Here is a 126,635-nt window from a genome sequence, read left to right on the forward strand (position 1 = left end):
GCTCCTAATGTGTTTTTCAAACTGAATGCACCTTTTGACGACTTTCCACGTTCATGAAAGTCACCATGTTTAGTTAAAATTCACTCTTACAACGATCCTACTGGTTTTCTAAGCTGCTTTACAGACAGCTCAGTTATTTGTCACGCCGATGCTCATTTCTAGAATAAATGCTCACAAAACGCGTAGATGTTCAGTTTGTGTCCGTGGAGATACAATGTTTCCAAGTAGGTACTCAGTACATAGAGCTCAGGTACTGTAACCGTATTCGAGATATACCCATATAAATTTTTATGGGACCAATCACTCAAAAATTGGTTCTCCTGAAACCGCAACCATAAATTATGAAAAGGGCTTCACAGGTCATTTTATACAGATCCGTATTCGGGTTGTGTTGAAAGTTTTACCTGCTTTCGGTAATGTTATAGATATAATATTAGAAAATATAATAATCGTCCAGAAAGTTCTCCTGCTGTAGTAAATCTCATTAGACAACAATCAGAACTCATATCTTCTGAAAAATGGCAGAATTGTATTCGGCATGTTATAAAAGTTGAATCAACATTTGTAAATCCACGGCCTAACGAAATTATAATTTCAATAAATAACGACTCATCTGAGTCTGAAAGTGACCTATAATGTTATAAATATTATTTAACTAATACAATTTGTCTATTATTTCACCTTATTTTTTTAACAGAGTACGGCCCTGAAAAATTCTGCCGGAACGTGCCGATATCTGGTCGCATAGGGTGTTAAAAGCAATAAATTACTGTTGCATTGTGCAGGGGTTTCACTCATTATCTGTCATAAAGTTTTATGTGGGTGTATCTCGAATGAAATTTGTATATATAAGAGTAATAATGAAGTAGGTACTTCGTATTTCGAATATGAGTATCTACTCAGTTTTATTCATACCACCCAATGTCTCGCTTCTATGTTTGATTATTTTGATTATGAGTACATACAACGCTGATCAACTTCCATATCCGAATTCCCCATGAAATAAATCATTGCGTTTTGCACCTGAGGTAGTTCGTCGCACATTTGATTGACTTCGTGGACCTATGTGAGCTTGTCGTCTTCTCGGCATTTTAATGAACTTCATAAAACGACACAGAATTATTTTCACAGTCAATCAAATCTGTAAATTTTGTCTTGAGAATTTTAAAATATTGAAAACTTCAAATTAAATCCTTGAATAACGGTAAAGTTTGAGGTTTTGTCGAAACCAACAAAGTGAGTATAGGTAAATAAAATGGCAGATCAAAATGAATAAGAAACTTTCGCAATGTGTAATTAAATTCACTTTAACCAAGACTTTTCTTAAAATAAACGACGTTTTCACGATTTCTGAGAATATATCACGATAAATTATTCTTCCGAGGGATGTAAAAATATTCATTTTATTGCCCAAGATTTACACTTAAACATATCGGCACATTCTAGGGCAAAACGGACCTGCCAAGCCCGCCTTGCGTTAGGTCCAACAATGAAAAAGTGAAGAAATGATACATGTGGCAACAGGAAAAGATGCTACATTTGTCTGAAAAATAAAGGTATAAAACAGTAACAAATATGCGATTTATGCGAGAGAAATGTATGTATTGAACATTCGATTAGTCGATTACAGAACTAATTTGTGCTAATTGAAAAAATTAATCATTATGTAACACGCAATTATTATTTTCTAAAAATAATAACATACCTTAAACCTTATTAAAATTACTCTTATTTAATAACACAAATACAACCAGCGGCCCTACTGGACCCGGGTTGCTCAGGTACCCAGATAAAATTCATAGCCCCGATAAGCGTAAAACGCAGTGAATTGTGGTTTATGGTTTTTAAAATACCATCTTACCATGGCTTAGATTTATTACTCCTCAGGATTATATTTAAAGATGTATAAGTACTGAAGGCTACAATGTAGGAAATGATGGTATTTAAAATATGAAAATTTCCGTGACAGAACACTATTAGCGGACCTCTTACCTCTATTTTTGTTTATGTGACCAAAATCACCAACATGAAGTATCAAAAATTACTACTAGTATAACTCAACTAATAACTACTGAAAAAGAAGTGAAATAAAAAATGTATCTGTATCTGCGCCATTAATTTTGTATTTAGATACAGATATTTTGTGCTTAAATTCGATTTTATCTAGATACAGATACTAGATACCCAAAAATGTATCTAGATACTTTATTTAGATACAAATATCTAGATACTGCCCAACACTGTTAATGACCATATCTCAAGATCTCGCTAGCAATTTAGACAATGGCTATCAAACCGATGTTGTGTACACAGATTTTTCAAAAGCATTTGATCGTTTGGACCACGGTATTTTGCTGCGAAAGCTCTTAGAATTTGCTTTTTTTGAAAAAATATATTTACTTTTCGCGAGTTACTCGTACATTACTGAACGTAAATGCTACGTTGAATGTTGTGGCTTCCGTTCATCCAATTTCACTGCTACCTCAGGCGTTCCTCAAGGCTCCGTTCTTGGGCCCCTAATTTTTAACATTTTCATAAATGACATTGCCAATGATATCAGTTCTTCTGTTCTTCTGTACGCTGACGTTATGAAACTATATCGTCGCATTACTAGCATTCAAGACTGTCTAGTTTTGCAATCAGATCTAGATAAGGTACATTCGTGGTGTTCAAAGAATGTTCTTCAATTAAACTATAAGAAGTTTACCTTATTAAGAGTTTTGATAGATTTTAACTACATCCTCAATAACAATATTATTTTGCGACAATCTCAGGTAAAGATCCTAGGCGTTATTTTTGATAAAAATCTGTCTTTCACAAATCATGTTAATACTATTATATCGCAAGCACTAAAAATATTTGGTTTTATAGTTAGGAATTGTACTGATGTAAAAAGTGAAACACCCTTTAAATTGCTCTATTATTCCCTGGTTAGGAGCAAACTTGAGTATGCGGCAATTGTGTGGTATCCACATTACAGTACACATTTCATGGAAATAGAAAGAGTACAAAGAAGGTTTCTAAAGTATTTAAATTTTAAGATGTTTCATATATATCCACCGCGTCGATTCCCACAAGGAGAGTTGCTCTCGAAGTTTTCTATGTTAAGCATTGGCGATAGAATAAACACTGCTTATGTGCGGTTTTTTGTAAAACTAATTAATAATTACATCAGCTGTCCATATTTGTTAAACTTATTTACTTTTAGTCGTTCAAAGGTTATGGTTAGAAGGCGGAATATTTTATACCAGAGCAGAGCTAGAACCAATATCATGAAATATTCTCCTATTAATAATATTTGTAATGCCGTAAAGAACTTTCATAATATATGATATATTTTCCTGTAAGCAGGCAGACATCACAAATTTTGCATCCAGGAGGCACTTACAACACAACACATAATTACAGAGCGTCAGAATTTTGTTCTATTCTATTTGATAATGACTGTTGGCTTCGGATCTTAGGTTGTTTGCCTTTTTATTTAAAAACTTTTTAACATATATTTTATAATTTACAGATAATTAAACAAATTAGAAATTCAATTGGCAATAATGATATATGGATTCGCGTCGATGAGACGACGGACAGGTTCGGAAGATACATAGCCCATAATTGGAAAGTTATCTTCTGAAAAAGCTGACCGTCAATTTCTACTAGCTTTGAGCAGCTTGACAAAACTAATAGCAACACAATCTCGAGATTTATAAACCAATCACTGGGTGTGCTGTTGATAATTTTAAGCATTGAAATTATTATAATTTATTTAATTGTTAATTTATAACTTTATCGTGGCTAAAAGGAACTGAATACAAAAAAGTTAAATGGTTTGTGTCAGATGGTGCTTCATATATGATCAAAACTTGTACTAATTTGAAGGTGCTTTATGAAAATATAACACACTTAACATTTATGGCACATGGGTTACATTTAGTGTGTCTGAAACAATTATACTGAATTATCCAAATGTCAATGGGATAATTAGCAATGTTAATAAAATCTTTTTAAAAGCACCAATAAGAGTAGAGTTTTATAAAAACAGTTAACCAAATACACCTCTCCCACCTGAACCTGTATTAACCAGGTGGGGCACTTGGATTCAAGCAGCATTGTTTTATGCAGAACACTTTGATTTTTTAAAACAAGTCAGTAAATATATAATGGTTGTTTACTATCATTCTTATATTGAATATTTTTAGGTTGTAACGTCATTTGAAGCCACAGATGCACAAATCATTAAAAAAGCTTAAGAATTCCAGAATAAAGCAAACGTTAAAAATGAACTCTTTGTTAGGAAACATAGATGGAGCGCGTGTTCAGCGGTAGTCTGCGCGACTGCGCCAGCGATGACGTAGCTATGACGAGGACGAACGTCACACAAAAAAATGGCTGGTCGGTTGTCCGCGAGCGTGTGTTTAAGTTCACCGTAATGTATATTTACTTGTGTTTGTGTAATAAATGTGTTAACTGTTGTTGGTGTTTTCGTTACACGTGCCTTATATAACTAACACTCTTGTGCATTAAAACTCACTTTAAAATTATTGCTGATGCAAGAGAACAATTAGAAACTATAGGTTTAAAAGTAAACCAAAGTATGGAAATTGTGAAAAAAATGTGTATATCTTTAAAAAACACACCAGGAAAGGTGGGGGAAATGGCGTTCAAAAATTATGCTCTCTATTAAAAATGAATCCAGGATACGGTTTTATATGTTGAGTAAATAACGTAATGTGCGGTAATGTAAATGCTACCAACAGTACATACTTAAATGAAAACGTAGATGGTTCAATATTTAATTTTGCATCCATCACTTCTTGTGATGTGGAACGCACGTTTTCAAAACTTAAAAGTATTTTAAGCGATCAAAGGTGTAAATTTACAGTCGAAAATTTCGAGAAATATATAGTTTGCTTTTGTAACTCATTTTAAATACCTGAATTAATACTTTATTTTTTGTCAAATGCGACTTGCTTTAATTTGATCGCCATTTTTTGCGATTACTTAGCATTAGTGGCAGTTTGTGTAACTAGTGTAAAGGCCGTTTATTAACAAAAAATACTCGGTTATTTAACACCACTAGTTCTGGATGTTTTCCATAAGTTATGATTTCCGTTTGTAACTTCTCAGCCGACTTTATTATTTTATATGTAAATAAAAATTTTATCTAAAAATTGTCCAAGCTCAAAAGTGAAAAATTTGAAGTTGAAACTTGGAAAAATTGCAACAAATATCAAAAATAAAAATGAAGGTCTCAAGAACATTTAAAAAAACAAACATCGATGTCAGTTAGAAAACGTGCTTAGACAATTCAAATTTGCACTAATTTGAATTTGACGCCAATGTGTTTTGTTGTGATTGGTCGGCACGATTGCAGAAATTAATGTAATCTATTGCACTGGGGATTTTAATTTGTGCGGTTATGTTTGTTCTAGCTACAAGTGTGTAAAGAAATATTTAATTCTTTGCGGTTTTAACTGTGTTCCAACGGGATTTGTGTAAGAAAAATGCCAGTATTCTTCCACACAGTGATAAACCGGTTTTAGGTGGCCAGAATATCGGCTTTGGAATATTGTGAAGCAATCGCAACAGGTGGGAAGTCTCTATGAAAAAACATACACACTTGTAAACTATGCCCTTATTCTTCAACCTGTCTTTTCGTTGCGACAAACCACGTGAGGCGACACTGATTCTCCCTGGAAACATTTACTTGTGACAACGCCAAAATGGAAGCTTATCACTGTGAAGACTGTGATTTTAAGACGGAATTGCTATTTGTGCTTAAACAACACATTAATAAACATCACCGCCCTCAGAGAGAATCTAGTGAGGAAACATTTAGTGATGAAACATCTAATGATGAAACATCTAGTGATGAAACATCTAGTGAGGATTCCAGCAAAGAAAACTACGGTTGCGCCAAATATTACTTTGAGCCAAATCTGTCGTTAAAGTTGTTTCAGCATACTTCAGCATGCACGGAAACGAAAGAAAATCCTCAAAGTGTGAATTCTTTGAAAGAGAGTGCCACATACAGTTCCGACTTCAACCAGACTGACGAAATACCTTGGTATTATTGCGACAAATGTCTCTACAAATGTAAAATCAAAACAAATTTAACTCGTCACCTTAGATTTTTCCATTCGCACAGGTGGTATGCATGCGACAAATGTCCATATAAAACTAGATATAAATCCGCTTTAAAAATTCATATAAATAGAATACACTTAAATGAACAAGATGTTGAATGGTACAAGTGCCAAAAATGTCCATTCAAGACCAAAACAAAATATAATTTAAGACAACACACAAAGAACTTACACTTCAACGACGAAGATGTTAAGTGGTACAAATGCAAACAGTGTTGTTTCCAAACTAAGCATAAAGAATACATAAAGGTACACCAACATGTGAAACATCTAGACGAAGAAAAAATTAAATGGTATGAATGTGAAAATTGCCCATTCAAAGCCAAATTTGCATCGTACTTAAAAAGACATGTACTTATTTATCATTCGGATGAAAAAGAAGGTAAATGGTACGCATGTACGACCTGTTCATTTAAAAGTAGATGTGGGTTTGATTTAAGTAAGCATTTGATGATCCATTCGAAGATCAAATCGTATCAGTGCGACTATTGTTCATTTAAGTCGAAATACAATTATTGTTTAAAGCGTCATATAAATAATCGTCATAAGAATGGAACGGATGTTAAGGAGTAAGGCTTTTAATAAATTGAATGTATATGTAGCTAAATTTTTGTTTAGCAATAATGTTTTTATCCTTTGTGTCAACACTCCATGATATGTTAAATTTTGTGACTATATTTTCGTCAACATTTTGAATAAAAAAAAATCAATTAATTATTTGTTTTTGTGTTACGTACATTAAATAAATACGACAACGTGTGGTAAGCTGAAAAACTATTATTGTTGTCATTGATCGATTCACTTTTTGAGATTATGTGTATCAGAAATATATGTTTGGAGACAAACTTTTAAATAATTTATCGGCTTGTTTTCGTTGATTAACGATTAACCTAATGGCGTGACAAAAACAAAGGGAATAGATATGATCATCCTCTTCCAAATTGTTATTTATCAAAAAATCGAGATGTTATTTTTAATGTAAAAACATTTGCTTAGGGTCAATCTGTGTGAAATCAACCAAGCATTAAAAGTTATTAAAAAATTAAATTAAAAAACAAAAATCGGAAAGTCGAAAAGCCGAAGAACATTAAAAAAATCTTAATTTGGACAAATTTATTTTTACGCCTACGTGCTTTGTCGCGATTGGTCGGCATGGATGCGAAAATTAATGTAATCTATTTGTCCTGGCGGTTTTAATTCGTGAGGTTATGTTCGGCCGAATTGCACGTGCGGAAAGAAAATTTTAATCTTTCTCGGTTTTAACAGTGCTTCCACAAGCTTTGGGTAAGAAAAGTGCCAGTATTCTTCCATTGTATGAAAAAACGATTCTAGGTGTACATGTCATCTCTGGAATACTGTCAAACAATCACAACACGTGGGAGATCACAACGTTCACAACTGTAAATTATGTCCATATTTTACAACTTCGCTTTTCATTATGGCGAACCACATGAAACGACACTGATTCCACCTGGAAACATTTACTTGTGACAACGCCAAAATGGAAACTTATCACTGTAAAGACTGTGATTTTAAGACGGAAGTGCCACTTGTGTTTGAACAACACATTAGTAAACATCACGGCCCTAAGAGAGAATCTAGTGAGGAAACATCTAGTGAGGATTTCCGGCACTACGGTGGCATAAAATATTACTTTGAGCCAAATCTGTCGTTGAAGTCGTCTCAGCATACTTCAGCATGCACGGAAACGAAAGAAAATCTTCCAAGTGTGAGTTCTTTGAAAGAGAGTGCCACATACAATTCCGACTTCGAACAAACTGACGAAATGCTGCATTCTTGTGCCGAATGTCCATTCAAATGTAAATTCAAAAAATATTTAAATCGTCATATTAAGGTTTTCCATTCACACAAGTTGTATACATGCGACAAGTGTAGATTTAAAAGCAGATGGGAAGGAAATTTAAAACGCCACATAAATAACATACACTTAAACGACAACGACAAATGGCACAGATGCAGTCAGTGTCCTTTCAAAAGTAAGTTTGAAGCAACTATTAAAAGACACGCAATGGTCCACCATCTAGACGCCGGCGAGGCAGAAATGGCCACTTAATTTCTAGTGCCAAAATTGTTCCTACAGAACCAAACAAGCGAGGTATTTAAAAAGTCAATTCATTTATAAACATCTGAATGATGAGAAAATTAAGGGGTACAAATGTGGAGACTGTTCATTCAAAGGTAAAAACAAAGTGTGATCTGACTTGACAAGGCAAGCAAAAATTCGTTTGAAGATCAAATAGTATCCGTGTGTTTATTGCTCATATAACGCAGTGAATATTTAAAGCGTCATTTGAGTAAACAACCATTTGGATGAAACTGAAGTTATGTGGTACCAACTGTCCTTACAAGATTAAAAGTAGTACATCTTTTTATGAACCGAAAAACACGTGTGGGATTTAGTTGACGTTTCGTTTAATGTAGCAGTATTTTGTTGAGTGTACTCGTATATACTTCTATTTTTTGTTAGTTCGTTTTTTCTAGCATTTGTGTCAAGACTCTGTTATGTGTTATTTTTTGTGACCATCTTTTTATTGAGATTATGATTATATACATTCTAAATATTTTTTTTACATGACAAACATTAAATAATTTGATAGATTTGATTGTGGGTGGTATATATTCCTCCTGCATCACCACTTTCCATTTATGAGAAATACTGCATTGATCTGGAGTCAATCTTTGATCGTTTCCCCAACTCATCTTACATAATCGCTGGAGATTTTAATCTCCCCGATCTTATCTGGAACGGAGATGATGTTAGCTGTTCTTCAGCAGGAATATTGCGATGCTATAAGCTCAACTTCTGCGCTTTTGAACCCTAAACAAATTAACATGATTCCTAACAGTCGAAACGTTTTTTTGGATTTAATATTTTCAAATGTGGTTGATATACAAGTTTCGCCTGCGCTAGACATTCATCATACTCTTTGTTCATGACAGATGTCCACCAGTATTGCATTATCATTACGCTTCGAATTTTATTTTTATGATTTTGCAAAAGGCGATATAACCTCTTGAATGGATATTTTGCTTCAATTTGTTGGGATTTTTTATTGACTAGTACTAATCTTGATGAGAAAGTGTCAGTCTTCTATGACATTCTATTTTTTGGTTTTGAAAAATATATCCCATATAAAACGGTAAAGCATAATGCCCTAAATTATCCTATTTGGTTTAATAAGGAGCTTAAAGATCTTTGTAGAAAGAAAAGATCAGCACATTCTAAATATAAAGAATCCGGCAAATTTGAATATTATCTTTACTTTAAATTGTTAAGATCGCAGTGTAAGGAACTTAGCAAAAAACTCTATGATTTATACATTTCCAACGTTAATGCTAGTATTTTTAATAACCCTACATTTTTTTGGAAATTTATTCGTGACAAGAAAAGGAATGCTAGTACTTTCCCAAAAGAAATGTCTCTGGATCAGCCTTCAGTAAAAGGGGGTTATGAAATTGCAAGTTTGTTTGCTGAATATTTTTCTTCAGTTTATATTGTGGATGATAACCGTAACTTTAATTGTGATTTTGATTCTGTTTGTCAAGTTAATGAGGCCGGTCTAACAATTAATCTCCTTGATATTTTTATGCATATTTCTAACTTGAAGTCGTCTTGTAGTTCGGGTCCAGATGGCGTTCCGCGTATAGTCCTTAAAAATTGTATATATACATTGTGTAGACCTTTGTTCACTTTATTCAAAAGTTCGTTAAATGAAGGTGTTTTTCCGAAACTGTGGAAAAGAAGTTATATTGCGCCTATATTTAAATCGGGACAGCGAGATAAAATCAACAATTACAGAGGTGTCTGTAATCAATCCGTTATTCCTAAGATGCTTGATTCTATTGTAACTACCCAGTTGCAATGGGCATCTGGGTCGGTAATTTCTTATAAACAACATGATTTTTGCCCTAGTAGATCAACATTGTCCAATCTTATTGAATTTAAGACGTTCCTAAATGAAGCACTCGCTAATCGGTTTCAAGTTGACTCCGTGTATACGGACTTCGAGAAAGCTTTTGATCGTGTGAATCATCGTTTACTTATCATGAAATTACACAGATTAGGCTTCAATAACAAAACGGTTCGGTGGTTATCTTCATTTTTGATTGGCAGATCTCAACAAGTTCGCATAATTCGACTCCTTTTTGCGTCACATCTGGTGTTCCTCAAGGCACACACTGTGAACCTGTTCTTTTTTTGTTATTTATAAATGATTTGACTTGTGGCTTCCGTAAATTCTAATTAGTTGTTGTATGCAGATGGCTTAAAATTATTTAAATCTGTAAATTCGGTTCAAGATGCTGAACAACTTCAGATGGACCTTAATGTACTATTTGAATGGTGCGATAAAAACTGGTTGCTTCTGGATATTAATAAATGTCAGGTCATTTAATTTTTTACAATGAAAACACACACTAGTTATGATTACCACGTAGAAAACCATAGTGTTTCACGTGTCTTAGAAATTAAGGATTTAGGAGTGATTTTTGACACTTCCCTGTCGTTTAAAAATCATTACTCGTTTGTTATTAAAAAAGCTTTAAACATGTGGAGATTTATTTGGCGCCATTCTGGCGATCTTTCACCCTCAGCATTGAAATCTCTTTATTGTTCACTTGTTCGGTCGAATTTTGATTATTGTTCTCCTGTATGGTCCCCGATTTATAAGGTAGACTCTGAAAGGTTAGAAAAAGTAAAAAAAAATTTCTTCACACTATGGAATTCAAATTTGGGCACCGACATGTTAAGGGTAGTTACAACTGGATAGTGAACATGTTAGATATTCAGTCATTATTTAGTCGAAGATTGATTGCTGATGCCTGCTTTCTTCACGGCATTATCAATAGGCATATTGATCAACCATATTTGTTAGGAAAATTATCCTTCTTGTTGCCTGTAATAAGTAGCCGGATGACACGCAGTAAAAACATTTTTAGACTTCCCTGGACGCCGCTTCGAGGCTTCCGGCAACCGGCTCCAGACTTGCCTTTATACGCCCGCCGCTAAGCCGTCGATGAGTCACCGTTCATCGACACCCATACTAAAAAAACTCATAACGTCGCACCGGTGAGGTTATGGGTTTATTTCGTAACAATATTATATACAAAAATTATAAAAATTGCACAAGTTGAAATTTGTAAACATTGGAACAAACATCAAAATTAAAAATAGAATTCTGAATACATCGTTTGAAATCATTATCTCTAAAAACTAACGATAAGAAGGAAAAGAAGGGTGCCGAATCTACATATAAAAAACCCAGGCAGAATAAACCTTCAAAAAAGAACAATTTCATTATCGGCACTCAATCCTCTGTAACACCTGGAAATGATAACGACGAAGAGAATCCAGCCATACTAAGCTTCAGCGCAGTTGCGAGAAAAGCATGGATGTATGTTGGTAGGACAGCTCTAAAGACTCAACCGGAACATCTTCAGTCTCGTCTAGAGGGGAAATTTCCTGGTAAAGCCTTTATACTAGATACAACCGCTGACCAAACGTGAGGGGGCACTAACACAAGCTTTCAAAGTTGGGACAGAACCGGCTGTGATGAAAAAATAATTTAATCCCGACATCTGGCCGGTAAATAACTGGTTAGAAAATTCACGTTTTTTCGGAACTCCGACCGGAAAACTGCTTCCTTTGACAACAAGTAATTTTGGAAAGTGTCTAAACATTGTTTGTTAGAATGTCCAGAGTCTAGGTAATAAAGTGTTACGCTTGGAGGCACTGTCTACGGATATACTAGTCGTCAGCGAGCACTGGATGAATAAAAGTCGTATTCAGAGATGTAACATCAACAGCTTCAAACTTACAAATTCTTTCAGTAGAGAAAACTGCTCTCAGTTTATTAAATTTTTATCAGCACAAACCTGGGAAAGGGTCTATACTTCAGATGATCTCAGTGCTGCTTATAATATTTTTAGCACTACGTTAAATACTCTATTTCAGGAAGCTTTCCCATTTAAGAAAGTATGGGCTACTTATAAAACTAAAGGTGACTTTACTCATGTAGCACGGGTATTAAGAGATTTACGGGAGCAAGTCTCGGTTCTTGGTGAATTAGCTAAAAAATACGATGTCTTCAAGGGTATTATAAATAGTAAATATCAAAACAAACTTAGTGAGGTAAAACAGGATATCAATGATGAACGTGTTAAAACAGCCAACAATAAAAACAAAGAAATATGGCGCATAATAAAAAGCTCAGTTACTGGATAATGATGTAGCTCTGAGTTCGGTTGAAAGTGCAAACAAATTCAATAGCTACTTTGCTGAAGCTGCAGCTAAAGCAGTGAGCTCGTTAACATATACAATTGACTTTGACTGTATTTATAGTAATATTCCTCTGCACTCTAATTCGTTCTTTTTTTATCCAGTAACTATTGTCGATATACATCATGCTATTGAAAAGTTAAAAAAGACCAACTCTGCAAGCGACGACGGCATCTCCAATAACTTACTAAAAAGTATCGTTGACTATGTAGCCTTCCCACTTGTTCATATCATTAACTTGTCTTTTGAAAGGGGCGAATACCCTGAAGCACTCAAGACAGCTCTGGTTTTACCTTTATTTAAAAAAGGAGATCCTAACTTAGTAGAAAACTACAGACCTATTAGCTTATTATCAAGCATAGGGAAAGTATTTGAAATTATTGTAAATGATAAGATATTACGTTACTTAGAAAAACATAACCTGATTAACTACAGCAGCATGGTTTTAGGAAAAATTTAGGTGTGGACACAGCCCTAAGTAAATTTATTGACACCATCTACTCGTCCATGGATAACAAATTGGTTACCCTAGGTCTATTCATTGACTACTCAAAGGCATTTGACAACATGTCGCATCAAATTTTACTCAGCAAGGGTCCATTTTGGGACCTACTCTTTTTATTTTATTCACGAATGATCTGGCACGATATATAGAAACAGGCTGTAAAGTGCTGCAGGTGTACTATGCAGATGATGCTAATTACTTAATGACCGGGTCGGATTTCGTCGTTATTAGTACGCTTCAAACTTTATATGAAAGAGTCCTTTTCGGGTCGGTAAAAAATTAGCTAATTGTAAACAACGATAAAACTGCATGTGTTTTGTTTGATAAAAGTAGCCATAGAAAAATATTGATCGATGATGCACTCAAATCTCTTAATCACAATCTCCAAGCACAAGCCTCTACAAAAATGCTTGGTATTTACATTGATTACAAACTTTCCTGGGCACCTCATATTGATTTCATCTGTGGAAAGCTTTCTCATGTTTGCTATATGTTAAAAAATCCATCGCTGCACTGCAGTAAAGAAACCTTAAAATCCCTGTACTTTGGTTGTTTTCAGAGTATCATAATGTATGGAGTAGAATACTGGTTTAGATCTTCAGAAGCCGAAACAGTCAAAGTATTTAGCTTCAAAAATGAGCAATAAGAATTCTAGTTGATATAAGGAAACGAGACGCCTCCCGACTTCATTTTAAAAATCATAAAATTTTGACGCTTCCTATATATGACGCTGTATAATTCAATTTCAAAGTGTTGTGCTTTGATTTTAAAAATAAAAGCCTTTAACGACGTGTGGGGATAACCACAACTACGAAACACGTAACAAAGATCGTTTATTACCAGAGAAACACTCAACTATATTGTATCACAAAAGTTTGCATAATAATGCCTGTAAGTTCTTTAATGCATTGCCTCAGGTAATTACTCTTAGAAAAGAACTGCTACTGTTTATCTGACTACTTTTTGTAATCTGTGTAACTATACGTAAAACGTCTTTTTTTTCGTTATTCTGTATTGTATTGTCTTGACGCATATTAACATATATAACTGTTGTATATGTTTTTTATTAATTAAGACCCCCAACTGACCCGGAAATGACCCGCATTCAGGCAAGACTTCTATCATTACGGGTATTAAGACCAAGTAATGATATGCATTGATTAGATTAACAAAACAACTTTCGAGATTCTAGAATTACAGCATACAAATTAGTCTGCTATTATTCTCTAATCTCACCCCATCCCCAAAAGTCTAGCGTAACTACCGATCATTTATCCGCGCATCACTTGGAAAGTGACCTACACTACTCTGACCTACTGGTGCTAATCTAATCTAACTGACATGATCAGACTGTTCGAGAAACTTTCGAACAATATGACATGTTACTAACGAAACAGCTTTTTGAATTTTGACAATTATTGAATCATTCAAATGCAAAAACTTTAAATTCTCAACTAAGCTATTTGGGACTACACCTACATTAGAGTTAACTAACGGTAGAATTGAAATTTTTTTAAGATTCAACATGGATTTCATTTCTATCGATAATTGTAGATATTTTGATATCTTGGTGTGGTGTGATGTTTGAATAATGTTGTTTGTGTTAGGAATACCAATGTCAATGAGAATGGCTTCGTTCGTGTGTTTTTTGATAAGTATGATGTCTGGTCTGTTAGCTGTAATGTTTAAGTCTGTAAGTATTGTGCGATCCCAGTATAATTTGTATTTGTTATTTTCAAGGAACGGAGATGGGATGTAAGTGTAATAGGGTGTCGTATCTTCGATTAAGTTCATAAGTGTTGCTAATTCTTTGTGAATGATTTTGGCGGCGTTGTCGTGTCTAGCTTTGTAATCAGTTTGTGCCAGGATGCTGCAGGAGGAGATTATGTGCTGGATCGTTTCAGGTTTTGCTTTGCAGAGTCGACAGCAGTCGTTTCTTATATTCGGATCTTTGATGATGTACTTTCTGTAATTATTGGTATTGATTACTTAGTCTTGAATAGCAAACACAAATCCTTCTGTTTCGGCATACAAACTTGATTTTTTTAACCAAATCAATGACATCTTATTGACATGAGTTTCTTCTAAGTGTTTGTAGAATTTTCCATGTGGTTGTTTTTATTTTAGCCCACTTATTATTTTGTCTATTGTGTGGGGGGTGTGGATTTCTTTGGTGTTCGACAGATTTAAGCGTGTGTGGTTCAAATCTGCTCTTGTGATGGTGCGAAACATTTCATTTCTTTCTGCTCGTTTCAAGAAATACTTCTTCAGATCTGAGATTTGTCTCTGATATAAGTTTTCTAGGTTCTGGAAACCCCTTCCTCCATTCTGTCTTGGTAATGAGAATCTTTCAATCGACGATTTTGGATGATGCCTTCTATACTGTCTGAAGATTTTCCTTGTTGCTATGTTTAAATTTTCAAGATCAGTTTTGGACCATTTAATGATTCCAAAAGAATATGTTAGCAGTGGAACGCAGAATGTATTTACTGCTTTCATTAAATTTTTTCCATTTAACTGTGTCTTCAATATTAATTTTAATCTCGCTCGGTATTGATCTTTCAACTGTGTTTTCGTTTTGGTATGATTGATGTGGGAGGATTGACAGAAACCCAGATATTTGTATGTATCATTTCGTTCTTGGGCTTCGATTATTTCGTTATTCTAGGTTATATGTGGTACTTGGTGTTGGACGCCTGATTGCTTGGGTTTTACATTTCTCAATACCAAAACACATACCAATATCATCGGAAAACTGTTCAGTCAGATTTAGTAGGTTTGTTAACTGATTTTGTGTACTTGCATATATTTTTATGTCGTCCATATACAGCAAGTGACTTATTCTGTTTTCTCTTTGTTTGTTAATTCTTATATTGAACCCATAATTGCAGCTGTTCGGGATATCGGAGAGGGGATTTATTGCTAAGCAGAACCATAACGGGCTAAGAGAATCGCTTGAAAAATTCCTCTTCGGATCATTATTGGATCTGACTGAATTGTTTGTTCCATTGATCTAATAAAGGAGTGGATGGAGCCTTGTATACGTTTCCATACGCGAGCGAGTGTAATCAACATAAGTAAGAAATAGCTAGAGCGGTTATGCATCAGTGGGGAAAGGACGGCTGACCACGTATCACGTGCTGGGTGGCAAGAAACGCTTCATTTGAACGGGAATTAATACGTTTTCTTAGGAATTTGTTCAAACAATCAATTATAACAAACGTCTGTTAATGAAAACTATATTTTTACAGTTTACATTAAAATTATGTGTAATGTGAAACAACAAAAATCATGTTAAGTGGTGGAGATAGTCTTTTAATAAAATGAAATGTATACAGAATCTACAATATATTACGAATTCAGTTAGTACAATAATCTTCTACAAGTTAACTAATCTTGTAGTGTATTTTCATTGGTAATTTTGACATTTTTGGGATAAAAGTAATTAAACTTTCGATAAAAGTGACAGGGTGCCTAATTAAATTAAACATATTAAATTGTGTGGAATTTTCTACTAAAATCTATTTTCTAAATCCACGTACAAATAACTAAAACAATGATCAATAGATATAAAATTCCCGCTTTTTGTAGCAATAATCCGTTTTTTTCGTAACTCGGAATGTTTAGGGAGTCTAACAAATTTTTTAAATTATTTACGAAATCCTTCGTCTGTGTATCTGATTATTACCTATGAAATGAAACAGGATTGCTTTCTTTGCACGTTCTATGCAATTATACGCACAGCACGATTTCACAATGTTTAACAAATAGTCCAATAAAATACAACTTAAGAAGACTGTAGACATTTAAATAAGGTAACTTGTGCCTAAAAAACGTAAATTTGCAAAAATACACCTTCAAACACCATGCGACAGCACGAAAGAAACCTCCAGCAACACAGTGCTCTGCAGTTTCGCGTCAATGTATTGCCACCCAGAGAGCCCTATCTCTGTCCCACTGTGTTGACAACGCGCGTCTCTCTCTAAGTTACTTCCATATAATATTATTTCTATGGTTTGTTCATTTAAGGTTATTTGGAGGGTGGTCTTCCAAAATTCCATGGAACATTTGAGAAAAGTGCAGATTTTAGTATCAATTTTGTATAATTCCAGAATTTTGCATAGCCAGGAATGAGGGACAGAATCGTAAGCTTTCTTATAATCAATAAAAGCAGTATATATGTTTCGGTTTTCTTTTCTAGCTTGTTCGCAGATGATGGAATATATGATTAATTACTCTTTGCAACCAAATGATCCTTTAATACATCCTTTCTGTTCTTCATTAATGATGTCAGCGTTAAAACAGTGTTGTAAGTTTTTTTGTGTAATGCATGCGGTTAATATTTTATAAATTGTCGGCAAACATGTGATAGGTCTGTATTTTAAAGGATTTTTTGTGTCGTTATCTTTAGGTTTTAGGTATGTTACACCATGACATAAGAATGTTGGAAAGGAGGCTGGGTCAAGAAGGAACTGATTTAAGTGATATAGAAAATGAATATGTACACAATTAAATTTTTTTATCCAAAAATTACTGATTTTGTCTGGTCCTGGTGATTTCCAGTTGTGTGTCTTATTGATGGTATTTATTAATTCGGCAAGTGTTATCTGAAGATCGTTCATTGGTGTAACTGTGGATAGTTTATGGGATATATGAGGAATCCATTTGCCAGATTGGTTAAATTCAAATTCTTGAGACCAAACTTTTGACCAAAATGTTGTTACATCCTGTGAACTTGGAAGTTCACCGGATAATTGAGTTTTGCTTGAATTAATTATATTTATTAATTATATTATTATTATTATTAATATTAAATAGTTGAAAAATTGGAAAAATCAAAAACAAGTCCTAAAATCGAAGACCTGACGAACATTTAAAAAATCAAAAATCGATGTCAATTAGAAAACATGTTTAGACATTTCGAATTTGCGTCAATTTGAATTTGACGCCAATGAGTTTTGTTGTGATTGGTCGGCACGACTGCAGAAATTAATGCATACTAGTTACACTGGGAGTTTTAATTTGTGCGGTTATGTTCGTTCTAGTTACACGTGTGTAAAGAAATATTTAATTCTTTCCGGTTTTAAGTGTGTTCCAATGGGCTTTGGGTAAAAAAATGCCAGTGTTCTTCCACAATGTGATACACCGGTTTTAGGTTTCCAGAGTATCAATTTTGAAATTTTGTGAAGCAATCGCATCGGGTGGGAGGTCTTTATGGAGAAACATACACACTCGTAAGCTATGCCCTTATTCTGCAACCTGTCTTTACCTTATGGCAAACCACGTGAGACGACACTGATTCTCCCTGGAATCATTTACTTGTGACAACGCCAAAATGGAAGCTTATTACTGTAAAGACTGTGATTTTAAAACGGAACTACCACTTGTGTTTAAACAACACATTAATGAACATGACGGCCCTAAGAGAGAATCTAGTGAGGAAACATCTAGTGAGGATTCCAGCAAAGAAAACTGCGTTGGCGGAAAATATTGCTTTGAGCCAAATCTGTCGTTAAGATCGTTTCAGCATACTTCAGTATGCACGGAAACGAAAGAAAATTCTCAAAGTGTGAGTTCTTTGGAAGAGAGTGCCACATGCAGTTCCGACTTCAAGCAAACTGCAGAAGCACATTGGTATTATTGTGCGGAATGTTCCTACAAAAGTAAAATCAAAAATTATTTAAAACTGCACATCGAAAATAGCCATTCGAACAAACGGTTTGCTTGCGACAAGTGTTCATATAAAAGTAGACGTAAAGCCGATTTGAAGATCCACATATAATAGAGTGCACTTAGATGAACAAGATGTTAAATGGTACAAGTGCCAAAAATGTTCCTTCAAGACCAGAAGGAAAGGTAATTTAAAAGAACACACAAACAGCTTACACTTAAACGACGAAGACGTTAAATGGTACGAATGCAATGATTGTTTTTTCAAAAGTAAGTATAAAAAAGTCTTAAACATACACCTACGTTTCAAACATCTCGATGCAGAAAAAATTAAATGGTACAAATGTGAAAATTGTCCATATAAAGCCAAACTTTCCTGGTGCTTAAAACGACATGTAAAGATCCATTTGAAGATCAAATCGTATCAGTGGGACTACTGTTCATTTAAGACGAAATACAATTATTGTTTAAAGCGTCATATAAATAATCGTCATAAGAATGGAACGGATGTTAAGGAGTAAGGCTTCTAATAAATTGAATGTTTATAGACCTAAATTTTTGTTTAGCCAATAATTTTTTTATCGTTTTTGTCAACACTGTATGATATGTTGCATTTTGTATCGATATTTTCGTCCACATTTTGAATAAAAAAAAATCAATTGATATTTTTTTTTGTGTTACGTACATTAAATAAATATCACAACGAGTGGTAAGCTGAAAAACGCTCATCTATTATTGTTGTCATTGAGCGATTCACTTTTTGAGATTATGTGTATCAGAAATATACGTTTGCAGACAAATTTTTAAATAATTACTTGTTTTCGTTGATTAACGATTAAATCTCCCTAATGACGTGACAAAAACAGAGGGAATAGATATCATCATCGCCTGCCCCATAGCAAATTGTTATTTATCAATATCATTTTTGATGTAAAAATATTAGGTTAGGGTCAATCTACGTGAAATCAACCAAGCATTAAAAGTTATTAAAAAATTAAATTAAAAAACAACATACAGAGTCGCTAAAAAGTATGGAACCACTTGAATATGACGAGAACCGTTTGTCCATTTTTTTGAAATTTGAGCTATACTTAGGAATACTCAAGTTCTATTGTCTGCAATTTTTTAGAATTTTATATATCATTTGTTTATGAGGTGCAGGGCTAACGTGTTTTTTTTTAATAGCACTAGTAGCAAATGTGACGTTTATAAATGGTGCATTTTTTTCTGAATTCAGAAATGTAACGCATGCATTATTTTATTTTTTCCCAACATCGCAGCGAGGTTTGACTATACTATCACCTGTCATAGTCCTGGCGCAGGACACTTTGTTAAAAAATTATACTAGTGCTCAATCATTGTAAAAATGATAGAACTGAGGGTATATAACCTGATACAAAGGTCCCAACGTAACAGATTGATTTAAATGCTGTTTCGAAATAATTTAATGACTAAATAGTGAATACATTGTTATTAAAGCTTTTTAAAAATTTAAATAAAAAATTACATTGTTGAAAAAATATCAACTTAACATTTAAAAAACAATAATTTTACATCAAATGTTCAAAATGTTCTTTGGAATATAGGGTAGTAAAATTTCTTACTTCTTGTTTTGGTGCGTTATATTATATCCGTGCTTTGAAAGCTCACACAGTTTAGTAGCAATGATGTAAACGTTAATGTGAAAACACACTTGACAAAAATCCACTTACTAATACGTAATTTATTCTGAAAACGATTTCTAAATTTCTGGATGATTTTTCCGAGATTATAATACACATTTCATAATTTCTCACTCGAGCTTTTAAAATAGTATATTGATTGAAATTAAAAGTAACTTTAAATATTGATGCACTTTGAAAATAATGATTAGAGAGCGGATTTCTAGGTTTAATGCTTTTTGTGAAAAATGTAAGCACTTCAAAACTTTTTTATATCTGTAACTATGATACAATGTGGAGTCATTTGACACATTTTTTTTATGCTTATTTGCTCTTTTTTTCAATTTTATGCATATTAAAACTTATATGCTTATTTAATGCTTTTTTCGACGAATATGAGTTTTAATGCATATTTTGTTCAAATGCCGGCCTTGTCGGGATGACAAATACTTGTTAGTTAGCCGTATCGTATCGTATGCATTTTACCTGGACTTGACCATTGAAGTACACTTACTCAAGACCCTTTCTGTGAATAGGTTCCGGTCGTTTGGGTAATAAAATTTTATTATAGGATTGGAAAAATACTCCATAGATTTTATGACTTTAAATCCTTACTTCCGTTGATAATGAATTAAAGCTTTTAACCAGATGTTCTTTTTCGGCATTTTGCGGCAAGACCGTTGAAGATTTTCTAGAAAAAAGGATTATTGAATCCAACTACCTACCTTAAAATTTTTCTAATGGAAACTTTTAAGTAAATGAACCGTTTATTTCACAACCATCAGTCTATCGCATCTGTCGTAGTACAGTGTTATACGTGGTTCTCCCTTGTTACATGTTGAGTTCTTTTTGGTAATATTACTAATATTTTAAAAGAATGCCGAAAGTAAAATCGACGCCGGATGAGTGGATAAGGGATTTTCCAGAATTAAAATTAGAAAACAACAAAATATTCTACAGAGCTTGTGTGAAAACTGTAAGCCCACTAATTTTTTTTTTATCTATTTTCCTTTGTTATATATGTACGTTGTTTTAGATTCAAAGTGATAAAAAATATAACGTGACGCAACATGTCAGAACGACTCTTCATGTAGAAAGGAAGAAAATGTTTGAAGTTTCTAAAATTAAACAGCGGACCATACATGAATCTGTTGCATCTACTTCCACAAAAGATGAGCAGTTTCAGTTTAATTTCGATTTTTGTAAAATGATGATCCAGTCCAATATACCTTTAAAAAAATTGGAGAAAGGCCCTCTTCAATAATTCCGTGAAAAACACTGCAATCGACATATTCCGGTTGAAAGTACTCTCCGAAAAAATTATGTAGGCCCAGTGTTTCAGCAAGTTTACAACGAAATTAAACATCGCATTGGAGATAATTATTTATGGTTCGCTGTCGATGAAACAACCAATAGTTGTGGAAGATACGTGGCAAGTTTAATTATTGGAATCTTAAATGAAAATTTCCCTAGTCGAGGGTATGTAGTAAGTTTGAAAATGTTAGATAAAACAAATGGCAATACGATTACCAGATTTGTAAATGACAGTCTTACGTCACTATTTTTGCCAAATGCCGTACCGGCGAATAAAATTTTATTGATGATCTCGGATGCAGCTCGTTAAATGTTGAAAGCAGGGAATAATCTGAAAATATTGTACCCCAATGAAATTCACTCTACTTGCATTGCCCACGGTTTAAACACAGTGGCTGAAGGAATACGTTTGCAGTTTCCTTCTGTTAATAAATTAGTGGCAAATGGTAAAAAGATTTTTGTTAAAGCCCCACTGAGAGTGCAACATTTTAAAGGAAAATATCCAAACATACCATTGCCCCCAGAGCCGATTATAACGAGGTGGGGAACATGGTTACAGGCCACATTTTGTTATGACAAATATTACAAAGAATTTGAGGAAGTAGTTGCGGAGTTTGGCGAATATTCTCTTCAATCGATTAAAGATTGCATAAATATTTTGGAAAACAAAGATTTGCGACAAGATCTAGCTTTTCTAAGAAGCAACTATCAATTCGTATGTGAGGTAATAAAAAAGTTAGAAAAACCCAACATGTTGTTGGTAGATGCCATAAACTTAGTGAAAGAATTTAAACAACAAGCAAACGCAGTAAGGGGTGATATTGGTACTAGAGTATCTCAAAAACTTGACGAAGTGTTAAATAAAAATGCAGGTTTCGGTGTTCTTTCCGACGTTGTTAGTGTTTTACAAGGCCAAAAGGTGGAAAATTTGGAGTTAGATTCAACATTAGTTGCAAAATTCAAATTTGCGCCAACAACGAGTGTGGATGTTGAACGCACATTCTCCAATTTCAAACACATTTTAAATGATCGACGAAAAAATTTTACAGTGGACAACTTGAAACATATTATAATCATAAATTGTTTTAAACAAAACTGAAATACGTGTGTAAAATATAAAGTCTAGGATTATTGTAATAATATTTTATCCAAAGTTCTAAGAAGTGTTCTTTGATTTGTACTATGATTATGTTTTTAATGCTTTTTTGCTTAAAATAAAACTTTTTTAATGAAAGTGTGATGCTTATTTAATGCTTTTTTGCTTACAATAAAACTTTTTTATTGAAAATGTTGTGCTTATTTAAGCGCTAATTCTTAATTTTTTTGTGCTTATAAATCCGCTCTCTAATAATGATCTTTGAAAATTAACATCATCGTGGATTATGTGTGATTGTTCTACAATCCAACTTTGAACATTACTTCTTGGTCACGTATGTACCAAAACCACCTTAGTTTGATTTATGCTGTATTTAATACGTGTTCGAAAAATTTTAAGTTGAAAACTCGAAAAACTAAATCAAAAAACTGAAAACCCTTTAAAAATTCAAAAATCGGTAGCAAAAAAATTTGAATTTTCGTCAGTTTACATCGACGCTAATCTGCTTTGTTGGGATTGGTAGGTGAAAGTAGGGAAATTAATGTTATCTCGTTGCACTGGAGGTTTTAGTTTGTGCGGTTAGGTCGTCCAAACTGCACGTGTGCGAAGAAAATTTTAATCATTTTCGCTTTTAACTGTGCTTGGAGTAAGAAGGTGCCAGTGTTTTTCCATAGTGTGATAAAACTATTTTAGGTGGACAACATGTCAACTTTAGAATACTGTGAAGCAATCGCAACACGTGAGAGATCGTTATGGAAAAGCGTTCACAATTGCAAAGTATGCTCCTATTCTACAACTTCATTTTTCTTGATAGTCAACCACGTGAGACGACACCGTTCATCTCTGGAGGAATTTACTTGCGACAACGCCAAAATTGAAACCTATTACTGCAAAGACTGCGATTTTAAAACAGAACTAACAATTTTGTTCAAACAACACATTTATAAACAGCACGGCCTTAAGAGAGAATGTGAAAAGGATGTATCGAGTGAGGATTTCCGCATACAAAACTACGTTTGCGAAAAATGCGACTTTCAAACAAATCTCTCGTTAAAGTTGCTTCAGCACACTTTAACATGTACGAGAAATAAAGAAAATCTTCAAAATGTGAATTTTTCAAAAGAGAGTATCACAAACAATTCCGACTTTAAGCAAATTGACGACATACATTGGTATTACTGCGCTGAATGTTCCTACAAAACTAAATTAAAAAAATATTTAAAACGTCACATTAAAAATAGTCATGCGAACAAACAGTATGCATGCGACAAGTGTCTATTTAAGACAAGACGTAAAGCCGATTTAAAAATCCACATAAACCGAGTCCATTTAGATGAACAAGATGTTGAATGGCACAAGTGCCAAAAATGTTCCTTCAAAACCAGAACAAAAAGTTATTTAAAACAACACATAAACAACTTACACTTGAACGACGAGGACGCTAAATGGTACAAATGCAACGAGTGTTCTTTCAGAACTAAGCATAAAACATCTTTAAAAACACACGTAACTGTAAAACATCTAGACGAAGAAAAAATTAGGTGGTACGAATGTGAAAATTGTCCATATAAGGCTAAGCGTTTGAACTGTTTAAAGAATCATGTGATTTTTCAGCATTTGGATGAAGAAAAAGTTAAGTGGTACAAATGTGCGAACTGTTCATTTAAAAGTAAAACAAGAACTAATTTGCAAAGGCATGTAAACATCCATTTGAGGATCACATCGTATTCTTGCGATTATTGTCGATATAAGACGAAACGCAAGGATAATTTAAAGCGTCATGTAATTGCCCACCATTTAGTTCGAACCGAAGTTAAGTGATGCAAAGTGTCCTTAAAAACTTTAAAGTGAACCATATTTTTATAAACACGGAGGAAACGATGTGTGGAATTTGTTTTAGGTTTAGTTAGGAGTGCCAGTGTTACGTTGAATGTATATACATCAGTTTTTTGTTTAGTTAGTGTTTTTTAAGCAGTGTTAATGTGATATATATGTTATATTTTTTGACACGTTTCATTATGATTATGAATAAAAAATAATTTAATTTTCAATATTTTTATCTTATAAATCGAAAATATAGTACAGTAGTAAAGGCAGTTTCTTAACAAAAAAATAGCCGATTTTTTAACAACACTAGTTCTGGATGATTTCCGCAAGTTTCGATTCACGTTTCTAACTTCTCATCCGAGTTTATTATTTTATAAATGAAAATTAAATGTAAACATTGTTCAAGCTCAAAATTGAAAAACTTAAAGTTGAAACTTGGAGAAATTGCCACAAATACCTACTTTAAATAAAAATGGAATAGTTGAAAAATCGGAAAAATCAAAAACAAATCGTAAAATCTAAGACCTGACGAATATTAAAAAAACAAAAATCGGTGTCAATTAGAAAACATGCTTAGACCTTGCGAATTTGCGCCAATTTGAATTTGACGCCAATGTATTTTGTCGTGATTGGTCGGCACGATTGCGGAAATTAATGTATAGGTATTAGTTGCACTGGGAGTTTTAATTTGTGCGGTTATGTTTGTTCTGGTTACAAATGTGTAAAGAAATATTTAATTCTTTCCGGTTTTAACTGCGTTCCAACGGACTTTGGGTAAGAAAAATATCAATATTCTTCCACAATGTGATAAACCGGTTTTAGATGGCCAGAGTATTAACTTTGGAATATTGTGAAACAATCACAACAGGTGGGAGGTCTTTATACAAAAACGTACACACTTGTAAACTATGCCCTTATTCTTCAACCTCTTTTTTCCTTATGGCGAACCACGTGAAACGACACTGATTCTCTCTGGAAACACTTACTTGTGACAACGCCAAAATGGAAGCTTATCACTGTAAAGACTGTGATTTTACGACGCAACTGACACTTGTGTTTAAACAACACATTAATAAACATCACGGCCCTAAGAGAGAATCTAGAGAGGAAACATCTAGTGAGAAAACATCTAGTGAGGAATCATTTAGTGAGGAATCATCTAGTGAGGATTCCAGCATAGAAAACTACGGGTGCGCAATATATTACTTTGAGCCAAATCTATCGTTGAAGTCGTTTCAGCATACTTCAGCATCCACGGGAACCGAAGAAAATCTTCCAAGTGTGAGTTCCTTGAAAGATAATGCCACAGACAATTCCGACATCAAGCAAACTGACGAAATACTGTATTATTGTGCCGAATGTCCCTACCAATGTAAAGCCAAAGTATATTTAAATAAGCACATTAAGGCTTTCCATTCCCACAGTTGGTATGCATGCGACAAGTGTCCATTTAAAAGCAGATGGGAAGGAAATTTAAGACGCCACATAAATACACTCCACTTAGATGAACATGAAGTTAAATGGTACAACTGCCAAAAATGTCCATTCAAGACCAAAACAAAATCGAATTTAAAACAACACATAATTGCCAGACATTTAGACGACACAAAAATTAAGTGGTACGAATGTCAAAACTGTTCCTACAGAGCCAAAACGGCGAAATATTTAAGAAATCATATAATTTATAATCATTTGGATGATGAAGAAATTAAGTGGTACCACTGCAAAAGTTGTTCATTCAAAGCTAAAAGAAAAGATAATTTAAAAAAACATGTAAAGATCCATTTGAAGATCAAATAGTATTCGTACGATTATTGTTTATGTTATGCAATCAACATTCAAAGCGTCATATAAATAAGCGCCATTTGGAAGGAACTGTAGGTAAATTCTACGATTTGCTTTTATAAAATTAAAAGTTGACCATCTTTTTATGAACAGGAAACACACGTGTGGGATTTAGTTGAGGTCTAGTTAGCTGTCGTAGTATTACGATGAATGTATATACATCTATTTTTTGTTAGTTCGTTTTTTCTAGCATTTGTGTCAGACTCTGTCACGTCTTATATTTTGTGACTATATTTTTATTAAGATTATGATTAGAAATATTTTAAATGTTTTTTTACATTACATTAGTACATAAAATATTGTGGTGTCCTAATTTGAATTAAGTTCGCGCTGAAAAAAAAATTGAATTTGAAAATGAATTAAGAAAACCGTTAAACATAGGCAACCACGTGCAACTTTAGTTTCTTTGCTGGCGGTTTAGTAGCTCATACAGGGAATTTGTGGTTAGTAAAGCAGACTTTCTTTGGTGAAGATGCGTGACTTGTTTGTCTGGTGTAGGTTCAACCACACGGTAACCATTAATGTTACCTAGGTTAAGTTTATTTGGTTTGGTAATTTCATACTATAGCCTTTGTTTAAACGAAACCTAATCATACCGACGACAATGCCACAGTTTTCCACACAAGCGTAAGTGATTATAAATATCTTTCTAGTCGGACATGTATGAATTATTGACCATGTTGATAACACGTGGTGTAAATTTTTTGATTACTATAAATTCACCGTTCATGTTAGGATTTTACGTTACACACCACTTGAAATGACAACTGACAAGTGAAGCTGTCATTTGTTTTCATTTATATTGTTGTATGAATGTCGTAATCTAATGTGTGACTAATAATAAAAGTAACTGTTCTGTGATAACACTTATAATTTAGTTTTTTTGTAGTACAATTTTCTAAAATTTAATAAAATGCATTGATTAAATGTAAAATGTGACGCTAGGTGTTAGTACATTTTTTGTCCAGTGAGTGGCAACACTGGTGATGACTGGTGACTGATGACTGATGAGCGTCTGTGAGGGAATGAGAGTGAGAGTGGCACTTGATTGTTGACTTTTTCGACTTTTTCACTACTCGTCCGTCCACAAATGACGCAACACAGAAATGGAAAAATTATAGAATCGCTCAAAATCGTCAACTGGCGCCGACATAGAAAAAACAACGCCAATCTTGGGCGCCAAGTTGCCAAAATGGCGATAAATCGCCAAATCTGGGCACCCTGGTGTGTTATGCATGGTAATATTTATTATAGATATGAACTTGAGTGAGGAGAATAATAATATTAATAATAATAATCATCATCATCATCATCGTTGTATATTAATAGTACATGCTAGGAGTTCGTAAAGTAAAACGCAAGATGCATGTAATTTTTAGCACATTTATTAAAAACAGTTTTTTTACCTCACATAATTATAGCGATTATCATAGAATAAATTAACAAACATCTCACATCTTAGTGAAAATGTCTGTCAAACCGACACTTTAACAGAATTTTTCACTAACTTTGGCACCGGTTTTAATAATAATAATAATGTTTAATTTAATTTAATAAAACAATTAACAAAAATGAACACAGGACACAGTCGCTTGCAAAAAATTTCAGGCAAGATGAGCAAATCTTCTCGTAGATCAATGAAAAGGGATGGGAATATGGCTTTCATGTTAATGTCATTGGCCCGAAATTTTTTGGAAACGACGGTATGTATACATAAATGAGTAATCACTAAAAAAGTTATTTTATAATAAAAGAAGGATTAATTATTATTAACTGATAACAGTGTTTAATTTGTCAACAGTTTCATATTATTTATATTATTGCTGAATTTCTTATGAGCGAGATATTTGCAGGCTACAAAATCTTTGTACAATAGTGTAGGCTTTGTCCGTGTCAACAAAAAAATAGATTTTTTAAAAAATTTTCAAATTGTCCATCAAAACGGCATCATCGTAAATTTCGTGGTTTCGAACACTTGAATAGCCTCCAGCCAAAACTGGTAATGAATGGAATTTTTGGTAACTGCACATCAGAATTTCTCGCTTTTATCAGAATGCAGGCAACTCGCATTCAGGCTGTCGAATACCTGATCAATAAACAAAACAAACTTTGCGGTTTCGGTAGCCTACTCAGGCATTTCTTGGGGAGCTAAAAAATTACATAAAATTAGAAAAATAATATTATTATTACAATTACCATACCTGTACGAACTGGTAATTTTATCCCAGCAGCCACACGTGAACTTAAAGTTTGCGCTGCAATACCCTCTTTCTTTTTTTTCTTATTTATTAATGTGAGCCTCTGTTAATTTATGGAAAAGACGGTGGTCTTCATCCTTAAAATTTACATATAACTTAATATTATCATTTTTGGGGATTTAAGAAATGTACTAGATACACGAATTATAACTTTTTTTCTAAAAAAATAAATCTATATATATTATATATAGTTTTATCTGTTCACGCCTGACAATTTTTGCATAGGTCGTGGGCAACATACTCGTATTATACACCCCAGCGACGACTTCTTCCAATTTATTTTTGTTTTAATAGTCAATCAGTAATCACAGAAAAAAATCACAGAGGTGTCAATGCCAAATAATGACAAAATTGAAAAAATTAATACTCAATTTATTAATGCATCAGATTACAAGGAAAACCAATTTATAATAAATGTTTAAAATGCCTGCCTCCACTATCTTCACAAAGTCCTATCCTACGTTCAAGATGTCTACGAACCCTATCTAACATGTCGGGAGTTATAGATCTGTATGACGCTATTATCCTTTCACGTAAGTGATTTTCATTTTCGATTGGGATACTATAAACGTCAATTTTCACCTTCCCCCAAAGAAAAAAATCTAATGGCTTTAGATCAAGGCTCCGTGCAGGCCAAGCGTACTCTTCTCTTGGTCCAAACGCTCTGTATAAATAGTTCCTAACCTCTCTGATAATGAGCGGGAGCGCCATCATTTCGAAACCAAATTATTCTTCGTATGTCTAGCTCTACGTTTTCCAACAGGTCAGGTAAAATATGCTTTATAAAATTTAGATACATAGGTCCGTTTAAATTTCCTTTAAAAAAATGTGGATCATTGACGTGGTTACCAACAATTCCACACCAAGCATTAACTTTGAAAACTACTTGGGAGTGCTTTTCCTGTTACCACTGGGGATTTTGCTGGGCATAGTAATAAGTGTCTATTTACACACCCGTTATTGGTAAATGTGGCTTCATCCGTAAACAAAACGTTAAATAAAAAATCTTGATTGTCTCGTAATTACACGCTTACGAATTCACAAAACACTAACCGTCGGATAAAATATCGTTCTATTAAATATTGGACAGTTGTCACATGGTATGGATGAAATCGGTTGGCCTTTAAGATGTTGAAAACCGAACCCAAACTAAACTACATTTGTCTTACAATCTGTCTTTGACTCACGTGGAGATTTCTGCTACAATTTCAATTAGGGCAGCTTCATTATCCGGCGTTGTTACAGTTCGATTTCTAACTTTATTTTTTTTAATTGCCTAAATGCTCGTAATTTTTTTTTCAAGTTTTCTAAACGCTTGATTTGAGGGAATTCTTCTAAGTATTGGGATATTGCCTGGCGTAGAAACGAACAGCAGCATCAAAATTTTTATCACACTTTTCCAATATTAATAGAGTGTCTGCAAACGAAAATTGAAAATATTTCGCTGAAAAAATAATTTGTAAGAATTTTGGTTCTGATCATTGATATCTATGCGTTCATTAATATTTGCGTATGCAGAAATATTCAGCCGTGGACAAATAAAATGAACACCCTGTATATGTTATATTTTTTGACACTTTTCATTAAGATTATGAATAAAACATAATTTAATTTTCGTTGTTTTTACCTCATAAACAAATAATACATATGTAAGATAAATTTCACAGGAATCACTCCAGTACTTTCAGAGATGATCTGTACTGTATACAATAAAATGAACCAATTTTTTCAACATAGTTCCTAGGATATGAAACTATAGGTCTTCCGTTTCCGTGTGAAAAGAAAAATTTTTTACAAATTCCACAAAAATCAAATTTGTCAATTGTGTTGACAATTATATTTACAATGTAAACAACATCGAAAAAATGTCATCAATTTTGTGCTTGTATTATGAAAACAGTGTTAATTGATAACATAATAATAAAGGAGGACGAAAATCATTGTGAGAGTATCCCCCAGTCAGGAAAATTCAATTTTCTCGCGCCTAGATCCGCAGGGAAAAGTTGTTTGTCTGACGATTTACGGAAAAAATAATTTCCTCTCTATATTCTACACTTGAACGCATTCCTCTATAAAATAAACACACAACGTAGGGTCCACTTGTTGACGATGACAGTTCAAATCCAGATTTTGAAATACTATATACCAATTAACTATTTCGGAAAGAAAGAACTTTCAAAATTATTATATGTTGTATCACAAACGTATTTCTGTCAATTTGTATCAAAACGGGCTAAAACCATGAATTAAGGCGAAATTAAAAAAATTAAAATTGAAACCTCGAAAAAGTGCAGAAAATATCACAAATAAAAATGGAATAGTTGAAAAATCGTCAAATCGAAAAACCGAAGAACAGGCAAATTTAAATTTGACGCCAACGTGCTTTATTGCGATTAGTCGGCATGAATGCGGAAATTAATATAATCTATTTAGACTGGCGAATCTAATCCGTGAGGTTATGTTCGGCAGAATTGCACGTGCGGGAAGAAAATTTTACTCTTGTTCCCTATTAACTGTGCTCCAACAAGTTTTGGGTAAGAAAAGTGCCAGTTCTCTTCCATTGTGTGATGAAATGACTTTAGGTGGACAACATGTCAACTCTGGAATACTGTCAAGGAATCACAACACGTTGGAGATCTTCATGGCAAAACGTTCACAACTGTAAACTATGTCCCTATTTTACAACTTCGCTTTTCTTTATGGTGAACCACGTGAGACGACACCGTTCATCTCTGGAGGAATTTACTTGCGACAACGCCAAAATTGAAGCTTATTATTGTAAAGACTGTGATTATAAGACGGAACTAACACTTTTGTTCAAACAACACATTTATAAACATCACGGCCTTAAGAGAGAATCTGAAAAGGTTTTTTCAAGTGAGGATTTCCGCATACAAACCTACGTTTGCCAACAATGCGACTTTGAAACAAATCTCTCGTTGAACTGGCTTCAGCACACTTTCACTTGCACGAGAAATAAAGAAAATCTTCAAAATGTGAACTTTGCAAAAGAAAAGATTACAAACAATTCCGACTTTAAGCAATCTGACGAAATGCCTTGGTGTTATTGTACTGAATGTTCCTATAAAACTAAACTCCAAAAATATTTGAAACGTCACATTAAAAATACCCATTCGAACAAACGGTATGCATGCGATAAGTGTCAATATAAAACTAGACGTAAAGCAAATTTAAGACTCCATATAAATAGTCTCCACATAGATGAGGACGATATTGAATGGCACAAGTGCCAAAAATGTCCATTCAAGACCAAAGCTAAAGCTAATTTAAAGAAACACATAAAAAACTTACACTTGAAGGACGAAGACGTTAAATGGTACAAATGCAATGTGTGTTCTTTCAAAACTAAGCACAAAAAATCCTTAAACGTACACGTAGGAATAAAACATCTAGATGAAGAAAAAATTAAATGGTATGAATGTGCAAATTGTCCATACAGAGCTAAACTACCGTCGCATTTAAGAAATCATGTGATTTTTCAACATTTGGATCAAGAAAAAATTAAGTGGTACGACTGTGCGAACTGTCCATACAGAAGTAAAGCAAAATCTAATTTAAGAAGGCATGTAAAAATCCATTTGGATATCAAATCGTATTAGTGCTTCTATTGTTCATATAAGACGAAACGCAGTAATCTTTTAAAGCGTCATAAAATGGCCACCATGTGGATGGAACGGATCTTAAGTAGTACAAATGCGAACATTGTCCTTACAAAAGTCAAAGTAGATAATCGTTTTATAAACACATAAAAAGCGCTGTAGCATTTAGTTGATTATAAGCGGGGTATGCCCATATTTAGTTGAATGTAGTAATACGTGTATGTTTTCTTTAGCCACTCTATGATGTGCTATAATTTGTGAGTTCTTTTGATTAAGATATTAAATAAAAACTAATTGAATGTTTAATTTTTCACATTACATACTTTTAATAAATACTTAACGCGTTTTTAAAATAAAACACACAATATGCAAAACAAAAGGTTCAAGAAGTACTGAAGACAGTAAAGTGAAAAACGGAATGAGCACACCTGTTCATTGTTTCCTTGTTGACCTTCCATGTTTATTGCTGTCAATCATAAGAATTAAAAAATTTGAAGTTGATGAGACTTAAGAATCTAAAATCAAATAATTACAAAAAAATTATCAAAAACAAAAAATGAAGTAGTTGAAAACTTGGTAAAATTAGAAAACTGAGAAATCGAAAATCGAAAAACTGAAGAAAATTTAAAAGACCAAAAATCGATGCCATTTAGAAACCGTGGTTAGACCATTGAAACTCGCGCCAATTTGAATTGAAGCAATGTGCTTTGTTGTGATTGGTCGACACGGTTGTGGAAATTAATGTAATGAAGTTGAATTGCGAATTTTAATTTGTGCGGTTATGTTCGTTCAGGTTGCACGTGTGTAAAGAAATATATAACCCTTTCCGGTTTTAACTGTTCTCCAACCAGATTTAGGTAAGAAAAATGCCAGTATTCTTCCACAGTGCGATAAAACGGTTTAAGGTGACTTTGAAATACTATGAATGAAGTAATCACAACAACTGGGAGGTCTTCATGGAAAAACGTACGCACCTGTGCCATTCCTTTTCAACTTTGCTTTTCCTTATGGCGAACCACATGAGACGACACTGATTCTCCCTGGAAACATTTACTTGTGACAACGCCAAAATGGAAGCTTATCACTGTAAAAACTGTGATTTTAAGACTAATCTGACACTTGTGTTTAAACAACACATTAATACACATGACGGCCCTAAGAGAGAATCTAGTGAGAAAACATCTAGTGAGGAATCATTTAGTGAGGAATCATCGAGTGAGGATTCCAGCATAGAAAACTACGGTTGCGCAATATATTACTTTGAGCCAAATCTGTCGTTAAAGTCGTTTCAGCATACTTCAGCATGCACGGAAACGAAAGAAAGTCTTCAAAGTATGAGTTCTTTGAAAAAGAGTGCCACAAACAATTCCGACTTCGAACAAACTGACGAAATGCTCTATTCTTGTGCTGAATGTTCATATAAATGTAAATTCAAAAGATATTTAAATCGTCACATTAAGGCTTTCCATTCAGACAAGTCGTATGCATGCGACGAGTGTACATTTACAAGCAAATGGAAAGAAAGTTTAAAAGTCCACATAAATAGAATCCACCTAGATGAACAAGATGTTGAATGGCACAAGTGCAATGAGTGTTCTTTCAAAACTAAGCTTGAAGCACCTTTAAAAAGACACGTAAATGACAAGCATCTAGACGACACAAAAGTTAAGTGGTACAATTGTCACAATTGTTCCTACAGAACCAAACGAGCGTGGAACTTAAAAAGTCATGCAATGTATAAACATTTGAATGATGAGGAAATTAAGTGGCACAAATGTGGAGACTGTTCATTCAAAGCTAAAACAAAAAGTAAATTAATAAGGCATGTAAAGGTCCATTCGAATATCAGATAGTATCCGTGTGATTATTTCTCATATAACGCAGTGAATATTTAACGCGTCATATAAGTAAATAACCATTTGAATGAATTAAGTTAAATGGTACCAACTGTCCTTACTGAATTAAAAGTGGACCATATATTTATGAACAGGAAAAACACGTGTGGGTTTTAGTTATAGTTTAGTTGAGTGTAGTACTATAATTTTGAATGTATGTATATTTATTTTTTGTTAGTTCGTTTGTTTTTTTTTTTCTAGCATTTGTGTAATGTGTGATATTTTGTGGCTACATTTTTATTAAGATTGTGATTAGAAAAATTTAAATATTTTTTTACACCTACATACATGGGTAGGTACATAAAATACTGTGGTGTCCTAATTTGAATTAAAAATTCCCTTTTGAATACGTTTAATTTGAAAAATGAATTATGAAAATCGTTAAACATAGACAACCATGTGCAACTTTAGGGAATTTGTAAATCAGGCCTGTTTGTTGATTGCTATAAATTCACCGTTCATGTTAGGATTTTTAACCGTTCCTGATTTTAACACAGTTTAGCAGTCATTAAAATTGTTGTTTTTTTTTCACGCAATCTGTCGAAATTATACATTTTATTTTTCTTGTACGACCGAAGAAATAAGCAACTATTCTATTATTCGTTTAAGGGGATAGACGGTTTTTCGTCCTTAAATATTAGATATTTAAATTTAATAGCTTCTCATTTGGAAGTTTTAAAATAGTATTTGGCATTATTCATTATTTTTAAGCATTGGTTTAATAATAATAATAAATAAATTTATTTCCAACAGGTTCTATACCCCTTTACAGGAAATAATAAAATTAAACTATGTATGACTGAGATAGTACCTTAGCTATTTGGAAACTATTATAAAATAAAAAAAAAATAAATTAAAAATAAAGAGAAACAGGTCTAAATTGCACAAAAATTAAATGAGACTTCTTAATTTTAAAGACGAAATTCTTCAATAACAGCACAGCTTAACAAATTCGCCTTGTCAAAATTAAGATCAAACTTCCTACATGTTTGGTTAAAGTAATTACACATTAAAGATATACATAACATTGACTTTATTGAACGAACTATAAAAAATATAAACGTGGCGTGTGCCCTGACGCGGAATAGCAAAATTTAATTCTTTTAAAAGTGATGAACAGTTAATTTTATAGTTAATTAAATTACATATAAATCGGACTAGCAATATTATTCTTCTTGTATTCAACGAGTTAATATTAAACCTAGAAAGTAAAGTCCCAGGATCAAAGCCTCTTACACGGTACGAGCTGTCTAAGAGTAATCACATAAATTTTAAAAATGATCTTTGAACTGATTCAATAAGTACAATATGTATTTTGTATATAGGAAACCAAATAATTGCTCCATACTCTAACCTTGATGTAACTAAAGAAAAAACAACAGAAAGAAAGTATTTATATCAGAAAAATCCCGACAATTTCTATATATAAACCCACAGGTTCTGAAAGCTTTTTTAATCATATCTCGTATGTGTCCAACAAAAGTAAACTGATTATATCAAACAAAATTCCGAGGTCTTTGATACACTCTAAGCGATTTCTATTTACAACATTACATTTAGAGACATTTAGCGACAGTCGATTCAAGTTGCACCATTTCAAAACTGCATAAAGGTTATCTTGTAGAGCTCCACCGTCCTCTGTGCATTTAACTTCAGTGTACAATTTATAATCATCGGCAAATAAGAGACTTTCACAAGTAACAACTTCTGGCAATCGTTGATAAACAGCAAAAAATGGAGAGCTCCTAAATTGGACCCCTGGAGTACTCCCGAAGATGGCGAAAAAGTCGAAGAAGTATAGTTGCGATATCTCACATACTGTTGTCTACCAAGCAAATTCAACTTTAACAGAGCTAGTAGTTCCGGTGAAAAACCCAAGGCATTTAACTTGTTAAGCAAAACAAAACGATGAATCTGATTGATCAAAGGCTTTTTGGAAGTCCGTGTCAACTTGACTGTTATTGTCAATAGTTTTAGACACAAATTGTGATAGGCAGGCTAAATTGGAGATTATGGATCTTTTCTGTACGAAGCCGTGTTGAATTGGAGTGATCAAATTATTTATTACATTATATTTAATAAACTCGAAAACCTTAGCAAAATTAGATATTAAACAAACTGTCCTGTAATTGTCTACATTGGCTTTGTCACCCTTTTTAAAGATTGGACAAATAGCAGCATTTTTCCATTGAGTTGGAACCGAAGTATTAAATTGAAAAGCAAATGTAACGGCTTAACAAGAACCGATGCACAGTCTGTCAAGAAGAAGCTTGGAATGCCGTCAGGCCTAGATGTCGTAGCATTTTTACAGGACTTTAATGCTCCTAATATCTCATCTTCCAATATGTATGAGATGGTTAGGTTCAAATTTTTAACTAAGTGTAAAGTAGATGGTAAGTTGTTAGGGTCTGATTGCATATACACGCTACTAAAATATTCGCCAAAGGCATTCACTATAGACTGCGGTGATTCCAACTTAACATTATTGAACTCCATTGAGCCAGGAATCCTAGGTGTACCTTTCTTGTACTCAATAAATGACCAAATTTTGTTTTGGGTCACTTGAGATACCAAGTTCCATATTTGAGATATACTTTCTACAGGCGGTAGCCATGAGAGTTTTAATTTTAACTCGATGATAGCTAAAGAGTTGATAATAATTTTGCGTTTTGAATTTTTTGTATTGCTTTAAAATTTTGTTTTTAGTATGAAGACCTCTAATAATTTCTGTAGTAAATCTGGGCGGATAGTAAGCCTTCCGAGATCGGTTAACTTGCAGTTTAGGAACACTTGCGTTAAAAGCTTGATGTAGCAAATTTTGAAAAATAGAGTACGAAGTTTCAACATCATCACTCGAGCCAGAACTCGACCAGTCAGTGGAAGGTATTAAACTATACAATAAAGGGAAGTTGGCTGTCCTAGAATTATAAATTTTTTCGTTATGGTTCATGCAAAAATTAGTGGACTTAGTGGGAATTATATTAAGTTTAATAAACAAGGTAGGATGATGCGGATCTTCATCTACTATAGGAGTCAAAGATTTCTCTATCTGATTGTTAAAATTGGCAAAGACCAAGTCTAATAAGCGACTAAGATGATTTGGTATATTGTTGTTTTGAATAACGTCCTGAAATTCCTTGAAATTATTTATTATATTGCCAAATCTGTTTGGTGCAGATGTATTGAATGAAGGCGTATTAAAGTCACCTAGTATCAGTACTTTGTCATCCCCAAAAATTTTCAACGAACCTAGAAGTTCAAAGAATAAGTTGAAGTCATCGAAAGAAGTTGAAGGCGGATTATATACATAAGTAAAACATACAACTTCACAAAATTAGTACCTTGTAGGTTAGCACCCACTACATCTATCGTTGGTAACATTTCATTAAAAATAGACAAGTCCAATTTAGTTGTCGGTGGTGTACCTTTGAAAGCTAGCGCTACACCACCTCCCGTACTAACCTTGGAACCTTCAGTTATTCGATCTTTGCGAAATACTACGTAGTTATGCGAAAAAAGTTCAGAGTCGCTGATGTTGTTTTTTAGCCATTATTCAGTTATTGCTATTATGTCAAAATTTGCAGAAGAAATCGCATTGAAAAAATCGACTATCTCAAACCACGAACATTTTGATAAATAAAATTAAGGGATTTATAACTGGGTGTTGAAGCTAGTTTAAATGAACAATTTTTGGAATGCTGCTTATAAAGTTCGCGCTGTTTAATCGTGCTATCTGGTTCCAAAGATATATTATTGAAGCTTGCATTATTTTTTAGAATTCAGTTGTTACGAATAAATTTAACGATTTCAGATTCATCAGCTAAAATAATTTTAATTGGTCTGCTATGAGCAGCTTCTCGTGTATGTTGACCTAAACGATAAACTCTTAGATCCTGCGGAACTATAAAGTCTTGTCTAACCGCTTTTAACACGTTAGAAACCCCTGCACAGTCACTTTCCATCCTTGGAATGCCATCCGTTTGTTCAGGAACACCATATACGATTAAGTTTTTGCCCCTCTTTTGTCGTTCGTAAACTTCCTGGACTACATCTTCAAACTGCTGAGATGACTGCTGCAACTGTTGATTGTTGATAGAATCTCTAAGAGCATTTATTTGAGTTTCGCAATCGGGACACGTCACGAGTCACCCTCGCACGCAGCTTTTTTTTCTTTTTTTGTCAATGGAGGAATAAATAATTTTGTGTCCTCCATAAATTTTGTGATTTATTTAGCTATACTTTTCCCGCCATTTTTCAAAAACACAACTTAGGGTTTCATTTTGTCAGACGATCACAGGCAAGGCCAAATTTTGAATTTTTGAATTTTTCGCCAGCTTTTCTTTTTTTTCACATGTCAATTTAAGGCGAAATGTTTGGGTTATCACAAAATGTCTACGTTTTGGTGATTAGCCGTAGGTATAGCCATGTGTTGAAAGGTCGTGTTAGATTTGGTTTTTTGCAATTTCTTTTTTATAAACCCCGTCAGCAGCTTGTTTAATTACTGTAAAGGCAGTTTATTAACAAAAAAAATAGCCGATTATTTAACAACACTAGTTCTGGATCATTTCCATAAGTTATGATTCACGTTTGTAACTTCTCACTCTCACCCGAGTTTGTTATTTTATAAATAAAAACTAAATCTAAACATTTTCCAAGCTCAAAATTGAAAAATTGAAAGTTGAAACTTGGAAAAATCGGAACAAATTTCAAAATTAAAAATGGAATAGTTGAAAAATCGGAAAAATCAAAAACAGATCGTAAAATCGAAGACCTGACGAACATTTAAAAAACAAAAAATCGGTGTCAATTAGAAAATATGCTTAGATATTTCGAATTTGCACCAATTTGAATTTGACGCCAATGTGTTTTGTTGTGATTGGTCGGCACGATTGCAGAAATTAATGTATACCAGTTGCACTGGGAGGTTTAATTTGTACGGTTATGTATGTTCTAGTTACACGTGCGTAAAGAACTTTTTAATTCTTTCCTGGTTTAACTGTGTTCCGACGGGCTTTGGGTAAGAAAAATGCCAGTATCCTTCAAGAGTGTGATAACACGGTTTTAGATGCCCAGAGTTTTAACTTTGGAATAATGTGAAGCAATCGCTGACAGGTGGGAGGTCTTTATCGTAAAACATACACACTTGCAAACTATGCCCTTATTCTTTGACCTGCTTTTTCCTTATGGCAAACCACGTGTGACGCACTGATTCTCCCTGGAGACATTTACTTGTGACAACGCCAAAATGGAAGCTCATCACTGTACAGATTGTGATTTTAGGACGGAACTGCCACTTGTGCTTAAACAACACATTAATAAACATCACGGCCCTAAGAGAGATTCTAGTGAAGAAACATCTAGTGAGGAAACATCTAGCATAGAAAACTACAGTTCCGCCATATATTACTTTGAGCCAAACCTGTCGTTAAAGTCGTTTCAGCATACTTCAACATGCACAGAAACTAAAGAAAATCTTCAAAGTGTGAATTCCTTGAAAGAGAGTGCCACATACAATTCCGACATCAAGCAAACTGACGAAATACTGTATTATTGTGCCGAATGTCCCTACAAATGTAAAGCCAAAGGATATTTAAATAAACACATTAAGGCTTTCCATTCGCACCGTTGGTATGCATGCGACAAGTGTCCATATAAAAGTAGATGGACAGGAAATCTAAAAGTCCACATAAATACAGTCCACTTAGATGAACATGAAGTTAAATGGTACAAGTGCCAAAAGTGTCCATTCAAGACCAAAACAAAATCGAATTTAAACCAACACATAATTGCGAGACATTTAGACGACGCAAAAATTAAGTGGTACGAATGTCAAAACTGTTCGTACAGAGCCAAAACGGCGAAAGATTTAAGAAGTCATACAATTTATAATCATTTGGATGATGAAGAAATTAAGTGGTACCACTGCGAAAGCTGTTCATTCAAAGCTAAAACAAAAAGTGATTTAAGACGGCATGTTAAAATTCATTTGAAAAGCAAATAGTATCCGTGCGATTATTGCACATGTAACGCAGTCGACATTCAAAACGTCATATAAATAAGCGCCATTTGAAAGGAACTGTAGTTAAATTCTACCATTTGCTTTTACAAAATTAAAAGTTGACCATCTTTTTATGAACAGGAAACACACGTGTAGGATTTCGTTGAGGTTTAGTTAGGTATCGTAGTATTACGATGAATACATCTATTTTTTGTTAGTTCGTTTTTTTTTTAGCATTTGTGTCAGACTCTGTCACGTCCTATATTTTGTGACTATATGTTTATTAAGATATGATTAGAAATATTTTGAATGTTTTTTACATTACATAAGTATATAAAATAATGTGGTGTCCTAATTTGAATTAAGTTCGTGCTGAAAAAAAAAATTTAATTTGAAAATGAATTAAGAAAATCGTTAAACATAGGCAACCATGTGCAACTTTAGTTTCCTTGCTGGCGGTTTAGTAGCTCGTTCAGGAAATTTGTGGGTAGCAAAGCAGACTTTGTTTGGTGATGATGCGTGACTTCTTTGTCTGGTCTAGGTGCAACCACACGGTAACCATTAATGTTACCTAAGTTAAGTTTATTTTGTTTGGTAATTTCATACAATAGCGTTTGTTTAAACGAAACCTAATCATACCGACGACGAGGCCACAGTTTTCCCCACAAGCGTAAGTGATTATAAATGTCTTTCTAGTCGGAAATGTATGAATTATTGACCATGTTGTTAACACGTGGTGTAAATTTTTTGATTACTATAAATTCACCGTTCATGTTAGGATTTTACGGTACACACCTCTTGAAATGACAACTGACAAGTGAAGTTGTCATTTGTTTTCATTTATATTGTTGTATGAATGTCGTAATCTAATGTGTGACTAATAATAAAAGTAACTGTTCTGTGATAACACTTATAATTTAGTTTTTTGTAGTACAATTTTCTAAAATGTAATAAAATGTGACGCTAGGTGTTAGTACATTTTTTATCCAGTGAGTGGCAACACTGGTGATGACTGGTGACTGATGACTAGACAGCGGATTTCTGTCGGGCTACGTCACGATTTTAGTGGGGACGCGCTGCATCGCCGGGACTCAGTAGCGGGTCATAGGTAATCACTGAGTTTAATTGTCACTTGATTCCATAAATACAATTAACGATTTATTAATCAAACGGCTAACTAAATGAGAACTGGAATTAACAGCAGAGTGCAACGAAGCAGCGTTATTCTAATCTCAAATAAACGAAGTGCAGCCGGTAACTGCAATGAATTCCCCTCCCGTACGAGCCGTACCGAGTTTGGCCTTGTCTAGCCCGACAGAAATCCGCTCTCTACTGATGACTGATGAGCGTCTGTGAGGGAATGAGAGTGAGAGTGGCACTTGATTGTTGACTTTTTCGACTTTTTCACTACTCGTCCGTCCTCAAATGACGCAACACAAAAATGGAAAAATTATAGAATCGCACAAAATCGTCAACTGGCGCCGACATAGAAAAAACAACGCCAATCTTGGGCGCCAAGTCGCCAAAATGGCGACAAATCGCCAAATTTGGGCATCATGGTGTGTTATGCATGGTTATATTTATTATAGATGTGAACTTGAGTGAGAATAATAATAATAATAATAATCATCATCATCATCGCTGCATATTAATAGTACATGCTAGGAGTTCGTAAAGTAAAACGTAAGATACATGTAATTTTTAACACATTTATTAAAAACATTTTTTTTAACCTTACATAGTTATAGCGATTATTATCATAGAATAAATTAACAAGCATCTCACATCTTAGTGAAAATGTCTGTCAAACCGACACTTTAACAGAAGTTTTCACTAACTTTGGCACCGGTTTTAATAATAATAATAATGTTTAATTTAATTTAACAAAACAATTAACAAAAATGAACACAGGACACAGTCGCTTGCGAAAAATTTCGGGCAAGATCAGCAAATCATGTTCTCGTAGATCAATGAAAAGCGATGGGAATGTGACTTTATGTTAATGTCATTTGCCCGAAATTTTTTGGAAACGACGGTATGTATATATAAATGTATACTCATTAAATACATTATTTTATAATAAAAAAAGGATTAAACTGATAACAGTGTTTAATTTGTCAACAGTTTCATATTATTTATTTTATTGCTGAATTTCTTATGAGCGAGATATTTGCAGGCTACAAAATCTTTGTACAATAGTGTAGGCATTGCCCGTGTTAACAAAAAAATAGATTTTTTTAAAAATTTTCAAATTGTCCATCAAAACGGCATCATCGTGAATTTCATGGTTTCGAACACTTGAATAGCCTCCAACCAAAACTGGTAATGAATGCAATTTTTGGTAACTGCACATGTGAATTTCTCGCTTTTATCAGAATGCAGGCAACTCGCATTCAGGCTGTCGAATACCTGATCCACAAACAAAACAAACTTTGCAGTTTTGGTAGCCTACTCAGTCATTTCTTGGGGAGCTAAAAAATTACATAAAATTAGAAAAATAATATTATTATTAAAATTACCATACCTGTACGAGTTAGTAATTTTATCCCAGCAGCCACATGTGAACTTAAAGTTTGCGCTGCAATACCCACTTTCTTTTTTTTTCTTATTTATTAATGTGAGCCTCTGTTAATTTATGGAAAAGACGGTAGTCTTCGTCCTTAAAATTTACATATAACTTAATATTATCATTTTTGGGGACTTAAAAAAAAGTACTAAATACACGAATTATAACTTTTTTTCTAAAAAAAATAAAACTATATAGATAAAACTATATATATTATATATAGTTTCATCTGTTCACGCCTGACAATTTTTGCATTGGTCATGGGCAACATATACACCCCGAGACGACTTCGTCCAATTTAATTTTGTTTTAATAGTCAATCGCAGAAAAAAATGACAAAGATGTCAATGCCAAATAATGACAAAATTGAAAAAACTAATACTCAATTTATTAATGCATCAGATTACGAAGAAAACGAATTTATAATAAATGTTCAAAATGCCTGCCTCCACTATCTTCACAAAGTCCTATCCTACGTTCAAAATGTCTACGAACCCTATCTAACGTATCGAGAGTTAAAGATCTGCATGACGCTATTATCCTTTCACGTAAGTGGTTTTCATTTTAGATTGGGACCCTATAAACGCCATTTTTCAACTTCCCCCAAAGAAAAATATCTAATGGCGTTAGATCAGGGCCAAGCGTACTCTTCTCTAGCAATAACTCTTGGTCCAAACGCTCTGTATAAATAGTTCCTAACGTCTCTCTGATAATGAGCGGGAGCGCCATCATTTTGAAACCAAATTATTCTTCGTATGTCTAGCTTTGCGTTTTCCACCAGTTCAGGTAAAATATTCTTTAAAAATTTTAGATACATAGGTTGGTTTAAATTTCCTTCAAAAAAATGTGGACCAATGACGTGGTTACCAACAATTCCGCGCCAAGCATTAACTTTGAAAACTACTTGAGACTGCTCTTCCTGATATCAATGGGGATTTTGCTGGGCATAGTAATGGGAGTTGTGTCTGTTTACATACATGTTATTGGTAACTGTGGCTTCATCCGTAAACAAAACGTTAAATAAAAAATCTTCATTGTCACGTATTTGAGCCCTCACGAATTCGGAAAACACTAACCGTCGGATAAAATATCGTTCTATTAAATATTGGACAGTTGTCACATGGTATGGATGAAATCGGTTGGTGTTTAAGATACTGAAAACCAAACCCAAACTAATCTACATTTGTCTTACAATCTGTCTTTGACTCACGTGGGAATTTCTGCTACAATTTTATTCAGAACAGCTTCATTATCCGGCGTTGTTACAGTTCGATTCCTAACTTAATTTTTTTTTAATTGCCTAAATGCTCGTAATTTTTTTTCAAGTTTTCTAAACGCTTGATTTGAGGAAATTCTTCTGTTTGGATATTGCCTGGCGTGGAGACGAACAGTAGCATCAATATTTTTGTGACAGTTTCCCGATATTAAAAGCGTGTCTGTTTTTTCAGAAAATGCAGAAAATATCACAAATAAAATTGGAATCATTCAAAAATCGGGAACTGAAAAATCGTAAAATCGAAAAACCTAAGAACAGGCAAATTTAAATTTGACGCCAACGTGCTTTGTTGCGATTAGTGGGCATGAATGCGGAAATTAATGTAATCTATTTTGACTGGCGGATCAAATTCGTGAGGTTATGTTCGGCAGAATTGCACGTGCGGGAAGAAAATTTTACTCTTGTTCCGTATTAACTGTGCTCCAACAAGTTTTGGGTAAGAAAAGTGCCAATTCTCTTCCATTGTGTGATAAAACGATTTCAGGTGGACAACATGTCAACTCTGGAATACTGTCAAGGAATCACAACACGTTGCAGATCTGCATGGCAAAACGTTCACAACTGTAACCTATGTCCCTATTTTACAACTTCGCTTTTCTTTATGGTGAACCACGTGAGACGACACCGTTCATCTCTGGAGGAATTTACTTGCGACAACGCCAAAATTGAAGCTTATTATTGTAAAGACTGTGATTATAAGACGGAACTAACAGTTTTGTTCAAACAACACATTTATAAACATCACGGCCTTAAGAGAGAATCTGAAAAGGTTTTTTCAAGTGAGGATTTCCGCATACAAACCTACGTTTGCCAAAAATGCGACTTTGAAACAAATCTCTCGTTGAACTGGCTTCAGCACACTTTAATATGTACGAGAAATAAAGAAAATCTTCAAAATGTGAACTTTGCAAAAGAAAAGATTACAAACAATTCCGACTTTAACCAATGTCACGAAATGCCTTGGTGTTATTGTGCTGAATGTCCCTACACAACTAAACTCCAAAAATATTTGAAACGTCACATTAAAAATACCCATTCGAACAAACGGTATGCATGCGATAAGTGTCAATATAAAACTAGACGTAAAGCAAATTTAAGACTCCATATAAATAGTCTCCACATAGATGAGGACGATATTGAATGGCACAAGTGCCAAAAATGTCCATTCAAGACCAAAGCTAAAGCTAATTTAAAGAAACACATAAAAAACTTACACTTGAAGGACGAAGATGTTAAATGGTACAAATGCAATGTGTGTTCTTTCAAAACTAAGCACAAAAAATCCTTAAACGTACACGTAGGAATAAAACATCTAGATGAAGAAAAAATTAAATGGTATGAATGTGAAAATTGTCCATACAGAGCTAAACTACCGTCGCATTTAAGAAATCATGTAATTTTTCAACATTTGGATCAAGAAAAAATTAAGTGGTACGACTGTGCGAACTGTCCATACAGAAGTAAAGCAAAATCTAATTTAAGAAGGCATGTAAAAATCCATTTGGATATCAAATCGTATTAGTGCTTCTATTGTTCATATAAGACGAAACGCAGTAATCTTAAGTAGTACAAATGCGAACATTGTCCTTACAAAAGTCAAAGTAGATAATCTTTTTATAAACACATAAAAAGCGGTGTGACATTTAGTTGATTATAAGCGGGGTATGCCCATATTTAGTTGAATGTAGTAATACCTGTATGTTTTCTTCAGCCACTCTATGATGTGCTATAATTTGTGACTTCTTTTGATTAAGATATTAAATAAAAACTAATTGAATGTTTAATTTTTCACATTACATACTTTTAATAAATACTTAACGCGTTTTTAAAATAAAACACATAATATGCAAAACATAAGGTTCAAGAAGTACATGACTTCATAACGAGACAGTAAAGTGAAAAATGGAATGAGCACACCTGTTCATTGTTTCCTTGTTGACCTTCCATGTTTATTGCTGTCAATCATAAGAATTAAAAAATTTGAAGTTGATGCGACTTAAAATCCAAAATCAAGTAATTACAAAAAAAAATATGAAAAACAAAAAATGGAGTAGTTGAAAAATTCGTAAAATTAGAAAACTAGGAAATCGAAAATCGAAAAACTGAAGAAAATTTAAAAGACCAAAAATCGATGCCAGTTAGAACCCGTGGTTAGACCATTCAAACTCGCGCCAAATTAAATTGAAGCAATATGCTTTGTTGTGATTGGTCGACACGGTTGTGGAAATTAATGTAGTCAAGTTGAATTGCGAATTTTAATTTGTGCGGTTATGTTCGTTCAAGTTGTACGTGTGTAAAGAAATATATAATCCTTTCCGGTTTTAACTGTTCTCCAACCAGATTTGGGTAAGAAAAATGCCAGTATTCTTCCACAGTGTGATAAAACGGTTTTAGGTGGGCAAAGTATCAACTTTGAAATACTATGAATGAAGTAATCACAACAGCTGGGAGGTCTTCATGGAAAAACGTACGCACTTGTACTTACTTTTCAACTTTGCTTTTCCTTATGACGAACCACATGAGACGACACTGATTCCCCCTGGAAACATTTACTTGTGACAACTCCAAAATGGAAGCTTATCACTGTTAAAACTAATCACTGTGATTTTAAGACTAATCTGACACTTGTGTTTAAACAACACATTAATACACATGACGGCCCTAAGAGGGAATCTAGTGAGGAAACATCTAGTGAGGAATCATTTAGTGAGGAATCATCTAGTGAGGATTCCAGCATAGAAAACTACGGTTGCGCAAAATATTATTTTGAGCCAAATCTGTCGTTAAAGTCGTTTCAGCATATGTACTTCAGCATGCACGGAAATGAAAGAAAATCTTCAAAGTGTGAGTTCTTTGAAAGAGTAATAGTATAAGTCGTATGCATGCGACAAGTGTACATTTACAAGCAGATGGATTGGAAATTTAAAAGTCCACATAAATAGAATCCACTTAGATGAACAAGATGCTGAATGACACAAGTGCCAAAAATGCCCATTCAAGACCAAAGCAAAAACATATTTAAGACAACACATAAGCAACTTACACTTGAACGACGAAGACGTTAAATGGCACAAATGCAACGAGTGTTCTTTCAAAACTAAGCGTGGAGCATCTTTGAAAAAACACGTTAATTACAAGCATCTAGACGACACAAAAATTAAGTGGTACAATTGTCACAATTGTTCCTATAGAACCAAACAAGCATCGAACTTAAAAAGTCATGTAATCTGTCAACATTTGAATAATGAGGAAATTAACTAGTTCAAATGTGGACAGTGTTCATTCAAAGGTAAAACAAAAAGTAGTTTAAAAATTCATGTATTGTATAAACATTTGAATGATGAGGAAATTAAATGGTTCAAATGTGGAGAAGGGTAAAACAAAAAGTAAATTAAGAAGACATGTAAAGGTCCATTTGAAGATCAGATAGTATCCGTGTGATTATTGCTCATATAACGCAGTGAATATTTAACGCGTCATATAAGTAAATAACCATTTGAATGGAACTGAAGTTAAATTCTACCAACTGTCCTTACTAAATTAAAAGTTGAGCATCTATTTATGAACAGGAAAAACACGTGTGGGTTTTAGTTGTAGTTTAGTTGAATGTAGTACTATAATTTTGAATGTATGTATATCTATTTTTATTAGTTCGTTTGTTTTTTTTTGTCTAGCATTTGTCTCAGACCCTGTAATATGTTATATTTTGTGACTATATTTTTATTAAGATTAGGATTAGAAACATTTTCAATGTTTTTTTATCTTCCATAAGTACATAAAATAATTTGGTGTCCCAATTTGAATTAAAAGTTCGCTTTTGAATAATTCTAATCTGAAAATTGAATTAAGAAAATCGTCAAACATCGACAACCATGTGCAACTTTAATGTCTTCGCTGTTAGTTTGGCAGCTCGTTTAGGGAATTTGTAAATCAGGTCTTTTTGGTTGATTGTTTGTCTGGTGTAGAGGTACAGCCACTCGGTAACCATGAAAGTTACCTAGGTTAAGTTTATTTTGGTTTGATAATTTCATAAAATTGCCTTTGTTTCAACGAAACTTAAATCGTACCGACGGCGACGCCACAATGTGTGAATTTTTGACCATGTTGTTAACACGTGGTGTAAATTTGTTGATTGCTATAAATTCACCGTTCATGTTAGGATTTTTAACCGTTCCTGATTCTAACACAATTTAGCAGTCATTAAAATTGTTGTTTTTTTTCTCACGCAATCTGTCGAAATTATACATTTTATTTTCCTTGTATGACACCGAAAAAATAAGCAACTTTATTCTATTATTCGTTTAAAGGGATAGACGGTTTTTCTTCCTTAAATATTAGATATTTAAATATAATAGATTCTCATTTTGAAGTTTAAAATAGTAATTGGCATTATTCATAATTTAATTTTGAGCATTGATTTGTTTCTTTTTGGAAATTAGCTGTGAAGTGAATGTCGTTGTGAATTCGAAGAGTGAAAGGAGATTTTATGCTGAATTTGTGTTATGTTTTATTTGTTCTATGACTTTAATTTTGGAACATTTATACTGGGACACGCCTTTTAAAGCGACGTGTGTACTGGACGACATTTTGTGGTTGGGCCATATTTAACATCTGTTTTATCTTTGCAATGATCTGGGAATTTGATTCACGATGCAGTTTTAATTCATTAATTTTGCTTTATTAGGGTAAATGTGTACAAGAGTGCGCATATGTATAAGAGTACGCACTGATGATTTCTGCTTATTAGTGCCATCTGGGTAAGATGAAGTTATACCATTCAGAATTTAATGTTAAACCTGAGATAAAGGTGCAAAAGTAACCTGAATATAGTTTATAGTTTGGTCGTACTGACGATTTTATGTTCACACGTTGTGTGGATGTAATTTTTACCGCTCATAGTTTTAGTTTTTTGTAAGGTACGTACCAGTTCTTTTATTTTACAGTAATAATTTTCATTAGTTGTAACTTTTAAGGTGTCGTTATACACCAACAGTTTTACACTTTCTGTCCATCAAAAGCTTTTAACTTTGAAAACATTAGGTTATGTACAAATGTACAAGAGTGCGCAGCGAGGTATTGAATAAGAGTGAGCATTGCTTGCAATACGTAGTCTAATAGTCTTGGAGATACATATCATACGATAATGAATTATTTAACTGTACTACTTTGTACTGCTTCTCGACTTGTGGGGTGGTGGTTATGGTGATTTTTTTTTTATTTTTACTTCCTGAGCGTGTTGTAATCGAGTCCGTCGACCGACTCTCTATTTTTACGTTTTCTCGTCTTTTCAAGACCCCTAGAGTACGAAGAAATAGGTCTCCCGTTTTATGTGTAGTCTGTAGTCACTTGTTCCCATTTATTTTCACCTTAGAAACAAATATTTTTTCATAAAATGTAATGCGTACTCATAAGCGTTCAAATGCGCACTCTTGTGCAATGAACTGTCTAAGAGTGCGCATTTACACATCTTGACAAAAATTGAAATTACTCTTAAAATATAGTGGTGTTGGGGCGTACAATTAAATATATCTGATCTCCAAACATGTATATAACGAACCCATATCATAAAATTTGTCTATCCAAAAAAATTAAAAAGTTGTTGACAGTTTTACACTAAGTGCGTACTCTTGTACACATTTACCCTAAATAAAAAAACTTGAAGCAGCTGCCGTAGGCGCCATCGGACGCAGTAGATATAGCGCATCCTTACGGGGGCACCGCGACATGGTTGTACGTAGCTGTGGTTAGTTTGAACAGACAGTCAAAGACCGGATCTAGAACGATTAGCGCTACACGTTCTACGTCTCTTAAACTGTTGAATTAAATCGTGTTGTTTTTCTTCTGACTGCCAATAAAACAAAAACAAAAAAAAATGCCAACACACAACCATCATAACAGTGTGTGCCAGGACATACGTTCGCTTTAGATAAGATGTTGCAAACTAGAGAACTGTGTAAATTTAACAAGCTGCATTTATGTGATCGAAATTTATAATCGTGCATTTGAAAAGAACAAGGAGATTTTATAAGACGGAATATAATGTTTTCGCCATATTTTTGTATCGTAAATTCAAGGCACTTTTCCACTTTTGCGGTTCACCACTTGCATTAGAATGAATTCCGCTATTTCAAAACACTACGTACGATTCTATCTTGTTGACGCTCACCGTTCATGGCTGTGACTTCAAAATTTTCACGGGTTTTCGAATTTTGTTCACATGTAAATTTTGAACGTTTGGGTTAGCACAAGATCATCACAAAGCTCCCAATATGAGTATAAGTGTAATAGCGTATACAGGGTGTTATTGAAAGTTACGTACAAAATAAAATCGGCGATTGGTCTGGAAGTATGAGTGCTAAGTAAAAAAAAAGTTCAGGTAAAAATGTTCTCCTTTTAGACATAAAAATTATTAAAATTTATGTCCAAATTCGTTGTCCATCCTTTAGTATCGTTTAAAAAGGTTGGATATGTGTTAATTTTCCCCTTCTAATTTTGATAACACAAAATAAGTTTTCCAGACTTCTTAGACTTCGCGAATAACTGTCAATTTCGTTGTACGTACCTTTCAATAACAGCCTCTATATCCTCAGGAGCCTCATTCAAAAATTAGTCAATCTGCTTTTTACTAAAAATTCTTAATTTTTTGGATGTACAAGATTCACTTTGTATTTTCAGGTATCTCCGTAACTTCGAATAATTCGATATGTCTACGTTTTGGTGATTAGCCGTATAGCCGTTGAAAGGTTGGGTTAAATTTTGTTTCTTGCAACTTCTTTTTTATAAGCCCCAACATCAGCTTGTGTAATTAGTGTAAAAGCAGTTTATTAACAAAAAAATAGCCGATTATTTAACAACACTAGTTCTGGATGATTTCCATAAGTTATGATTCACGTTTGTAACTTCTCACTCTCACCCGAGTTTGTTATTTTATAAATAAAAACTAAATCTAAACATTTTCCAAGCTCAAAATTAAAAAATTGAAAGTTGAAACTTGGAACAATTGGAAAAAATGTCAAAATTAAAAATGGAATAGTTGAAAAATCGGAAAAATCAAAAACAAATCGTAAAATCGAAGACCTGACGAACATTTAAAAAACCGAAAATCGGTGTCAATTAGAAAACATGCTTAAACATTTCGAATTTGCGCCAATTTGAATTTGACGCCAATGTGTTTTGTTGTGATTGGTCGGCAGGCTTGCAGAAATTAATGTATACCAGTTGCACTGGGAGTTTTAATTTGTGCGGTTATGTTCGTTCTAATTACACGTATGTCAAGAAATATTCATTTCCGCTTTTAACTGTGTGCCAACGGGCTTTGGATAAGAAAAATGCCAGGATCCTTCCAGAGTGTGATAAAACGGTTTTCGATGACCAGAGTTTTAACTTTGGAATAATGTGAAGCAATCGTAATTAGGTGGGAGGTCTTTATGGTAAAACATACACACTTGCAAACTATGCCCTTATTCTTCAACCTGCTTTTTCCTTATGGCAAACCACATGAGACGACACTGATTCTCCCTAGAAACATTTACTTGTGACAACACCAAAATGGAAACTCATCACTAGAGAGCGGATTTATAAGCACAAAAAAAAATAAGAATAAGCGCTTAAATAAGCACATTTTCAATAAAAGTTTTATTTTAAGCAAAAAAGCATTAAATAAGCATAACACTTTCATTAAAAAAGTTTTATTTTAAGCAAAAAAGCATTAAAAACATAATCATATTACAAATCAAAGAACACTTCTTAGAACTTTGGATAAAATTATTACAATAATCCTAGACTTTATATTTTACACACGTATTTCAGTTTTCTTTAAAACAATTTATGATTGTAATATGTTCCAAGTTGTCCACTGTCAAATTTTTTCGCCGATCATTTAAAATGTGTTTAAAATTGGAGAATGTGCGTTCAACATCCACACTCATTGTTGGTGCAAATTTGAATTTTGCAACTAATGTTGAATCTAACTCCAAATTTTCCACCTTCTGGCCTTGTAAAGCACGAGCAACGTCGGAAAGAACACCAAAACCTGCATTTTTATTTAACACTTCCTCAAGTTTTTGAGATACTCTAGTACCAATATCACCCCTTACTACGTTTGCTTGTTGTTTAAATTCTTTCACTAAGCTTATGGCATCTACCAACAACATGTTGGGTTTTACTAACTTTTCTATTACCTCACATACGAATTGATAATTGCTTCTTAGAAAAGCTAGATCTTGTCGCAAATCTTTGTTTTCCAAAATATTTATGCAATCTTTAATCGATTGAGAAGAATCTTCGCTAAACTCCGTGACTACTTCCTCAAATTCTTTAATATATTTGCCATAGTAAAATGTGGCCTGTAACCATGTTCCCCACCTCGTTATAATCGGCTCTGGGGGCAATGGTATGTTTGGAAAATTTTCCTTAAAATGTTGCACTCTTAGTGGGGCTTTAACAAAAATCTTTTCAGCATTTGCCACTAATTTATTAACAGTCTGCAAACGTATTCTTTCAGCCACTCTGTTTAAACCGTGGGCAATGCAAGTAGAGTGAATTAAATTAGGGTACAAATGGTACAATATTTTTAGATTATTCCCTGCTTTCAACATATAAAGAGCTGCATCCGAGATCATCAATAAAATTTTATTTGCCGGAACGGCATTTGGCAAAAATAGTGACGTAAGACTGTCATTTACAAATCTGGTAATCGTATTGCCATTTGTTTTATCTAACATTTTCAAACTTACTACATACCCTCGACTAGGGAAATTTTCATTTAAGATTCCAACAATTAAACTTGCCACGTATCTTCCACAACTATCGGTTGTTTCATCATCAGCGAACCATAAATAATTATCTCCAATGCCATGTTTAATTTTGTTGTAAACTTGCTGAAACACTGGGCCTACATAATTTTTTCGGAGAGTACTTTCAACCGGAATATGTCGATTGCAGTGTTTTTCAAGGAATTCTTGAAGAGGGCCTTTCTCCAATTTTTTTAAAGGTATATTGGACTGGATCATCATTTTACATAAATCTAAATTAAACTGCAACTGCTCATCTTTTGTGGAAGTAGATGCAACAGATTCATGTATGGTCTGCTGTTTAATTTTAGAAACTTCAAACATTTTCTTCCTTTCTACATGAAGAATCGTTCTGACATGTTGCGTCACGTTATATTTTTTATCACTTTGAATCTAAAACAACGTACATATACAGGATTAACAAAGGAAAATAGATAAAAAAAATTAGTGGGCTTACGTTTTTCACACAAGCTCTGCAGAATATTTTGTTGTTTTCAAATTTTAATTCTAGAAAATCCCTTATCCACTCATCCGGCGTCGATTTTACTTTTGGCATTGCCGAAAAAGAACATCTGGTTAAAAGCTTTAATTCATTATCAACGGAAGTAAGGATTTAAAGTCATAAAATCTATGGAGTATTTTTCCAATCCTATAATAAAATTTTATTACCCAAACGACCGGAACCTATTCACAGAAACGGTCTTGAGTAAGTGTACTTCAATGGTCAAGTCCAGGTAAAATGCATACGTTACGATACGGCTAACTAACAAATATTTGTCATCCCGACAGGGCGGGCATTTGAACAAAATATGCATTAAAACTCATATTCGTCGAAAAAAGCATTAAATAAGCATATAAGTTTTAATATGCATAAAATTGAAAAAAAAGCAAATAAGCATAAAAAAAATGTGTCAAATGACTCCACATTGTATCATATTTACAGATATAAAAAAGTTTTGAAGTGCTTACATTTTTCACAAAAAGCATTAAACCTAGAAATCTGCTCGCTAGTCATATAAATAATTCTCATAAGAATGGAACGGATGTTAAGGAGTAAGGCTTTTAATAAGTTGAATGTAAATACGTAAATTTTTGTTTAGTCAATATTTTTTTTTCGTTTGTGTCAGCACTGTGTGATGTGTTACATTTTGTGGCTATATTTTCGTTCAGATTTTGAATAAAAAAAATCAGATGATTAATTTTTTGTATTACGTACATTAAATAAATAAAGGCTTTTAAAAAATAAACCACATAAGATGCACAACGTAAGGTTTAATACACGACGTCACAAGTGGTAATCTGAAAAACCCAATGAGCACATCTATTCGTTGTGTCTTGTGTCCCTATTGACCTTCCACATTTGTTGTCATCATTGATCGATCCCCATTTTGAGATTATGTGGATCAGAAATATACGTTCGTAGACAAATTTTTAAATTATAGAGGCTCGTTTTCGATGATTAACGTTCAAATCTCCTTAATTACGTGACAAAGACATCATCGTCTGCCCCATAGCAATATGTTATTAAAGAAAAAATCGAGACATCATTTTTGATGTAAATGTGAACCTTACCATCTCAGATTTTAATCGTATTTCAGGAAGATGATAAGCTTATCTGGAACAGAAAATTATAAATTTTTATACGTATTCAACAGGTACTTTTTTGATAATCTCATTTTAAAAGTTATTAAATAACAACATAGAGGGTTGCTAAAAATTATGAAAGCACTTGAATATCGCGAGAACGGTTTCTGCAACTTGATTTTTTTTAAATAGCACTAATAGTCAAATATTCCGTGATTAAATAGTGCATTTTTTTTGAGTTCAGAAGTGTAACGCAGGCACTATTTTATTTTTGCCAACATGAAAACACTGAAAATCAGAAAATCGTCGCTAACCTTGAAAATACTATCACCTGTCATAATCCTAGCGTAGGACACTTTTTTCATAAATTATGCTAGTGCCCATATTATGCAACTCAAATAAAGGTATAAATATTCATTTAAATGCGATTTCCAAATAATTTATAAAATATTCTACAAATAACAAGATTCCGATTTAATGATTCTAAATAATGAATACATTGTTATGTAAGCTTTTTGAAAAATTTTAATTAAAATTACATTATTGAAAAAAGACCAAATTAACACTTAAAAAACAATAATTTTACAACAAACGTTGACGTTTAGTTAGGTGTGCTAGTGTTATGTCGAATGTATATAAGTCAATTTTTTATTTAGTTGGTTTTTTTTTTATCATTTGTGTTAATGTGTTATATTTTTTGACTCTGAAGAAATAATTTAATGTTAAATGTTTTTATCTTATAAATATATAATATACAAGACAAATTTCACAAGAATTAGTGCAGTACTTTCAGAGATGATGGATACTTTACTGTGTATAATTAAATGAATTTAAATTGAACTGTAGGTCTTCTGTCTGTTATTGGAAATTTTAGGTGTATTCTAGAAATCTCATGTATATGTTAAACATGGTAGATCGTTGATGAAGTTATCCGTTCATCCTATTGTGGTGTCCCGATTTTAAAAATTCAACTTGTGCAGAAAAAAAAACAATGTCGCGAAAAAGCATTTGAAAAATAAAAAATACATTCAATTACGTAAGCAGTGACCCATATTGCAGTCGTTTTTATAAGCCAGAAAGGTCTTTCATTGAATTTATTAAAAATATAAAATAATAGCACCAAGCTCAATTCGTGTCCGAAGTGGTACTGACGTCCTCCCATTCCCCTCCATCGTCGCCCAAGGCGGTGATGTCATCACCACCATCACGGAGTTCCAGAGCTACCGGCCGGCGTCAGCTAAAGTGGTTGCCGCTTAAATTTTTAGGAAATTTTTATAAGCCAGCGCACGTAGAATTGTATTAAGAGGTCATTCATTTCCTTTTTTTGGCGAGTTATTTGTTGTTTGTTGTAAGTGAAACCACCTATTAAAGTTGGTACGTAATTGCGTATTATCCGTTCACGATCTTTATATAGTAGGGTTGGCCATGAAAATCTAGTGAGTTTGTTGGTATTCGATGCAGAAGAATAAAAATTCCCTGAACTTTTTTCCTTAGGTTATGTTTTATTAAATTAAAGGTTAAAAATATGCCAGAAATATCAACATTGTTGCCGATACTTTCAGTTTTCAGTAGCAATAATCAAGTTAACGGTATCCATTTCTTAGAAAGCATAAAACTTTACGCTATTTAAAACAGTTATTCGGCTTTTTGTAAGTATTTATTTCATATGTAAGGAACAAACACTAAAATTTCACTTAAACATTGCTTTTGCATACGACTATTGTCGCATGCCACATTTAGCATCTCATCTTTAATTCTCAATCATCAGTTCGTTCTGCTCGCCCACTCTTCTTAGAAATGGAAATTTCGACCTTTGGGAACAGCCTATTTCCGTATCTTCCAACTTCTTTTTTCACTTTTCTAAGATTACTAAAAGGGTTAGTAAAAGACAACGACCTTGCTCTAGTGCTGTGACGGGTTTAGCTCTTCTGAAACATTTTTCCGGCTTTGAATTGAATGATTTATCCATATAGCTATTACTAATGCTTAGGTAGTGCTCTTTATTTGCTTTTACTAAGTACTTCCAAACGCTTATTAATAAGAACGTTACTATACGCCTTCTCCAGGTCCATGAAGAGTTACAAAAAAAATGAAAATGCTTAAAATTTGGTGCACAGTAACAACGTGGATGATCTAACTAAAATTATACTTATTTTGTTGTACGTCAAGTAGTTTTTCACATACTACCTTGAAAAATTTAGGACGAAAGATGCGTAAAAATATCACCCCCCGACAAGCTACAATTCACTTCATTTCCATTATTTCGCTATGTAAATCTGTATCATCACCGTCATTTTCCAATTCAGATTCTGAATCAGATTCACCTAGCGAAATAATGAAAGGAGGTATAGATTCGTACGAAAGATTTCCCATATTTTTTTCCCAATCTGCCAAAATAAGTTTTTCACAATGTTTACAAAAATTTTGCCACATGCTTGGAGTACATTTAGAAAGCGCCTCAAGCCATAATTCTCCACCCTATTTTTTAATGAAGGTTGAGAATTTATATGCTTGTTGCAATAGTTCTTACAAAATCCCCACGCCATTTCAATTGGATTATATTGACAATGGTACGGAGATAATCTAAGAACTTCATGGCCACTTTCTCTTAATATCTCGTCTACCAAATATTTTTTTCTATTGTTTCTGAAGAATTTAATTAAATCCCACAACTGTTTCTTCGAAATTTTTTTGTCAAATTCAACGCTATGTTTACAGAGCCATTTCTGCATTTCACATTTTTTACAAGAAAAAGTGGGTGGTTTATCCAAATGAACCGAATGATACGGTGCATTGTCTAAAACCACCACACATTTTTGGTTCAACTTTGCCAAAGCTGGAATGAGCTGATTAACCACCCAATTTTGAAAAATTGTCCCGTCCATCGTTTTATGATTGTCTCTATCGTTATTTTTTGAATTTAAAAAATTGTTACAACCATCCAAGAACCCCGTTGAACGACCCGCGCGGAGAATAGTAAACCTTGATCCTTCACTTTTAATTTTGGTGGGATTGCTTTTTAGATCAATATCGTGCACCCAGCGACGAATGGACGAACCATTTTGATAGATCCATGTTTCATCCAAATACGCGAAAGTCAAATTTTCACAAGAATTTAGAAGCTGTAAATATGTTCTCAAAAAAGTAATTTTGGCTGCAACGACATGTTTTTGTTCACATAGAATTTTGCGACCATTTACTTCCCTGTGTTTATAACCCATTGACTTAAGAATTTTGTATAATGTGGTTCGCCCCCTTTAAATTCCAACTGTTCCCTAGAATATGCCAAAAGAGTATCTACAGTGAAATATTCGTTTTTTTCATTAAGTTGCCAAATTTGTCGTTGCAGGTCTTTCCGAAATAAATAATTTGTAAATAAATCCGTTGGTTTTCGCTTGCCAGAGTGTGATGTTTTTAAATTTTGGTCCCCTGTTGATAAAATTTTCGCCACAGTTGATGTTCCTACCCATGAGAAAAAAAATTAAAAAATATTTTACAGCATATCTTACATTACAGAAAATATGTTCGAGACCCTCATAGTTACTTCTTCGAAAGAAAGATCGGGCCTGTCTTTTCGAAACTGTAAATAACATCTTTTTATTTCAATTTTTTGTTGCAGGAAAACTATTTCAGGCATTTTCTTTTTAAATAATGTCGCAATGATCTGTGAATCCGTCACAATGTCAAATTTATCTATGCTGACAAAATTAAAACATGTGTTTACTTAATTAAAAAATTGGGTCTAATAATTCTGATCTAATAAATGAAACAGAAAAGTGGCAATCCAGCTCAAAGCAAATGTCAATCAGACTACTGACATACAAAAAACTAAATCATCAAATCCGTTTATCCAACTTAAAGAAAAAATATCAAAGCCTACTTTACTTAAAAAAAAATCGAATCGAATCGCATTCAACCCCACCCTTTCCATCCAACGAGCGTCGTTAATCAAAGTGCAGTTAATTTATGCTTTTCTAGTCTGAAATATGCAAAAATTTTACTAATCCATCAAACACGTGTTATTTTGACAATCTTCATAAAGTGTGACGTCATTCAATGTTGTGCATTTATAAAGTTGATAGGGATATCGGTGTCCACATGAAACGCCCAGTTTATCAACAAGTTTCCATTCGTAGGTGTTCTAAATGATTTTCCCAAAGTTATGATTCATATTTATTTTCTTAACAGCTCAACCGAGATTTTAAGATAGCACTTTGATTTGATAAAAACTGACTTTAAATATTGATTTAACTATTTTGAAAAGAAAGAACATTGAAAATTATTACATGTATCACAACCCTACTTCGGTCATCTTCCTTCAGAACGAGGTAAAACCATGAATTAGGGGAGAGTGAAGAATTTAAAGTTGAAATCTCGAAAAATTGCAGAAATTATCACAAATAAAAAATGAAATAATTGAACAATCGGGAAAAGAAAAAATCCAAAAGATCGTAAAATCGAACATTAAAAAAATCTGAATTTTGGCAAATTTAAATTTGACGCCAACGTGCTTTGTTACGATTGGTCGGCATGGATGCGGATATTAATGTAATCTATATTTGCTCTGGCGGTTTTAATTCGTGAGGTTATGTTCGGCCGAATTGCACGTGCGGGAAGAAAATTTTAATCTTTTTTGGTTTTAACTGTGCTCCAACAAGATTTGGGTAAGAAAAGTGCCAGTGTTCTTCCATTGTACGATAAAACGATTTTAGGTGGACAACATGTCTACTCTGGAATACTGTCAAGAAATCACAACACGTTGCAGATCTTCATGGCAAAACGTTCACAACTGTAAACTATGTTCCTATTTTACTACTTCGCTTTTCTTTATTGTGAACCACGTGAGACGACACCGTTCATCTGCGGAGGAATTTACTTGCGACAACGCCAAAATTGAAGCTTATTACTGTAAAGACTGTGATTATAAGACGGAACTGACAGTTTTGTTCAAACAACACATTTATAAACATCACGGCCTTAAGAGAGAATCTGAAAAGGTTTTTTCAAGTGAGGATTTCCGCATACAAACCTACGTTTGCCAAAAATGCGACTTTGAAACAAATCTCTCGTTGAACTGGCTTCAACATACTTTAACGTGTACGAGAAATAAAGAAAATCTTCATAATGTGAACTTTTCAGAAGAGAAGATTACAAACAATTCCGACTTTAAGCAAACTGACGAAATACCTTGGTGTTACTGTGCTGAGTGCTCCTATAAAACTAAACTCAAAAAATATTTAAAACTTCACATTAAAAATAGCCATTCGCTCAAACGGTATGCTTGCGACAAGTGTCCATATAAAACTAGACGTAAAGCAAATTTAAGACTCCATATAAATGCAATCCACTTAGATGAACACGACATTGAATGGCACAAGTGCCAAAAATGTCCATTCAAGACCAAAGCAAAATCTAATTTAAAAAAGCACATAAAGAACTTACACTTGAACGACGAAGACGTTAAATGGCACAATTGCAATGAGTGTTCTTTTAAAACTAAGCATAAAAGATCCTTAGACGTGCACGTAGGAGTAAAACATCTAGATGAAGAAAAAATTAAATGGTATGCATGTGAAAATTGCCCGTACAAAGCTAAACGGGCGGCGTATTTAAGAAGTCATCTATTTAATAAGCATTTGAGTGATAGGGAAATTAAGTGGTACAAATGTGGAGACTGTTCATTCAAATGTAAAATAAAAAGTGGTTTAACAAGGCATGTAAAGAGGCATTTGAAGATCAAATAGTATACGTGTGATTATTACTCATATAACGCAGAGAAAATTTAAAGCGTCATATATATAAATAAACATTTGAATGGAACTGAAGTTAAATGGTACCAACTGTCGTTTTTCCTAGCATTTTGGGCCAGACTCTGTAATATGTTATATTTTGTGACTATCTTTTATTAAGATTATGATTATAAACAGTTAATTTTTTTTACATTACATACATTAAATATTGTGCCGCCTAATTTGAATTAAAAGTTCGCTACGAAAAAAGAAACAGCGACGCATTTGAATAATAATCTGTATTTGAAAAATGAACGGGATAATCATTAATGTTACCTAGGTTAACTTTATTTTGGTTTGGTAATTTCATGAAATAGCTTTTGTTTAAACGAAACATAATCGTACCGTCTTCCTAGTCGGAAATATGTGAATTTTTAACCATCTTGTTAACACGTATAAATTTGTTGATTGCTTTTAAACTTACCGTTCAACTTAGAGTTTTAAAGCGTTCCTCACTCTAACACCATCTAAATTGAACGTTGTTAATTTATTTCACGCAATCTCTCGAAATTGTACATTTTACTTTTTTTGTATGACACCGAAGAAATAAGCAACTTTATTCAAGTGAAATAGGTAATATTTTGAATTGTGAAAATTATAGTAATTGGCCTTATTCACGATTTAATTTTAAGCATCAATTCTCTTTGAAAATTAGCAGTGAATTAAATGTCGTCGTGAATTCGAAGAAGGAAAGGTGATTTTATGCTGATTTTGTGTTATGTTTTATGTGTTCTATGATTTCAATTTTGAAACGTTTAAACTCGGACACACCTCTCAAAGCGACGTGTGTACCGGACGACATTTTGTGTTTTTGGCGATATTTAACATATGTTTTATGTAAGTATGTGATGAGGGAATTTGATTCAAAATGTTGAACTTTAACATGTATGAGAAATAAAGAACTTTTCAGAAGAAAAAATTACAAATAATTCCCGCTTTAAGCAAACCTTATCAATATACATTTTTTTTATTTATGAATAATTTATTATGCTTACACCAAACAATAAAATTATCAATATTTCTCTTTTGAAATAAACAGTTTTCCCTAGAATTAAATACAAGTGGTCCAAAATGGGTCCCTTGTGTTACCCCATTTAGTTCTGGATGATTTCCATAAGTTATGATTCACGTTTGTGACTTCTTAACCAAGTTTATGATTTTATATATAAAAATTATATCTAAAAATTGTACAAGCTCAAAACTGAAAAATTTAAAGTCGAAACGTAAAACAATTGCAACCAAAATTAAAAATAAAATTGCAATATTGGAATCGGAGAAATCAAAAACAAATCGTAAAATTGAAGACCTGAAGAACTTTTAAAAAACCAAAAATTGGTGTCAATCCGAATTTGCGCCAATTTGAATTTGACCCCAATGTGTTTTGCTGTGATTGGTCTGCACGATTGCAGAAATTAATGTTTGTCGCACTGGAGATTTTAATTTGTGGGGTTATGTTCGTGTGTAAAGAAATGTTTAATTCCTCCCGGTTTTAACTGTGTTCCAACGGGATTTGGGTAAGAAAAATGTCAGTATTCTTCTACAATGTGATAAACCGGTTGTAGGTGGCCAGAATATCAACTTTGAAATATTGTGAAGCAATCGCAACAGGTGGGAGGTCTCCATGAAAAAACATACACACTTGTAAACTATGCCCTTATTCTTCAACCTCTCTTTTCCTTCTGGCGAACCACGTAAGACGACACTGATTCTCCCTGGAAACATTTACATGACAGCGCCAAAATGGAAGTTTATCAGTGTAAAGACTGTGATTTTAAGACGGTAGTGACACTTGTGTTTGAACAACACATTAATGAACATCACGGCCCTATAAGAGAATCTAGAGAGGAAACATCTAGTGATGAAATATCTTGTGAGGAAACATCTAGTGACGAAACATGTAGTGACGAAACATGTAGTGACGAAACATCTAGTGAGGATTCCAGCCTAGAAAACTGCGTTGGCGCAAGATATTACTTTGAGCCAAATCTGTCGTTAAGGTCGGTTCAGCATACTTCAGCATCCACGGGAACGGAAGAAACTCTTCAAAGTGTGAGTTCTTTGAAAGAGAGTGCCACATACAATTCCGACTTCAAGCAAACCCACGAAACACCTTGGTATTACTGCGCTGAATGTTCCTTCAAAACTAAACTCAGCGAATATTTAAAACTTCACACTGAAAATTGCCATGGGAACAAACGGTATGCATGCGATAAGTGTCCGTTTAAAAGTAGTCGTAAATACGATTTAAAACTCCACATAAATAGACTCCATTTAGATGAACAAGAAGTTGAATGGTTTCACTGCCCAAAATGTTCATTCAAGACCAAAGCAAAATATAATTTAAGAAAACACATAAATAACATACACTTGAACTACGAAGACGTTAAATGGTACAAATGCAAACAGTGTGCTTTCCAAACTAAGCATGGATCATGGAGTTTAAAACAACACGAAATTGCCAGGCATCTAGACGACTCAGAAATTAAGTGGTACGAATGTGGAAGCTGTTCATTCAAATCTAAAACAAGAGATAGTTTAACAAAGCATAAAAAGATCCATTCGAAGATCACATAGTACCATTGCGACTATTGTTCATGTAATGTAGTGAACATTTAAAGCCTCACATGAATAAGCGCCATTTAAAAGGAACTATAGTTAAATGATACCAACTGCCTTTCAAAATTAAAAGTGGAACAAAAAAGCGTTAATTGAGGTTTAGCTTGGTTTAGTTTAAGGTTAAGATTAAAAACATTTTATTATTAATATACAAGTGCAAAACGAAAAGTTTAATACATGATGCTACAATGAGACCGCAAAAGTATCACAGTTATTCATAACGACAAAGATTGTATAAAAAATAACTACATGAAACATGGAAAATTTTAACCAAACGATATTTTTACAATATTTATGTTGAATCGAATGTGTGCCGATCGTTTCCCAAGCGGCTTGTTGTCATTAAAGATTTTTGTGACGTTAATATAGATTAGAATAGATTTGTCTTGTAGTTGTTATTCAATTATAGTTTTACCTGCTGGCTTGATTATTTAAGTGCCCCATCGATCTGATAATTTACTTCTTTTTCGCCGGATGAGGAAACTTTTGTTCCAATTTCTGTCATTGGTTTTGGCAATACACAGTGAACTTTTCGTATTCCAGAAACAGAGTTCGTTTTTGAAACATTTCATTAATAATAATAATAATTTTGCGACGAATGCAGAGGGTTTAAATTTCATTCATCATTCGCAAAAGCTGGCACTTGTTATTAGTTTCCATTGACACCCATTGCTTGAACGTAATGTCATCCATCACATCTTCTAACTTTTAATTAATGAAACGATTAATTTATACGTACCAGGGTCCTCAGAGAATTCATTCACATGACATTCTGGATGCCCAGAAGGATCATAATTAGGGTCCGGATTTATATGACACGAAGCTTTTCTGAAATGTGCATACATTTTTACAAAATTTCATTGAAAGTGCTTTTGGTAATTTTTAATGTGATACAAAACGTGTTTAAACTAATCCTAACAAGATAAAAGTTAAAATATTTAAAGGATATTTAAATTTCAGTTCCATCAAACAGCGATACAAAAAAAAAACAAAATTGGACACACCTAAGTCCACCATATACAATAAATGTAATATGAACAGCTGCAACATTATATTGTTTACCATAATTTAAAATGAAGTGTTTTTCCAAATTGTCAGCTATGAAGTTTTGAGGCCTGTCAGACAAAATATATACTCCCCACAAAAATTATCGCTCCACCGTCAAAATTTTGTATATTTCTAATTTATATATATGTAGTAGAAACATATCGGTCGAAAATATATTAAATATTGTCGTTATTTGGCTCTGTCTTGCATACATTTATCCCTAATATATACGTGGTACCTAAACGTAGTCCGGATCACTACAAAGTAGGAGGTAGCTGATAATTTTTGTGGGGAGTATCTTTGTATTTTGAAAAATGTCCCTTGTGTTCCAAGTTGTCCACTGTAAAATTTTTTCGCCGATCATTTAAAATGTGTTTAAAATTGGAGAATGTGTGTTCAACATCCACACTCGTTGTTGGCGCAAATTTGAATTTTACAACTAATGTTGAATCTAACTCCAAATTTTCCACCTTCTGGCCTTGTAAAACACGAGCAACGTCGGAAAGAACACCGAAACCTGCAATTTTATTTAACACTTCGTCAAGTTTTTGAGATACTTTAGTACCAATATCACCCCTTACTGCGTTTGCTTGTTGTTTAAATTCTTTCACTAAGTTTATGGCATCTACCAACAACACGCTGGGTTTTTCTAACTTTTCTATTACCTCACATACGAATTGATAATTGCTTCTTAGAAAAGCTAGATCTTGTCGCAAATCTTTGTTTTCAAAATATGTATGCAATCTTTAATCGATTGAGAAGAATCTTCGCTAAACTCCGTAACTACTTCCTCAAATTCTTTGATATATTTGTCATAATAAAATGTGGCCTGTAACCATGTTCCCCACGTCGTTATAATCGGCTCTGGGGGCAATGGTATGTTTGGAAATTTGTCCTTAAAATGTTGCACTCTTAGTGGGGCTTTAACAAAAATCTTTTTACCATTTGCCACTAATTTATTAACAGTTGGAAACTGCAAACGTATTCCTTCAGCCACTCTGTTTAAACCGTGGGCAATGCAAATAGAGTGAATTAAATTGGGGTACAATATTTTTAGATTATTCCCTGCTTTCAACATATAACGAGCTGCATCCGAGATCATCAATAAAATTTTCTTCGCCGGTACGGCATTTGGCAAAAATAGTAACGTAAGACTGTCATTTACAAATCTGGTAATCGTATTGCCATTTGTTTTATCTAACATTTTCAAACTCACTACATACCCTCGACTAGGGAAATTTTCATTTAAGATTCCAACAATTAAACTTGCCGCGTATCTTCCACAACTATCGGTTGTTTCATCGACAGCGAACCATAAATAATTATCTCCAATGCGTTGTAAACTTGCTGAAACACTGGGCCTACATAATTTTTTCGGAGAGTACTTTCAACCGGAATATGTCGATTGCAGTGTTTTTCGAGGAATTCTTGAAGAGGGCCTTTCTCCAATTTTTTTAAAGGTATATTGGACTGGATCATCATTTTACATAAATCGAAATTAAACTGAAACTACTCATCTTTTGTGGAAGTAGATGCAACAGATTCATGTATGGTCTGCTGTTTAATTTTAGAAACTTCAAACATTTTCTTCCTTTCTACATGAAGAGTCGTTCTGACATGTTGCGTCACGTTATATTTTTTATCACTTTGAATCTAAAACAACGTACATATACAGGATTAACAAAGGAAAATAGATAAAAAAAAATTAGTGGGCTTACGGTTTTCACACAAGCTCTGCAGAATATTTTGTTGTTTTCTAATTTAAATTCTGGAAAATCCCTTATCCACTCAACCGGCGTCGATTTTACTTTCGGCATTCTTTTAAAATATTAGTAATATTACCAAAAAGAACTCAACATGTAACAAGGGAGAACCACGTATAACACTGTACTACGACAGATGCGATAGACTGATGGCTGTGAAATAAACGGTTCATTTACTTAAAAGTTTCCATTAGAAAAATTTTAAGGTAGGTAGTTGGGTACAATAATCCTTTTTTCTAGAAAATCTTCAACGGTCTTGCCGCAAAATGCCGACAGAAAACATCTGGTTAAAAGCTTTAATTCATTATCAACGGAAGTAAGGATTTAAAGTCATAAAATCTATGGAGTATTTTTCCATAGATTTCCTATAATAAAATTTTATTACCCAAACGACCGGAACCTATTCACAGAAAGGGTCTTGAGTAAGTGTACTTCAATAGTCAAGTACAGGTAAAATGCATACGATACGATACGCCTAACTAACAAGTATTTGTCATCCCGACAAGGCCGGCATTTGAACAAAATATGCATTAACACTCATATTCGTTGAAAAAAGCATTAAAGAAGCATATAAGTTTTAATGTACATAAAATTGAAAAAAAAGCAAATAAGCATAAAAAAAATATGTCAAATGACTCCAAATTGTATCATAGTTACAGATATAAAAAAGTTTTGAAGTGCTTACATTTTTCACAAAAAGCATTAAACCTAGAAATCCGTTCTCTAATAATCAATAAAATAACGAAACAGTTTACTCACGCGTGCCTCGTGTATTAGCAGAGGCGACTGAAAATCATTTATGTATAATCATTCTTAATTTAAGACAAGCAGCGGGAACACTTGTTGAGACTGTACACGTGAGAGTCAAACAGAAAAACTGCAAACAATACCGACGGTCGTCCAGACTTTTATTGCTCCAACTTCCGCTTATTCTATAAAACACTGGATTTTATTTTAATTTTTGATGATGTAGTTCACAATTGGTTGATTACAACTTGTCTGTACCACATTCACGGAAATTAGTCAGCGCAACAAAACAAATGCATGCCTGTAATGTTAATAAAGTAAATGTAAACAAGCGTGATACGCCTATGGTTCAAACGAGTTTTGTACTTTATGAAATTTTGTGTTTATCAAATTGGGTTGGTGCAATATAGCACTAATAATAACAGTGTTGTTTCTCCAAATTTTCGGGAAAGTGGAGTGAGCTATTCCTGATTTAATCAATTACATAAATTGACTCATTATTAAATTTTTTGAACCACCTGTAAAGAAAATCTAAAAAATATGAATGGAATGATAAATCACAACTATCGTCTCATCATACTTTGCACATTTACGATAGGATTTATTCAGCAAAATTTTGAGGTGACTTCACCAATTTTTTTGGGGAGGGATGAGCAAATACATTTTGACTAAAAATTTGCCATGCCTATGATAACTTTAAAACATCTCCAAGGTTTCAAAGCATTCGGTTTTGTAGTTCCTGATAAAATCAGTTAAATAAATTCAACAATTCATTAATTGTCTTGAGTCAATTTGAATCATTTATAATCAGGTGCAGATTTTAATAATGTACAAGGGCATTAAATCACGACGCAAATAATTTTCAACATCATGGACAATCATTTCTGGATCGATACGTCCTAAGTAATATTAATGTTGTTTTTCCATAGTACGCAGGAATGAGGACGAAGTTTTTTCCCCGTTATTAAAGATTTTGATTTGGACGCTGATTTCGACTTCTTTAGTAGATATCTCGTCCATTCGGAAATCTTCTTATCACCAATAGGGGCCTTTACGGATTTATCGGTGGGAACATTCAAAATATTAATGACCTTATCGCGTTTATCGGTGTTAGACACGTTTATCAGTGAAGGAGTAACGGCGGACGATTTGTGTGTTTTCGCTATCCTTTTTATAGTCGCAGATGCAGGTTTTTGCAGGTGGCGGGTTTGACACACTGTTTCCGAAGTTATTGCTCGGATGTGAAGAATTTAATAATCTGATTAGATCCTTATTAGTATTCTTAACTGCATTAAGTTCCAATTTTACTTTTTCAAGTTCCGAAAGTAACTCTGCATTTACCTGATATATTATCTCCCTAATAATTTCAACACATCCATCACTCTTGTTCGGAACTGATAATTTTCACGTTGAGACGTTCTACATACTTTGGATGAAACACTCGTTCACAAGTAATACATTTGCGGTCTACCACATGCTTTCGAACGCATTCCGCTATTTCAAAACACAAGGTAGGGTTGCATCTTCTTGACGACCACCATTAATAGCTATCACTTCAAAATTTTCACGGGTTTTCGAATTTTGTTCACATGTCAATTTTGAATGGTTGGCTTGGCACATGATCATAACACTCCCAATATTATAATAATCTACAACTAAATAGTATAAGTATTTATTTATCCTCAGGAGCCTCGTTCAAAAATTGGTCTGTTTTTTTACTGAAAACCCTTGATTTTTTGAATGTATTTTATGTATCACTTTGTCTTTCCAGATATGCCCGTAACTTCGAATACTTCGGTATGTCTACGGCTTGGTGATTAGTCGTTTAGCCATGTTATGTTAAATTATGTTTCTTGCAATTTCTTTTTTATAAGCCCCGACAGCAGCTTATGTAATTAGTGGAAAGGCAGTTTATTAACAAAAAAATTGCCGCTTATTCAACAGCCCGACTTCTGGATGATTTCCATAAGTAGAGTGCGGATTTCTAGGTTTAATGCTTTTTGTGAAAAAGTAAGCACTTCAAAACTTTTTTATATCTGTAACTATGATACAATTTGGAGTCATTTGACACATTTTTTTTTTATGCTTATTTGCTTTTTTTTCAATTTTATGCATATTAAAACTTATATGCTTATTTAATGCTTTTTTCGACGAATATGAGTTTTAATGCATATTTTGTTCAAATGCCGGCCTTGTCGGGATGACAAATACTTGTTAGTTAGCCGTATCGTATCGTATGCATTTTACCTGGACTTGACCATTGAAGTACACTTGCTTAAGACCCTTTCTGTGAATAGGTTCCGGTCGTTTAGGTAATAAAATTTTATTATAGGATTGAAAAAATACTCCATAGATTTTATGACTTTAGATCCTTACTTCCGTTGATAATGAATTAAAGCTTTTAGCCAGATGTTCTTTTTCGGCATTTTGCAGCAAGACCGTTGAAGATTTTCTAGAAAAAAGGATTATTGTACCCAACTACCTACCTTAAAATTTTTCTAATGGAAACTTTTAAGTAAATGAACCGTTTATTTCACAACCATCAGTCTATCGCATCTGTCGTGGAACAGTGTTATACGTGGTTCTCCCTTGTTACATGTTGAGTTCTTTTTGGTAATATTACTAATATTTTAAAAGAATGCCGAAAGTAAAATCGACGCCGGATGAGTGGATAAGGGATTTTCCAGAATTAAAATTAGAAAACAACAAAATATTCTGCAGAACTTGTGTGAAAACCGTAAGCCCACTAATTTTTTTTTATCTATTTTCCTTTGTTAATCCTGTATATGTAGGTACGTTGTTTTAGATTCAAAGTGATAAAACATATAACGTGACGCAACATGTCAGAACGACTCTTCATGTAGAAAGGAAGAAAATGTTTGAAGTTTCTAAAATTAAACAGCAGACCATACATGAATCTGTTGCATCTACTTCCACAAAAGATGAGCAGTTTCAGTTTAACTTCGATTTATGTAAAATGATGATCCAGTCCAATATACCTTTACAAAAATTGGAGAAAAGCCCTCTTCAAGAATTCCTTGAAAAACACTGCAATCGACATATTCCGGTTGAAAGTAGGTACTCTCCGAAAAAATTATGTAGGCCCAGTGTTTCACCAAGTTTACAACGAAATTAAACATCGCATTGGAGATAATTATTTATGGTTCGCTGTCGATGAAACAACCGATGGTTGTGGAAGATACGTGGCAATTTTAATTGTTGGAATCTTAAATGAAAATTTCCCTAGTCGAGGGTATGTAATAAGTTTGAAAATGTTAGATAAAACAAATGGCAATACGATTACCAGATTTGTAAATGACAGTCTTACGTCACTATTTTTGCCAAATGCCGTACCGGCGAGTAAAATTTTATTGATGATCTCGGATGCAGCTCGTTATATGTTGAAAGCAGGGAATAATATAAAAATATTGTCGCCCAATTTAATTCACTCTACTTGCATTGCCCACGGTTTAAACAGAGTGGCTGAAGGAATACGTTTGCAGTTTCCTACTGTTAATAAGTTAGTGGCAAATGATAAAAAGATTTTTGTTAAAGCCCCACTAAGATTGCAACATTTTAAGGAAAAATTTTCAAACATACCATTACCCCCAGAGCCGATTATTACGAGGTGGGGAACATGGTTACAGGCCACATTTTATTATGAGAAATCTATCAAAGAATTTGAGGAAGTAGTTAGGGAGTTTAGCGAAGATTCTTCTCAATCGATTAAAGATTGCATAAATATTTTGGAAAACAAAGATTTGCGACAAGATCTAGCTTTTCTAAGAAGCAATTATCAATTCGTATGTGAGGTAATAGAAAAGTTAGAAAAACCCAACATGTTGTTGGTAGATGCCATAAACTTAGTGAAAGAATTTAAACAACAAGCAAATGCAGTAAGGAGTGATATTGGTACTAGAGTATCTCAAAAACTTGACGAAGTGTTAACTAAAAATGCAGGTTTCGGTGTTCTTTCCGACGTTGCTCGTGTTTTACAAGGTCAGAAGGTGGAAAATTTATAGTTAGATTCAACATTAGTTGCAAAATTCAAATTTGCGCCAACAATGAGTGTGAATGTTGAACGCACATTCTCCAATTTTAAACACATTTTAAATGATCGGCGAAAAAATTTTACACTGGACAACTTGGAACATATTACAATCATAAATTGTTTTAAAGAAAACTGAAATACGTGTGTAAAATATAAAGTCTAGGATTATTGTAATAATATTTTATCCAAAGTTCTAAGAAATGTTCTTTGATTTGTAATATGATTATGTTTTTAATGCTTTTTTGCTTAAAATAAAACTTTTTTATTGAAAATGTTGTGCTTATTAAAGCGCTTATTCTTAATTTTTTTGTGCTTATAAATCCGCTCTCTCTCCATAAGTTATGATTCACGTTTGTTACTTCTCACCCGAGTTTATTATTTTATAAGTAAAAATTAAATCTAAACATTACCAAGCTCAAAATTGAAAAATTTAAATTTGAAATTTGGAAAAATTGCAACAAATATCAAAAATTAAGGTGAAATAGTTGAAAAATCGAAAAAATCAAAAACAAATCGTAAAATCGAAGACTTGAAGAACATTTAAAACAACAGAAATCCATGTCGATTAGAAAACATGCTTAAACATTTCGAATTTGCGCCAATTTGAATTTGACGCCAATGTGTTTTGTTGTGATTGGTCGGCACAATTGCAGAAATTAATGTAACCTTGTTGCAATGAGGATTTTAATTTGTGCGGTTATGTTCTTGCTAGTTACAAGTGTATAAAGAAATATTTAATTCTTCCCGCTTTTTACAGTGTTCCAAAGGGTTTTGGGTAAGAAAGTGCCAGTATTCTTTCACAATGTGATCAACCGGTTTTAGGTGGCCAGAATATCAACTTTGGAATACTGTGAAACAATCGCAACAGGTGGGAGGTCCCTGTGCAAAAACATCCACACTTATAAACTATGCCCTTATTCTTCAACCTGTCTTTTCCTTAAGGCGAACAATGTGAGACGACACTGATTCTCTCTGGAAACATTTACTTGTGACAGCGCCAAAATGGAAGCTTATCACTGTAAAGACTGTGATTTTAAGACGGAAGTGACCCTTGTGTTTGAACAACATATTAATGAACATCACGGCCCTAGCAGAGAATCTAGAGAGGAAACATCTAGTGAAGAAACATCTAGTGAGGAAACATGTAGTGACGAAACATCTAGTGAGGATTCCAGCGTTGAAAACTCCGTTGGCCCAAAATATTACTTTGAGCCAAATCTGTCGTTAAAGTCGTTTGAGGATACTTCAGCATCCACGGGAACGGAAGAAAATCTTCAAAATGTGAGTCCTTTGAAAGAGAGTGCCACATACAATTCCGACTTCAAGCAAACTGACGAAACTCCTTGGTATTACTGCGCTGAATGTTCCTTCAAAACTAAACTCGACGAAGATTTAAAACATCACACTGAAAACAGCCATGGGAACAAACGGTATGCATGCGATAAGTGTCCATTTAAAAGTAGACGTAAATACAATTTAAAACTCCACATAAACAGAAACCATTTAGATGAACAAGAAGTTGAATGGCACAAATGCCAACAATGTTCATTCAAGGCCAAAGGAAAATATAATTTAAGAAAACACATAAATAACGTACACTTGAACGACGAAGACGTTAAATGGTACCAATGCAATCAGTGTGATTACCGAACTAAGTATGGACCATGGAATTTAAGAAAACACGAAATTTTTAGGCATCTAGACCACGCAAAAATTAACTGGTACGAATGTGCAACCTGTTCATTCCAATGTAAAACAAAAGATGGTATAACAAAGCATGAAAAGGTCCATTTCAAGATTAAATAGTATAATTGCGATTGTTGTTTATGTAATGTAGTGAACATTTAAACCCTCACAGTAATATGCTACATTTAGAAGGAATTGTAGTTAAATGATACCAACTGCCTTTCAAAATTAAAAGTGGAACATCTTTTTATAAACAGCAAAAAAAAGCGTGTGGCAATTATTGGGGGTTTAGCTTGGTTTAGTTTAGTTATTTTTTTGATTAATTATTTATTGTAGCATTTGTGTCAGCACTCTGTAATGTGTTATATTTTGTGACCATCCTTTTATTAGGGTTATGATTAAAAACATTTTAAATATTTTTTTGTTTTTATATAACTTGTATTTAATAAACATTAGGTTTTTAAAAAATAACTATATATTAATATACAGGTGCAAAACGTAAAGTTTAATTACATAATGCTGCAATGAGACCGTAAAAGTATCACAGTTATCCATAACAACAAAAATTGTTTAAAAAATTCTTTTTCACTGGATGAGGAAACTTTGTTGTTGCTGTTATCATAGTCATGTTGAGAAATATTTTCAAAATTAATTCCGAATGTGTATCCGCATTTATTTATTCTGGAAAATTTTCTTACCATAGTTCTTTTCTAAAATAGCATTAACCTTATAGTTTGGCCTATTTTACCAGGAACTTTTCAAATATTTTCTTAAAAGTCTTTTAAAAACTGAACGGACTATTAAGGGCTTTTTCTATCACCCAAACATTTAAAATATTTTGATAATGCCATTTTTCACTCAAGCGTCCTATTAATAAATTTACAATCTAACGCCTACAAGTATCGGTGGTTTCGTTCACAGCAAAATGTATAGTGTGTCCACCAAAATTTTCTAAACCGTGATTTACTGCAGACGACAACTTACAGCTACAACACTGCTCCAAGCAGATTTAGGTAACCAAATTTGCATTGTTTCCTACTATAATAAAACTAAGCACGAAACACAATTTGTCGCCACACCCTCGTAATAACTTGGGTGTTACCATCCATTTACTTTAATTAAGATTTTTCTATTTTTTGTGATTAAATTAGTGATATTAAATTGTTTGTAGCGATTTGTAACGTTTTCTTGATTTTTTTAAGAGGGGGGGGGGGATTGCAGCTGGGAAGAAATAAGTTCGCGTTTTCACAGATTTTCTCTGTCCGTAATGGAGGAAAATATAATTGCCTCTCTATATTCTGCACTTGTACGCATTTCGCTATAAAATAAAACACACAACGTAGGGTCCAACTTGTTGACAATAACAGTTCAAAGCTAGATTTTGCAATAGTAAATATCTGTCCATGTCCAGCGGAACTTAACCCTGTGACGTAAAAAGTTCGAAATGTGGGGCAACTAAAATTTCGTACTTCTAGTTTTGGTACTCAATAGTGCAGCTACCTGTTCAAAAAGTATCTCAAATTTTGTTTGTTGATTTTTCTCTCTTACACATATAGTGTAATTAGTGTAACATCAGTTTATCAACAATTTTCCAATCGTGAGTGTTGTGAAATTTTAACGAATCGGTCAATATGTTATTTCACTGCTTGTGAATTCACAGTTTACGTTAGGACTGCTCGTGGTTTTAAGACAATTTGGTGGCCTATTTATTCTAGTGACGATATTTAAAGTTCGGGATGATTTTCCCAAAGTGATGATTAACATTTCATAATTTTTAGACCGAGATTTTAAGATAATGCTTTGATTTGATTAAAAGTAATTTTAAATATCGAATTAGCTAACCATGAATTAAGGGCAGATTGAAAAAATTAAAGTTGAACCTCGAAAAATTGCAGAAAATATCACAAATAAATTGCAAAATGTTGTTTCATAATTTTAATTTTTTTTCCAAGAATCTGGACGTTTCGGTTAAAAACTTAATTCGGAGTTATGAACCATATGTGTCGGATTATGTTATTTTATACAATTTAAAACCCATTTCCTATGTCCAATTTTGAAGTGACGTCGTCACCTTAGTGGTAGAGATGATTAGACAAATTTTGATTAGCGTTTTACCATCTACATGATATTCCTAATATAAATACAAAATTTGACTACAATCGGCCCAGTACTTTCGGAGATTCTCTGTCTAATAAAAATCCGGGACGACAGACAGACGAACAGACAGACAGACAGACGGCAACGGGCAACCTATTTCTTCGTACTCTAGGGGTTATGAAAGGTCGAGAAAACGTAAAAGTAGAGAGTCGGCCGACGGACTCGATTATATTCTTCCTTTGCTTAGGCTCGGAAAGTAAAAGTTGGCCGAAAGTTGTTTCGACAGAACTTCCCTGGCATCTCCACAATTTACAATATGAAATATAACGATTTTTTAGAATTTTAATATTCACAACGAATAACATCATTACAATTATTGAGATGGCGGTGGGAGGGCGGAACTTAAATTTTACTTTTTCTGGATATACGTAACAATCTTTTCACGACAATACATATTTAAAATGGTAAATTTTTGTCGGGAAACATCGATTTTACAATTACGCTCCGCCCGCCCCTCGGTTTGACAACGAATGAAAAATTCATCACAATTGAGATTAGGGTGGGTGGATGGGGCTTATTTTATTTTTTGGATTTTTTTCTTTAACATATACATAGTTTCTTTTCAACAACATGTTAGTGCTCATTCACAATGGGCATAAAGCATAAGAAAGAAAAGAAGATTACGAACAAGAGAAAAAGGCAAATATTTTGGCTTAATTCTAGACTTCTTTTCCCGAATTTCTAATTTATTATTAATAAATATTAGTAAAAATGTGTTAGTGTTAGTACTGTGAACACAAACGAAAGTGGGGGGGAAAATAAAAGGACCGAAAACGGGGAGGTACGACTTCAGTTTTAATTTATCAAGTTCCATGATTTGTTTACTCGACAATATTTAAATTTTGGAAAAAATTTCGAAACGATTGAAGTTGGTCGATCAAAGCTATACATTTTCACGATATTATTAAATAATATTTAAACATAATTAATATTATAAATACGATAAGTATTAATATATGATAATTAAATCGTACACCGTTTTCTTCAAAACGCAAAGCAATTTGTTTAAATTTTATTAAATTAACCCCGAAAATGTGCAATTTCCCGGCCAAAATAAGAAAGATAATTTTTGCAATCTCATCGTGACGTACGATGACGTCACTGTCACGTGAGCTACCTGTTCAAAGGTCGCATTTTGCGGCCCCTTGTGTTCAGTTTAGATTTCGGTCTGATGGCAACAACATTGGAAGTCCGGTTTGGCTTACAAGAAGGGCTCGTTTCGCTGATCTCTAATTTATTATTAATAAATATTAGTGAAAATGTGTTATGTTGGTACTGAAAACACGAAAGAAAATGGATATTTTTCCGAAAAGGACTGAAAACGGGGTAAGTACGACTTCAGTTTTAATTTATCGGGTTCCATGATTTGTTTACTCGACAATGTTTAAATTTTGGAAAAAATTTCGAAACGCTTGAAGTTGATCGGTCAAAGCTATACATTTTCACGATATAACTAAATAAAATTTAGACATAATTAATATTATTTATAATGCTCAAATATGGTAAGTAACTATTAATATCTGAAAATCAAACCGAAAACCGTTTTACTAAAAACACGATGGTATTAAAAACAAAGCAATTTGTTTAAATATTTTTAAGTTAATCCTAAAAATGTCTTAATTTCCCGGCCAAAATATGAAAAATAATTTTTGTAATCTCATCGTGACGTGCGATGACGTCACTGTCACGTGAGCTACCTGTCCAAAAGTCACATTTTTCGGTTCTTTGTGTAAAAGTAGAGCAATTTGAGGAATTTCTAATTTATTATTAACAAATATTAGGGAAAATGTGTTGTGTTATATCTGTGAACACGGAAGAAAATGTATATTTTTCCGAAAAGGACCGAAAACAGGGCAAGTACGACTTCAGTTTTAATTTATCAGGTTCCGTGATTTGTTTACTCGACAAAGTTTAAATTTTGGGACAATTTTCGAAACGATTGAAGTTGGTCGATCAAAGCGCAGACATTTTCACGATATAATTAATATAATATTTAAGTATAATTAGTATTATTTATAATGTTTAAATAATAAATAATTATAATGTTTAAATACGATACGTATATGATAATTAAATCGAACACCGTTTTCTTAAAAACACAAAGTTACTAAAAACAAAGCAATTTGTTTAAATATTATTAAATTAACCCCGAGAATGTGCAATTTCCCGGCCGAAATATGAAAAATAATTTTTGCAATCTCATCGTGACGTACGATGACGTCACGATGAGAGTCACGTGAGCTACCTGAGCCATTTTTCGGCCCCTTGTGTTCTGTTTAGATTTCGGTCTGATGGCAGCAACATCGGAACTCCGGTTTGGCTTATTTTCGCGAATTTCTAATTTATTATTAATAAATATTAGTGAAAATGTGTTGTGTTGGTACTGTGAACACGAACGAAACTGGATATTTTTCACAATACTCGATAATATTTAAATTTTGGGGAAATTTTCGAAACGAAATTTTCACGATATAATTAAATAATTTTTAAACATAATATAATTGACAATGTTTAAATATTATAAGCTTATAATTCAGAAAGTACGGCGTCGGAATATACAAAATGCGACGTCATCAATTTTTTGGAGGGGATAAGTAAATATATTTTGATAAAAAATTTATCATGCTTATGATAACTGTAAACCATCTGCGTAAGATTTCAAAGTTTTCGGCTTTGCAGATTCAAAATTAAATTGCAAAATGTTGTTTTATAATTTTGATTTTTTTTTTCCAAAAATGTGGATGTTTCGGGTAAAAACTCAATACGGAGTCGTAAACTACATGCATAGGACTATGTTATTTGAAACAATCTAAAACCCATTTACTATATGCAATTTTGAAGTGATGTCTTTCCATTATTGGTGGGGATGATAGGCAAATTTTGCTCAGCGTTTTACGATCTACATGATATTCCTAATACAAATACAAAATTTCACAACAATCGGTCCAATACTGTCTGAGATTATCTGTCTAATAAAAATCCGGGAGATAGACGGACAGACAGACTGAAACGGGAGACCTATTTCTTCGTCTTCTAGGGGTCATGAAAGATCGAGAAAATGTAAAAGTATAGAGTCGGCGGACGGACTCGATTACAATACTTTCTTTACTTACGCTCGGGAAGTAAAAAGCAAAGTTCCAAGAATCGAACACTGCGGAACACCCACTTATATTTTCCTGACAGCTCAATTAATATTATTAAAGTGGACAAATTGAGTTCTTGTGCTTAAGTAGGATTCAATTAACATTATACTGTTGGTATTGACAGAATAATATTTAAACTTCTGTAAAAGAATACTGTGGTTAGATAAGTCAAAACTTAACATTGAACTTTTTTTTTCAAAGGCTTGAAGAACTTCATTACAAAGTATACTAACAGCTAAACTCGTTGATCTATTATTATAAGTAATCAATTCTGCACCGCGCTCTCCCATAAAATTGGAATAGGAAGTTGGCGCATACTCCCGTCGATCCTTGGGAAACGCTGGTGGAGATTTTTCTATGGAAAACGTTTATTTGGATCCCGAAGCATGATTTTCTATTACGACGTCTGAATGACTTTTCGGTGTTAAAAACCTCCTAATTAATACTCCCTGAGGCCATGAGTCGCACTTAAGGATCTTATCAGAATCGTATTGTAGAACATCTAATTTGAATGATATAATGATATAATCAGGTGCAGATTTTAATAATGTACAAGACGCAGAATTGAACTTAAATCAAAACACAAATAATTTTCAACATTGTTGACAGTCATTTCTGGATCGATACGTCCTAAGTAATATTAATGTCGTTTTTCCATAGTACGCAGGGATGAGGACGAAGTTTTTTCCCCGTTATTAAAGATTTTGATTTGGACGCTGATTTCGACTTCTTTAGTAGATATCTCGGTTGAGTCCACTCCGAAATCTTCTTATCACCAATAGGGGCCTCTACGGATTTATCGGTGGGAACATTCAAAATATCAATGACCCTATCGCGTTTATCAGTGTTAGACACGTTTATCAGTGAAGGAGCAGCGGCGGGCGATTTGTGTGTGTTTTCGCTATCCTTTTTATAGTCGCAGACGCAGGTTTTTGCAGGTGGCGGGTTTGACACATTTTTTCGCTGGAGCACTGAAGAAAAGTTATCGATGTTATGTCTATTTCCGAAGTTATTGTTCGGATGTGAAGAATTTAATAATCTGATTAGATCCTTAATTAATATTCTTAACTGCATTAAGTTCCAATTTTACTTTTCAAGTTCCGAAAATAACTCTGCATTTACCTGATATATTATCTCTCTAATAATTTCAACACATCCATCACTCTTAAAAAACCCAATCATCTCAGGGACGTCGTTGGCTATAGCATTCACTATGCAACAGTCAACTTGTTCAGAGCTGATAATTTTCACGTTGAGACGTTCTAAGCACTTTGGATGAAACACTCGTTCACAAGTAATACAAGGTAGGATTGCATCTTGTTGACAATCACCATTAATAGCTATCACTTTAAAATGTTTACGGGTTTTCGAATTTTGTTCACATGTCAATTTTGAATGGTTGGCTTGGTACATGATCATAAAACTCCCAATATTATAATAATCTACAACTAAATAGTATAAGTATTTATTTATCCTCAGGAGCTTCGTTCAAAAATTGGTCAATCCGTTTTTTACTGGAAACCCTTGGTTTTTTAGATATATAAGATTCACTTTGTCTTTTCAGATATCCCCGTAACTTCGAATACTTCGATATGTCTACGTTTTGGTGATCAGCCCTATAGCCATGGGTTGAAAGATTGTGTTAAATTTTGTTTCCTGCAATTTTTTTTTAACCCCGACAGCAGCTTATGTAATTAGTGTAAAGGCACTTTATTAACAAAAAAATAGCCGAAGGTATGATTCACATTTGTAACTTCTCACCCGAGTTTGTTATTTCAACTTCAAATTCAAATTAGGAAAAATTGCAACAAATATCAAAAATAAAAATGGAAAGAAAGCTTCAAGAACATTTAAAAAAACCAAAATCGATGGCAGTTGGAACACATGCTTGGACATTTCGAATTTGCGCCAATTTGAATTTGACGCCAATGTGTTTTGTTGTGATTGGTCGGCACGATTGCAGACATTAATGTAATCTTGTGGCAATGGGGATTTTAATTTGTGCGGTTATGTTCGTTCTAGTTACAAGTGTGTAAAGAAATATTTAATTCTTTCCGGTTTTAACTGTGTTCCAACGGGGTTTGGTTGGGTAAGAAAAATGCCAGTATTCGTTCACAATGTGATCAACCGGTTTTAGGTGGCCAGGATATCAACTTTGGAATACCGTGAAGCAATCGCAACAGGTGGGAGGTGTCTATGCAAAAACATACACACTTGTAAACTATGCCCTTATTCTTCAACCTGTCTTTTCCTTATGGCGAACCACGTAAGACGACACTGATTCTTCCTGGAAACATTTACTTGTGACAACGCCAAAATGGCAGCTTATCACTGTAAAGACTGTGATTTTAAGACGGAAGAGACGCTTGTGTTTGAACAACACATTAATGAAAATCACAGCCCTAAGAGAGAATCTAGAGAGAAAACTTCTAGTGAGGAAACATCTAGTGAAGGTTCCAACATCGAAAATTACGTTGGCGCAACATATTGCTATGAGCCAAATCTGTCGTTAAAGTCGTTTCAGCATACTTCAGCATGCACGGGAACGAAAGAAAATCTTCAAAGTGTGAGTTATTTGAAAGAGAGTACCACACACAATTCCGACTTCAAGCAAACTGACGAAACACCTTTGTATTACTGCGCTGAATGTTCCTACAATACTAAACGCAAGAAATCGTTAAAGCATCACACTAAAAAAATGCATCCGATCAAACGGTATGCATGCGATAAGTGCCCGTATAAATGTAAACGTAAATTGGATTTACAAGGCCACATAAAAAGAAAACATTTAGGTGGTGAGAGGTACAAGTGCCAAAAATGTTCATTCAAGACTAAAGCAAAAGCGTATTTAAGACAACACATAAACAACATACACTTGACCGACGAAGACGTTAAACGGTACAAATGCAATCAGTGTCCTTTCCGAACTAAGCGTGCAGAAACTTTAAAAAACCACGTAATTGTCAAACATGTAGACGAAGCAAACATTAAATGGCACGAATGTGGAAGCTGTCCATACAAAACTAAAATAAAAAAAACTTTAAGAAGGCATGAAAAGATCCATTCGAAAATCAAATAATACAATTGCGATTATTGTTCATGTAATATAGTGAACATTTAAAGCCTCACATAAATAAGCGCCATTCAGAAGAAACTGTAGTTAAATGGTACCAACTGCCTTTACAAAATTAAAAGTGGAACATCTTTTTATAAACAGAAAAAAAAAACGTGTGGAAATTAGTTGAGCTTTTGCTTGGTTTAGTTTAGTTATTTTTTTTATTAATTATTATATTGTAGCATTTGTGTCAGGATTCTGTAATGTGTTATATTTGTGTGACCATCCTTTTATTAAGGTTATGAATAAAAAGATTTTAAATGTTTTTTGTTTTTACGTAACTTGTATTGCGTTGACTCAAGATCTTCTGGAAGTGTGCAAATGGAGCTCGGAATGGTTACTTCCACTAAATATTACAAAATGTAGAGTTCTTTACATTGGGAACATACCTATTTGATAGACGGTGTATAGACATGTGTAAATTTGATTATTCCCATGTCCACTTAGGAGTATTTGTCACGTCCACTCTTTCTTGCTCCGAACATGTCGTGAGCAGCCCCGCAGCTAGAGAACTTATTCAGGGGGGGGGGGGGGGGGGGGGGCAAGTTTGTCGACAGAGGGGCTTCATGTAAATATATATATATATTTTAATAATACACTCAGATAACTACTTTATTTTTTCTCAGATTTTACATTTGAAAGAACATTAAAATAATTGTAAACATCGATTTTTTACGCTGTTAAATTTTCGTAGAATCCTGTCGAAGTCCAAAGAATTGGTACGGTACTTTTCAAAAGCCAGAAAAACGAAGTTTTCCAATCTTTGATGCGTCATTGAATGCGCCGGGCGATCTATTTTGGTTAAAACAGAGAATGTAGATTTACAAATATCTGTACTGCATCCAAAAATTCGTGCAGTGGCCAATAACACTAGGTTGGTAACAACCAATTTGTTGAGAGCTTGTTTTTTGCATGTTTAATAGTAGGCTATGGAATCAAATGTGACATAACTAGAGAGCGGATTTATAAGCACAAAAAAATTAAGAATAATGTAATAAAAAAGTTTTATTTTAAGCAAATAAGCATTAAAAACATAATCATATTACAAATCAAAAAACACTTCTTAGAACTTTGGATAAAATATTATTACAATAATCCGAGACTTTATATTTTACACACGTATTTCAGTTTTCTTTAAAATAATTTATGATTGTAATATGTTCCAAGTTGTCCACTGTAAAAATTTTTCGCCGATCATTTAAAATGTGTTTAAAATTGGAGAATGTGCGTTCAACATCCACACTCGTTGTTGGCGCAAATTTGAATTTTGCAACTAATGTTGAATTTACCTCCAAATTTTCCACCTTCTGGCCTTGTAAAACACGAGCAACGTCGGAAAGAACACCGAAACCTGCATTTTTATTTAACACTTCGTCAAGTTTTTGAGATACTCTAGTACCAATATCACCCCTTACTGCGTTTGCTTGTTGTTTAAATTCTTTCACTAAGTTTATGGCATCTACCAACAACATGTTGGGTTTTTCTAACTTTTCTATTACCTCACACACGAGTTGATAATAATTGCTTCTTAGAAAAGCTAGACCTTGTCGCAAATCTTTGTTTTCCAAAATATTTATGCAATCTTTGTGTTCCCCACCTGGTTATAATCGGCTCTGGGGGCAATGGTATATTTGGAAATTAAATATTGTCAATAAATTAAGTTTTCATGGTTGACTGTTATTATAATACTAGTTATATAATGAAACATCATTATAGCACTAGTTACATAATGAACATCATTATGTAACTCATAATCAGTTATATAAGAGTAACTTTATTAACAAGTCGTAAATAAATAATGTTAACAGTAGTTACTAGATATCTGATTAATATACCTATGTATATACATGCTTCGGAATGTTTTATTTTTATTAGTTAATTATGCAAAGTGTTTTTCAGTTGATTTTACAAAATGGCATGTTAAATCGAAAATTAACGTTTCTGACAGGGCAACAGCAAAAAATATTTAAAAACATACATATCGAGTATTATATAGCTCTATTTTATATTTATTATTTATGTTTGTGTTGCAAGTAAATGCAAATGTGTCGTTGGGACACAAACAAAGCCATAAAAATTCTTTGCCCATTGTCCCTGAAACGGGACAAGGTTTTGAAGAGTTCATTCGTCGAATTTTGATTTTATAAAGACGTTTATAAAGCGATGATGGGTAGCAAAAAAACCAGAGAGTGGTTAATTCTGATTTTATTAAATTTATTTTATCTAATGAAGAAATAACGCTCAACTTCTGCATTTACTATCCACCAGATGTTTCGGGGGTGCAGTCGGACCTTTGTTAGTTTGGTTTGTCTATGAGTCGGACGATCCCTTTTTTCCGTATTTATGGTTATTGCACTTCACACTCACAGTGAAGCTGTCGAATTCCATTTGGCCATTTGGTTCACAACCACCGAACCTTTCTCGTGAATCCGTAACTCACTTCATTTTTAATGCAGTTTTGTGAAAATTGTGTGGGTTGAATTTACACTAATATAATTCTAATGAAGTAATCATTTTAATTTTTACATGCTTCTGTTGTTTTTGATAACTGTACGTAAATAACAACAACAGTTTTTTCAGACAAGCTGGAAATACCACCATTAATCACTGAAGATACTCCCGCTGATTTTGAAGAACTTACGGTGATTGTTTTTGAAAGTGAGGCGCTTTGCCATAACATGTTGCAAAGGTATGTTACTGCAATTTTTTATGAACTAGGTGCTAATGAACATAATTTTACTCTAGACTTGAAACAAATACAAAAAATATGTGCGAAACAAAAGAAATTTTAAAGGAAACGAGTCAACAAATCTCCAATATGAAAACGTCATCAAATGTGACAAATCAAAAAGAAAACAGTAATAGAAGATATGCCGCCAAGACCACAGATAAACAAATTTTGAGGAATTAGAAGACTATCTCTGCCTACTACAACAACCAGGTTTCTTTGTAAGTTAAAAAAATACAATTAGTCCAGTCAAATTAGCGATCAACCTCGCAATGAGAGATAATAAGCTGAATTTTCGTATATACCTTCATTTTAGCGTTCTAAAAGTTGTCTCAAAAGTCTCATAAAATCTCGTGTCTGCGTCGTAAGTTATTCAAGGTCAAAAGTCAAGAAAAACATTATTTTGCGATTATCTCGGTTTCTATTGCTCTAATGATGTTAACACGTATTATCATAATTGTAGAGCACAAATTGGGGACAAATTTTATTTGAAACATTTTTTGATACACTTAATCGTTTTTGAGATAGAGGGCAGTGGGCGCGCAGCGTTCATCCATACATACTGTAATGCAATCAACCGTGAATATCTGTGAATACTACCTTGAATTTTGAAAAATTTGTATTATTTATCAGTTAATACATTGCATTTAATAACATTTTGCATATTTTCAATACATTTATTTAATGATACTTACCTACTCTGTGTAATTAAAAACTCTTTAAATGACATATTTATTGTAGGTATATCTTAGGTTAGATTATTATATATCTTACATTTCTTACGATTGAAATTGAATTGCAGTGAAAATCTATAAATTTTTAATAATTTAAAGAACAAAAGTATCAATTTTCTTCTTCTTCACCGTCATCTTCTGGACGTTCGGGAATTTCTGTTTCATCGTCGTCATCTTCGGTGCCCTGAATTGTTGTTTCCAGACCTTCCAGTTATAATCATGATAGCAAAATAAGTATTTAAAAACTTACACATTTTAAAGATATAAATAAATTGAGATATACAATAAATATTTCATTAAATGAGTTTTTAATTACACAAAGTAGGTAAGTATTATTCTATGAATATATTGAAAATATGTAAAATGTTATTAAATACAATGTATTAATTGATTAATAAATATATAATAATACAAATTATTCAAAATTCAAGGTAGTATTCACAGATATTCAGTTGATTGCATTACAGTACGTATGGACGAGCGCTACGCGCTCACTGTCCTCTATCTCAAAAACGATTGAGCGCATGAAAAAATATTTCAAATAAAATTTGTCCCAAATTTTGTGTTCTACAATTATGATAATAATTGTTAATTAACATCATTGGAGCAATAGAAATTGAGATAATTGCAAAAAACTGTTTTTCTTGACCTTTGACCTTGAATAACTTACGACGCAGACACGAGATTTTATGAGACTTTTGAGACAACTTTTAGAACGCCAAAATTAAGGCGTATACAAAAATTCAGCTTATTGTCTCTCATTCCGAGGTTGATCCCTTTTTTATGCTAAAATGACTGGACTAAATATATTTATATGTACTTACATATAACATAATTTTGGATATTATATAGAGGTAGATGCCTGTAATACTAACACTTTTTAGGAACCTACTAAACATGACACATTTCGCTTAACACGTTACATACATAGTGGATTGCAGAAAACTCTTATAGTGAAGCACCCTGTATGTTATACATACGCGGTGACTTCCAAATAGATTCGGAAAAAAAAATCCTTTAATTGTCACACGGATCCAAAGTAATTAAATTGCTGCTCCAGTTTCAAGAAACAAATACGGAACATCTTGTTAAATGTAAATGATGCGGCAATGATTTATTCAGTTTCCATTGTGACTAAATTTTTTCTTTAATTTTGCTGTGTGTTGCTTAGATGAAAACAAATGGCACTGAATGAAGTGTAGATCTTGATATTTTTTCCCCTGAATTAGGACTAGATAAAAGAAATTACTTAAAATTTTCTCTACTTCGTGATGTTGTGGTTTTATTTTCCGAACTTATTTCAGAGTCACTCGATATATACACATAAAAATATTTTCTTCTTTTCTTATTTCAGGAACTGCTATTGTCCCAGATAGGTGGTAATGGGAAAAACAACAATGTGGGGCGTATATTAAAAAAAAAAAAAATTCAGGGAATTTGCTGTAGCTTGTTTGTTCGGTAGGAAAATTCCAAAATGGCTGGGACAAAAACAGTGAATATTATGAAAGGTATTTTTTTTTTGCAATAAATATATTTATTACAATTTTTATTTTTGAAGAGATTACAATGAAGACCCATTCCGCAAAAGAAAAAGAAGTAGAACAACGCTGCTCAGAGTGGCTACGACATTCTAGTCAACGCCTGAAGAAAGGAAAAACAACGACAGTTTATAGTTTCTCTGTCTTTTTATAAGTGTAAATTATATTGTATTATTTTCGAATTAGGAAATCATATATATATTTATTTATTTATATTATGAATTTATATTAATTTTTGTATTTTATTACTGATTACATATTATATTTTTTCAAACATTGAATAAAATAATAATTTACTGTAAGCTCTAAATTTTACTCTCCATATCCATATCCCTAAATGGTAACTAGACTTTTTGAAATGCCTATTCATATCGCATAGATCATGTTAATAAAATATACTGAGAGTTATATGTTTACGATGTTGCGATATATACGTAACGTCTATGTCCATTTAATACGTTATATTGGCGTTTAAAATAAAACGTAACAGATACATCAAAATATAGAGAATCTAGCGACATACTAACACAACGTTATGATGATGTACCAGCGAGCACGTCTCTAGTCTGAAACAATGTGGATGTCACCAGTATGTTACAAGCATGGGTCACTGTTGATTACATTACATAGCACAGGGAAAGCAAATGTACGCAGTTTGGGATGTAACAGCTAACAAGATCGTAGACAGAGTTAAGTGGCATTAACATCGCTACGACGTAACTGCGTTTACTGGGTAATGTAATCTATTTGCCCTGGCGCTTTTAGGTCGTGAGGTTATGTTCGGCCGAATTGCACGTGCGGGAAGAAAATTTTTATCTTTTTTTATTGTAACTGTGCTCCTACAAGCTTTGAGTAAGAAAAGTGCCAGTATTCTTCCATAGTGTGATAAAACGTTTTTAGGTGGACGACATGTCAACTCTGGAAAACTGTCAAGGAATCACAACACGTTGGAGATTTTCATGGTAAAATGTTCACAACTGTAAGCTATGTCCCTGTTTTACAACTTTGCTTTTCTTTATGGTCAACCACGTGAGATGACACCGTCCATCTCCGGAGGAATTTACTTGCGACAACGCCAAAATTGAAGGTTATTACTGTAAAGACTACGATTTTAAGACGGGACAAACAGTTTTGTTCAAACAACACATTTATAAACATAACGGCTTTAAGAAAGAATCTGAAAAGGATTTATCAAATGAGAATTTCCGCATACGAACGAGAAATAAAGAAAATCTTCAAAATGTGAACTTTTCAGAAGAGAAGATTACAAACAATTCCGACTTTAAGCAAACTGACGAAATACCTTGGTGTTACTATGCTGAATGCTCCTACACAACTAAACTCAAAAAATATATATTTAAACGTTACATTGAAAATAACCATACGAATAAACGATATAAATGGAATTGACTTAGATGAACACGTTATTGAATGACACAAGTGCCAAAAATGTCCATTCAAGACAAAGCAAAAGCTAATTTAAAAAAACACATCAAAAACTTACACTTGAACAACGAAGACGTTAAATGGTACAAATGCAATCAGTGTTCTTTCAAAACTAAGTATAAAATATCCTTAAACGTACACGTAGGAATCAAACATCTAGATGAAGAAAAAATTAATTGGTATGAATGTGAAAATTACCCATACAAAGCTAAACTGCCGTCGCATTGAAATCATGTAGTTTTTCACCATTTGGATGAAAAAACAGTTAGGTGGCACGAATGTGCCAACTGTCCATGTAAAAGTAAAGCCCAAAAATTAATTTGAGACCCCATGTAAAAATCCATTTGGGGATCAAATAGTATCAATGTGACGTTTGATTATTATATGAGACGAAACACAGTATTCTTTTAAAACGTCACATAAATAGCGACCATGTGGATGGGACGGATGTTAAGGAGTACAAATGCGAACACTGTCCTTACAAAAGTCAAAGTAGATTATCTTTTTATAAACGCAGAACGAACCACGTTGGCATTTAGTTGATTATAAGCCGGGTATCCCTGTACTAAATTGAATGTAGTAATAAGTATATGTTTTGTTTACCTAGTATTTTTCTTATCATTTATTTCAGCACTCTATGTTGCACAAAACATGTGACTATCTTTTAATTAAGATTTTGAATAAAAAATAATTTAATGTTTAATTTTTTACACTACATACATTAAATAAATATATAACGCGTTTGTAAAATAAAGCACATAATATGCAAACCATAAGGTTAAATAAGTACCTGACTGCATAACGAGACTATAAAGTGAAAAACGGAATTAGAACACCTGTTCATTGTTTCCTTGTTGAACTTCCACGTTTATTGTTGTCATTCATAAGAATTAAAAAAATTAAAGTTGAGCGACTAAAAGTCTAAAATTAAGAAATTACAATACAATACAATACAGAAAACTGAAAAATCAAAAAATCGAAAACCTGAAGAACATTTAAAAAACAAAAATCGATGGCAGTTAGAACACATGCTTAGACATTTCGAATTTGCGCCAATTTGAATTTGACGCCAACGTGTTTTGTTGTGATTGGTCGGCACGATTGCAGAAATTAATGTAATGTAGTTGTACTGGGGATTTTAATTTGTGCGGTTATGTTCGTTCTAGTTAAAGTGTGTAGAGAAATATTTAATTCTTTGCGGTTTTGACTGTGTTCCAACGGGGTTTGGGTAAGAAAAATGCCAGTATTGTTTCACAATGTGATCAACCGATTTTAGGTGGCCAGAATATCAACTTTTGAATACCGTGAAGCAATCGTAACAGGTGGGAGGTCTTCATGAAGAAACATTCGCACTTGTAAACTATGCCCTTATTGTTCAACCGCTCTTTTCCTTATGGCGAACCACGTAAGACGACACTAATTCTTCCTGGAAACATTTACTTGTGACAGCGCCAAAATGGAAGCTTATCACTGTAAAGACTGTGATTTTAAGACAGAAGTGACACTTGTGTTTGAACAACACATTAATGAACATCACGGCCCTAAGAGAGAATCTAGAGAGGAAACATCTAGTGAGGAATCTACTTGTGAGGAAACATCTAGTGACGAAACATCTAGTGAGGATTCCAGCATAGAAAACTACGTTGGCGCAAGATATTGCTTTGAGCCAAATCTGTCGTTAAAGTCGTTTGAGGATACTTCAGCATCCACGGGAACGGAAGAAAATCTTCAAAGTGTGAGTTCTTTGAAAGAGAGTGCCACACACAATTCCGACTTCAAGCAAACTGATGAAATACCTTTGTATAAGTGCGCTAAATGTTCCTACAGATCTGAACTCAAGGAATCTTTAAAACATCACATTGAAAATAGTCATGCCAGCAAACAGTATGCATGCGATAAGTGTCCTTTTAAAAGTAAAAATAAATCCAATTTAAAAGTCCACATAAATAGAATCCATTTAGATGAGCAAGAAGCTGAATGGCACAAGTGCCAAAAATGTCAGTTCAAGAGTAGAGCAAAAGGGGATTTAAGACAACACATAAACTACATACACTTGAACGACGAAGACGTTAAATGGTTCAAATGCAATAAGTGTGATTTCAAAACTAAGCGTGGAACAGCTTTAAAAAGCCACGTAATTGTCAAGCATCTAGACGACTCAGAAATTAAGTGGTACGAATGTGGAAGCTGTTCATACAAAAGTAAAACAAAAAAAACTTTAAGAAAGCATGAAAAGAACCATTCGAAGGTCAAATAATACCATTGTTATTATTGTTCATGTAATGTAGTGAACATTTAAAGCCTCACATAAATAAGCGCTATTCAGAAGGAACTGTAGTTAAATGGTACCAACTGCCTTTGCAAAATTAAAAGTGGAATATCTTTTTATAAACAGAAAAAAAACGTGTGGCAATTAGTTGAGGTTTAGCTTGCTTTAGTTTGGTTATCTTTTTGATTAATTATATTGTAGCATTTGTGTTAGCATTCTGTAATGTGTTATATTTGTGTGACCATCCTTTTATGAAGGTTATGAATAAAAAGATTTTAAATGTTTTTGGTTTTTACATAACTTGTATTGCATTGACTCAAGATCTTCTGGAAGTGTGCAAATGGAGCTCGGAATTGTTACTTCCAGTTAACATTACAAAATGTAGAGTTCTTTACATTGGGAACGCTAATTCCCAACATACCTATTCGATAGACGATGTAGACATGTGTAAATTTGAGTCCCATGTCGATTTAGGGGTACATACTTGTCGCGTCCACTCTTTCTTGGTCTGAACATGCCCTGAGTACCATTAGAAATGCGAACAAAATGGTGTATTTGTTGGAGAAAGCATTTGTCATATAAGAGCTATGCCAGCCCGGTACTTGAGTTTGCCAAGTCTCCGATTCTTCAACGAAATATCGAATTATTAGAATCTGTGCAAAGAAGGCCACAAGAATTCCATTTAGTCAAATTCGGCCAAAGTATGCTGACAGACTTGCAATGATGGGTCTTCCAACGCTTTCAAATCGACGTAAGAAAGGTGACCTAATTTTTACTTTTCGGGCGCTTAAAAATCCGCATCAGGCATTTGTTTCCACTGAATACACTTATTAGAACTAGATGACATTGTTTAAAACTAGTGAAGGATAAATTTCGATCCACAGTGAGCCCTTAGATCATATAATAAATAGATACCACCATGCCGTGTTCTTTCCCTAGGACAGCCTGTGACGACATCCTCCTGTCACACATCTCTCTCGTGCATGGAGGGATTACAAGGAAGCTATCCTTGGCTGATCACTATTTGAATTTTGCGCGTCTAAATTTTAGGAAGTATGTCTGAACTAACTTCGGAAGAAAGATGTTGACAGCTTGATTTTATAAATAATTCACAGTTGATAACAAAAGGAATAGTAAATTATTGGGCAGCAATTGTGATCCTTTATGACTACATCACTTAAAATAGGATCTTTGTTCTAAATTCTAAAATTGTTTTTTGTACAACAACTCGAAAGAGAGGTTAGAAGAAACATCTGTCAAAAGCGATTTGTTGCGCTGGTGCGGTACAAGGATGGAAGTGAAATAGACATATACAGATGAAATGCATATAACAAAGATGAAGATGTGGTGATCACACAAGGATAGCATTATACTACTCCCCTTGACGTAGAAAACGACAACAGATAGCTTCATGTCTAGTCACAGCTTTCAGTTTGAGTATTGGTATCTATTTATTATATGATCTAAGAGTGAGCCAACATTTTATTTCCAACAGAGTTTTCGTGACATGGAACGCCTTACCTGCCGGTATTGTTGAAGCTGTTTCAGTGATTGGTTTCAAAATTAAATTTGATAATCATACCGGATAAAATTATTTGGATTCGTTTCTTAATTAGGTAGCTTACATTAAATACATATATAACGCGTTTATAAAATAAAGTACATAATAAGAAGAATAAGGAACCGGGGGTTCAATAAATATATGACTTCATAACGAGACAATTAAGGCAAAAACGGAATGAGCACACCTGTTCATTGTTTCCTTCCTTGTTCTAAATGAACATTCTACATTACATATACTTACAAAGTATAACAGGAATATCCACCTGTCATTGGTGGTCAAAGGTATGTGGATTAATTTTTCACGATTTAATTAAACTCTTAAGCGGACACTTAAAAAAAATTACCGTGCTACTCAAAGAATTTACCTGAAGTAGCTCTTGCCTAATTTGTTCTCCTACTCTGTTTACTCAATGAGTAACGTGGACCAGATTAGAGTAAATTGCCTTTAATTGTTGTCCAGCTTTTACCATTTAAGTTGCCGCGTAATTTTTTTTCCGTTGGAACTATTTTAGGCAAAAAACAAATTAATGAAACATTAATTTACTAACCGCAAAATATTTACTTAAATGATTTGTTTCTTCTATTTATCTACATGCTATTAAATGAGATGGCCGAGGCTCATTTTCACTCAAGCGTCCTATTAATAAATTTGCAATATAATACCTACAAGTAGGTATGGGAGGTTTCATCCACAACAAAATCTATAGAGCGTTCACGCACATATTTTTAAAAATAGTTATTCTTAAATATTTTAATATTAAAACTTGCTCCAAAAGCTTTAAAATGAGGTCACCGTTATTTAGTGAGACATAAACAATTTGTCAATAAATTCAGGTTAGATTTCTTAAAAAACTAAACGATTAAAAAATAAAGAAAACAATTTTTAGAACAACCCTTCTGCTGGACACTTACTGATTAAAATAAAATAAAAATTAAAAGCCCAAGAATTCAAAATTATTTTTTATTTGGTCGACGCTATCTGTGACGAGCCGTCACTAAATTCGTTCACGAGAAAATCGTAACAAGAAGACGAATAACAAGTCCCCAGAACATAATAACAAAATTCAAAAATTTGCAAATCTTAATTACTTAACACGCATATCATAATCTGCATATAGTACCATTCAAACAGTAATCAAACTCAACCACCAATCCCCGAACGTAAGAACAAAATTCGCATATTCGCAAATTGCAAATATCATTGGGCTTGTCAGACATTGCAAACAACATGCGCAGAACCGCACACCATAAAAATCGCCAATCGCAATTACTTTCATTCGAATTTGTACCCAAACTAAAAACAGCTGCAGACGAAACTCAGACGCATAAAAAACATAAAAGAACACCGCCTTCACGAACGGATGCAACAGGCTGACGAAATGTGGCGATGACGACATGAGAACCATGACGCAAGTTGAAAAAACCACATATTAAACCCTATAAAACAACGAAATAAGACCTAAAGTCGCATTCCGAGTAACACATAAATCACAAAGAAATATGGCTCACTAACGTCGCGGGAGACAAGATGAATGGGTAAAAATCCCTATAAAAACACTAACGCATGAAGTGATTTTAATTCAAGTTCCGAGTTGCAGTCGAAGACTACGTCCGTATCCGTACCGAGTTTTTTTACTATTTTTGCTGAATTTTGAAGAAATCCGAACTTTGAAAAATTTGCTGAGAGCGAGAAGAAGATAGAAAAATCTCTATGTTGTATCTGTGAAAGTCTACATTTCAAGTCATACTTAACTTATCTTGCTCTCCTTTTACCATAATGTGTTTTCGAGTTCGATCGTACATATGAAGCGTTTAATTTATGCTTTTTTTCGGGGATTTTCGATACGTTTGGCGTGAACAGATAGCGCAGGGGCGAAAGGAATTTTTAGCGTTAACAGATGTTCTCGTCGACATATTAACATTGTTTAGAAGGTATCGCAAATAATACGAGATTTATTAGGTTAATTTCAAGTTTTTAATTGCCTGACAATATTAGATGAGTTTTAGGATTAATTTTAATTAGTTGCGTGGGCCATTTTCGTAGATTTTAAGGTTCAATGATGGAACACAATTGCGTGGCGCTTTTTAACATAAATTTGCATGTTTTAGTTATGTAAGTTTAATCTCATGTCTTTTTTGCCATTCTTCATTTACATATTCACTCATTTATCCTTTTATTATGTTTGTAATCTTATTTTTCAATATATGTATTAAAATGTTTACTTATTACCTCTTCCCCCACAAGCAGTTTAGCGCTTCCATTTCCAAGGAAATGGGCCTACACCCAAATAAATAATTTTGTTGGTATCCAAATGCTCGACCGCGCTCAAAAACCATTTGGGCACGACAGATCCTTTAATACTCTCGTTTTTTGAACATTCAAAGGATCAGAAATAGTTTCTAAATCGTCAGTTAGTGCGGACGAAAATTTACAATCTTAACAGTACTCAGAGTACATTTAGGTAGCCAAAGTTTCATTTGTTTTCCTACTATAATAGGACGATTATAGACAACCAAAATGTCGATGTTGGAGTGTTTCGAATTCTCCTGTTTTACAACATGACGTCGTGACAATACGACAAAAGGTCATAACGAAACTTGGAGTGGGGAGTGTAATGCGCGATGAGCCAACCTGTTTATTGCTCCATGTTTGCCCCTCCACGTCAACTGTTCTGTGATAGGTCGCTTCGACTTTTAAGGTTATGCATCAAAATTTCTCCAACAAATTTAATTTGTATGGTTAGGTGCGTCCAAGTTGCACCTGCATGAAAAAATTTGTGATTGTTAGGTAAGAAAACTGCCAGTATTCATCCATAATGTGATGAAACGATTTTAGGTTGCCAAAATGTAAACTTTGGCTACTGTGAAGCAATCGCAACACGTGGAAAATCTTCACAATTGTAAAGTGTATCCTTATTTTTCATCTTCGCTTTTCCTTATGGCCAACCACATGAGAAGACACTGTTTCCCCCAGGAAACATTTACTTGTAACAACGCCAAAATAGAAGCTCATCACTGTAAAGACTGCGATTTTAAAACAGAACTAACAGTTTTGTTCAAACAACACATTCATAAATATCATAGGCTTAAGAAAGAATATAAAGATGATTTATTATGTGCCGACTTCCGCATACAAACCTACGCTTGCGAAAAATGCAACTTTAAAACAAATCTGTCCTTGAAGTGGCTTCAGCATACTTCAGAATGCACGGGAACGAAAGAAAATCATCAAAGTGTGAGTTCTTTGAAAGAGAGTGCTACATACAATTCCAACTCCGAGCAAACTGACGAAGTACGTTGGTTTTATTGCGCCAAATGCTCCTACAAAGGTAAACTCAAAAAACATTTAACAGGTCACATTTGGGATTCCCATTCGACCAAGCGGCATGAATGCGACAAATGCTCATATAAATGTAAAAGAAAAACGAATTTAACACGTCACATAAATAACTTGCATTTGAACCACAAAGACGTTAAATGCTACAAATGCAATCACTGTTATTTCAAAACTAAGCATGAAGAAGCTTTAAAAAGGCACGTACAAGTCAAGCATCTATATGACGATGACGCAAAAATTAAGTGTCCCAATTGTTCCTACAGAACCAAACGAGCATCCAATTTAAAAAGTCTTGTAGTTTATAATCATTTGAATGATGAGGAAATTAAGTGGTGCAAATGTGAAAACTGTTCATACAAAGGTAAAACAAAAAGTAACTTAGCAAGGCATGCGAAGACACATTTGAAGATCAAATAGTATGCGTCTGATTATTACTCATATAACGCAGTGAATATGTATTTAAAGCGTTATATAAGTTAGTAACCATTTGGATGGAACTAAAGTTAAATGGTACCAACACAAATTAAAATCGAATCATCTTTTTACGAACAGGAAAAATACGTGTGGGACTTAGTTGAGGTTTAGTGCTATTTTAGTGAATATACATATATATACATGTATTTTTTGTTAGTTCGTTCATTTATGTCAGACTCTGTTAAATGTTATATTTTGTGACCAGCTTTTATTAAGATTATGATTAGAAACATTTTAGATGTTTTTTTTTACATTACATACATTAAATAATGTGGTGTCCTAATTTGCATTAAAAATTCGCGCCGAAAAAAAAACAGAGACCCGAAATCGCTTGCGAATAAAGTGAATTTGAAAAATGAATTAAGAAAATCGTTAAACATATGCAGTTTACTTCACAAAGCCTTTTACTCTGTTGATGAGCACCTACTTACTTCATAAATTCGAACGCATTTATTAAAGTGGCTTTATTATATTTTACAATAACTGCTGTGGATCTATAATAATTAATCCAATCATTGTTATGTAGACTTAATTAGTATTGTATCATCTTACTTGTATTATTTAATTTTCTTAATTATCTTTGTTTTGGACGTGTGTAAATACATCTGTAGAATGACACCAACAAACTCTATCTATCTATAAAATACAAAATGTTCGAAAAAGTATGAAATTTAATTTTGCGAATTTTATTTTCTTCTTGAGCGTAAGCAAAGACAGTATTGTAATCAAGTCTATCGGAGGGCGACTGGCTTCTTTTGTATTTTCCGACATTTCATGACCCATAGAGTACGAAAAATTAGGTCTCATGGCTCAGTCAGATTTTTATTAGGCAAATAATCTCCAAAACTACCGGAGCGATTGTATTTTATATGTATGTTAAGAATACCGTACAGATGGTAAAACTGGCCAAAATTTGCCCAATCTCCCTTTCAATGTCATAACATCTCAAAAATGTCTATAATAAATTTTATAAAATAGCATACTCTTTTACTTTTTTAATTTTTCGAAGAAGCGGGATTTCTGACACTGCACTTAGGGAGCGAGGTAAGTCCTGTCGAATAATTTTCGACCAATTTTTTAGATTTGCTTAAACAGGTGGCTCAAAAAAATTAATGAATGAGTCAATTTATTTTACACTGCACCAATCCAAGTTGATCTATGTGTCCTTCCAAAACGTTGATACCGCCATTACAAAATTGTGTAAAGAAGAACTCAACTCGAAAATGCTGGATATGTTTCATTGTACTTCAGGAGCGAGGGAAGTTCTGTCTTTACATTGCGTACATAAAATAAATTAATGTATGTATATAACGCGTTTATAAAATAAAGCACACAATATGTGAAATGTAAGGTTCAATAAATACATGACTTAATAACGAAAGAGTAAAGTGAAAAACGGAATGAGCACAGAAAAAAAAACGTGTTGCAGTTAGTTGAGGTTTAGCTCGGGTCCGTTTAGTTATTTTTTTGTTTAATTACTTTTTGTACCATTTGTGTGGGACTCTGTAATGTGTATATTTTGTGTCTATCTTTTTATTAAGATTTTGATCAAAAACATTTTAAGTGCTTTTTTTTTACATTACATACATTAAATATTGTGGTGTCCCAATTTGAATTTAAAGTTCGCGCCGAAAAAAAACCAGCGGCGTCAATTGCATTGGAATAATTTAAATTTGAAAAATGAATTTAAAAAATCGTTAAACATAGGCAAGCATGTGTAACTTTAGTTTCTTTGCTGGTGGTTTGGTAGCTTGTCGAGGGAATGTGTGATTAGTAAAGCAGACCTGTTTGGTTGAGATGCGTCACTTGTTTTTCTGGTGGTACTTAGGTTAAGTTGACTTTGGTTTGGTAATTTCATTACATAGTCTTTGTTTAAACGAAACTTAAATCGCATCGACGCCTCAGTATGTGAATTTTTGACCATGCTTGACCGTACGTTAGGATTTTTAACCGTTCCTGATTCTTACACAGTTTAACAGCCATGAAAGTTGTTATCTAATTTCAGGCAATCTCTCGAAATTATACATTTTATTTTCTTTTTATGAACCGAAGAAATAAGGAACGTTATTCTAGTGAAATAGGTAAGTAATATTTTAAATTGTGAGGGGATGGATGGTTTTTCCTAAATTAAAAATACTATCTAAATGTGATTGATTCACGAGCAGTTAATTTTAAGCATCTTTGAAAATTAGCAGTGAAGTAAATGTCGTCGTGAATTCGAAGAGGGAAATGCTGAGTTTATCTTTTATGTGTTCTATGGCTTCAATTTTGGAACGTTTAAACTCGGACATGCCTCTCAAAGCGACGTGTGTACCGAACGACATTTTGTGATTTCGACCATGTTTAACGTATGTGTTTTATGTATGTATGTGATGGGCGAATTGGATTCGTGTTATTACTGCTTATTCGCAACACCGGATTCCGCCAACGCAACGTGAGATACGTTTGTAACAAATTTTTGTATGAAAAAACAGTTAGGTGGTACGAATGTGCCAATTGTCCATGTAAAAGTAAAGCAAAAATTCATTTGAGGCGGCATGTAAAAATCCATTTGGAGATCAAATAGTATCAATGTGACTTTTGTTTATTATATGAGACGAACCACAGTGTTCTTTTAAAACGTCACATAAATTGCGACCATGTGGATGGGACGGATGTTAAGGAGTACAAATGCGAACACTGTCCTTACAAAAGTCAAAGTAGATTATCTTTTTATAAACACAAAACGAAGCACGTTGGCATTTAGTTGATTATAAGCCGGGTATCCCTGTATTAAATTGAATGTAGTAATAAGCATATGTTTTGTTTAGCTAGTATTTTTCTTATCATTTATGTCAGCACTCTATGTTGTGCTATATTTTGTGACTATCTTTTCATTAAGATTTTGAATAAAAAATAATTAAATGTTTAATTTTTTACACTACATACATTAAATAAATATATAACGCGTTTATAAAATAAAGCACATAATATGCAAACCATAAGGTTAAATAAGTACATGACTGCATAACGACACAGTAAAGTGAAAAACGAAGTGAGAACACCTGTTCATTGTTTCCTTGTTGAACTTCCACGTTTATTCTTGTCATTCATAAGAATTAAAAAAATTAAAGTTGAGCGACTAAAAGTCTAAAATTAAGAAATTACAATAAAATTATCAAAAATCGGTAAAGTTAGAAAACTGAGAAATCGTAAAACCGAAAACCTGAAGAACATTTAAAAAACCAATGGCAATTAGAACACATGCTTAGACATTTCGAATTTGCGCCAATTTGAATTTGACGCCAACGTGTTTTGTTGTGATTGGTAGGCACGATTGCAGAAATTAATGTAATGTAGTTGTACTGGGGATTTTAATTTGTGCGGTTATGTTCGTTCTAGTTAAAGTGTGTAAAGAAATATTTAATTCTTTGCGGTTTTTATTGTGTTCCAACGGGGTTTGAGTAAGAAAAATGCCAGTATTCTTTCACAATGTGATCAATCGATTTTAGGTGGCCAGAATATCAACTTTGAAATGCTGTGAAGCAATCGCAACAGGTGGGAGGTCTCTATGCAAAAACATACACACTTGTAAACTATGCCCTTATTGTTCAACTGCTCTTTTCCTTATGGCGAACAATGTGAGACAACACTGATTCTCCCTGGAAACATTTACTTGTGACAGCGCCAAAATGGAAGCTTATCACTGTAAAGACTGTGATTTTAAGACGGAAGTGACACTTGTGTTTGAACAACACATTAGTGAACATCACGGCCCTAGCAGAGAATCTAGAGAGGAAACACCTAGTGAAGAAACATCTAGTTACGCAGCATCTAGTGAGGATTCCAGCATAGGAAACTACGTTGGCGCAACATATTGCTTTGAGCCAAATCTGTCGTTAAAGTCGGTTCAGCATACTTCAGCATCCACGGGAACGGAAGAAAATCTTCAAAGTGTGAGTTCTTTGAAAGAGAGTGCCACATACAATTCTGACTTCAAGCAAACTGACGAAATACCTTTGTATTATTGCGCTGAATGTTCCTACAGATCTAAACTCAAGGAATCTTTAAAATATCACATTGAAATTAGCCATGCCAAAAAACAGTATGCTTGCGATAAGTGTCCGTACAAAAGTAAACATAAATTTTATTTAAAAGCCCACATAAACAACATACACTTGAACGACGAAGACGCTAAATGGTTCAGATGCAATAAGTGTGATTTCAAAACTAAGCGTGGAACAACTTTAAAAACCCACGTAATTGTCAAGCATCTAGACGACTCAGAAATTAAGTGGTACGAATGTGGAAGCTGTTCATACAAAAGTAAAACAAAAACAAATTTGAGAAAGCATGAAAAGATCCATTCGAAGATCAAATAATGCCATTGCGATTATTGTTCATGTAATGTAGTGAACATTTAAAGCCTCACATAAATAAGCGCTATTCAGAAGGAACTGTAGTTAAATGGTACCAACTGCCTTTGCAAAATTAAAAGTGGAATATCTTTTTATAAACAGAAAAAAACGTGTGGCAATTAGTTGAGGTTTAGTTTAGTTATTTTTTTTTTATTAATTATTTTGTAGCATTTGTGTCAGCATTCTGTAATGTGTTATATTTGTGTGACCATCCTTTTATTGAGGTTATGAATAAAAAGATTTTAAATGTTTTTTGTTTTTACATAACTTGTATTGCATTGGCTCAAGATCTTCTGAAAGTGTGCAAATGGAGCTCAGAATTGTTACTTCCAGTTAACATTACAAAATGTAGAGCTCTTATAATTGGGAACGCCAATTGCCAACATACCTATTTGATAGACGGTGTAGACACTTCAGAATACTTCAGAATGCACGGGAACGAAAGAAAATCTTCAAAATGTGAGTTCTTTGAAAGAGGGTGCTACATACAATTCCAACTCCGAGCAAACTGACGAAGTACATTGGTTTTATTGCGCCAAATGCTCCTACAAAGGTAAACTCAAAAAATATTTAACACGTCACATTTTTGGGATTCCCGTTCGACCAAGCGGCATGAATGCGACAAGTGCTCATATAAATGTAAAAGAAAAAGGAATTTAACACGTCACATAAATAACTTGCATTTGAATGACAACAACGTTAAATGGTACAAATGCAATGAGTGTGCTTTCAAAACTAAGTATGGAATATGTTTAAAAAGACACGTAAATGACAACCATCTAGACGACACAAAAATTAAGTGGTACGAGTGTCATCAGTATCTCATATACCGCAGTGAATATTTAAAGCCTCATATAAATAAGCGCTGTTTGGAAGGAACTGTAGTTTAATTTGTATCAGTTGCCTTTACAAATTTAAAAGTGGATCATTTTTTTATGAACACGTGTGTTATTTAGTTGAGGTTTAGTTGGGTGTCGCTGTATAACGGTGAATGTATCTATCTATTTTTTGTTAGTCCGTTTTTTGTAGCATTTGTGTCAGACTCTGTTACGTGTTATATTTTGTGACCGTCTTTTTATTAAGATTATGATTAGAAACATTTTAAATGTTTTTTTACGTAACATACATACATTACATACTGAATTTAAAGTTCTCGCCGAAAAAAAACAGCGGCTCAAAATCGCATTTGAATAAACTGAATTTGAAAAATGAATTTAAAAAATCGTTAAACATATGCAACCATATGCAACTTTAGTTTCTTTGTTGGTTGTTTGGTAGCTCGTCTAGGGAATTTCTGGGTAGTAAACCAGACCTGTTTATCTGGTGTAGGTGCAACCACATGGTAACTATTAAGGTTACCTAATTTAAGTTTATTTTGGTTTGGTAATTTCATAAAATAACTTTTATTTAAACGAAAATAAGTCGTACCAACGGCGACGCCACAATTTATAAGAGTACAAAGAAATAACTGTCCCGTTCCCGTCTGTCTGTCTGCCGTCCCGGATTTTTATTACGACAGATAATGTCCGAATGTAGGGGGCGATTGTTGTCAAATTTTGTATTTTTGTTAGGAATATCATGTAGATGGTAGAACGCTAACCAAAATTTGGCTAATCATCCCCACCCATAATGTTATGATGTCACTTCAAAATTGCACATAGTAAATGGGTTTTAAATTGTATGAAATAACATACTCCTGTACATGTAGTTTATGATTCCGTATTGAGTTTTTACCCGAAACGACAAGATTTTTGGAAAAAAATCAAAATAATAAAACAACATTTTGCAATTTAATTGTGAATCTACACAACCGAATGCTCTGAAATCTTGTAGATATTTCAAAATTATGATAAGCATTATAACTTTTTATTCAAAATATATTTATTTATCCCTTTCAAAGAATTGATGACGTCAGCTCAAAATTTTGCCGTATAAATCCTATATAAATTGTACTAAATATGATGAGTTGATACGTGTAATTTAATATTCCTTTCCTGAATGCGTGAATTTATTTTATTGATTTAATCAGGAACTACACAATCGAATGCTTTCAAATCTTGGAGACGTTTTACAGTTATCATAAGCATGGTAAATTTTCGATCAAAATGTATTTGCTCATCCCCCCCAATTGATGAGCCAGCCCAAAATTTTGCAAAAAAAGTCCTATCTTGAATGTGCAAAGTATGATTAGTCTGTACTTGTGATTTAACACTGCATTAATATTTTTTAGATTTGCTTACACGGGATGTCTGAAAAAAATAATTACTGAGTCAATTTATTTTAATGATTAAATCAAGAATTGCAAAACTGAATATTTTGAAATCTTGACGTTTTGAAGTTATTGTAAGCATGCATCGATAATGCCAACGAGGTTGGCGAAACGCGTCGATAAATATATTGTGTGTTTTTGGTATTGTGGCCATAATGTTCGAAAAATTATAAAATTTAATTTTGCGAATTCTATTTTTACTTCTTGATCGTAACCAAAGAAAGTATTGTAATCGAGTCTATCGGCGGGCGACTGGCTACTTTTGTTTTCCTGACATTTCATGGCCCATAGAGTATGAAAATTTAGGTCTCGTGGCTCAGTATGTGTACCATCTGTTCAGATTTTTATTAGGCAGATAATATACAAAACTACTGGACCGATTGTATTTTATATGTATGTTAAGAATATCGTGTAGTTGGTAATACTCTAACCAAAATTTGCCCAATCTCCCTATCAGTGTCATAACATCTCAAAAATGTTTATAATAAATTTCCATATGAAGAGCAAATAGTATCCGTGCGATTATTGCACATGTAACGCAGTCAACATTCAAAGCGTCATATAAATAAGCGCCATTTAGATGGAACTGGAATTAACTGGTACCAACTGCCTTTAACAAATTGAAAGTGGGCCATCTTTTTACAAACAGAAAAAAAACATGTTGCAGTTAGTTGAGGTTTAGTTTGGCTCAGTTTAGTTATTTTTTTGTTTAATTACTTTTTGTAGCATTTGTGTGGGACTTTGTAATCTATACTTATATAATAAAGCTGAAGTGGTTGTTTATTTGAACGCGCTAATCTCAGAAACTACTGGTTCAAATTCAAAAAATCTTTTTGTGTTGGATAGTCCATTTATCGTATGTACATATCGGCTATATAAAATCACGCTACAATCAATAGGAGCGAAGTAGCAATGACAAATTCAGAAAAACCGGAAAATTATTCCTCCTTTGACAGCTTCCGTTGCTCACGCTGCTTAAACGCTTAAAGTTACATAAAAATCATGTATGACGAAATTGTTCCCCTCTAAAAGTTCTAAAGAAAAGTCCCCGATAGCATATGTTTATCTTTTAAGGTCGACTCAGTATAACCTTTTTTATGGTAATGAAATTTGTTCTAAAATAATAATGCATCATGTATAAAATTCTCACGTCACAGTGTTTGTAACCGAACTCCTCCAAAATGGGTTGACCGATTTGTATGAAATTTTTTATGTAAATTCGGTAGGTCTGAGAATAGGTTGCACACTATTTTTTATACCCCTAAGTGATAAGGGTGGCCCACCCTAAAAAATTTTTGTCTATTTTTTGGACAAAATTTTTTATTTTTATTTTTTTAAGATTTGGCATCAAAAAATACATATAACTCTAAATTTTCACCTCTCTACCACCAACCCCCATTTTTTAATCTTCTATATAATAAAAATCAATTGCTGTTCCTGTTAGTCTCGCTAAAACTCAAAAACGGCTTGACCGATTTGAAGAATTTTTTATATTATGGGGATGGTTTATAAATAAAAAAAATAGGGAAAACTTAAAAGAGCAGCTAAAAAATCAAAAAATTCTAAAAATTTTGTATGGGAATCGCCACTTCGAATTAAGTTGAATAGTTGGCGTTCCCGACGGACCTGTCGTCTGACTGACGTGTCATACAAAACTATTTCTTCCGTGCGATTGTGCGAAATATATTGCATTTCAAATCGTTCTTTGTTTTTTCGTAAGAAAAAATCGTCGTTTATTTTAAGAAAAGTCTTGGTTAAAGTGAATTTAGTTACACATTGCGAAAGTTTCTTATTAATTTTGAACTGCCATTCCATTTACCTATGTTCACTTTGTTGGTTTCGACAAAACCTCAAACTTTACCGTTATTCAAGGATTTAATTTGAGGTTTTCAATATTTTAAAATTCTCAAGACAAAATTTACATATTTGATCGACTGTGAAAATAATTCTGTGTCGTTTTATGAAGTTCATTACAATGCCGAGAAGACGACAAGCTGACATAAGTCAATTAAATGTACGACGAACTACCTCAGGTGCAAACCGCAATGATTTATTTCATGGGCAATTCGGATATGGAAGTTGATCAGCGTTGTGTTCATATAATCAACATAATCAAACATTGAAGCGAGACATTAGGTGGTATGAATAAAACTGTGTAGAAACTCATATTCGAAGTACGAAGTACCTACTTCATTATTACTCTTATATACCTGAGCATCTACTCTATATACTGAGTACCTACTTCAAAACATTGTATTGTTTTGTGAGCATTTAATCTAAAAATGAGCATCGGCGTGGCAAATAATTGAGCTGTCTGTACAGCAGCTTAGAAAACGAGTAGGATCGTTGTAAGAGTGAATTTTAACTAAACATGGCGACTTTCATGAACGTGGAACGTCGCCAAAAGGTGCATTCAGATTAAAAGACACATTAGGAGCGGGAATATCGAAAACTTTTCAGGTAATTAACTTTTATTTATGCATAAATTGTGCAGTGCGTTTTTTCTAACACTGGCCATATAGAGATTCCCATCTCAAGGTGTCTACCCCATACTAACTTATATTTTGGTGACTCGATTTTTGCCTTGATGGTTGAACACTGTCACTGTAGGTAGAAAACTAGAAATATTTTGATTTGATATTCGAGTAGATACTTCGTATTTCGAGTATGAGCATCTACTGAGTTTTATTTATATCAACCATTGTCAAAAAATTGATCGAACGTTGTTTCGACAGAACTTTCTTCGCAGCAAAACTATAATGAAACATATTCAGCATTTTCGAGTTGAGTGTTTTCTTCACACAATTTTGTGATGACCTAATCAACATTTACGAACAACACGTATACCACCTTGGATTGGTGCAGTGTAATACTAAAAATAACTGTATTGTATTCCCAAAGTTATCTGCGAAAATCGAGTGAGCCGGTCCATCAATTTTTTGGGGGGAATAAATAAATATTCTTAACAATTTACCATGCTTACAATAACTTTAAAACGTCTGCAAGATCTCAAAGTATTCATTTTTGCAACTCTTGAGTTATTCACTAAAATAAATTGACTGATCCATATATTTTTTTGAGTCACTGTAAAAGCAAATTTAAAAAATATGAATGCAATGATAAATTACGAAAATATACTGATGATACTGCAGATTTTAGATAGGAAGTTGCGAATACCCAATTCGAGAAAGAGCTGGATCACCGAGATATGGATTTAAATAGAGGCCGCCGCCGATAATGATTCATTCATTATTCAGTCAAGAGTGGAGTGCATTTAAGTTGCGAAGTTGTTTTGTACGTAATCGCAGTTAGTCGTGTAAATACCAGTTAAAGAAATAAATAGTTGAGTTTTTACCTACGCCCGATTAATTATTCGCCCGCCAATCGTAACAATATAGTCAAAATTAATTCCGAATTTGTATCTGCATTTATTTATTCTGAAACGTTTTCTTACCGTAGTTCTTTTCTAAAGTAGCAATATAGTGGCCTATTTTACCATGAACTTTTCAAATATTTTCTTAAAAGTCTGTTAAAAGCTGAACGGACTATTAAGGGCTTTTTCTGTCTTCCAAACACTTAAAATATTTTGACATTTGCCTATGGCTGCATCAAATCTTAAAATTAGTTATTTAATCTTCAGAAAATGGTCAACGTTAAAAATTGCGGCCTAACCAAGTACACCATTTTGTAACAACTGGTTCCGGAGGCAAAGATGTGTGGGGCAATTTTTCACGATATAATTGAACCCATTAAAAGAAATTAACCGTAATAATTAAAGAATTTACTTGAGGAAACTTTTGCCTAATTTATTCTGCTACTCCATTTACTCTGTGAGCCAAACAAGTAACGTGGACCCGATTAGAGTAAATTGTTTTTAATTGTTGCCCAGCTTTTACCATATAAATTGCGCCATCAAATAGCATAAGTAATTTTTTCCATTGGAACTTAAACATTCATTTACTAATCTCAAAATACTTGAAAGATTTGTTTCTTTTTGTGTCTACATGCTATTAAATACTTGCTATATACTTGTGTATTTATTGGCTGCTGGTCTATACTTGAAAAATTTTTTAACAGAATTATTCTTCTTATGTTTATTTCGTTGGACGTTTCGGCAAGACGTCCCTTCCCTTTTTAAACAATTATTCGTCCCTGAAAAACTACATGTACCTGGAATAAAATTTAACCATCCGATAACACAAAACACGTTGTTATAATAAAATTAAAATTATTAGTTAAAAATTAAAATTTTCCCTATCTTTTTTTCCTACACTTCCTCGTCTTGTTCGTTGTCGTCTATGCGAACAAGATGAGAAAGTGCAGGAAAAAAAGTAAGGGAAAATTTTAATTTAAACAACTATTTCGAAAAGAAAGAACTTTGAAAATTATCATATTATCTTCCATCAAAACGGGGTAAAACCATGAAGGAGATTGAAAAATTTAAAGTGAAACCTCGAAAAATTGCAGAAAATATCATAAATAAAAAATCAAATAATTGAAAAATCGGGAAAACACAAAATCTGAAAAATCCTAAAATCGAAAAATCGAATTGGTATGAATGTTAAAATTGTCCATACAAAGCTAAACTGGCGTCGCAATTCGAAATCATGTTATTTTTCAACATCTGAATCAAGAAAAAGTTAAGTGCCAACTGTCCATAAAAGTAAAGCAAAAACTAATCTGAGACGGCATGTAAAAATCCATCTGGAGATCAAATTCTATCAGTGCGACTATTATTCATACAAGACGAAACATAGTGATCTTTTAAAGCGTCATATAAATAGCGACCATATGGATGGAACGGATGTTAAGGAGTAAAATCAAAAACAAAAAATGGAGTGCATAGTTGAAAAATCGGAAAAATTAGAAAACTGAGAAATCGTAAAATCGAAAAACTGAAGAACATTTAAAAAGCAAAAATCACTACCAGTTAGAAAACGTGCTTAGACCATTCAAACCTGCGCCATTTTGAATTGCACAAATGTGCTTTGGTGTGATTGGTCGACACGATTGTGGAATTTAATCTAATCTAGTTGAACTGGGAGTTTTGATTTGTGCGGTTATGTTCCTTCAACTTGCACGTGTGTAAAGAAATATTTCATCCTTTCCGGCATTTGGGTAAGAAAAATGCCAGTATTCTTCTACAGTGTGATAAAACAGTTTTAGGTGTTCAAAATTTCAACTTTGAAATACTATGAATGAAGTAATCACAACAGCTGGGAGGTCTTCATGGAAAAACGTATACACCTGTGTGTTGTGCCCTTATTTTTCAACTTCGCTTTTCCTTAAGGCGAACCACATGAGACGACACTAAATCCCCCAGGAAACATTTACTTGTGACAACGCCAAAATGGAAGCTCATCACTCTACGGACTACGGCTCTAATAGAGAATCTAGTAAAGAAACATCTAGTGAGGATTCCAGCATAGAAAACTACGGTTGCGCAATATATTGCTTTGAGCCAAATCTGTCGTTGAAGTCGTTTCAGCATACTTCAGCATGCACGGAAACGAAAGAAAATCTTCAAAGTGTGAGTTCTTTGAAAGAGAATACCACATACAACTCCGACTTCAAGCAAACTGACAAAGTAGATTGGTTTTATTGCGCCGAATGTTCCTACAAAGGTAAACTCAAAAAATATTTAAAACGTCACATTCGGGATTGCCATTCGACCAAGCGGTATGAATGCGACAAGTGCTCATTTAAATGTAAAAGAAAGATGAATTTAACACTTCACATAAATAACGTGCATTTGAACGACAAAGACGTTAAATGGCGCAAATGCAATGAATGTGCTTTCAAAACTAAGTATGGAGTATCTTTAAAAAGACACGTAAATGGCAACCATCTAGACGACACAAAAATTAAATGGTACAAGTGTCACAATTGTTCCTTCAGAACCAAACGAGCAGAGAATTTAAAAAGGCATGAAATATCTATACATTTGAATGATGAAGAAATTAAGTGGTATAAATGTGAAGACTGTTCATACAAAAGTAAAAGAAACAGTAATTTAAAAAGGCATGTAAAAATCCATTTGAAGATCAAATAGTATCCGTGTGATTATCTCATATAACGCAGTGAATATTTAAAGCCTCATATAAATAAGCGCTGTTTGGAAGGAACTGTAGTTAAATGGTATAACTTACCTTTACAAATTTAAAAGTGGACCTTTTTTTTATGAACACGCGTGTTATTTAGTTGAGGTTTAGTTAGGTGTCGTAGTATAACGGTGAATGTATATACATATATTTTTTGTTAGTCCGTTTTTTGTAGCATTTGTGTCAGACTCTGTTATGTTTTATATTTTGTGACCATCTTTTTATTAAGATTATGACTAGAAACATTTTAAATGTTTTTTTTTTACATTACATACATTAAATAAACAGTGGCCTAAAATCGCTTTCGAATAATTTGAATTTAAAAAATGAATTAAGAAAATCGTTAAACATCGCCATCTTTTCAAGTTTTTCGCGTTTTTAAGAAATAACAATATATTATTAATACGCAAGAGCAAAACATAAAGTTTAACACATGACGTTACCATGAGACTGTAAAATGAATTACATAATGAAAAACTTTAGGACTTTCAAAAAATTTAATGAACGAATACAATATTTAAATAATAGATTCACTTTCAAAGAAGAGAACCAAATGAACATTCTACATTACATATACTTACAAAGTATAACAGTTATTCATAACGAGAAAAATTGTTTAAAAAATAACTAGTTAAACAATGGAAAATTTTAACCAAACGATATTTATACAATATTTACTTCTTTTTCACTGGATGAGGAAATTGTGTTCCAACTTCTCTCATTGGTTTTTGCTACACATACTGAATTTTATGTGTTCCAGAAACAAATTTAGTTTTTAAAACTTTTCGTTTCAATAGCTCTCGGTTACATCACTATGGGTTACATCATAATCATGTTGAGAAAAATGTTCAAAATTAATTCCTGTAATATTTTCTTTTCTTACAGAATTTGAAAAGGTCTACGGTCTTGATATTGATGCCTGTCAGACAAAATATATTTATATTTTGAAAAATTTCTCTTGATTTATTAAGAAAAAAACCTATTAATGCAACGTTTTCGTACCGTATAGTTCTTCTCTAAAATAACATTAAATTTGTTATAGTTAAAAGCATTTTTAAGCTGAGGACACTATCAAGGGCCTTTTCTGTTTTCCTAACATTTAATTGTCTTTGAAATGAATTTAAAATCCCAATATTAGATTAAAATCTTCGGAAAACGGACGACGTAAAAAATTGCGACTTTTAACCAAGTGCATTCACTTGTCACTGGTTCCGGAGGCCAAGGTATGTGGACTAATTTTTCACGTTTTAATTAAACTCTTAAGCGGACACTTAAAAAAAAATTACCGTGCTACTTAAAGAATTTACCTGAGGTAACTCTTGCCTAATTTGTTCTGCTACTCTATTTACTCAATGAGTAACGTGGACCAGATTAGGCCAAATTGTTTTTAATTGTTGCCCAGCTTTTACCATTTAAGTTGCGGCGTCAGACAGCATACGTATTTTTTTTTCCGTTGAAACTATTTTAGGCAAAAAAAATCATGAAACATTCATTTACTAATCTCAAAATGTTTACTTAAATGATTTGTTTCTTCTATTTATCTACATTCTATTAAATGCGATGGCCGAGACTCATTTTCACTCAATCGTCCTATTAATAAATTTGCAATATAATGCCTACAAGTATGGGTGGTTTTATCCACAACAACACCTATAGAGCGTCCACCAACATGTTTTTAAAAAGTAGTCAATGTTAAATATTTTGGTATTTAAGCCCGCACTAAAAGCTTTAAAGTCTTCACACCGTTATTTAGTGAGACATAAACAATTTGTCACTAAATTCGGGTTACATTTCTTAAAAAACTAAACGATTAAAAAATAAAGAAAAAAGTTTTTAGAACAACCCTTCTGCTGGACACTTACTGATTAAAATAAAATTAAAATTAAAAACCCAAGAATTCAAAATTATTTTTTATTTGGTCGACGCCATCTGTGACGAGCCGCCACTAAATTTATTCACAAGAAAATCGTAACAAAAAGACGAATAACAAGTCCCCAAAACATAGTAATAAAATTCGAAAATTTGCAAATCTTAATTACTTAACAGGCATGTCATCATCTGCGTATAATACCATGCAAACAGTAATCAAACTCAACCATGAATCCCCGAACGTTAGAACAAAATCCGCATATTCGCAAATTGCAAATATCATTGGGCTTGTCACACATTGCAAACAACATGCGCAGAACCGTACACCATAAAAATCGCCAATCGCAATTACTTCCATTCGAATTTGTACCCAAACTAAAAACAGCTGCAGACGAAACGCAGACGCATAAAACACATCAAAGAACACCGCCTTCACGAACGGATGCAACAGGCTGACGAAATGTGGCGATGACGACATGGGAACCATGACGCAAGTTGAAAAAACCCCATATTAAACCCTATAAAACAACGAAATAAGACCTAAAGTCGCGTTCCGAATATCACATAAGTCACAAAGAAATATGGCTCAGTAACGTCGCGGGAGACAAAATGAATGGGTAAAAATCCCTATAAAAGCAGTAACGCTTGAAGTGATTTTAATTCAAGTTCGGAGTTGCAGTCGAAGACTACGTCCGTATCCGTACGGAGTTTTTTTACTATTTTTGGTGAATTTTCAAGAAATCCGAACTTAGAAAAATTTACTGAGAGCGAGAAGAAGATAGAAAAATCTCTATACTGCATCTGTGAAAGTCTACATTTCAAGTCATATTTAACTTATCTTGCTCTCCTTTTTCCATAATGCGTTTAATTTATGCTTTTTTTCGGGGGTTTGGCGTGAACAGATAGCACAGAGGCGAAAGGAATTTTTAGCATTAACAGATGTTCTCGTTTACATATTAACATTGTTTAGAAGGTATCGCAAATAATTAGGGATTTATTAGGTGAATTTAAAGTTTTTAATTGCACGACAATATTAGATGAGTTTTAGGATTAAATTTAATTAGTTTCGTGATTTATGTTCGTAGATTTTAAGGTTCAATGGTGGAACACAACTGCGTGGTGCTTTTTAACATAAATTTGCATATTTTAGTTATGTAAGTTTAATCTCAATTCTTATTTTGCCATTCTTCATTTACATATTTACTCATTTATCCTTTTATGTTTGTAGTCTAATTTGTCTATATATGTATTAAAATGTTTGCCTATTTCCTCTTCCCCCACAAGCAATTTAGCGCTTCCATTTCCAAGGAAATGGGCCTACACCCAAATAAATAATTTTGTTAGTGTCCAAATGCTCGGCCGCGGTCAAAAACCATTTGGGCACGACAGATCCTTTAATACTTTCGTTTTTTGAACTTTCAAAGGATCAGAAATAGTTTCTAAATCGTCAGTTACTGCGGACGAAAATTTGCAGTTTTAACAGTACTCAGAGTAGATTTAGGTAGCCAAAGTTGCATTTGTTTTCGTACTATAATAGGACGGTTGTAGACAACCAAAATGTCGATGTTGGAGTGTTTCGAATTCTCCTGTTTTACAATGTGACAACGTGACGTCCTGACAATAAGACAACGTCATTACGAAACTTGGAGTGGGGAGTGTAATGCGCGATGAGCCAACTTGTTTATTGCTCCATGTTTGCCCCTCCACGTCAACTGTTCTGTGATAGGTCGTTTCAACTTTTAAGGTTATGCACCAAAATTTCTCCAACAGATTTAATTTGTATGGTTAGGTGCGTCCAAATTGCACCTGCATGAAAAAAATTGTGATTGTTTTCAATTGTAATTGGGCTCTAACGCGGTTAGGTATGAAAACAGCCAGTATTCATCCATAGTGTGATAACACGGTTTTAGGTTGCCAAAATGTAAACTTTGGACTACTGTGAAGCAATCGCAACACGTGGAAGATCTTCACAATTGTAAACTGTGCCCTTATTTTTCATCTTCGCTTTTCCTTATGGCCAACCACATAAGAAGACACTGTTTCTCCCAGGAAACATTTACTTGTGACAGCGCCAAAATAGAAGCTTATCCCTGTAATAACTGTGATTTTAAAACGGCACTGAAAGTTTTGTTGAAAGAACACACTGATAAATATCATAGGCTTAAAAGAGAATATAAAGACAATTTATTATGTGACGACTTCTGCATCCAAACCTACGTTTGTGAAAAATGCAACTTTCAAACAAATATGTCGTTGAAGTGGCTTCAGCATACTTCAGAATGCACGGGAACGAAAGAAAATCTTCCAAGTGCGAGTTCTTTGAAAGAAAGTGCTACATACAATTCCGACTTCAAGCAAACTGACGAAATACCTTTGTATTACTGCGCTGAATGTTCCTACAGATCTAAACTCAAGGAATCTTTAAAATATCACATTGAAATTAGCCATGCTAACAAACAGTATGCATGCGATAAGTGTCCGTACAAAAGTAAACGTAAATCCGATTTAAAAGTCCACATAAATAGAATCCATTTAGATGAGCAAGAAGCTGAATGGCACAAGTGCCAAAAATGTCAGTTCAAGAGTAGAGCAAAAGGGGATTTAAGACAACACATAAACTACATACACTTGAACGACGAAGACGTTAAATGGTTCAAATGCAATAAGTGTGATTTCAAAACTAAGCGTGGAATAACTTTAAAAACCCACGTAATTGTCAAGCATCTAGACGACGCAAACATTAAGTGGTACGAATGTGGAAGCTGTTCATACAAAAGTAAAACAAGAAATTATTTAAGAAGGCATGAAAAGATACATTCGAAGATCAAATAGTACCATTGCGATTATTGTTCATGTCAGCTAGTGAACATTTAAAGCCTCACATAAATAAGCGTCATTCAGAAGGAACTGTAGTTAAATGGTACCAACTACCTTTACAAAATTAAAAGTGGAACATATTTTTATAAACAGAAAAAAAACGTGTGGAAATTAGTTTAGGTTTTAGCATGGTTTAGTTTAGTTATTTTTTTTATTAATTATATTGTAGCAATTGTGTCAGCATTCTGTAATGTGTTATATTTGTGTGACCATCCTTTTATTGAGGTTATGAATAAAAAGATTTTAAATGTTTTTTGTTTTTACATAACTTGTATTGCATTGGCTCAAGATCTTCTGGAAGTGTGCAAATGGAGCTCGGAATTGTTACTTTCAGTTAACATTACAAAATGTAGAGTTCTTTACATTGGGAACGCCAATTCCCAACATACCTATTTGATAGACGGTGTAGACATGTGTAAATTTGGGTCTCATGTCGACTAAGGGGTGAACATGCCCTGAGTACTACTAGAAATGCGAACAAAATGGTGTATTTGTTGGCGAAAGCATTTGCGAGTAGTCATATATCTGTCAATAACAAGGTCTATAAGAGTTATGCCAGCCCGGTACTTGAGTTTGCCAAGTCTCAGATTCTTCAACACTTCAACGAGATATCAAATTTTCAGAATCTGTGCAAAGAAGGCCACAAGAATTCCATTTGGTCAAATTCGGCCAAAGTATGCTGACAGACTTGCAATGATGGGTCTTCCAACGCTTTCAAATCGACGTAAGAGAGGTGACCTAATTTTTACTTTTCGGGCGCTTAAAAATCCGCATCAGGCACAAAGTCATTTAATAGATAAGGTTGCCACATTGGGATGCCATATTGATACGTCACAAGGGGCTCTCAAATGGCGCGAAAACTGCCCGTTTTAAATACTCGAGTAACGCACTAAAAACGGAAACTTTTAATCAAGTGACCGCTTCTACTTCGCAAATTTCAGTCCTGTGTAAAGAACAATAAACCTCAAGAAAAATGTTTTGCTGCCAGTAGAACTTGAAAATAACAAATGCGACACTATTAACTAATTTTTTTTATGCAAAAAAATCTGAAAATCTGCATTTACTGGTTTACTTTTTCCTTTCTAGTAATATATCAAAACATTTCATTTTAGCTTAAACACAAATAAATTTAATTTTTTTTTGTTAGGCAAACACCACTTTAATTCACTGTAATATTAAACTTGTGAAAATATGACAACTAAACATTAACACTACTGGGAAGTAAAAATACGTAAAATTTTATAATAATTTTTATTTACATACATCAGTTTTAGCTAATTTTTTAAATTTTTTCGTAGCAGTACCAACACCAAACGTCAGAATTAGCGGTACAGATCGTACAGATTAAAGGCATCAGCTGATCGGTCACACCAACTCAAAATTACAAGTTACTAAAAATTCCCAAGTAATACCAACCTCATTTTGACGTCACATGGGGCTGACACCTCTCCTCCCCCGTAAGCGATTTTGCCCACATACTCGTTTATGTGGTAACCTGTTCTCTATTAACTAACCTTGCATCAGGCATTTGTTTCCCCTGAATACACTTATTAGAACTAGATGGCATTGTTTAAAACTAGTGAAAGATAAATTTCGATCCACAGTGAGGCAACATTTTATTTCCAACAGAGTTTTCGAGACGTGGAACGCTTTACCAACCAATATTGTTGAAGCTGATTCAGTGACTGGTTTCAAAATTAAATTTGATAAACATACCGGATAAAATTATTTGGATTCGTTACTTATTTGGGTAACTTACTTTAAATACATACATTGTTCAATAAGTATGTGACTTCATAACGAGACAATAAAGTCAAAAACGGAATGAGCACACCTGTTCATTGTTTCCTTCCTTGTTCCAAATGAACATTCTACATTACATCTACTTACAAAGTATAACAGGAACATCCACCTGTCATTGGTAGTCAAAGTTATGTGGAGTAATTTTTCACGATTTAATTAAACTTTTAAGCGGACACTTAAAAAAAAATGACCGTGCTACTTAAAGAATTTACCTGAGGTAGCTCTTGCGTAATTTGTTCTGCCACTCTGTTTACTCAATGAGTAACGTGGACCAGATTAGAGTAAATTGTCTTTAATTGTTGTCCAGTTTTTACCATTTAAGTTGCGGCGTCAGACAACGCACGTAACTTTTTTTTTCCGTTGGCAAAAAAAATTGTTGAAACATTCATTTACTAATCTCAAAATATTTATTTAATTGATTTGTTTCTTCTATTTTTCGACATGCTATTAAATGCGATGGCCGAGGCTCATTTTCACTCAGGCGTCCTTTTAATAAATTTGCTATATAACGCCTACAAGTATGGGAGGTTTCAACATGTTTTTAAAAAGTAGTTAATCTTAAATATTTTAATATTAAAGCTCTCTCCAAAAGCTTTAAAGTGAGGTCACCGTTATTTAGTGAGACATAAACAATTTGTCACTAAATTCAGGTTACATCTCTTGAAAAACTAAACGATTAAAAAATAAAGAAAAAAGTTTTTAGAACAACCCTTCTGCTGGACACTTACTGATTAAAATAAAATAAAAATTAAAAATCCAAGAATTCAAAATTATATTTTATTTGGTCGACGCCATCTGTGACGAGCCGTCACTAAATTTATTCACGAGAAAATCGTAACAAAAAGACGAATAGCAGGTCCCCAAAACATAGTAACAAAATTCGAAAATTTGCAAATCTTAATTACTTAACAGGCATGTCATCATCTGCATATAATACCATGCAAACAGTAATCAAACTCAACCATGAATCCCCGAACGTTAGAACAAAATTCGCATATTCGCAAATTGCAAATATCATTGGGCTTGTCACACATTGCAAACAACATGCGCAGAACCGTACACCATAAAAATGGCCAATCGCAATTACTTCCATTCGCATTTGTACCCAAACTAAAAACAGCTGCAGACGAAACGCAGACGCATTGAACACATCAAAGAATACCGCCTTCACGAACGGATGCAACAGGCTGACGAAATGTGGCGATGACGACAAGAGAACCATGACGCAAGTTGAAAAAACCCCATATTAAACCCTATTAAACAACGAAATAAGGCCTAAAGTCGCGTTCCGAGTAACACATAATTCACAAAGAAATCTGGCTCACTAACGTCGCGGGAGACAAGATGAATGGGTAAAAATCCCTATAAAAGCAGTAACGCATGAAGTGATTTTAATTGAAGTTCCGAGTTGCAGTCGAGACTACATCCGTATCCGTACCGAGTTTTTTTACTATTTTTGGTGAATTTTGAAGAAATTCGAACTTAGAAAAATTTTCTGAGAGCGAGAAGAAGATAGAAAAATCTGTATGCTGCATCCGTGAAAGTCTACATATCAAGTCATACTTAACTTATCTTGCTGTCCTTTTTCCATAATGTGTTCTCGAGTTCGGTCGTACATATGGAGCGTTTAATTTATGCTTTTTTTCGGGGGTTTTCGATACGTTTGGCGTGAAAAGAGAGCGCAGGTGCGAAAGGAATTTTTAGCGTTAACAGATGTTCTCGTTTACATATTAACATTGTTTAGAAGGTATCGCAAATAATTAGGGATTTATTAGGTGAATTTCAAGTTTTAAATTGCATGAGTTTTAGGATTAAATTTAATTAGTTTCGTGGGTTATGTTCGTAGATTTTAAGGTTCAATGATGGAACACAATTGCGTGGCGCTTTTTAACATAAATTTGCATATTTTAGTTATGCAAGTTTAATCTCATGTCTTATTTTGCCATTCTTCATTTACATATTTACTCATTTATACTTTTATTATGTTTATAATTTTATTTTTCAATATATGTATTAAAATGTTTACTTATTTCCTCTTCCCCCACAAGCAGTTTAACGCTTCAATTTCCAAGGAAATGGGCCTACACCCAAATACATAATTTTGTTGGTGTCCAAATGCTCGACCGCGGTCAAAAACCATTTGGGCACGACAGATCCTTTCATACTCTCGTTTTTTGAACTTTCAAAGGATCAGAAATAGTTTCTAAATCGTCAGTTACTCCGGACGAAAATTTACAGTTTTAACAGTACTCAGAGTAGATTTAGGTAGCCAAAGTTGCATTTGTTTTCCTACTATAATAGGACGGTTGTAGACAACCAAAATGTCGATGTTGGAGTGTTTCGAATTCTCCTATTTTACAACGTGACGTCGTGACAATACGACAAAACGTCGTAACGAAACTTGGAGTGGGGAGTGTAATGCGCGATGAGCCAACCTATTTATTGCTCCATGTTTGCCGCTCCACGTCAACTGTTCTGTGATAGGTCGCTTCGACTTTTAAGGTTATGCACCAAAATTTCTCCAGCAGATTTAATTTGTTTGGTTAGGTGCGTCCAAGTTGCACATGCATGAAAAAATTTGTGATTGTTTTCAAGTAATTGCGCTCTAACGCGGTTAGGTAAGAAAACACCCAGAATTCTTCCTAGTGGAATAAAATGGTTTTAGGTTGCCAAAATGTAAACTTTGGACTACTGTGAAGCAATCGCAACACGTGGAAGATCTTCACAATTGTAAAGTGTATCCTTATTTTTTTATCTTCTTTTCCCTATGACCAACCACATGAGAAGACACTGTTTCCCCCAGGAAACATTTACTTGTAACAACGCCAAAATAGAAGATTATCACTGTAAAGACTGCGATTTTAAAACAGAACTAACAGTTTTGTTCAAAGAACACATTCATAAATATCATAGGCTTAAGAGAGAATATAAAGACGATTTATTATGTGCCGACTTCCGTATACAAACCTACATTTGCGAAAAATGCAACTTTAAAACAAATCTGTCCTTAAAGTGGCTTCAGCATACTTCAGAATGCACGGGGAGGAAAGAAAATCTTCAAAGTGTGAGTTCTTTGAAAGAGAGTGCTACATACAATTCCAACTCCGAGCAAACTGACGAAGTACATTGGTTTTATTGCGCCAAATGCTCCTACAAAGGTAAACTCAAAAAACATTTAACACGTCACATTTGGGATTCCCATTCGACCAAGCGGCATGAATGCGACAAATGCTCATATAAATGTAAAAGAAAAATGAATTTAACACGTCACATAAATAACTTGCATTTGAACGACAAAGACGTTAATAAATGCTACAAATGCAATCAGTGTTATTTCAAAACTAAGCATGAAGAAGCTTTAAAAAGGCACGTACAAGTCAAGCATCTATATGACGATGACGCAAAAATTAAGTGTCCCTATTGTGCCTACAGAACCAAACGAGCATCCAATTTAAAAAGTCATGTACTTTATAATCATTTGAATGATGAGGAAATTAAGTGCTACAAATGTGAAAACTGTTCATACAGAGGTAAAACAAAAAGTAACTTAGCAAGGCATGTGAAGACACATTTGAAGATCAAATAGTATCCGTCTGATTATTACTCATATAACCCAGTGAATATTTAAAGCGTCATATAAGTTAATAACCATTTGGATGGAACTAAAGTTAAATGGTACCAACACAAATTAAAATCGAATCATCTTTTTACGAACAGGAAAAATACGTGTGGGATTTAGTTGAGGTTTAGTGCTATTTTAGTGAATATACATATACAGGGTTAGTCACGAGAGAATTACTTCTGAAAATTATTTTTACGCAACCCAAAATACTAATACCCTGTACCACTTGATATTATCTAAATTTAAAATGAAATGCCTAATCCATGATTGCTTTGACTTTGGCAGTGTCACTTTGACGTTAATTAATTTTTAACATTTTTTTTCATCGTTGACTCGCCTCTAGAGCCCCATTGGATCGACGACATACAGTCAGATCAATCTGGGCTATACTGAAGCCGTAAGTGCTCTACCAATGTTGTCCGCCGCTAATGTGCATGTGTTAATTCGCCATCTCTGCGTCACCTAGAGCCTCTTCGAAGTGCAAATTTGCAACCTCTGGACTTCTTCGGCCATCCATTTACAAAAAAGCCGTAGCATCCCCCCAAAATGCCCAACATTTTCAACAGATTAGTAGTTAAATTATTTACTTACTTGTTTGAGTTTGTGTTGTAACCTTTGAATAAAATGCCGTAAAAGGAATTTTTAGAAATAATTTTCTCGTGATTAATCGGTTGCAAAAGATCAACAGGCACACTGACAAATTTATTAGCGGCTCCGGAGGAGATTTCCGACTGGATGCGGTACCACCATGGACACTCGCGTAACCTCCTTTTCCACAATTGTCAAAATAAGATTGTCAAACTCAAAGCAATCATGGATTAAGCATTTCATTTTAAATTCAGTTAGTATCAAATGGTACATGGTATTCGTATTTTGGGTTGCGTAAAAATAATTTTCAGAAGTAATTCTCTCGTGACTAACCCTGTATATACATGTATTTTTTGTTAGTTCGTTTTTTCTAACATTTATGTCAGACTCTGTTAAATGTTATATGTGACCAGCTTTTATTAAGATTATGATTAAAAATATTTTAGATTTTTTTTTTACATTACATACATTAAATAATGTGGTGTCCTAATTTGAATTAAAAATTCGCGCCGAAAAAAAACAGAAACCCGAAATCGCTTGCGAATAAAGTGAATTTGAAAAATGAATTAAGAAAATCGCTAAACATATGCAATTTACTTCACAAAGCCTTTTACTCTGTTGATGAGTACCTACTTACTTCATAAATTTGAACGTATTTATTAAAGTTGCTTTATTATATTTTACAATAACTGCTGTGGATCTATAATAATTAATACAATCATTGTTATGTAGACTTAATTAGTATTGTATCATCTTACTTGTATTATTTAAATTTCTTAATTATTATCTTTGTTTTGGACGTGTGTAAATACATTTGTAGAATGACACCAATAAACTCTATCTATCTATTTATCTATCTATAAAATACAAAATGTTCGAAAAAGTATGAAATTTAATTTTGCGAATTTTATTTTTACTTCTTGAGCGTAAGTAAATAAAGTATTGTAATCAAGTCTATCGGAGGGCGACTGGGTTCTTTTATGTTTTCCAACATTTCATGACCCATAGAGTATGAAAAATTAGGTCTCATGGCTCAGTCTGTGTTCAGATTTTTATTAGGCAAATAATCTCCAAAACTACCGGACCGATTGTATTTTATATGTATGTTGAGAATACCGTACAGATGGTAAAACTCTGGCCAAAATTTGCCCAATCTCCCTATCAGTGTCGTAACATCTCAAAAATGTCTATAATATTTTATAAAATAGCTACTATTTTACTTTTTTAATTTTTCGAAGAAGCGGGATTTGTGGAACTGCACTTAGGGGGCGAGGTAAGTCCTGTCGAATAATTTTCGACCAATTTTTTAGATTTGCTTAAACAGGTGGCTCAAAAAAATTAATGAATGAATCAATTTATTTTACACTGCACCAATCCAAGTTGATCTACGTGTCCTTCCAAAATGTTGATACCGTCATTACAACTCAACTCGAAAATGCTGGATATTTTTCATTGTACTTCAGGAGCGAGGGAAGTTCTGTCGAAACAACTTTCTACCATTTTTTTTACATTGCGTACATAAAATAAATTAATGTATGTATATAACGCGTTTATAAAATAAAGCACACAATATGTGAAATGTAAGGTTCAATAAATACATGACTTAATAACGAAAGAGTAAAGTGAAAAACGGAATGAGCACAGAAAAAAAAACGTGTTGCAGTTAGTTGAGGTTTAGGTCGGCTCCGTTTAGTTATTTTTTTGTTTAATTACTTTTTGTAACATTTGTGTGGGACTCTGTAATGTGTTATATTTTGTGTCTATCTTTTTATATATATATTATTGTGGTGTCCCAATTTGAATTTAAAGTTCGCGCCGAAAAAAAACCAGCGGCGCCAATTGCATTGGAATAGTTTAAATTTGAAAAATGAATTAAGAAAATCGTTGAACATAGGCAAGCATGTGTAACTTTAGTTTCTTTGCTGGTGCTTTGGTAGTTTGTCGAGGGAATGTGTGATTAGTAAAGCAGACCTGTTTGGTTGAGATGCGTCACTTGTTTTTCTGGTGGTACTTGGGTTAAGTTTACTTTGGTTTGGTAATTTCATTACATAGTCTTTGTTTAAAAGAAACTTAAATCGCATCGACGCCGCAGTATGTGAATTTTTGACCATGTTTGACCGTTTACGTTAGAATTTTTAAGCATGCCTGATTCTAACACAGTTTAACAGTCATGAAAGTCGTTATCTAATTTGACGCAATCTCTCGAAATTATACATTTTATTTTCCTTTTATGAACCGAAGAAATAAGGAACGTTATTCTAGTGATTGATTCTCATTTCGAAATTTTTAAGCATCTTTGAAAATTAGCAGTGAAGTAAATGTCGTCGTGAATTCGAAGAGGGAAATGCTGAGTTTATCTTTTATGTGTTCTATGGCTTCAATTTTGGAACGTTTAAACTCGGACATGCCTCTCAAAGCGACGTGTGTACCGAACGACATTTTGTGATTTCGACCATGTTTAACGTATGTGTTTTATGTATGTATGTGATGGGCGAATCGGATTCGTGTTATTACTGCTTATTCGCAACACCGGATTCCGCCAACGCAACGTGAGATACGTTTGTAACAAATTTTTGTATGAAAAAACAGTTAGGTGGTACGAATGTGCCAACTGTCCATGTAAAAGTAAAGCAAAAATTAATTTGAGACGGCATGTAAAAATCCATTTGGAGATCAAATAGTATCAATGTGACTTTTGTTTATTATATGAGACGAACCACAGTGTTCTTTTAAAACGTCACATAAATAGCGACCATGTGGATGGGACAGATGTTAAGGAGTACAAATGCGAACAAACCTTACAAAAGTCAAAGTAGATTATCTTTTTATAAACACAGAACGAAGCACGTTGACATTTAGTTGATTATAAGCCGGGTATCCCTGTATTAAATTGAATGTAGTAATAAGCATATGTTTTGTTTAGCTAGTATTTTTCTTATCATTTATGTCAGCACTCTATGTTGTGCTATATTTTGTGACTATCTTCTCATTAAGATTTTGAATAAAAAATAATTAAATGTTTAACTTTTACACTACATACATTAAATAAATATATGACGCGTTTATAAAATCAAGCACATAATATGCAAACCATAAGGTTAAATAAGTACATGACTGCATAACGAGACAATAAAGTGAAAAACGGAATGAGAACACCTGTTCATTGTTTCCTTGTTGAACTTCCACGTTTATTGTTGTCAATCATAAGAATTAAAAAAATTAAGTTGAGCAACTAAATTAAGTCTAAAATTAAGAAATTACAATAAAATTATCAAAAATCGGTAAAGTTAAAAAACTGAGAAATCGTAAAATCGATAACCTGAAGAACATTAAAAAAAAACAAAAATCGATGGCAGTTAGAACACATGCTTAGACATTTCGAATTTGCGCCAATTTGAATTTGACGCCAACGTGTTTTGTTGTGATTGGTCGGCACGTTTGCAGAAATTAATGTAATGTAGTAGGGGATTTTAATTTGTGCGGTTATGTTCATTCTAGTTAAAGTGTGTAAAGAAATATTTAATTCTTTGCGGTTTTTACTGTGTTCCAACGGGATTTGAGTAAGAAATATTCCAGTTTTCTTTCACATTGTGATCAATCGATTTTAGGTGGCCAGAATATCGACTTTGAAATACTGTGAAGCAATCGCAACAGGTGGGAGGTCTCTATGCAAAAACATACACACTTGTAAACTATGCCCTTATTGTTCAACTGCTCTTTTCCTTATGGCGAACAATGTGAGACGACACTGATTCTCCCTGGAAACATTTACTTGAGACAGCGCCAAAATGGAAGCTTATCACTGTAAGGACTGTGATTTTAAGACGGAAGTGACACTTGTGTTTGAACAACACATTAATGAACATCACGGCCCTAGCAGAGAATCTAGAAAGGAAACACCTAGTGAAGAAACATCTAGTGAGGAAACATCTAGTGAGGATTCCAGCATAGAAAACTACGTTGGCGCAACATATTGCTTTGAGCCAAATCTGTTGTTAAAGTCGGTTCAGCATACTTATATATCCACGGGAACGGAAGAAAATCTTCAAAGTGTGAGTTCTTTGAAAGAGAGTGCCACATACAATTCTGACTTCAAGCAAACTGACGAAATACCTTTGTATTACTGCGCTGAATGTTCCTACAGATCTAAACTCCAGGAATCTTTAAAATATCACATTGAAATTAGCCATACCAAAAAACAGTATGCTTGCGATAAGTGTCCGTACAAAAGTAAACATAAATTCTATTTAAAATCCCACATAAATAGAATCCATTTAGATGAGCAAGAAGGTGAATGGCACAAGTGCCAAAAATGTCAGTTCAAGAGTAGAGCAAAATGGAATTTAAGACAACACATAAACGACATACACTTGAACGACGAAGACGTTAAATGGTTCAAATGCAATAAGTGTGATTTCAAAACTAAGCGTGGAACAACTTTAAAAACCCACGTAATTGTCAAGCATCTAGACGACTCAGAAATTAAGTGGTACGAATGTGGAAGCTGTTCATACAAAAGTAAAACAAAACAAAATTTAAGACAGCATGAAAAGATCCATTCGAAGATCAAATAATGCCATTGCGATTATTGTTCATGTAATGTAGTGAACATTTAAAGCCTCACATAAATAAGCGCTATTCAGAAGGAACTGTAGTTAAATGGTACCAACTGCCTTTGCAAAATTAAAAGTGGAATATCTTTTTATAAACAGAAAAAAACGTGTGGCAATTAGTTGCGGTGTAGCATGGTTTAGTTTAGTTATTTTTTTTATTAATTATATTGTAGCATTTGTGTCAGCATTCTGTAATGTGTTATATTTGTGTGACCATCCTTTTATTAAGGTTATGAATAAAAGGATTTTAAATGTTTTTTGTTTTTGCATAACTTGTATTGCATTGACTCAAGATCTTCTGAAAGTGTCCAAATGGAGCTCGGAATTGTTACTTCCAGTTAACATTACAAAATGTAGAGTTCTTATCATTGGGAACGCCAATTCCCAACATACCTATTTGATAGACGATGTAGACATGTGTAAATTTGAGTCCTATGTCGACTTAGGGGTACATCCAGGGATGTTGCGAATATTCGCATCCGCATCCGCAAATGCGGAGCTTCCGCATTGATTTGGACATCTGCATCCGCAACCGCAATAATCAATGCGGAACTCATGCGGATGCGGATGTAAATGTGGTGCAAGTCACGACAAGAAAGAAATTAGTTGGAGCCGACGAGTGACGCACAGCGTGCACTCGTGATGCATTGACCAATAGGAAGACAAGAATTCAACTTTCGGTGTTCCGTTTCGCACATCAGAACGTGTTTAGTCGGGGTTGCGCGAATTGTGAACGTTTTGTTTTTGTATGTTATTGGACAAGTGAATCTACAATGGCACCACCGATGCAAAGTGAGATTTGGACTTATTTTAAACCAGATAATGATCGAAATAAAGCTCAGTGTATAATATGTAATAAAACATATTCTCGCAAGGCTCGTACCACTTCGTCTTTGAAAAATCATGTGAAATCCATGCACCCAGAACAGTTTTGTTTGTTCGAAAGTTCGAATAACGAAAGACAAATGCAGAAGATGAAAGCTGATGCACGTAAGTTTTACTATCAACAGTGTTTATTTATTAGCCTTAATAAAGCATTTTGCTTTTATTAATTACTTAAAAGTATATTATTCTTAATAGATTATCAGATAAGCTGCTTTAAGGAATTAATTAAAATTAACAGAAATGTTAACAGCAGATAAGCCCAAAGTTGGTTTATTTTGTATTTAATACAAAAAAGTCGATGCAATAAAAGTTTCGTTATTTAAAATCTATTTTGCATCCGTTTATTTTTGTTAATTTCCATAACAAGTTATAATTTATGTGTGTATTTATTTTTAGATAAAATCCTCACTCCACTACAAGAAGCAAAGAAACAACTTTCGATAGAGGAAGCAGTTCAAAAAGAAAAAAAGTGGGATACTACCAATTCAAATTCGAAAAAAAGTGACAAACTCATCGGAGAAATGATTGCACTTCAAAATTTACCGTTTAATTTTGTAGAGGGACTCGGTTTTCGCAGACTGATACAAGAATTATCACCAAGGTATAATTTAAGAGGGCGCAATTTTTTTACTGACTTTGTGAGCACGGAACTGTATGGAAAAGTTGCTAACAAAGTGAAAGAATTAATCGAAAAATTTGATTACATGGCGTTTACTTCTGATATTTGGTCGGATCCAAGCTCTAATGCATCTTTGCTTAGTCTGACTTGTCATGGAATCGCAGAAAACTTTGATCGATCATTGATTATATTGAAATGGGAAACCTTCGACGACCGTCACTTAGGTGACATAATTGCAGAAAAATTTGACACCATGCTTACTGAATGGAATATTTCAAAAGAACAAGTGCACTGCATTATTCGTGACGAAGGCTCCAATACGAAAAGAGCTATGCGATTAGCAGTATTGAATGATTTGGATTGTGCAGTTCACAAGATGCAACTCGCTATTCGAAGTGGTTTACAATCGCAGGAAACCATAACAATCGTCAAACAAAAATGTAAGAAAATTTCGACTCACTTTAACCATTCCACCATTGCTCAAAAACAACTGCAAAAAATCCAGGACAGACTGAATCAACCGCATCTCAGAGTGTTTCAAGATTGTGTAACGCGAGGAACAGTACGTTTTACATGTTTGACCGTTTTTTAAAGGTAAAAGATACATTGAGTCTTTATATCAATGACAGTGAAATTGACCCTATTTTACCAGAAGACTGGAAAATTATTGAATGTTGTGTTGATCTATTGAAACCTTTTGAAGAAGCCACACGGGAACTAAGTAACTCTCATACACTTATATCATCTGTGATTCCAATAATTAAAATGCTTGGAAAAAAACTTGATGATTATTTAACAAGACCACAGGATTCTGATCCAATTCGGGTGGCCGTCACGACTCTGAAAACTGAAGTTTCAGCAAAATTTTCTTTGTTGGAAGAGAACAATTTATATGTCATAGCCACGTACTTAGACCCGCGCTATAAGCACAAGTTTTTTACACCAGTGACCGAGGAAAATATTAAGGACGATATTTTGAAGATTAGGACAAACATAGAGAATGACGTCTCAAACTCTCAAATATCTCCAAATTTCAAAGCAGCGAAAAAAGTGAAAATGGGAGCAGAAAGCCATGCTTGAAAAGCGATCTTCCCATGATAATGGCAATTTTTCACGATATAATTGAACCCATTAAAAGAAATTAACCGTAATAATAATTAAAGAATTTACTTGAGGAAATTTTTGCGTAATTTATTCTGCTACACTATTTACTCTGTGAGCCAAACGAGTAACGTGGACCTGATTAGGCTAAATTGTTTTTAATTGTTGCCCAACTTTTACCATATAAATTGCGCCATCAAATAGCGTAAGTATTTTTTTCCATTGGAACTTAAACACTCATTTACTAATCTCAAAATACTTAAACGATTTGTTTCCTTTTGTCTCTACATGCTATTAAATACTTGCTATATACTTGTTTATTTATTGGCTGCTTGTCTATACTTGAAAAATTTTTTAACAGAATTAAACTACATTTTTATTTTCTTCTTATGTTTATTTCGTTGGACGTTTCGGCAAGACGTCCCTTGCCTTTTTCAACAATTATTCGTCCCTGAAAAACTACATGTACCTGGAATAAAATTTAACCAACCGGTAACACAAAACTACTACACGTTGTTATAATAAAATTAAAATTATTAGTTATAAATTAAAATTTTCCCCTTTCTTTTTTTTCCCTACACTTCCTCGTCTTGTTCGTTGTCGTCTACGCGAACAGGATGAGGAAGTGCAGGAAAAAAAGTAAGGGGAAAATTTTAATTTTAACTAACTATTTCAAAAAGAAAGAACTTTGAAAATTATCATATCATCTTCCATCAGAACGGGGTAAAACCATGAAGGAGATTGAAAAATTTAATGTGAAACCTCGAAAAATTGCAGAAAATATCATAAATAAAAAATCAAATAATTGAAAAATCGGGAAAACAAAAAATCTGAAAAATCCTAAAATCGAATAACCGAATTGGTATGAATGTTAAAATTACTCATGCAAAACTAAACTGGCGTCGCAATTCGAAATCATGTTACTTTTCAACATCTGAATGAAGAAAAAGTTAAGTACCAACTGTCCATTAAAGTAAAGCAAAAACTAATTTGAGACGGCATGTAAAAATCCATCTAGAGATCAAATTGTATCAGTGCGACTATTATTCATACAAGATGAAACACAATGATCTTTTAAAGCGTCATATAAATAGCGACCATATGGATGGAACGGATGTTAAGGAGTAAAATCAAAAACAAAAAATGGAGTGCATAGTTGAAAAATCGGAAAAATTAGAAAACTGAGAAATCGTAAAATCGAAAAACTGAAGAACATTTAAAAAGCAAAAATCACTGCCAGTTAGAAAATGTGCTTTGGTGTGATTTTAATCTAATCTAGTTGAACTGGAAGTTTTGATTTGTGCGGTTATGTTCCTTCAACTTGCACGTGTGTAAAGAAA

General features: G+C 33.5%; 17 protein-coding genes across 17 annotated transcripts; all 17 read left to right on the plus strand.

Moving 5' to 3' along the window:
• The first annotated feature begins 5,720 nt into the window (after nt 1–5,720).
• LOC135142554 (zinc finger protein 142-like) lies at nt 5,721–6,716 on the plus strand. The gene has a single exon (XM_064074274.1). The coding sequence runs from the start codon at nt 5,721–5,723 to the stop codon at nt 6,714–6,716; it is 996 nt and encodes a 331-aa protein (XP_063930344.1).
• Nucleotides 6,717–7,644: 928 nt separating this feature from the next.
• LOC135142555 (zinc finger protein 711-like) lies at nt 7,645–8,217 on the plus strand. Its single transcript, XM_064074275.1, has one exon. It carries the CDS (start codon nt 7,645–7,647, stop codon nt 8,215–8,217), a length of 573 nt encoding a protein of 190 aa, XP_063930345.1.
• Nucleotides 8,218–18,751: 10,534 nt separating this feature from the next.
• Nucleotides 18,752–24,508, plus strand: LOC135142556 (zinc finger Y-chromosomal protein 2-like). Its single transcript, XM_064074276.1, has 2 exons — nt 18,752–18,802; nt 23,381–24,508. The coding sequence occupies exons 1-2, from the start codon at nt 18,752–18,754 to the stop codon at nt 24,506–24,508; spliced, it is 1,179 nt and encodes a 392-aa protein (XP_063930346.1).
• A 1,008-nt stretch (nt 24,509–25,516) lies between these two features.
• Nucleotides 25,517–26,314, plus strand: LOC135142557 (zinc finger protein 711-like). Its single transcript, XM_064074277.1, has one exon. The coding sequence runs from the start codon at nt 25,517–25,519 to the stop codon at nt 26,312–26,314; it is 798 nt and encodes a 265-aa protein (XP_063930347.1).
• Nucleotides 26,315–29,443: 3,129 nt separating this feature from the next.
• Nucleotides 29,444–33,141, plus strand: LOC135142558 (zinc finger Y-chromosomal protein 2-like). Its single transcript, XM_064074278.1, has 4 exons — nt 29,444–29,548; nt 31,200–31,762; nt 31,829–32,175; nt 33,089–33,141. Exons 1-4 carry the CDS (start codon nt 29,444–29,446, stop codon nt 33,139–33,141), a joined length of 1,068 nt encoding a protein of 355 aa, XP_063930348.1.
• Nucleotides 33,142–33,307: 166 nt separating this feature from the next.
• Nucleotides 33,308–34,090, plus strand: LOC135142559 (zinc finger protein 142-like). Its single transcript, XM_064074279.1, has one exon. It carries the CDS (start codon nt 33,308–33,310, stop codon nt 34,088–34,090), a length of 783 nt encoding a protein of 260 aa, XP_063930349.1.
• A 5,287-nt stretch (nt 34,091–39,377) lies between these two features.
• Nucleotides 39,378–40,133, plus strand: LOC135142561 (zinc finger protein 142-like). Its single transcript, XM_064074280.1, has one exon. It carries the CDS (start codon nt 39,378–39,380, stop codon nt 40,131–40,133), a length of 756 nt encoding a protein of 251 aa, XP_063930350.1.
• A 3,407-nt stretch (nt 40,134–43,540) lies between these two features.
• On the plus strand, nt 43,541–47,667 carry LOC135142562 (zinc finger X-chromosomal protein-like). The gene is made up of 7 exons (XM_064074281.1): nt 43,541–43,645; nt 44,457–45,019; nt 45,086–45,461; nt 46,585–46,833; nt 46,952–47,136; nt 47,564–47,600; nt 47,647–47,667. Exons 1-7 carry the CDS (start codon nt 43,541–43,543, stop codon nt 47,665–47,667), a joined length of 1,536 nt encoding a protein of 511 aa, XP_063930351.1.
• An 11,402-nt stretch (nt 47,668–59,069) lies between these two features.
• Nucleotides 59,070–60,092, plus strand: LOC135142563 (RE1-silencing transcription factor B-like). The gene has a single exon (XM_064074282.1). The coding sequence runs from the start codon at nt 59,070–59,072 to the stop codon at nt 60,090–60,092; it is 1,023 nt and encodes a 340-aa protein (XP_063930352.1).
• A 1,785-nt stretch (nt 60,093–61,877) lies between these two features.
• Nucleotides 61,878–62,711, plus strand: LOC135142564 (zinc finger protein 595-like). The gene has a single exon (XM_064074284.1). The coding sequence runs from the start codon at nt 61,878–61,880 to the stop codon at nt 62,709–62,711; it is 834 nt and encodes a 277-aa protein (XP_063930354.1).
• Nucleotides 62,712–70,149: 7,438 nt separating this feature from the next.
• On the plus strand, nt 70,150–72,256 carry LOC135142565 (zinc finger protein 711-like). Its single transcript, XM_064074285.1, has 7 exons — nt 70,150–70,206; nt 71,119–71,136; nt 71,184–71,236; nt 71,304–71,312; nt 71,357–71,791; nt 71,858–72,082; nt 72,199–72,256. Exons 1-7 carry the CDS (start codon nt 70,150–70,152, stop codon nt 72,254–72,256), a joined length of 855 nt encoding a protein of 284 aa, XP_063930355.1.
• Nucleotides 72,257–79,664: 7,408 nt separating this feature from the next.
• LOC135142566 (zinc finger protein 142-like) lies at nt 79,665–80,426 on the plus strand. Its single transcript, XM_064074286.1, has one exon. It carries the CDS (start codon nt 79,665–79,667, stop codon nt 80,424–80,426), a length of 762 nt encoding a protein of 253 aa, XP_063930356.1.
• A 6,485-nt stretch (nt 80,427–86,911) lies between these two features.
• On the plus strand, nt 86,912–96,882 carry LOC135142567 (zinc finger protein 462-like). The gene is made up of 7 exons (XM_064074287.1): nt 86,912–87,087; nt 88,358–88,792; nt 88,859–89,080; nt 90,117–90,230; nt 92,850–92,853; nt 93,610–94,438; nt 96,728–96,882. Exons 1-7 carry the CDS (start codon nt 86,912–86,914, stop codon nt 96,880–96,882), a joined length of 1,935 nt encoding a protein of 644 aa, XP_063930357.1.
• An 8-nt stretch (nt 96,883–96,890) lies between these two features.
• On the plus strand, nt 96,891–100,294 carry LOC135142568 (zinc finger protein 142-like). The gene is made up of 4 exons (XM_064074288.1): nt 96,891–96,985; nt 98,216–98,856; nt 99,376–99,501; nt 100,227–100,294. The coding sequence occupies exons 1-4, from the start codon at nt 96,891–96,893 to the stop codon at nt 100,292–100,294; spliced, it is 930 nt and encodes a 309-aa protein (XP_063930358.1).
• Nucleotides 100,295–103,588: 3,294 nt separating this feature from the next.
• On the plus strand, nt 103,589–107,422 carry LOC135142569 (zinc finger protein 761-like). The gene is made up of 4 exons (XM_064074289.1): nt 103,589–103,624; nt 106,541–107,238; nt 107,299–107,355; nt 107,419–107,422. Exons 1-4 carry the CDS (start codon nt 103,589–103,591, stop codon nt 107,420–107,422), a joined length of 795 nt encoding a protein of 264 aa, XP_063930359.1.
• A 13,109-nt stretch (nt 107,423–120,531) lies between these two features.
• LOC135142570 (zinc finger protein 142-like) lies at nt 120,532–123,313 on the plus strand. The gene is made up of 4 exons (XM_064074290.1): nt 120,532–120,626; nt 121,859–122,307; nt 122,356–122,528; nt 123,137–123,313. Exons 1-4 carry the CDS (start codon nt 120,532–120,534, stop codon nt 123,311–123,313), a joined length of 894 nt encoding a protein of 297 aa, XP_063930360.1.
• Nucleotides 123,314–123,463: 150 nt separating this feature from the next.
• Nucleotides 123,464–125,274, plus strand: LOC135142572 (zinc finger BED domain-containing protein 4-like). Its single transcript, XM_064074291.1, has 3 exons — nt 123,464–123,680; nt 123,972–124,741; nt 124,789–125,274. Exons 1-3 carry the CDS (start codon nt 123,464–123,466, stop codon nt 125,272–125,274), a joined length of 1,473 nt encoding a protein of 490 aa, XP_063930361.1.
• The last annotated feature ends 1,361 nt before the right edge of the window (nt 125,275–126,635 follow it).

Source organism: Zophobas morio, unplaced genomic scaffold, assembly GCF_036711695.1.
Source record: "Zophobas morio isolate AGI-343-1 ecotype UQ-CSIRO unplaced genomic scaffold, CSIRO_AGI_Zmor_V1 ptg000049l, whole genome shotgun sequence".
Lineage (NCBI taxonomy): Eukaryota > Metazoa > Arthropoda > Insecta > Coleoptera > Tenebrionidae > Zophobas > Zophobas morio.

Bases quoted from the DNA above. Each gene is read 5' to 3' on its own strand.
- LOC135142554 (XM_064074274.1), top strand. From the start codon at position 5,721: ATGGAAGCTTATCACTGTGAAGACTGTGATTTTAAGACGGAATTGCTA.
- LOC135142555 (XM_064074275.1), top strand. From the start codon at position 7,645: ATGGAAACTTATCACTGTAAAGACTGTGATTTTAAGACGGAAGTGCCA.
- LOC135142556 (XM_064074276.1), top strand. From the start codon at position 18,752: ATGTTAAATGGTACAAGTGCCAAAAATGTTCCTTCAAGACCAGAAGGA. The intron at 18,803-23,380 runs GTAATTTAAAAG...AAACTATTTTAG, and splicing joins CTTCAAGACCAGAAGGAAAG to GTGGACAACATGTCAACTTT.
- LOC135142557 (XM_064074277.1), top strand. From the start codon at position 25,517: ATGGAAGCTTATCACTGTAAAGACTGTGATTTTACGACGCAACTGACA.
- LOC135142558 (XM_064074278.1), top strand. From the start codon at position 29,444: ATGTGGATCATTGACGTGGTTACCAACAATTCCACACCAAGCATTAAC. The intron at 31,763-31,828 runs GTATGCATGCGA...CCATATAAATAG, and splicing joins AATACCCATTCGAACAAACG to TCTCCACATAGATGAGGACG. The intron at 32,176-33,088 runs GTAAAGCAAAAT...TTCTCCAACCAG, and splicing joins TGCGAACTGTCCATACAGAA to ATTTAGGTAAGAAAAATGCC.
- LOC135142559 (XM_064074279.1), top strand. From the start codon at position 33,308: ATGGAAGCTTATCACTGTAAAAACTGTGATTTTAAGACTAATCTGACA.
- LOC135142561 (XM_064074280.1), top strand. From the start codon at position 39,378: ATGGAAGCTCATCACTGTACAGATTGTGATTTTAGGACGGAACTGCCA.
- LOC135142562 (XM_064074281.1), top strand. From the start codon at position 43,541: ATGTGGACCAATGACGTGGTTACCAACAATTCCGCGCCAAGCATTAAC. The intron at 45,020-45,085 runs GTATGCATGCGA...CCATATAAATAG, and splicing joins AATACCCATTCGAACAAACG to TCTCCACATAGATGAGGACG. The intron at 47,601-47,646 runs GTATGTATATCT...TTTTTTGTCTAG, and splicing joins GTAGTACTATAATTTTGAAT to CATTTGTCTCAGACCCTGTA.
- LOC135142563 (XM_064074282.1), top strand. From the start codon at position 59,070: ATGTCTACTCTGGAATACTGTCAAGAAATCACAACACGTTGCAGATCT.
- LOC135142564 (XM_064074284.1), top strand. From the start codon at position 61,878: ATGGAAGTTTATCAGTGTAAAGACTGTGATTTTAAGACGGTAGTGACA.
- LOC135142565 (XM_064074285.1), top strand. From the start codon at position 70,150: ATGTTGTTGGTAGATGCCATAAACTTAGTGAAAGAATTTAAACAACAA. The intron at 71,792-71,857 runs GTATGCATGCGA...CCACATAAACAG, and splicing joins AACAGCCATGGGAACAAACG to AAACCATTTAGATGAACAAG. The intron at 72,083-72,198 runs GTACGAATGTGC...TATGTAATGTAG, and splicing joins GACCACGCAAAAATTAACTG to TGAACATTTAAACCCTCACA.
- LOC135142566 (XM_064074286.1), top strand. From the start codon at position 79,665: ATGGCAGCTTATCACTGTAAAGACTGTGATTTTAAGACGGAAGAGACG.
- LOC135142567 (XM_064074287.1), top strand. From the start codon at position 86,912: ATGTCCATTCAAGACAAAGCAAAAGCTAATTTAAAAAAACACATCAAA. The intron at 88,793-88,858 runs GTATGCATGCGA...CCACATAAATAG, and splicing joins AATAGTCATGCCAGCAAACA to AATCCATTTAGATGAGCAAG. The intron at 89,081-90,116 runs GTACGAATGTGG...TTCTTTCCCTAG, and splicing joins GACGACTCAGAAATTAAGTG to GACAGCCTGTGACGACATCC.
- LOC135142568 (XM_064074288.1), top strand. From the start codon at position 96,891: ATGTTTAACGTATGTGTTTTATGTATGTATGTGATGGGCGAATTGGAT. The intron at 96,986-98,215 runs GTGAGATACGTT...TACTTGTGACAG, and splicing joins CCGGATTCCGCCAACGCAAC to CGCCAAAATGGAAGCTTATC. The intron at 98,857-99,375 runs GTAAAACAAAAA...AGAATACTTCAG, and splicing joins TGGAAGCTGTTCATACAAAA to AATGCACGGGAACGAAAGAA.
- LOC135142569 (XM_064074289.1), top strand. From the start codon at position 103,589: ATGGCGACTTTCATGAACGTGGAACGTCGCCAAAAG. The intron at 103,625-106,540 runs GTGCATTCAGAT...TAAATCCCCCAG, and splicing joins ACGTGGAACGTCGCCAAAAG to GAAACATTTACTTGTGACAA. The intron at 107,239-107,298 runs GCATGTAAAAAT...CATATAACGCAG, and splicing joins AGAAACAGTAATTTAAAAAG to TGAATATTTAAAGCCTCATA.
- LOC135142570 (XM_064074290.1), top strand. From the start codon at position 120,532: ATGTTTAACGTATGTGTTTTATGTATGTATGTGATGGGCGAATCGGAT. The intron at 120,627-121,858 runs GTGAGATACGTT...TACTTGAGACAG, and splicing joins CCGGATTCCGCCAACGCAAC to CGCCAAAATGGAAGCTTATC. The intron at 122,308-122,355 runs GTAAACATAAAT...GAATCCATTTAG, and splicing joins CGATAAGTGTCCGTACAAAA to ATGAGCAAGAAGGTGAATGG.
- LOC135142572 (XM_064074291.1), top strand. From the start codon at position 123,464: ATGGCACCACCGATGCAAAGTGAGATTTGGACTTATTTTAAACCAGAT. The intron at 123,681-123,971 runs GTAAGTTTTACT...ATTTATTTTTAG, and splicing joins GAAGATGAAAGCTGATGCAC to ATAAAATCCTCACTCCACTA. The intron at 124,742-124,788 runs GTAACGCGAGGA...CGTTTTTTAAAG, and splicing joins TCAGAGTGTTTCAAGATTGT to GTAAAAGATACATTGAGTCT.